Source organism: Megachile rotundata, chromosome 3 (assembly GCF_050947335.1).
Source record: "Megachile rotundata isolate GNS110a chromosome 3, iyMegRotu1, whole genome shotgun sequence".
NCBI classification, from domain to species: Eukaryota; Metazoa; Arthropoda; class Insecta; order Hymenoptera; family Megachilidae; genus Megachile; species Megachile rotundata.
Genome location: NC_134985.1, coordinates 14388030 through 14532208, shown reverse-complemented (window position 1 = coordinate 14532208; position 144179 = coordinate 14388030). Strand labels below are relative to the sequence as shown.

The 144179-nt window shown below is 37.0% G+C and overlaps 2 protein-coding genes and 1 long non-coding RNA gene across 7 annotated transcripts; 1 reads left to right on the top strand and 2 right to left on the bottom strand.

The window, feature by feature from the left end:
* Positions 1-72166: 72166 nt before the first annotated feature.
* LOC100880932 (uncharacterized) lies at positions 72167-122385 on the bottom strand. 3 transcript variants are annotated; one of them, XM_012282765.2, is made up of 11 exons: positions 122115-122385; positions 119619-119717; positions 113449-113762; positions 94577-94638; positions 83114-83319; positions 80832-81115; positions 79310-79714; positions 77819-78016; positions 76827-77029; positions 76524-76630; positions 72167-75280 (listed from the first exon to the last, which is right to left on the bottom strand). In XM_012282765.2, exons 3-11 carry the CDS (start codon positions 113536-113538, stop codon positions 74475-74477), a joined length of 2361 nt encoding a protein of 786 aa, XP_012138155.2. In that variant the 5' UTR covers positions 113539-113762; positions 119619-119717; positions 122115-122385; the 3' UTR covers positions 72167-74474. The 3 variants fall into 3 exon arrangements, with proteins under 3 accessions (XP_012138155.2, XP_003702199.2, XP_012138156.2); XM_003702151.3 differs by lacking the exon at positions 119619-119717; XM_012282766.2 differs by lacking the exon at positions 119619-119717 and having other exon boundaries at positions 76842-77029.
* LOC143264208 (uncharacterized) lies at positions 103352-119663 on the top strand. The gene is made up of 3 exons (XR_013037754.1): positions 103352-103500; positions 118753-119007; positions 119105-119663. It is a non-coding gene; the product is annotated as an uncharacterized LOC143264208 (long non-coding RNA).
* A 4995-nt stretch (positions 122386-127380) lies between the features above and the next one.
* LOC105662170 (uncharacterized) lies at positions 127381-143922 on the bottom strand. 3 transcript variants are annotated; one of them, XM_012282764.2, is made up of 6 exons: positions 143620-143922; positions 132050-132287; positions 130662-130820; positions 130406-130592; positions 128981-129476; positions 127381-128910 (listed from the first exon to the last, which is right to left on the bottom strand). In XM_012282764.2, the coding sequence occupies exons 2-6, from the start codon at positions 132247-132249 to the stop codon at positions 128690-128692; spliced, it is 1263 nt and encodes a 420-aa protein (XP_012138154.2). In that variant the 5' UTR covers positions 132250-132287; positions 143620-143922; the 3' UTR covers positions 127381-128689. The 3 variants fall into 3 exon arrangements, with proteins under 3 accessions (XP_012138154.2, XP_012138152.2, XP_012138153.2); XM_012282762.2 differs by having other exon boundaries at positions 127381-129476; XM_012282763.2 differs by having other exon boundaries at positions 127381-129476; positions 132050-132273.
* Between the last annotated feature and the right edge of the window lie 257 nt (positions 143923-144179).

Here is a 144179-nt window from a genome sequence, read left to right as displayed (position 1 = left end):
AAAATGTCTTAAACTTGTCCCTCCACAAAATGTCTTAAACTTGCCTCTAGCACAAAATGTCTCAAACTTGTCCATACACAAAATGTCTTCAACTTGTCCATCCACAAAGTGTCTTAAACTTGTCTCTACAGTAAATACTTTAAACTTGTTTCTCCACAAAGTATCTCAAACTTGCCCCTCCACTAAATGTCTTAAACTTGTCCCTACCCGAAATGCCTTAAACTTCTCCCTATGCTAAATGTGGTCCTAGTTGTTGAACTTGGCCCTGCACAAAGTATCTTAAAGTTGTCTCTCTCTCTCTCCATAAAATGTCTCAAACTTGTCCCACTACTAAATATCCCAAACTTGTGCTCCTCACAAAATGTCTCAAACTTGTTCCTGCCCGAAATGCCTTAAACTTCTCCCTGTACTAAATGTGGTCCTAGTTGTTGAACTTGGCCCTGCACAAAGTATCTTAAAGTTGTCTCTCTCTCTCTCCATAAAATGTCTCAAACTTGTCCCACTACTAAATATCCCAAACTTGTGCTCCTCACGAAATGTCTCAAACTTGTTCCTGCCCGAAATGCCTTAAACTTCTCTCTGTACTAAATGTGATCCTAGTTCTTAAACTTTGTCCTGCACAAAGTGTCCTGAAGTTGTCTCTCTCTCCCTCTCTCCACAAAATGTCTCAAACTTGTCCCACTACTAAATATCCCAAACTTGTGCTCCTCACAAAATGTCTCAAACTTGATCCTGCCCGAAATGCCTTAAACTTCTCCCAGTACTAAATGTGGTCCTAGTTGTTGAACTTGGCCCTGCACAAAACGTCTGAAACTCGTGTCATCTTAAACTTGGACCACCTTAACTCGTGCCATCTTAAACTCGCAAACCATCTCCCTCAAACTAGATCATAGCTGATGCCCTTTCATCCTCCAATCGTTACTGGTGTAGAAATATCAAGAGACTTTATCGAGCATAAAAGTTATTCGAATGATCGCAGAAACTCGGAACGCGTCGTAATCGTCGAGTTAACGTTAAACAGCCTCGACAAGAGTAGCCGATTTACGAGATCGAAAGACGAGCGGAAGATTACGATACGTTTATCAGTGGAGCAGTAATGTCGTAAATTTTTTAATGGGTCATAGAGAGCGCGGGCAAAACCGTGGGGCTCGTAAATAGGCGGGTGAACGACGGCAAGGCGGTTTGTTCTACAACGAACTACAACTTCCCGGCCCGTCGAATCTAAATCCATTTCCCGACATGGTCGACAAATTTCCAGCGATCGGTCACCATTAATTGCCGGAATATATCACCGGCGCCGGGAAAGCTTGCCACCGCACGGAGAGAGAGAGACATAATTTACGGAAATAACGCTTCTCCTCCATTGTTCTTTTGGATAATGCCGGCGGAATCTTTCAGATTTATGCTCGCTGTTTCGGGGAAATCATAAGCCTCTTTTTATGCTGAAAGATTGTGGGTAAATTGGAGGCGAGTTCATTTGTATGAGGAAGTTGTATTTCGACGTTTGTAATTTTGTGGATCGAAAACTTCGATATTACATATTTTGGTTAAACGTACCTGTGCGTTAAAATTTTCCTAAATAATTCTGTATTGTTTAGTGAGTGTAACTCTCAATAATTGTGGCATAACCTCCATCTAATCACACATCATCAAATAAAGAATGAATTTCAAAAACCACCCCCTTGACGTCACCATTGAAATCACTGTAGTATTCGTGAACCCCTTGCAGAATATCCTTACAAATAATTTCAAAATTCCTCTCAAGAATGATCACATAACCTCTACCTAATCACACATTATCAAATAAAGAATGAATTTCAAGAACCACCCCCTTGACGTCACCATTGAAATCACTGTAGTATTCGTGAAACCCCTTGCAAAGTACCCTTATAAATAATTTCAAAATTCCTCTCAAGAATGATCACATAACCTCTACCTAACCACACATCATCAAACAGTGACTGAACTTCAAAAACCACCCCCTTGACGTCACCATTGAAGTCACTGCAGTATTCGTGAAACCCCTTGCAGAATATCCTTACAAATAATTTCAAAATTCCTCTCAAGAATGATCACATAACCTCTACCTAACCACACATCATCAAACAGCGACTGAACTTCAAGAACCACCCCCTTGACATCGCCATCACTGTAGTATTTCTGAAACCCCTTGATGACCCAAAAATTCCTCTCAATAATTATCACATAACCTCTACCTAACCACACACCGTCAAACCCACCCTTGACCCACTGAATTTCACTGAATTTCACTAAACTTCAAACCCACCCCTTGATATCACCGTCAAACCGCATCATTCCTAAAACAACTCATTCCAAAAACGTCAAACAATGAAACACAAATTCGAAAAAAGAACAACCCTTTAAAATTCATGTTACATCCGTAGAAATAGCAGCGGTGAACTAATGGTGAGACTAGCACCGCGACTTTTTGCCGTTAGATTAAAATATGCAAATAAGCGTAGCCGGGGTGACCCTGGACCAGTTCCCTTTGCGTCGGTGTAGCTCTGTGCAGTCGGCAACCCCCGTGAGCCACCCCTCTTCCCTTGGGAACCGTCTCGCACCCCATCATACCACGGGACACCCTCTCCGCCCTTACTACCCCTGCACGGAGATGTACGTATTCGGAACGCTCGCGGAGATTACGAGGCCGAATTACATTTTAATTTCATCGGTCGCGAGCGTATCTTGCGGCGCCGATCTTGGTGAACCGCATTGTGGATTGTATGCTGGAATATATCCTGCTTTTCCGACCTCTCTCGCGGAAAGGCATAACTTGCGGATTTTAGGGGCGGGGCTTCTTTTTGCTGGTTAATGCGGTTTTGTCGGGGGTAATTGCCGACAATTGTTCTACGGTCATGGGGAATTCTTGTAGTGACTATTATAAAACGTTTAGTGTGGAGTTAAGTGGAAAACATTTTGTATAAACAGTAGTGTAGGACATTTTATACAAAGTTCAGTTTAATACGTTTAATATAAAGAACGGGTTAAGACATGTAGTGTACTGTCAAGATAAAATCATTTAATATACAAAGTCTGGGGTAAAACACTTAGTGTAGAGGTACAGTTCCAGACATTTAATATGAAGTCCAGTTAAAGACATTTAGTGTAGTGTCAAGTTAAAATCATTTGATACAAAGTCCACCTTAAAACACTCAGTGTAGATGTACAGTTTCAGACATTTAATATGAAGTCCAGTTAAAGACATTTAGTGTAGTGTCAAGTTAAAATCATTTGATACAAAGTCCACCTTAAAACACTCAGTGTAGATGTACAGTTTCAGACATTTAATATGAAGTCCAGTTAAAAAACATTTAGTGTAGAGTTAAGTTAAAATCATTTAATACAAAGTCTACCTTAAAACATTTAGTGTAGATGTACAGTTCCAGACATTTAATATGAAGTTCAGTTAAAGACATTTAGTGTAGTGTCAAGTTAAAATCATTTGATACAAAGTTTACCTTAAAACACTTAGTGTAGATGAACAATTCCAGACATTTAATATGAAGTCCAGTTAAAGACATTTAGTGTAGTGTCAAGTTAAAATCATTTAATGCAAAGTCCACCTTAAAACACTTAGTGTAGAAGTACAGTCCCAGACAACTAATATGAAGTCCAGTTAAAAAACATTTAGTGTACAGTTCAGTAAAAATCATAGTAATATAACAATCAGTGTAATGCATTTACTGTAACGTTAAGTTAAAATCATTTAATACAAAGTCTACTTTAAAACACTTAGTGTAGAGGTACAGTCCTAGACATCTTATATGAAGTCCAGTTAAAAACATTTAGTGTACAGTTCAGTAAAAATCATAGTAATCTAACAATTAGTATAATACATTTAGTGTAACGTTAAGTTAAAATCATTTAGTGCAAAGTTTGGTTTAAAACATTTAGTGTAGAGATATATTCCAGACATTTAATATAAAGTCTAGTTAAAAACATTTAGTGTAGAGATATATTCCAGACATTTAATATAAAGTCTAGTTAAAAACATTTAGTGTACTGCCAAGTTAAAATCATTTAATACAGACATTTAATATAAACTCTAGTAAAAGACATTTCCTAAAAAGTTAAATAGAAAATGTTTAATATAAAGTAAAAAATTTAAAAACGTATAGAAGACGTTCCGTATCTCGTTGAAACAATGGCAGCAATCCTAACCGTGGAACAGAAGTTGAGGCTTTATAGGCTGTCTCGTGCACCGCAGTCGTCGTTTCCGGTCCCCGTTTTCCGATACACCGCGAATATCCGCGACGGCGATAACACTAACAATAATCGATAATCTGTAATCGAGGACGATGTCGTAAAGGACAGAGACGTAGGAAACCTAGGAGCCGAAGGAACCGAGGAGAATCGAAACGAGTCGTTCCCGTAACACGCTGTCGTTTCGACACTGTTACATGTGTAAGCGAATTCGCGAGCTGATCCGAAGCGGATACCCTTGTGAAATTGTCGAGTTTGCACGTACGAGTTTGCGGTAACAGCGATTATTGCGATGGAATTGCCTCCAACGTTTCGGGATTCTTGCGACTTTTACGATTACGGGGTACTGAATTCGCGGGAAATTTGATTTATCGCGTCGTGTGCTGCTGTAATCTTTGCTAGTGGTATTTTACGACTTCTGGGTCGGTTATTGGAACAAATTGTTGGGAAGGTCTTTTATAAAATTTGAGATTACGTGAGTTCTTTAGATCTAAATTTCTCAGTTTTTAGATCCTGTGAATTTTGAAGTTGTTAAGGTCTTAGGTCACAGGTCCAAACTTTTTAGGTTCTATATTTCTCAAGGTTCAAAACTGTCAAGGTAAATATCTTGTAAGATCCAAATCCCTCAAGGTCTAAATCTCACAAGGTCCAACTCTCTCAAGGTCCAAATCCCTCAAGCTTCAAATCTCTCAAGGCCCAACTCTCTCAAGGGCCAACTCTCTCAAGGTCCGACTCTCTCAAGGTCCAGATCTCTCAAGGTCCAGGTCTCTCAAGGTCCAAATCTCTCAAGGTCCAACTCTCTCAAGGGCCAACTCTCTCAAGGTCCGACTCTCTCAAGGTCCAGATCTCTCAAGGTCCAGGTCTCTCAAGGTCTCAATCTCTCAAGGTCCAACTCTCTCAAGGTCCAACTCTCTCAATGTCCAAATCTCTCAAAATCCAAATCTCTCAAATTCCAAAATCTTCAATTTCTGAATTCCTCAATTCCTCAACTTGTGAACTTCTCAATCCTCCAATTTTCCAACCTAACAATCTCCCAAATTTCCTCTTTCGAATTTCCAACCACCTCCCCACACAAATTACCCAATTTCTCTCAACCAAAAACAGCAAATATTACCAACAGCGTTAAAAGAAATTTCAGCTCGAGTTCACATTGAACAAATCAGCCCGAAATAACAGCGCAAAGTAAATGAGCTCATTTAGCGACCAGTGTATTTCCATTTGAACAAAATCTCTTTAAAGTAAAAGAAATGAAAAGGATTTTGTGCCTCCGTTTCGAGATTGTATGGGAGAGGCTGTGTGCGCGCATATCGAGGAAAGGAAGAATATAAAGGGGATGGTGTGGCACGAGGTGCCGACGAACTTACACCGACACGTGTATCGCAAATGTAATTACAGCTTAAAGGGAAGCTCCATCCTAAGCGATCCTCCGCGGTCGAAGTGGGTGCTGCATTAATTAAAACCTGACTTAATTAATACGCGTTTCCACCGGTGGCCCACTCGCTATTGTTATTTCTTCAACGCTTCTTACTTTATTTCATTCCATGATTTCTCGTCTTACGCGATTATTTATTGATGAAAAGTATTGTTTTTCAAGTATTTAGATCACTTTTCGTATGTTATTTTAGCGTTTAGGTTAGGTTAGGGTAGGTTTGAGTTAGGAATTGTTCTATGGATTTGTGTTAAAGTTTCAGGTTAGAGAGATTTGGACCTTGAGAGAGTTGGACTTTGAGAGAGTTGGACCTTGAGAGAGTTGGACCTTGAGAGATTTGGACCTTGAGAGAGTTGGACCTTGAGAGATTTGGACCTTGAGAGATTTGGACCTTGAGAGAGTTGGATCTTGAGAGATCTGGAACTCGAGAGATTTGGACCTCGAGAGAGTTAGACCTTGAGAGATTTGGACCTTGAGAGATTTGGACCTTGAGAGATTTGGACCTTGAGAGATTTGGACCTTGAGAGATTTGGACCTTGAGAGAGTTGGACCTTGAGAGAGTTGAACCTTGAGAGAGTTCGCCCTTGAGAGAGTTGGACCTTGAGAGATTTGGACCTTGAGAGATTGGGACCTTGAGAGATCTGGACCTTGAGAGATTTGGACCTTGAGAGAGTTGGACCTTGAGAGAGTTAGATGTTGAGAGAGTTGGACCTTCAGAGAATTGGATCTTGAGAAATTTGTACCTTGAGAGATTTGGACCTTGAGAGATTTGGACCTTGAGAGATCTGGACCTTAAGAGATTTGGACCTTGAGAGAGTTGGACCTTGAGAGAATTGGATCTTAAGAAATTTGTATCTTGAGAGATTTGGACCTTGAGAGATCTGGGCCTTGAGAAATTCGCACCTTGAGATATTCGCATCATAATAACTACAGTAAAACAATAACTTAATTTCTTGACCACAAAAGACATTAATATTTGACTTCTCTGTGTCATCCCTTATACTTCTCTAAAACTAACAAAAGAATTTATCAGTATTCAACATTAGATTTGCTGTCTATTTACCATATGTTTGACCACGTAATTTCCTGTCAAAATTCTCTATTTGTCCGGCACGTTTGTCTTTCGAATAAAGTAACACAGGGTTGAAAGAAGACGGAGGTTTTTACTTAAGGGACAGAAGAACAAATCTCTCTCGGGCAGCATCGTGGTGAAAACTCGGAAAATATTATGCCCCGGACAGGGGCCATGAATTATTTATACGAGCTAGGAGACGGTGAATTGTAGCGAAAGCCGGGCATGGTCAGAATTTTATGGGCAAGGGTGTCTCATCGCGGCCGCAGCTGCGAGCGGGGGTGTACCGACTACTCATAAATAGGTCGTGCACGCGATTCCATTAGATTAAATTATAATATTAATCGCGCGAACGAGCGGCCCGACCGCCGCCCCTTTTCTTCCTCCCTTAACGCTTTAAATTCCATCGTCACGTCGCGTGTAATTCGAGTTGCTCGTTGAAAAAATTCACCTCTTCCAGTCTCGCCTACTTATTACGTCTCGTTGTCTGATAAAAATGTTTTCTTCTCGCTAATTTTCTTTACGTTCTTTTATTTCTTCCCTGATTTCAGCTTCTAACTTAATAATATTCACATTCGATTCCTTTCAAAATTTTAACCAATTGTTTTCAAGTTTTTTTTGTTGTACATTTGTCAAATATTTGTCACGATTTGTAGATAAAAAATTTCCTCAAGCAGGTTTTATATTGAAAAATTTTTTAGTGTATTTGTCAAATATTAATTGTACTTTGCAGATAAAAAATTTTAAGAACAAACATTTGAAAATAGGAACGAGATTAAATTTTTCTTATACCTCATCAAAAATAAACTTCCATCACAAACAAAATTTACACCCAACCAAACTATACACCTAACCAAAATTTACATCTGAACCAAAATGTACACCTAACAAAAATATACATCCAACCACACCTAATCAAACCATACACCAAACTGAAAACCCACCGACTCAAAGATAATTCACGACGTCTCAAGTTCTTTACCCTGATTCGTCCCCGGATAGAATCTTGATTCCAAACAATTATTACGTGGCGGTCTTTGAAGGGCACCAGGTTGCAGTTCGCCAAGGTTTATACAGAAACTCGTTTCCGACGAATCGTGGAAGCACGAGGGTAATAAGCGCGTCAAGATTCGTGCGCTTATTCATTTCCGCGGGCAACGCGGCCGGCGAGCTTTTCAGCCACGACCAGCTTCGAGCATTCTACGAGCCGCCTTGAAGAGGCTCGTGAAAAGGCGTTGATTAGTTTGTGGCCAGCTTTCAGCCACTTGCTGGCGTTATCTTGACAAGTGGGTCGAAGGAAAATCCTGGAATTCCGACAACATTCGTGTCAGAATGTTTCGAGAACGTTTCAACGTGATATTCTATCAGGATCTTTTGGACGGGCTTGAAATTTTATGTCAAAATTGATTTATTGCTTGTTTCTTGTTGAATAGGTGTGTTTTATGTAGCTTTAAGTTATTTTGGTAATATGTTTAGGTATGTAGATTTGTACATATATGTGTATGTATACATGAACATGTGTGGACACATATGTAATATACGCATGTACATGTTCAAATACATATGCATATGTTATATGTTTATATGGATATGTACATACATATACGTATGCATACATGTATATTTCACATATGCATATGTTATATGTTCATATGGACATGTACATACATATACGTATGCATACATGTATATTTCACATATGCATATGTTATATGTTCATATGGACATGTACATACATATACATATACATGCATGTATATTTCACATATGAATATGTTATATGTTCATATGGACATGTACATACATATACGTATACATACATGTATATCTTACATATGCATATGTTATATGTTCATATAAATATGTACATACATAAACTTATATAAACATGTATATCTCACATATTCATATATGTACATGCAGAGATAACATACGTATGTTACATATGCATGTAATATTACACAACATGCTGTATACATACATACAACATATGTGTCCAAAATATAATATATGTATGTGTATGTATGTATAACATGTGTGTACAATATACACAGTCGTATGTGATATACATATGTTACATATGACATGTACATTGCATGATATTGATAATGAAATACGTATGTATTGCATACATACATGCCATATATGCTACTTTTCACACAGATATTTTTATACATAACTATGATCCTTGATGTAACTGCTAAAACATCAATTTCAGATAACAGTATGGTCTCCATAAAAATAGAAGAAGTCAAAAGACAAAATGAGACAATAAGTCATTCATTCTCAATGGAAGATTTGGCGTAAGTGTGCCATTTTCGCATCGACTTTCCCGATAGGGCGAAAGAAGTAACCCTCTTTTGAGCGGGCGTTTTGTGCCAGTTTCAAACTGGATTTCGTGCTGTGTCTCGCACAACTGGTCTCGAGTGCTCTTCCTGTGCACCCCTTCTAGCTGCAGCCCTGTGAGAGGGTGATCTAGTTGCGCTCGCGCGAGAATTGCCACTCGTGACTTTGCATACGTTGCCGCTAACGCTGCGAAAAATCCCGAGCTGAAGACGTTGCACGCCACGTCCCGCTCGAATCAGCTCGAAAATTTTTCATCGTACCGAATATCGTGCACGAAGAAGAGAAGAGAAGGAGAGAGCGGTAACCGGCTGGTTGGGCGTTAATAAAACGGAATCGTTCGAACGGTGATCGTCTGTTTAGACGGTTCAAAGGATTTTATACGTCGACGATAAAGCTCGATTTCGAGCGTATACGATAAAACTGTTCGTGCTTGCGGCTGTGTATCGCCTCCAAGACTGTATTACGGTCTGTTGATTCAATAAGCTTGAATAGCTTTCGATTCGGCTCGATTCTTCGAGAATGCTGCTTTCGATTATGGTCTTATAGTACGTTGCTCGTTATTCGTTTATTTGAACCACTGGCGCGGAGCGTCATTACCCACCAAATGATTAATCGTACTTTATCGTTCCATTTTATATCAAAACGCTGTTATTATTATATACTAAAGATGTTATGATATACTAAAGATATCGGATGTGTTCCTTGATGAGTCGTTGGATGTCTATCTCACATCGATACATCGTTAAATGTCTTATACTCTTAGATAAGTATTACTGTAAAGAAGTATAGATGTGTCCTTAAATCAGCACATAATTGGATGTCCACATATGTCTGCATATGAGTACAACATTAGATGTCTGTATTCATACAGCAGTATACTGTTGGACATGTACATATGTCTTCAGATGAGTGCAGAATTAAATACATATATCCTCAGATCAGCATACAGTTGAATATCCACATATGTCTACATATGAGTACAACATTAGATGTCTGTATTCTTACAGCAGTATGTTGTTGGACATGTATATATGTCTCCAGATGAGTGCAGTATTAAATACATATATCCTCAGATCAGCACACGGTTGGATGTCCACATATGTCTACATATGAGTACAACATTAGATGTCTGTATTCTTACAGCAGTATGTTGTTGGACATGTATATATGTCTCCAGATGAGTGCAGTATTAAATACATATATCCTCAGATCAGCACACGGTTGGATGTCCACATATGTCTACATATGAGTACAACATTAGATGTCTGTATTCTTACAGCAGTATGTTGTTGGACATGTATATATGTCTCCAGATGAGTGCAGTATTAAATACATATATCCTCAGATCAGCACACGGTTGGATGTCCACATATGTCTACATATGAGTACAACATTAGATGTCTGTATTCTTACAGCAGTATGTTGCTGTACATATACATATGTCTCCCGATGAGTACAACATTAGATGCCTTTATCCTTACAACAGTATGATGTTGGATATCTACATATGACTCTACATGAGTACAATATTAAAAGCCTGTATTCTTAGAACAGTATGTTGCTGGACACACGCATATGTCTTCAGATGAGTACGTCAGTAGATGTCTATATCCTTAGGATAGCATGTTGTTGTATATCTACATATGACTCTACATGAGTATAACATTAGATGCCTGTATTCTTAGAGCAGTATGTTGCTGGACATATACACATGTCTCCAGATGAGTACCACATGAGATACCTACATCCTTAGATCAGTATGATGTTGAATATCTTCATATATCTCCAAATGAGTACATTAGATGACATCCTTAGATCAGTATATCATTGTACATCTATATCGCCAGATGAGTACAACATCAAACGCCTACATCCTCAAACGAACATATCATGCCTACATCCTCGCATCAACATATCCTCAGACACCTACATCCTCAAATGAATACATCCTTAGACATCTACATCCTTATCTACATCCCCTATTGTTGAACACCCATATCCCCAGATCCAGACAAGTTAAAGATCTTTTATACTTGACTTTATAGAAGAAGTTGCTATAATAAGCTACTACGTAATAGCCAGATCGATACCCAAAATCAATGATTCGAGGGACGAGAAGAGGATGGCAACGAAGGCATCCAGGCACAGGTTCGCAGGGCAACGATACCGGGTACTCGTTTCAAGGCGAGCGTAAACGCGCTCGTACGGCAAGCAAACAGCAGTCTGCACACAGAGCAATATTAATTGCTCGCGGATCGACCGCACGATTCTGATCCTGCAATTACGCGCGTTCGCCTCGTCTCCGGAACCGCAGCAGCTCGTCTCGACGGCCCTCGGGAATCGTTAACCATCTCGAAACTTTGCCCATTCGCGAAACTGCTCCGAGCCCTGCTCCTCCTACTTCCTCTTCTTCCCTCTTCCGCGATCGTTCGGCCGCCCACTCAATTTTCCTTTCGTTCTGCGAAACTGCGCTCGAACTGCCCTCGCGAAAAATCTTCCGATTACGAACCTTATATTTTCATGTTTCTTTCACTTTTTTATCACTGATGCAATCGCTGATTGCACTGAGCATTGTAGTGGGAAGTGTCCATTGTATGTAGCTGACGTTCAAATTTTTTTATGAACGTATCATGCTGTTGAGAACTTATTCTACGTAAAATAAGTTAGAATATGTGTCACATAATTATAAATTATAACTCATATAATTATAAATGTAACAAAGAGCAATTTATGGTTTACAAAGAGTAGTATATAAAGTGCCTTCTAGTTGATGAATTTTAAGAACTAAATATATGTCCCAATGTCCAAAGTAAACTTGAAGACATAACCTCAAACTGTTGCCATACTCTGACAAAATCTCTTATCATACTATAACAAGTCCAACTCGCAGCTGAAATGCAATAAATCTCCCTAGAATTTAGTACATAATATAACATTAAATTCAGTAATAATAACATACGAGTTAATAATCATAATAGCCAAGAAACGCAAAGTACAAAATGGACGCCAACAAATCTCTGTTCGTTTCAACATTGCATAATTAACGCATCCAAATAAATCTCGACAAGTTGAACGGTGAAATTTCGTCTGTAATAAACAAAGTATCCAATTTCCATTTTCAATCACTCGCTGGTTAAACAGTTTGGCCGGTTCGATATATCGCAAATAACCTTACGGAAAGGTGGTTCGTACGTGAACCGCATCAGCGTGCCACTTGAGCGGGCGATGATATTCGCGCGGGCAAACAGGATTATTGGAACGTGGAGGATCGAGTAAAATGGTTTCGCGAGCCCGCAATCCAGGTATTTGCTTTTTATTTACGCCTGCAGCCGGTAATTGGCCGGCCACGAAACGTTCTACGAAACGAAAATGATAATGGAACCGGCCATTTGATTTTTATCTAAACGACCCTTTTCTCTCCGGGGACTTCCTTCGATTTCTCTAGTTTCTTATATTTTTTTTTTTTTTTATGAAAAACGTGACGATGAAACGGTTTAGTCGAGCGGAAGTCGCGAACGTGTTCGAGTAAAATGTTATTCGACTGTGTTTTACGCGATACGGGAATCGAGTTTGCCGGCTTCGTACCAAGGGATCTTCGATAGACGGGGTTGCAAGGGGGCGGCGAAGGAGACGAGCTAGGGTGGTGATATTTCGAAAATCGAATTCTGCTGGTCGGAACCGTAACGAATGCAATTTAAGGCAGCGTCGCTCGAAAGTTACGGCATAGAGAATCCTCTGCAATCAACTCATTACGGACTTTGCTAAATCAATTCTTCCCGCTACTTCGCGAATTGAACTTACCAACCCTCCCGCTACCAAGTCGAGCAAACTCCGGCGAGAATCGCGGATTTTTCATGGGGAACTCCGATCCGATGGAAAGTGGAAACTTTCTGTTGTCGGAAGGGAAATGTTCCTTTGCCGACGATTTGCTTTTGTATACCTCGATTCCGACACGCCCTTTCGATAATTATCGAACTCTTCATTTTTAACGCCGAGTTTACCTGTTTCTTATTGGATTTCTTTGAAGACGGACTTGTTCTCAACTTTTTACTTGAGAACTGTCCTCAATTTTTTAGTTGCGACTCGTTCTCAATTCTTTAGTTGGGACTCGTTCTCAATTCTTTAGTTGGGACTTTTTCTGAATTTTTTACTTGGGACTCGTTCTCAACTTTTTAATTGGGACTCGTTCTCAATTTTTTAGTTGGGACTCGTTCTCAATTTTTTAGTTGTAACTTTTTCTCAATTTTTTAGTTGGAACTCGTTCTCAACTTTTTAATTGGGACTTGTTCTCAATTTTTTATTTGGGACTCCTTCTCAATTTTTTAATTGGGACTTGTTCTCAATTTTTTACTTGGGACTCGTTCTCAATTTTTTAATTAGGACTTGTTCTGAATTTTTTTATTGGGACTCGTTCCCAATTTTTTAGTTGGGACTCATTCTCAATTTTTTACTTGGAACTTCTTCTCAATTTTTTAATTGAGACGTCTTCGATTTTTTTAGTTGGAACTCGTTCACAAGTTTTTAAAAGTATGTAAAAGGGTGCACTGACAATAAATTATTTAGTTTTGTCATTATTTTTAATGAACTTGTAAGACATGTTTGACGACGTGTTTGACATTGTTTGTGACAAAGATTTCAAGGAAGATGTCTGCAAAATTACATATTAGACAAAGCACTGTGATAATTATAATTGCAAATGAAGTTCATTAATTTCATCCACTGCTATGTTTATTTTAAGTCACACAGAGTAAGGGTACATTAACTTGTGTCTGTAGTTTTTAGAAGACGTAATTTACTGTAAAATTTAAGAAAATGATACTTCTGCTTGCAATGTAAAAAACTGAAACAATACTTAAAAGGTATCTTTCACCTAACCTAGAAATTAAGAACGTGATACTTGTAAATAATATCTAATTTAATATTTCTAACTTTAGAAAATTAAAAGTATTCCTAACCTAGAAATTAGCTCCTGTATAAATGAAAATTAAAAGTATTCCTAACCTACAAATTAGCTCCTACATAAATTAAAATTAAAAGTATTCCTAACCTACAAATTATCTCCTGTATAAATGAAAATTAAAAGTATTCCTAATCTACAAATTAGCTCCTACATAAATGAAAGTTAAAAGTATTCCTAACCTACAAATTATCTCCTGCATAAATGAAAATTAAAAGTATTCCTAACCTAGAAATTATCTCCTGTATGAATGAAAGTTAAAAGTATTCCTAACCTAGAAATTAGCTCCTGCATAAATGAAAATTAAAAGTATTCCTAACCTACAAATTAGCTCCGGTATAAATGAAAATAGACAAAGAAAGTAGCGTGAAAATTTGGTAAGTTTTGACACCCGAGTAGAGGGAGTCGATCTAAGGAACAAAGGGCGGTGTTTATCGAGCGAAGCAGGTTGCACAAGGGCCGCGTTTCATCGAAGTTCCTTCAAAGGGCCGAAGTTCGTCGCGTAATTTCAGCCGACTAAGGCAGAGGACGCGTCTTACCCTCTGACGATCCTTCCTTGCTAATTTCGCGTGTCCTTCGGCCCCGAAATTTCGCCTCCCTTGGACCTAATGAGGACATCAACCCGACGACGATCTGAATCGTCGTGGCTGAGCTTTGAGACCTATAGAATCGACTGCTTCCGCGTTCCTAACTTCCCTTTGACCCTTTATCCTTCTTCTCCTTTATGACACATTATTCCGTAATTGGTATCATTTTAACGAAAATATACCTCCGGGGAGATTTCTCGCTCTGCATCTCTCTTATAGACATAACTTTGACTACGTGTAATTCTCTTATCGTAGGAGGCTGTTATTAGCTTTATGAAATATGTGTCGTATATGTACAATGTATATTTAGTATTAATAATAAGGCACATTTAGTATTTGTAATAATAAATATTTAACATAGCTTCTAGCATGAAATGAAGCTTCTTAATCATTCAAAATACTGATACAATTAATTCAAGTAGTATAACTTTATCTGGCTACATCATGTGTTTGAGTCTCTATTATGAGCTTCAAGAAACATGTGTCATATATTTACGATATAACAAGGTACATTTAGTATGTGTTATAATAAATATTTAACATGGCTTCCAGCTTGAAATGAAGCTTCTAAATCATTCAAAATCCTGATACAATTAATTCAAGTAGTATAACTTTATGTAGCTGCATCATGTGTTTGAGTCTCTATTATGAGCTTCAAGGAATATGTGCCATATATTTACAACATAACAAGATACATTTAGTATGTGTTGTAATAAATATTTAACATAGCTTCTAGCTTGAAATGAAGCTTCTAAATCATTCAAAATCCTGATGCAATTAATTCAAGTAGTATAACTTTATGTAGCTGTATCATGTGTTTGAGTCTCTATTATGAGCTTCAAGGAATATGTGTCATATATTTACAACATAACAAGATACATTTAGTATGTGTTGTAATAAATATTTAACATAGCTTCTAGCATGAAATAAATCTTCTTAATCATTCAAAATCCTGATACAATTAATTCAAGTAGTATAACTTTATGTAGCTGCATCATGTGTTTGAGTCTCTATTATGAGCTTCAAGAAATATGTGTCATACATTTACAATATAACAAGGTACATTTAGTATTTGTTATAACAAATATTTAACATAGCTTCCAGCTTGAAATGAAGCTTCTAATCATTCAAAATACTCATACAATTAATTCAAGTAGTATAACTTTATGTAGCTGCATCATGTGTTTGAGTCTCTATTATGAGCTTCAAGGAATATGTGTCATACATTTACAATATAACAAGGTGCATTTAGTATGTGTTATAATAAATATTTAACATAGCTTCTAGCATGAAATGAAGCTTCTAAATCATTCAAAATACTGATACAATTATTTGAAGTAGTACAACTGTAGGATTACTGAGGTCCTCATATAAGGGTTGTTTCTTCCATTTTGTAAATACAAGAAGGAAATAAATACCTATCAACAGCTGCCACAGCTAAAGTTAACATTTCAGTTATGAAATGAAAAAATTCTTGAATTTTATGAAAATTCATAAAACAGTTAAATAGTTAAACTTAATATAAATTAATTGAAATTGTCACATAGCTCATATAGCTTCAAGTAGTATAACTCAATGATTACGTCAACTGTCACAACAGTAAAAGTAGCTGATTAAATTTCTTCAGTCATCATGTTAACTAAGAAGCATGTAAAGACTGTCCCATTGATACATATCAATATCTGAATGTATCATAAATGTACAAAATTATTTAAACAATTTACAAAATCAATTCACAAAATTATTTGATCAAACTACATGACATTTTGAGTCCCGTTCACCCCAAAATTTGTCTACACGACCATCAGCAACGTAACGAAGCATTTTTAACACCACCCAACACTAACGATTCAAAAATATCGATCCTATCGCGAATTGACACATCCCGCGAGAACAAAGCCGTTGTTCGAGGGACAAGGGAACACGTCGAGGCAACAAAATAGCAGACCGATCGAAAAACGTCCTGGTTTCATTGAACCGCGCACGAAAGGGAACAGAGATGAACAAAACAAAAAAAAAAAAGCAAGAGGAGAAGGAGAGAAAGAAAAACAATAAAATGGGTGAAGCCGCTTTGAAATCGAATTCGAAAAGCGTCGAGACCACGAGAAACGAGGCGTCGAACCAGATCGTTTGCCTTTCGTCTATCTCGTTTCTCTGCCGACGAGTCGACGGCTATTACGTAACGCGAATTAAGACGCTCCGACGACCGACGAAATTACGTCTGGGAATTGTGGTCTTTGTGGAAATTTTCGTCGCGGGCCTCGATTTCCGCAAACATTCGGTAATAGTGAGACTTGTTAATTTACTATTTGATGAATTGTCGATGGATGGTTGATTGAATGCGGGGGTGTTTGGGAGTGCTGGGGATTTGTGGGGAATTGGAGATTTAAGGTTGAGCTTAAATTCTCAAATTTCCGAATTTCTAAATTCCGAATTTCCGAATATTAAATTCCCTAGTTTCCCAATTTCTCGATTTTTCAATTTTTCAATTTTTCAATTTTTCAATTTCCTAATTTCTCAAATTTTCAATTTCCAAATTTCCCCAATTTCCCAAATTCTCAATTTTTTCAATTTTCCAATTTTCCAATTTTCCAATTTCCCATTTCTCCAATTTCCCATTTCTTCAATTTCCCATTTACCTAATTTCCCATTTCCCCAATTTCCCATTTTCCCAATTTCCCATTTCCCCAATTTCCATTTCGCCAATATCCCATTTCCCCAATTTCCCATTTCCCCAATTTCCCATTTCCCCAATTTCCCATTTCCCCAATTTCCCATTTCCCCAATTTCCCATTTCCCCAATTTCCATTTTTCCAATTTCCCATTTCCCGAATTCCCAATCTCCCAATTCCTAAATTCCGAATTTCCAAATTCCTACACCCCAAATTCTCAAATCCCCGAATTCTCAAATCCCCAAATTCCTAAATCCCCAAATTCTCAAATCCCCGAATCTCCAATTCCCAAATGCAAAAATTCCAATTTCCCTAATTCCCAAATCCTCACATTCTAAATCTCCGAAATCCCCAAATCTACAATAACTAAATTCCCAAATCTACAATACCTAAATTCCCAAATCTACAATCCCCAAATCCCCAAATCCTTGAACCTACACCTCCCAAAACCCCAACTCCCCTAATTTAAACCCGCAAAAAAACTGCAATACAACAACGAAGGCCAAGACTCGCGACTAAAACCAAAGCGAAATTAAATAAATTAACAATTGAAACAATTCATAAAAGTAAAATATGTGACGTAATCCTCTTCAGCTCTAAATGTATATCTCTGCGGAAGAGGATTATTAAAATTTACGTAGAAATAATTTTGATAAAATGTAAATCGGAAAGTAAATTTATATCACAAAATAATAACTCTATGCCATCGTTGAAACTTAAACTTTAATTAACCCTGTAGATAATATTCGATACCCAGGTTGATCAACGATTAACCTGAAAAATGAACTCTTCACGATTGAAAATTTCTACGCGACACGAAAGAGGATTAGAACGGATTAGACGCTACGGAAATATTGATAACACAAGCTGTAATGTAAATTTGACGTTTTATAAGCTGAAGATTACCGTGGCATTAGAAAATTAAGACTAAATATTTGTCTCATTATTCCATAATGAAATTGCGTTTGTTATCTCAAAGTTACACCGATGCACGTCGGATTAGCATGTTGGTATTCTGATGGTCGTCACTGATTAAAGCCATGAGCTTAATTTAACCAAACATGTACATCAGCGATATATGTCAATCTCCGCCATGACTAATATTATATCTACCTAGAAACGATTCTTTTATTTCACGTTATAATTCAAAGGTAGAATTTCCATCCGATCGGAATGAGAAGGATTTTTCGGATGAAAGCATTTAAAATTTTAGAATGAAAAGAATTTGCGAAGGAGGTCAATTTTGGTGGTACAAAAGATCGGAATGAGATGTCTGTCATAACCTAGTTTGTCAAAATCAGGTAAAATGTGTTTTCACATTTTTAATACCTTAATTACGTGATCAAGAATATGCTTTATTTATTACATATTTATTTTACGTAAGGTTAGGTTGACAGAATTTTATAAATGTTTGCATTTCGACCTCAATTTAAATCAAACAGTATAACTTTACCTAACCATAACCTCAAAATTACTTTATGAAGAACGTACTTTATTTGTTACATATTTATTCTGTATATTTTATGTGAGGTTAGGTTGACAGAATTTTATAAATGTTCACCTTTCGACCTCAATCTAAATCAAACAGTATAACCTTACCTAACCGTAACCTCAAAATTAGTTTATCAAAAACATACTTTATTTATTACATATTTATTTTGTATATTGTATGTAAGGTTACGTTGACACAATTTTATAAATGTTCACCTTTCGACCTCAATCTAAATCAAACAGTATAACTTTACCTAACCATAACCTCAAAATTACTTTATCAAGAACGTACTTTATTTATTGCATATTTATTCTGTATATTTTATGTGAGGTTAGGTTGACACAATTTTATAAATGTTCACCTTTCGACCTCAATTTAAATCAAATAGTATAATCTTACCTAACCATAACCTCAAAATTACTTTATCAAAAACATACTTTATTTATTGCATATTTATTTTGGATATTTTATGTAAGGTTAGGTTGACACAATTTTATAAATGTTCACCTTTCGACCTCAACCTAAATCAAACAGTATAACTTTACCTAACCATAACCTCAAAATTAGTTTATCAAAAACATACTTTATTTATTACATATTTATTTTGTATATTGTATGTAAGGTTACGTTGACACAATTTTATAAATGTTCACCTTTCGACCTCAACCTAAATCAAACAGTATAACCTTACCTAACCGTAACCTCAAAATTAGTTTAACAGAAAGAGTTTCGTGGCCAAACATTTGAGGAAAATCCTAACCTAATTTGACCTAGTTACAACTTGATCTTGAAATAAATTTTCAGAATGCAACCATCGAAGATTTATTGTAGACGTTTCTATTAAACACTGACGCCATTTGTAATCTTATTTAATCAAACCTCACCTGAGGTAACCTGACTTGACCCAGTTATAACTTAATCTTGAAATAAGTTTTAGACATCGAGGATTTATCGTGGTTGTTTTAATCAAACATTGCCGTCATTTGTAACATAATTTAATAACACCTGTAGCCAAACCTATAAATCAATCTAACCTAATTTACTTGGGAGTTAACCTCAAAGTAAGAATTATCAGAATTAGCAGGAGAAAAATTATCAGAATAAACATTAGGAGAAAATACAGCTACAAATAAATTATCTTAGCCGTTGCAATAAATATTAGCAAAATTTCCATTAACGAAATGAAATCGAACCTAACCTGAAAATTTGCCAGAGTTCAACGACGTGAATCGATTTCTTTCACGAAAGGCTTCCGATAAGGCTCTCCCCGGATTGTTATTCAATTTTTCGAGCAATCCCGATCGACAGGTAAGCGGTTTTCCCGCAAGTTTTTCGAATCCGATATTATTCCCGATCTTTGTAACGAGGCTCGAACGCGGACCCTCTTAAATCGATTCGCGGAGAAGAGCTTTTTATAAGTCCTTTCCTCGAAGAAGGATCGAACGATAGAAAAGGTCGGCAAGTACGGAATGAAAAGTGTGTTTAAATAATATTTCCATCGGGAAGGGTCTGTTTTCATTTCTCACCCCTCCGTTCTCTTGACTTTGATAAAACGCGCAGAAGTTCGAGGAACATTTCCACCATTAACGAAAGACCCGATCGTTTTATTGTTTCTCTGAACGGCTCAAGAAAATGAAGAATCGTTTCGAATGGGAAAAGAATTGCTCCTTTTTGCGAATACCTTGACGGACAATTTGCAAGCCTTCTGATAAATGTTCTTTCCTCGTTTATCATACATCATTCCTATTAATTTTTCAATGCTTCCTGGAGTTCTTATGAATTCCATTCTGAAATTATTAACTTCGCATCGAGATTTCAAGGTGAGGACGAATTTAATAATGCATTTGTGAATGTTCAGTTTTTGGATATGTAGATTCATTGATTTTTGGGGTCGTAGTTACTTGGATCTCAGAATATTTAGATTGTTAGACATATAGTTCATAGATATCTAGATCACTAGATACCTAGACCTATACCTAGATTAGTAGATACCTACATTCCCAGATATCAAGGTCCATAGCTACCTAGATCATTAGATACCTAGACCCATAGATACTGAGATCACTAGATACCTAGACCCACAGATACTGAGATCACTAGATACCTACATTCCCAGATATCAAGGTCCATAGCTACCTTGATCATTAGATACCTAAACCCACAGATACTGAGATCACTAGATACCTACATTCCCAGACATCAAGGACCATAGCTACCTAGATCATTAGATACCTAGACCCACAGATACTGAGATCACTAGATACCTACATTCCCAGATATCAAGATCCATAGCTACCTAGATCACTAGATACCTAGACCCACAGATACTGAGATCACTAGATACCTACATTCCCAGATATCAAGGACCATAGCTACCTAGATCATTAGATACCTAGACCCATAGATACTGAGATCACTAGATACCTACATTCTCAGATATCAAGGACCATAGCTACCTAGATCATTAGATACCTAGACCCACAGATACTGAGATCACTAGATACCTACATTCCCAGATATCAAGGACCATAGCTACCTAGATCACTAGATACCTAGACCCATGATACTGAGATCACTAGATACCTACATTCCCAGATATCAAGGTTCATAGCTACCTAGATCATTAGATACCTACATCCCCAAATACCTACATATCTGGACACCTACATACCTAACTATCTAGACCCGCATTACCTACATAACTAGATACCTACATCCCCAAATACCTACATCTCTGGATCTCTACATCAACTATCCTACATGTCCAGACACCTGCATCCCCAGATGTCTAGTTCTCTTTATACCTAGATGTCCAAATACGTAATTCTGCATATATGTACCTACATAATTAGATACCTACATCCCCAAATACCTACATCTCTACATCTCTACATCCACTATCCTACATGTCCAGACACCTGCATCCCCAGATATCTAGTTCTCTTTATACCTAGATGCCCAAATACGTAATTCTGCATATACCTTAGATACCGAGATATCCAGATCCCCTAAAACTCAATTCCCAAATACCTTGATCTATTACGTAGATGTCCACGTTCCTAGATCTTTAAATAGGTGTGCAGATGTCTTCAAATACATGTATATGCAAGTTCACAGATATTTAAGACGGGTACCTCTTTACCCAGATACCCAGATGTCCAGATACCTAAATACCTAGATATACAGGTACCTAGATATCTAGTTACCCAGAAACACAGCTCCTTACGTTCCTGCATCCCCAGATCCCCATATCACCATACCCAACGTATTAAATCAACTTGATCATGAAACATACAAGTATACAACTCACCAAACTTATGAAATACCAATTAAACATGTTACAAACTATATCTAGCAACTGCAAACTTCCACGTGAAAGACGAAGTTCTATTCTGAACAACTATAATTACTCCGTAAATGTGCATCAGACATTAAGCAACTAAACTACATCCACGACAAACAGATAAACAACCGAATATTTCAACTCGTATTAACCACTTGTACAAACGTGATGTCTTCACAAGGGTAGCAATATTGGATCCCGGAAAAAGGTGAGCGAAAGAATATTTATTTCCCGTGTCCGAAACCGAGTTTGAACCCCGGTCCGTGCAGTTTTAAAGAACGTTTGATTTTCGAGCGGGAACGTCGAGAGGCGACTGTTTGAAGCGGTGCCGGCCGTAATGAAAGCAACGTTTGATCATCGACCACGAAGTAATCGACTTACCGTGTGCCGGTTCTCCGCTATACACCCCCGACGTGCACCTCTTCCGTCCACGAAGAAAACACTCGCGAACTGTCCGCACTTTACGGCGCCGACAAATCCACTGAGTCTCTGTTCTCCTTGCTCGACAACGGCTATCAAAAGAACTCCATAAAACCTGCACGATCAACTCACGATTTATTCTGTAGCGTCTCGAGACGCGTTAAAGTTCTCGCGAAATGTTCACGTACTAAGGATGAAGAGAGGATCGAACTGTCGTGTTCCGAGCACGCAAAACGATGGCGTGGCGCGGTCGCGAGCGGGCAGGAGCCACCCTCGGGCATCCGCGAGGGTCGAAGTCCCGCGTCAGACTGCAGGGTGTCACCCTCGCTGCTCGCCTCGAACCTCCGCGTACTTCGCCAGAAGCGGTCTGTGTGCTGGCGTGAGAGACGCGCATGCGCCAACAAGTCCACCCTCGACACAATTCGGGGGTGGTCGGGCGGTTACGTTAGCCTGTGTACGTTCCTCCGCTTGTATGGCCGCGCCTGCCGATGTACAGTCAACTGCAAATCTACTCTACTGAAAATGTCACCATCTACGGAAATCCTATTCATGTAAAACATCAAATTTCAGTAGTTTGGTATGAATTTGGGTACTTTGGGAGAAGTTCAAATTTTGGGGCATTTTGGTCTTCCGGTAGGTGGAGATGGAAATATATGGATTTAGTGGTATGGGGGTTTTGGGACGTAGGATTTGAGAATGTAAGAATTTGGAGGAGTAGGAATTTGGGGACGTGGGAATTTGGGGACGTGGGGACTTGGGGACGTGGGGATTTGGAGACGTGGGGATTTGGGGACGTGGAGATTTGGGGATGTAGGGATTTGGGGACGTGGGGATTTGGGGAAATAGGAATTTGGGGACGTGGGAATTTGGGGAAATAGGGATTTGGGGACGTGGAGATTTGGAGACGTGGGAATTTGGGGAAATAGGGATTTGGCGACGTGGGGATTTGGCGATGTGGGGATTTGGCGACGTGGGGATTTGGGGACGTGGGGATTTGGGGACGTGGGGATTTGGGGACGTGGGGATTTGGGGACGTGGGGATTTGGGGACGTGGGGATTTGGGGACGTGGGGATTTGGGGACGTGGAAATTTGGGGAAATAGGGATTTGGGGACGTGGGGATTTGGGGACGTGGAAATTTGGGGAAATAGGGATTTGGGGACGTGGGGATTTGGGGACGTGGGAATTTGGGGACGTGGGAATTTGGGGACGTGGGAATTTGGGGACGTGGGAATTTGGGGAAATAGGGATTTGGGGACGTGGGAATTTGGGGACGTGGGGATTTGGGGACGTGGAAATTTGGGGAAATAGGGATTTGGGGACGTGGGGATTTGGGAACGTGGGAATTTGGGGAAATAGGGATTTGGGGACGTGGGAATTTGGGGAAATAGGGATTTGGGGAGGTAGGGATTTGGAGACATGGGAATTTGGCGATGTGGGAATTTGGGGACGCGGCAATTTGGGGAAATAGGGATTTGAGGACGTGGGAATTTGGGGAAATAGGGATTTGGTGCCGCGTAATGATTAGAGAACGTAGGTATTCGATGACACAGGAACTTAGGAGTCTAGGTATTTGACGCTCCGCAGATATTAGAATTTAAAAATTTCTGAATCTCAAGATCTTTGCCACTTCACATTTTAAGATTCATACTATTATTACAGAATCTACAAATTCAAAAATCCTTCCATATAAAAATCCACAAGTTTGCAAACCCAGAACTTCATCTCAGAAAGAAATATCAAAATATTAAAACAGTCCAGTAAATGAAATATATTAGAAGTACCGAAAAGTAATCTAAAATTTCGTTTGCTTTCGAAAAACATTTATTTATTAAACAAATCTCAAATGCTAATCAACAAAATAATTTCCATTATTTTCTAACGCTTTTTGTTAGCGTAAATTGTTCGATTCCCTTTTTAAAAAAGTCCTTCAATTTTTCATTGAAAAACTTTGAAGTCATCGAAGAAATTTTGATTACTTTTCGGTACACCTAATACATCCTCAAATTTCCAAATAACAAATTTGAGAATTTCACAAATTTAAAGATTTCAAATATTAGATACTTGAGAGTTTGAGTGTGATGAAATTTATGTTATATGTGAGTGGAGGAAGGTAACATTGCACCCGAGTGTACGCACCGCAAGGAGGAGGTGGAGAGGGTGTGATCGTCCGTGTGGTTGCACCCTAACCTTCCCCTCGGCCCTATATCAGCAGAAGGGGTGTCTGTCGGTACGTCGCTGGCGCGTTCTGGGTGACGGGGTTGCATCGCGCGGATCGTGTGTGCCCGCTATGGGGATGCTTTCTCCTTTTTTACTTTTTATGCCTCGATTGTGTTTTGCGAGCTTCTTCGCTTTGCAGCGCGGGATCATTGGGATTTCAAGGTGTTACTAGAAATGTAGGTATGAAGAAACATTGGGATATCGAATTGTATCGATGGTTTCATATACTGATATTTTTGTCGGAACAGTTGCAAGTTTTTTTGTTTATAATTTTTACAAATTAGGAATTTGTGAATTGTTTTGGGGTTCTTGTGAGGAAAAAGTTGCTGGTTTTCAAAGATAGAATTTTCAAGTTTCCAAGTTTCCAAGTTTCCAAGTTTCCAAGTTTCCAATTTTCCAATTTTCCAATTTCTCAATTTCTCAATTTCTCAATTTCTCAATTTCTCAATTTCCCATTTTCCCATTTTTCCAAATTCCCAATTTCCCAATTTCCCATTTCCCCAATTTCCCATTTCCCCAATTTCCCATTTCCCCAATTTCCCATTTCCCCAATTTCCCATTTCCCCAATTTCCCATTTCCCCAATTTTCCAATTTCCCAATTTTCCAATTTCCCAGTTTCCCAGTTTCCCAATTTCTCAATTTCCCAGTTTCCCAGTTTCCCAGTTTCCCAGTTTCCCAATTTTCCATTTCCCCAATTTCTCAACTTCTCAATTTCTCAGTTTCCCATTTTTCCAAATTCCCAATTTCCCATTTCCCCAATTTCCCCTTTGCCCAGTTTCCCAGATTCTCAATTTCTCAATTTCCCAGTTTCCCAGTTTCCCAATTTCTCAATTTTCCAATTTCCCAATTTCCCAATTTCCCAATTTCCCAATTTCCCAATTTCCCAATTTCCCAATTTCTCAATTTCCTACTTCTCTAATTTCCCACTTCACAACTTACTTTCCCAATTCGTCAAATTTCTAATTTCCCCACCTTCCAACACCCTATCAACCCTCCCCACTAACGCCTATTAAAAATAACCCAAAATTATATGTAGAATGCGTGTCCCGTATCCGCAACCGGATTCATTAGGTTAGGGTGAGCCGACCCGTGGAAGGTCGTTTCTTAGGCACGATATATCGATCATCCCGCTTGTGTAAGTGTTTGAAATCGATCGATACCACACGAGAAACAATTTGGCTGACGTTGCATAACATTCGCGTGGTAATCCGTTATTGATTCGAGACAGGCCGCTAGCACGAATATTATTATCCGCGGCTAACAGCAGACTCCCGATCGCGATCGACCGACTACCTCTAACCGGAAGTAATCTTCGTTTTCACAGGCCTGTTCTCATCGTTTACGATGCGACAGACGAAATACCTTCGAATCTTATCGGTTTTTACTACAACTATTTTGTGTAGTTTCAAGCTTTAGGGTATGTTATTCTTTTTCTTGGAAAATGATTTCTTACAGTTCTCAGTTGTGGTTAGGTTAGGTTAAGTTTTTGGTACAATTTTTTTCTAGTGGAATATTTACTGTATTTTTTGTTTTAATAATTGTCATTTACTGTTATTAAGGTTATGATTATAAATTAGTATGATTATGGTTTTAAATGTAATTTTGTTTGGCTATAATTATAAATATTAATTTACTAGGTCTAAAGTCACTATAGTACTCCATGTTTGTAATAACAATTATAATAACAGTAATAATTAAAATTCTATAATAATCATAATTGCATTTAATTGTATTCATTCATTTATTATGATTATAATAATAATTATTTTGTGCCACCGAACAAAATTTTGTGTACATTCAAAAAATTAATTTTTGATAAACTCAATTATTATCGACAACTGGAGATTGATTTTAGCTGCTTTAAAATTGAGGTTGATGTTAATAAGAAAGGTTGTGTAAATTGTTTGACCAAAATGATATTCTTCCTCGCCGAAGAGGTTCTTTTTTAGGAAAAGATTTTAAGATCGAGGTTGATGGAGTAGCTTCGACTGTCGTAGAACAGGTTAAGGAGAGCGATAGCTCGCTTAAAAAGGAGAGCACGCGTCGTATGGATTTTATGTCGACTCGGTAACGTTTTGAAGGCACTTTAGGGCCACGTTACGAACGGCTATATCTTAAACCCTTGTCATTTGCACCCTATCGTACTAACACGGGCATATTTAGTGTCACGACCGGTACGGAATAAGGACCTCCAGTAGAGGGTGCTTTCCTTTTTGTAATAGAAATTTATGAAGTTGTTACACCTTTCACTATAATCGTTAATAGTGCTTCAAATCATCTTATACTTCTACTCTAAGGTCTACCGTGAAAAAACATTCTTACGAACAAATTATTTCGGCGATATTACTCTGAAATTATTCAAATATCTGTTAGTAATTTTATTTAAAAATTGTTGTATTTAATTATTTTATTAAGTGATATTTGTTATATGGACATGTGATGTTCATTACGTGAGAGACGTGTGTTTGTATTACATATGATGTTTGTTTAATATGCTACATATGCTTGATTACATATGTTACATATGGTGTACATTTATTAGATGATGCATATGCATCACAAATATCCAATATGTATTTATTATTGTATTCTAGATATACGACGTACGTGTGCAATGTTGGTAACCATATGTGTACATGTGTGCACATATGTGCATATTATATACGTGCATATTACAAGACGTACATGCATCACAAACATTCAATATGTATTTATTATTGTGTTCTAGATATACAACGTACGTGTACCATGTTGGTAATCATATGTGTACATGTGTGCACATATGTGCATATTATATACGTGCATATTACATGACGTACATGCATCACAAACATTCAATATGTATTTATTATTGAATTCTAGATATACAATGTACGTGTACCATGTTGGTAACCATATGTGTGCATGTGTGCACATATGTGTATATTATATACGTGCATATTACATGACGTACATGCATCACAAACATTCAATATGTATTTATTATTGTATTCTAGATATATGACGTGCATGTACCATGTTGGTAACCATATGTGTACATATGTGCACATATGTGTATACTATATACGTGTATATTATACGCTGCATATATGTATATCACAAACCCTCAAGATGTATTTATTATTATATTCAAGATGTACAATATACATCTGCAATGAAATCACATACGTATGTACACACATGTCTATACACACATGTATGATACACATACAATGCAACATTAATTACATTAAAAACATGCAACACATTATTCTACAACATCCATTACAATCTTACATCCATACACATTTACTAGATTATAAATAACGTCCTAAAAAACCACATTAAACCATATAAAAACATTACCAAATAATTTCAGAATAATAATATTATCATTTCAGAATAATAAAAACCCAGAAAGTACAATAACTAAAATTTGCTGCAAAAGCCCGCATCAAAAAGATATTTTTCTCTCACGGCAACAAAAATCGACCGGGAATTTTAATTCAGAGAGATGAAAATTTTATGAACAGCGAATGGCAATGTCCCATAAATTCCACGCAAGCAATCTATGGTTTATCGCGTTTGATCACGACACCATGACTTCAATCATGATTGAAAGAGGAGGTGAATGAATGCGATGAAAAGAGCGTATTTCGTCGAGCACAAAAAAAATTCACGTCGACCACGATTTTCAGCGAGGTCGAAGCTGTTTCGAGGTGAATCGCGTTCGATCGAGCCATTCTTCGACACGCTGGCAATAAATACACCCGCTCGTCATTGTCTCATTGCGTGCTAATTAAAACGCGGCTAATTGTAACGCGCCGTGCACCGGCGGACGACTACGACAATACGTAGGATCCTGCCTCGTTGTTATTTAATCTAAACACGTGGACGCAGTTTCAACGAGCTCGTCTCACGCGCTTTGCAAACGTGACCTAAAAAGGTGAAATTGAGAAAATTACTTCGTGGATGCCTCTGTATTTCGTGGTACGGGTGAAACTTTCTTTCGGTGTGGACAATCAATTTACATGGTATCGGTGTTATTGTTAGATGTTGGTAAAATAATTACTTGCCGTTTTGGGGGTTGGGGTGAAATGGGAGAATTTGAGAATTTGGGGGGTGAGAAATTGGGAACATGGGAATTTAGGGGGTGAGAACGTGAGAACTTTAGGGCATGGGAATTTGGGGGCATAAGAATTTCTACGCTTGGTAACTTAACGTAGAGAATTGGGGGCTTAGGAATTTGGGGACGTGGGAATTCGGGAACGTTGGAATTTTGGAGACGTAGAGATTTGGGGGCGCAGGAATTTGGGGGCGTAGGAATTTTGGGGACGTGGGGATTCGGGGACGCGCGGATTCGGGAACGTGGGGATTCGGGGACGTGGGAATTCGGGGACGTGGGAATTTGGAGGCGTAGAAATTTGGGGGCGTAGGAATTTTGGGGACGTGGGGATTCGGGGGCGCAGGAATTTGGGGACGTGGGGATTCGGGGACGTGGGGATTCGGGGACGTAGGGATTCGGGGGCGTAGGAATTTTGGGGACGTGGGGATTCGGGAACGTGGGGATTCGGGGACGTGGGGATTCGGGGACGTAGGGATTTGGGGGCGTAGGAATTTTGGGGACGTGGGGATTTGGAGGCGTAGAAATTTGGGGGCGTACGAATTTTGGGGACGTGGGAATTCGGGGACGTAGGGATTTGGAGGCGTAGAAATTTGAGGGCGTAGGAATTTTGGGGACGTGAGAATTCGGGGACGTAGGAATTTGGGAGCGTAGGAATTTTGAGGCCCTGAATTCGTAAACTTGAAAAATTTGTAAACTTGAATCTCAAAATTTACAAGTTTGAAAATCCAAAAATTTAAAAATATACAAATTTGGAATTTTTCAAATTTAAGACCACAAAAATGTAAAAGAATGTAAGCCTAAAGAGTACCAAAGTAAAGAAGTAAAAATGAAAAAGGAAAAAATGTAGGAAGAGGATCGGAAAGCGTACATAAAATTAAACGTAGGGTCCCAGAAGGGCGAACCGTTGCATAGGACGATTTCCTGCGCAACGAGATTCCAGGCTCGATTGAATCCAGCACAGAATAGAGGGTCGAGCGAGATGGACAAAAGGGGGTGGTGGTTCTGGGGTGAACAGATAACGGAAGCCTAAGGATACTCTGGAGGATTCGCGCAGTTACAGCACCGTCGAGGGTATCCTAGGCCACCCCGTGTCGTCGTTTTTATTCCGGAATTCTGGCACGAGACTCTTCTAATCCCCGATGGACGAAACGATCGGCAAAAAGAGAGCAGCTCTCTATTTCGATGTACTGGGTGGAGTATTCGAAACGACTCTCTTTGACAAATAATTTTGTATTTAAGATTTTTTGTGTTTGGAGATATGAAGGTCAATTTTATTAAAAAGTAGACAGATTTGTTATTTTAGTCTCTTAGGTTCGATTTGGTTTTATTATAAGTTCAATTGTACTGGAATTTTATGTGGACTTTATTGTATTGGACTATTATATATTTATGTAATAAACAGATTTATAAAAGATGTTTTTTACTGTTAATATTTTTTACTTAATGTATATTTTCAGCTTTGTTTATGTTTTTACTTGAACACATTACTTATGTATTTTTATTTAAAATATATTTCGTTACTGTTTTACAAGCGCTTAGAGTCAGCGAGACACGAAGTAATGTCTAAACAAAATGGCGGACAAGAGCAGTGTATAAAAATGGCGTACATCAACACGAAACTGTAACATTAAAAATCAAAGATTTCACTAATCTTTTGTGAAGAAGTTTTAAAGATGCTATGAAGTTTATTCAATCTACCAATGTTATAACGAACTGAATTAACATAATTGCTAATATACATGCAACTGAAATAACCGTAATTAGTACGACACGGGTTAATCAGATTTACAGGTACATTAGATTAATCAGATTTACAAGTACATCAGTTAAATTAATCAGATTGAATCTAGTGTTTCAATTATTCCCAAGATAAATTTTTCCCGTATCTTCAAAAGCTTTTCATTTCTAAATATTCTACCCTGTATACAGCAAGGTAATCGTAAAATGAAAGCACAGAAGAAACCCAAATAAAAAATTCTTTGTCTTAGATTTAGAATTCTCTGTCTTGCATCTCGATCAATTATTTTTTACTTTTTCATCCGACGGAGATCATTATCCCCTTGTAGGTGGACATTAATTTAAAATTCCACATCGTCATTTTAAGGAGGATTAAATCTTGGAACTCGCATCGTTCTCTATTTTTTTTAACGGTATGAAAAGAACGTAGGCTCGAGAGCAAGTCCTTTATGGATTGCTTGAAACGTTCACCTGCTCCGGAGTTAAATGGATGAATCTTTTAATCACTTCAAAGAGAGCTTGGCAAATATGCACATCTCATTAGCGAGATAGTCGCAGCATTCTTGTCCTTTATATTTCGTGACCATTCTCTTACTGATCGATTAACACTGTTTCATATTTTATGTCGTCCGCGTGTGGATGTACGTTTACAAAAATCTTAATGGACCACATCTCTTCTTGGTAATAAATAATAAACTCGTATGAAATATATGAAACTTGAACTGCATTCTGTTCTACATGTATTCAGTACGAATATTTATTTATTGTATAAATCAATTTTCTAAATCGGTATCAATGTCCTGCATGATTTATATTTTGCAGACTTGTATGTCATAAATACACAATTTCGATATAAAATATAGAACTTCATAAAATATAGTTGTTCATAAAATTGCAAGTACATACAAAAGATATAAACGTACAAAAGACCAGAGCAATTTATAATTTGTTAAAAATGCAATAGTAACACAAAACGATAATTTACCAGATAACCCGTGTTTGTCCCATTTGCGTAATCTGTGTCAGCTCACCAGCCGAAAGCAGGGTGTTAACGGATAAAATAGGGGTACACGGGTAATTTGCTGTCAATAACAAGGATAATCCGTTTGGTAAATGATACGAGAAGACGCGAATTGACGAAGCACGCGTGTAATGTACCAGCTCGGCGTATTTTAAGCGCGAGAGGCAGGTCTGATAACCTGCGTCCCTGCCGGACGTAATACCGAAGATTCCTGCTTGACAGACCTGACACTAATGATTCAGGACACGTACACTTCGATACAGAATGATCCAGAACCTCGGAGACAGGATTCGCGCGTGCCGAGAGTCGAATCTGAGCTCGTGGGACTCGATATGGACGATGTCCGCTGGAATCGAATGTCCACGCGATGTACACATTTTGATCGGAGATGCAATCATGTTACGAAATCGGTGCGGGTTGATACTTATATCGGTAATGTTGACAATTTTTATATTTGGGAATGGTACTGTTGGGTGATGCGGTGAATGGACATGTGGACATGTGAACATGTGGTTTGATATGCTGAAGTAATCAGATATAATGTACTAGACCTATGATCTAACATATTGAACATGATGCATGGTCACATATTGAATGTATATGTTTAGACATACTTAAGACATGTGCAGATACATTGAACTCCTATGATCAAATATATTGAAGACACATGATCATACATGCTGAAGACATGTGTGGATACATTGAACACCTATGATCAAACATATTGAAGACACATGATCATACATGCTGAAGACATGTGTGGATACATTGAACACCTATGATCAAACATATTGAAGACACATGATCATACATGCTGAAGACATGTGTGGATACATTGAATACCTATGATCAAACATATTGAAGACATATGATCACACATACTGAATACATGTATGGATATATTGAACACCTATGATCAAATATGTTGAAGACACATGATCATACATCCTGAAGACATGTGTGGATACATTGAACACCTATGATCAAACATATTGAAGACACATGATCATACATGTTGAAGACATGTGTAGATACATTGAACACATATGATCAAACATATGGAAGACATATGATCATACATGTTGAAGACATGTGTAGATACATTGAACACCTATGATCAAACATATTGAAGACACATGATCATACATGCTGAAGACATGTGCAGATACATTGAACACCTATGATCAAACATATTGAAGACACATGATCATACATATTGAAGACATGTTCAGATACATTGAACACATATGATCAAACATATTGAAGACACATGATCATACATATTGAAGACATGTGTAGATACATTGAACACATATGATCAAACATATTGAAGACATATGATCATACATCCTGAAGACATGTGTGGATACATTGAACATCTATGATCAAACATATTGAAGACACATTATCATACATACTGAATACATATAGTCAATCATGCATAAGACATGTTCAGACATATTCAGACCTATAAGACATGTTGGCCTACTATCAAATACATGGCAAACATAAACCATATTGACAACACCATACTGACGTTCCAAGAAAAACGTTTAAACGTTAATAGTGCACCAAATGATCAATTAACAAGAACTTCAACCCCCAAGATTTTCTTCCAAACCAACCCCTATAAATGAAATAAACTATAAGAGTGTTAAACAGAAAATTGGAAGTGGTTAACGCGCATGCTTGCTTTCGAATCACTTTTCTACTCCTGTTGCTCTTGGTTTCGCTATCTTGTTAATCTCTCGCGTACACATCTTGGAAATAACTCGTTAACCCTCTTGACGTTAATCTGCTGGAAGTGGAGCTCGAACTAGCATCGGCGGGAATCGATATAAGAAACTTCGTTGGTCAAGAAGCAAAGTACACAGGAGAAAATTAATATACCTTCGTTCCTCTTTTTATAGCTAATAAAATGTATATTAACAGCGTCGTCTGGGTGGAATATAATTAATAGTCTCGAGAGAAAATAGGGGATGATTCTCCAAAGGGGAAACAATTCGCGCACAATTTTAAGGCAACCTATTGTCGACATGTAGAAATTTCTGTTTCAAAGGGAACACGTCGGCATCATTTTTCGTTACATTTTCATAAATTGAACGCGTACCTGACATTTTTCATAAACTTTCGAAGGCAGTTCGCGTAACGACCGCTCGCATAATGGACGAATATCGAAATTCTGACGAGAAGTCTCGTCTGAAATATTAGCCGGGGCTCATTTTGACGTACGCCGTGTTTTACGCGTCGTAATTAACACCGGTGCATAAGGGTACGTTTACAAATAAATACTTGTACTCTTCTGTTTGACTTATTCTTACTTCGCTTTGTAATTATTCGCTCTGTACGTTTACACTAACAATTCTTACTTTAGCAATATTCAATAATGCGGTCTCTTTTATCTTTCATTTTTATGGAGATCAAAAGATTTACTCGTTTAATGTGAACGTACCTTTATGGTGTATAAAGAGATGTTAATTTTTTACCTATTTCAGTAGAATTCAATATTCTTTATGCTTGATTTTTTGACGAGATCAAAGAACGATCATTCGTTCGTTTCACGTAAACCCTTACTAGGAATTTATATCGAAGTACTCATTTTTCCCTTCTATATTCAATATTCTTCCTTTTCTTTTACACTTGTTTGTCAAGATTAAATTAAAAATAATTATTAGTTCATTTAATGCAAATGCACATTTATGGTACATTCACAATTCACTTTTCCACCCCTTCAGTAAAATTCAATATTATTTGTTTGCTTTCAGACTTGAATTTTGTCAACGTTATAATAAAAATAATTATTAGTTTGTTTAATATAAATGAAGCTTTATGCTGTCTTCACTCTGAACAAACAGCCAATCATTTTTCCATCCCTTCAATAAAATTCAATATTGTCCCTCTTCTATTAAACTTGAATTTTGTGAACGTTAAAATAAAAATAATTATTAGTTTGTTTAATATAAATGAACCTGTATGATGTCTTCACTCTGAACAAACAGCCAATCATTTTTCCACCTCTTCAGTAAAATTCAATATTGTCCCTCTTCTATTAAACTTGAACTTTGTGAACGTTAAAATAAAAATAATTATTAGTTTGTTTAATATAAATGAAGCTTTATGATGTCTTCACACTGAACAAACAGCCAATCATTTTTCTACCCCTTCAATAAAATTCAATATTGTTCCTCTTCTATTAAACTTGAATTTTATCAACGTTATAATAAAAATAATTATTAGTTTGTTTAATATAAATGAAGCTTTATGCTGTCTTCACTCTGAACAAACAGCCAATCATTTTTCCATCCCTTCAATAAAATTCAATATTGTCCCTCTTCTATTAAACTTGAATTTTGTGAACGTTAAAATAAAAATAATTATTAGTTTGTTTAATATAAATGAACCTGTATGATGTCTTCACTCTGAACAAACAGCCAATCATTTTTCCACCTCTTCAGTAAAATTCAATATTGTCCCTCTTCTATTAAACTTGAACTTTGTGAACGTTAAAATAAAAATAATTATTAGTTTGTTTAATATAAATGAAGCTTTATGATGTCTTCACTCTGAACAAACAGCCAATCATTTTTCTACCCCTTCAATAAAATTCAATATTGTTCCTCTTCTACTAAACTTGAATTTTGTGAACGTTAAAATAAAAATAATTATTAGTTTGTTTAATATAAATGAAGCTTTATGATGTCTTCACTCTGAACAAACAGCCAATCATTTTTCTACCTCTTCAATAAAATTCTATAATGTCCCTCTTTATTAAAACTTGAATTTTGTCAACGTTAAAATAAAAATAATTATTAGTTTGTTTAATATAAATGAAGCTTTATGCTGTCTTCACTCTGAACAAACAGCCAATCATTTTTCTACCCCTTCAATAAAATTCAATATTGTTCCTCTTCTATTAAACTTGAATTTTATCAACGTTATAATAAAAATAATTATTAGTTTGTTTAATATAAATGAAGCTTTATGCTGTCTTCACTCTGAACAAACAGCCAATCATTTTTCCACCCCTTCAATAAAATTCAATATTGTCCCTCTTCTTTTAAACTTGAACTTTGTGAACGTTAAAATAAAAATAATTATTAGTTTGTTTAATATAAATGAAGCTTTATGATGTCTTCACTCTGAACAAACAGCCAATCATTTTTCCACCCCTTCAATAAAATTCAATATTGTCCCTCTTCTTTTAAACTTGAACTTTGTGAACGTTAAAATAAAAATAATTATTAGTTTGTTTAATATAAATGAAGCTTTATGATGTCTTCACTCTGAACAAACAGCCAATCATTTTTCCACCCCTTCAATAAAATTCAATATTGTCCCTCTTCTATTAAACTTGAATTTTGTGAACGTTAAAATAAAAATAATTATTAGTTTGTTTAATATAAATGAAGCTTTATGATGTCTTCACTCTGAACAAACAGCCAATCATTTTTCCACCCCTTCAATAAAATTCAATAATGTCCCTCTTCTTTTAAACTTGAATAATTATTTCGATCAGAGTAAATGTTGCAACAGTTGATTCTTCGTATGATAGGAGTCTGCAGAATGTTCGAATTATCCAAAGGGACAAGTAGATTCACTTTCTCGCTGAGTAAAGGCTCGTTTCCAGCCGCTTAAAGCTGTCTACGAGCGCAGAAACGACGCGATGGTATTCGTCGTTAGGAATACGACTGGTAAACCGCTGTCTCGTAACTTCATTCGCCCTAATACCGAGAGTAGAACCCGCGCGACACCCCAGCCAAAGCCTGATAGCCACCTTAAGCAACCCTCCGTCGTGAGGGTAGCTCGAACAAGCTCGTTCGCGTATCGCTGTATGCCGATAGTTTATTGATATTACGCGATGCCAACGTAACGATCCGATGCAGTGCGAAACGACAGTCTATGGGGAATTTCGATGGGTTCACCCCGAGAGATCCTTTGCGCCAACGGAGAATCACAACGATCACGGAAATCGTGTAATAATATCGAATAACCGATCGCCAGAAAATTTTAAAGACATAACCGTCGAAGGATTCAATGATATATTTCACAAAGGTAAATGTGGAATGAAATTATGCGCATGCATGGAAGATAGGATATTAAATCTGGCAGACTGGAATCATTTGATGTATCATAAGGTTTCAAAGCTCTCGTTGGGTATCCTTTAGGTTTTTATTAAATTTAAACTTTACTTAATGTGTAATTTATTTAAACTTTACTTAATATATGAATTTCTTTAAAGTATACTTAATATATAATTTATTTAAACTTTACTTAATATATGAAGTTCTTTAAACTTTACTTAATATATGATTTATTTAAACTTTACTTAATATATGAATTTCTTTAAACTATACTTAATATATGAATTTCTTTAAACTTTACTTAATATATGAATTTCTTTAAACTATACTTAATATATGATTTATTTAAACTTTGCTTAATATATAAATTTCTTTAAACTATACTTAATATATAAATTTCTTTAAACTATACTTAATATATGAATTTCTTTAAACTTTACTTAATATATGATTTACTTAAACTTTACTTAATATATGAATTTCTTTAAACTATACTTAATATATGATTTATTTAAACTTTACTTAATATATAAATTTCTTTAAACCATACTTAATATATAATTTATTTAAACTTCACTTAATATATAAATTTCTTTAAACTATACTTAATATATAATTTATTTAAACTTTACTTAATATATAAATTTCTTTAAACCATACTTAACATATAATTTATTTAAACTTTACTTAATATATAAATTTATGACATAGGAACACGAGAGAATAAAAACCTTATAGTACACTTAAACAATTTCACAATCTAATAAATCAGAACTTGAAAATCACAAAACTTCTCCAAACAGCAAATTCATACATCAGCACAAAAATCCAAATACACAAAGTTCTACAATATTGTATCCAAAAATTAACGTTGAAACAAGGACCCTATCACACATGTGATAGAATGGAAATAAAAATGTGAGCGCATATTGGGCGACCCTATATCGCGGTCAGATATCGTTCGTGCGAATCGTGGCTGTCGGTTCGTCGGAGATGTACGTTCACGGAGAATCCTCTAGTTGGTGGTTCGTGTCGGTTCCCCGACAATTAATCACCGTCGCCCATGTGGCTCCGTGTCCGTCGCAGTTTCTCAAGCAGCTATCGGTGTCCGGTGTCCGATTTGTGTCTGACCGGTGTTTCTGCTTCCGTTGTCGGTTCGGCTGTTTACCTCGCTTCGAAATGTATCCTTCGCGTGCAGACTGCTTTTTAAGCTCCCTGTACTGGGTCACGAAAGCCCGTGTCCAAAGTCATAAAGCAAACGACCAGAGCCTCCTTTCGGAATTCACCCATCGCCATCTTTCATCGTTCGCGTATAAACTCCTGCAAATGTTCCTGCTGTCTTGTGTTAACCATATTTTGTGGTTCAGCGGTGAATTCGACGCATTATTCTTGGAAATATTCTTGGATAATTATTTCAAGGTTTTACTGTATATTATTTAGTAGTTTGGTAAATTAATATTTTCTATAATAGCAAGTTTCATTATTGAAACTCTCTTGAAGAGGTTTCGTGCTTTTTGCAATTATGAAGCCCCTTTGAAGTTGTACCTTTTCAAGATATAAATTAGCAAAATCAACAAAAATTTATCACCGAAGTTTCATACAAAATAAAATGTGAAACTTGAAATAATTTTGACTTGCAATTTTGACTTGCAATTGACAAGTTGTGTTAACGTTAAAAATTTTTATTGTTACTGTTAAATAAATTTCTTCAAAAAATATAAATTATAATATTGTTGGTTAAATGCATTCTTCGAGAGGTGCAGAATATCCGAAGATACGTATAATTATTTTCCGAGAAGCATCACCGCAAAGAAATCGATGGTATACATCTTATTCTCACCCCTCTCGAGTTCTCCCCAGAGTATCAAGCCCGGGACACACTTCTCTCGGACAACCCACTCGTATCTTCGTTTCCCCTGTCAATCTATCCGTCAGAACCCCCGGAAAAAATCCACCCTATCTCCCGGCTCGTCTCCGTCTATTTATCTTGCGGGTTTCCGGTGCGTGGCAACATTCTTCCTCGTCTTCCGATCGTGGAATTCTCGCAAAGCTAGAGGTTGGTCGGGCGGTTTCTGGGGGTGTAACGGTTATCGTTTGGCAGAGGTGCCAACCGCATCATGCACCACTTTGACGCGATGGCTACGTACAAGCCTAATGGGTCGCTGCAAACCCGTCCGTAGATAGGGTTGTTCGTTTCGTGCGAGAGAAAGGGATGCTGGATGCGGAAAGGGTGGAGGGAATCTGCATATCGCCGCTGGATGTACGGTAGCTTTTGCAGAACGCGAGAATAATCCTTGGCGTTCTTTGCATATCGCGACACCGACCACCCCGCAGGGCTTGTAAAGTAAATGCGGAAAATGCCCGACTTCCGCTTGTAAACTGTCGGTCGCGTGGACGTTAAGCAACCCTCTAATAGCGTGGAAAATTCGTGCCGTCGAGGATTTTCGGATTTTACCACTACTTGTGGACACCGATCTTAGGACGTTTTTGCACCCTCGGTCCCTGTTAAAACGATGCTGTTTTGGGGTTAGAGCTACACATTTTATTATGTGTAGATTTCATGAATACTAAATATGATTTGATTTTGATATAACTGTTGTACAATCATGTAATGATTTAAATCTTATACGGGAGTCATACTGTATGAGATTAGAATTGAGCGCACCAGAGTGGTCACGTGACGTCCAGATCTTTCATCTTAGCCACCCAGTGATGTTTAACCTTCTTCAACAAACCCGCTGATACTACTGAAGATAGAATGAATCTAACAATACGACCACTATCGTTGATGAAACTTCCAGAAACTTTCCCAGAATCCACTTACCCTAAAATCCAAAATATCACCCCCTTCCAAACTAGAATCCGCATCTCCAAGACGAGCCAAAAGCTCTAACATGCAGGCGAAGATCCAACCCTCGAATCGTTTTTCGGAATCGAGCGCTATTTCCGCCCCTGTGCATCCCTCAACACGGGTGTACACGCCAGAAAGCATTTAAAAGGGGTCGCTAATCCGCGAACTGCAATTGTAATAATCGCCGGTCGCGAAATTGCGGTGCCGTTTCGCGGAGCAGCCAGAACGAGGGGGTGAACGAGGCAAGACAAGAGGGTGTCGTATCTGCGGGAGAAGATCGGTGCCGCTCGTTTTCGCGGGCTCGTCTCGCGAGGGTGCGCAGAGCCGGTGTTACGAGGCGTCGTTCCCGAGCGGATATGTCGGCCGTAGTCGTTCCAGGATAATATTTTTGGCCCTGTTCCACCGGGACACCCTGGAACGCGTCCTACACCTCCGTGATCCTCCGACTGTACCAACCCCCGATCACCGTCCAAAACTGGCAAGGGAAACACGGAAATTTTGCACGGTGTTCCTGCTAAGTAGGCCTTACGAGGCCTATTACATCGTGAGCTACGTGTAATGGCGGGACGTTACGTTGCACCGAGGCCTCGTCTCGTTAATAAGCTTACCACAGGTCCTGGAGGAACGTCGGCAAACGACGAAGATTCGGAGACGGGATTTATCAGATACGAGTCTGATGACCATATTATCGGTTCACTCATTTTAACTCACTCGAATTTTAAAACAATTTAAACAGAACAGAATTAAGGGAGATTTTAAAAACTCAACATATTAAATTGTAAATAAATAAAACTAACTAGGTTCATTGAGTATGAGTCACATCAGTCTTTCGAGGTGGGTGAAGATATAGGAACCATGTATGAGAAGTTAGCGAGTGGTAGATCAGTTTTTGAACATAACCTCAAAGATAACCTAACCTCAAATTCACAGAACCTTGTCAACGTGAATCTCAAATTTTTTATTTGAAGTCACTGCGGTTAATATTCAAAAGGGATGAAATGATCATTGAGAGAGCCTTGAGAGCGCCACTCATATAAGGAGTGGTTAAATTAGAACGAAAAGCAATAAGAACACAAATGTAAAATTAAAAAAGTAGTTGCTCCTGAATAAATTCAAATAATTTCAAAGAGACTATACAGTAAGAGAGACTTAAAATAAACATTAAAATAATTTGAACACCCCCTCCACAATCAACCCATAAATAAGGGTAAATGTAAATTTTCTTCTAATCTGTAAAAAGTATAAAAGAATAGAATCGATAATCACGAATTGATTATGCAATTGTTCAAATTCGTCGAATGTCTCGCGACATTAGCAGCAGAACAACCCCGTCTGTCCGCGTGTTGGTCAGATATTATTTTTTTGCCGGGGGCGAGGCGAGATAATAGTGGGCAGCGAAGCAAACGAAAGCATAACTCTGGCCGATAAAAAGCTTTTATTACCGGCAATTAGGATAAGCTTGTTCTCCACCGTCCCTCGCTACCCTATGCTGCTTTTGTCCCTTCGCTTTTTACCCTTTTCCACCCGCTTCTCACCGTCTCACGTTCGACAACACACGCGACGAAACGCCTCGACGCGCTCGCTAAGCTTCGACAAACACTTCGGGAAAGCTTGTTCTTACACTTTTCCTGTTTTTTCACTGTATTTACTCTTGAAACAGCTTGTATCGAGCGCTGTTCAAGCAACTTCCGAAACAAAAATCTTGGGAAGTCACGTTTTATTGTTACTGGTATTCGAAAATGCAGTTTACTTTCGATAAGTGGAGTTATTGATGGTTATTGTTTGCAAGTTTTGGGGTGTTAATTTGCAAGGTTTTTAAGTTGTATATTTTTCAAGTTTTAGGATCTAGGTTGTAGAATTAATGATTCTCAGATTGTTAAATTCAAAGGATCCCAATTTCTCAAATCCTCAAATCCTACATTCACCGAGTCCCAAACTCCTCGAATCCCAAAATTTCCAAATTCCAAGGATTCTAACTTCTCAAATCCCCAAATCCCATATCCACCAAATTCCGGGGAACCCAACTTCTCATATCCCCAAATCCCACTTCCCCCAAATTCCAAGGATCCCAACTTGTCAAATCCCCAAATCCCACTTCCCCCAAATTCCAAGGATCCCAACTTCTCAAATCCCCAAATTCCACCTCCACCAAATTCCAAGGATCCCAACTTCTCAAATCCCCAAATTCCACCTCCACCAAATTCCAAGGATCCCAACTTCTCAAATCCCCAAATCCCACTTCCCCCAAATTCCAAGGATCCCAACTTCTCAAATCCCCAAATTCCACTTCCCCCAAATTCCGAGGATCCCAACTTCTCAAATCCCCAAGTTCCACTTCCCCCAAATTCCGAGGAACCCAACTTCTCAAATCCCCAAATTCCACCTCCACCAAATTCCAAGGATCCCAACTTCTCAAATCCCCAAATTCCACTTCCCCCAAATTCCAAGAATCCCAACTTCTCAAATCCCCAAATTCCACTTCCCTCAAATTCCAAGGATCCCAACTTCTCAAATCCCCAAATCCCACTTCCCCCAAATTCCGAGGAACCCAACTTCTCAAATCCCCAAATCCCACTTCCCCCAAATTCCAAGGATCCCAACTTCTCAAATCCCCAAATTCCACCTCCGCAATCCCAAACACCCCAAATCCCAGACTCCCCAAATTCCAAGATTCCCACCTCCCACACTCCTCCGAATTCCAAAACCTTCCCCTTCCAAACATCTCCAAAGTCCAACCCCCCCAAATTTCAAACTTCCCCAATTTCCCCACTCTCAAATCCCAAAATTCCCAAAAGTCCCAAACTCTCTCACCCAAATTAAAAAATGTCCAAGCATCGAGTTCCGATTCGAGTAGCGTCGCGAGCCAAGAAGCGTGACACGAAGCCGAACACGCGAAGCATAACTTAGCAAGCTTTAACAACAGCCGGTGACCACGCAGTCGGATCCAATAAAAGTTGGTCAGCGTGAAACCGCGGCTTTAACGAGGCCCAAGAATCCTTTTCTGGCACAGACGGCGACAGAAAGTAGCCGGTTCCAGCTTATTAAAAGTGAAACGGCCTTAATAAACAAGAGGGTGTGTTCAACCCTCTGGCTAGGATAAAACGAGCGCGAAAACCACTCGATACACGACGACGATTACGCTTCTTCATCCCCCTTTCCTGCTTTTTAGAACGTTTCTCCGATGTTTTTGGGAACACGTAACATGGTTACTGAACACTAAAGGGGTAGTATATTTTTTTTATTACTGTGATAGTTTATGGGGAGGCTGTGGGAGTTGTTGGTATTTTATTCGGTTTTTATGATGATGTTTGATTGAGTTTTTTAATAAGTGTACCTCTGGTTTTTGTTGCTGTTAGTGACTGTATGTTGCAAGTAACAGACTTTGTATTTATGTAATGGTTGTTAATATTTAAGTGGAGAAATATGTGGACAAAAATTTTCGTGTACTTGATCGGAATTTTTGTGTTAAATTTGACTATGTTTTAAAGAGGACATGGTTCTGCTATCGTTTACTGTTAATAACAAATCATGTTTGTATAACAATTTCTACTAATTAATTACAGAAATGTTGTACGTATGAAAATTCAAGCTTGAAGTCCTTAACACTAAAACTACCAAACCGGTCAAATGACCGCTTCACAATTTTCTTATTATAAAGTACACATTTTGTTAAAGTACATTCCTTGAAATCAGCATTGATTTTCATCAAGATAAAGAATAAATGTGTGCACTAATTAATGTTTCGTTGTTTGTTTATTTATTTTTTAACTTCATTTTTAATTTCAAATTAAGTATACATTATATGCCGGTAGGTTTAGTGTTAAATCAACTTCTTGTAATTATTCCAAGTAATAAACTTATGATATAACAGCTTCACTACAAAAGGAACACACAGCATCAACCCTTATGGGGGTGAATAATTTTGATACACAATTTTTGCAAAAGTCTTACAAATTTTGCAAGAGTCAGTAATACTTGAAGAACTATCAATCGAGTTATATACATAATTAAATGAACGTGGACTATCATGAAATAATGTGAGGATAGTAAAATCACCCCCAAACCAAATCACACCTCTGAGAGGTAAAATCCCAAATAACAAATAGTAAAATCAAAAACTGTGAAGTCGACAAATTTTGAGCACAAAATAGCAAAGTCAAAAAGAAATCGAACAGGTCGTTGTTGTAAAGCTGTTTCGTTTTATTCGAGGCATACCGTATCTCACACAATGCGACGAAACGAGCGAACGTTAAAGTAGAAGAGCGTTAAACGGTCGCGGTGGCGTCGTTAGATTCAAGGGGTGCGAATAACCGCGGAATCGAGGATTTTATGGACAGAAAAAGCTTCCTGGATGCGTCTGCTCATAATTCAGCAGATACACTCTCGACGGTGGACACTTAGATAAGTTAATTACCTTTAACAGCATAAATAACGACAATCGCGCACGATAACGAGAATGCACGACCCCCTTTTATACAACGTAACCCCTCGTGTTCGATGCAACACTTTTATATTTTCGAGAATTATTCCGTGCTTTACACACTGCGTTATCAGATACACGTTTTATAATGTCCCCCTAATCGTCCGTTCGCTTTTTCTGCCGCCGCTTTTAAACGGTTCGTGTTTTTCCTGCAACGTTCGATAATCACCGAATTTTCACCGGTATTTAATACGTTGTTTAATTTAATTTTGATTGAATACTTGCATCATTCGGAGGTCATTTGCGAGATGTTTCTTAACGAAATTATTTCATGGATTTATTCGAATGGAAATTTATGAAAAATATGGAGGACTTTGTAAAAATTTATTCGGGAATTTTAACGAGCTTCTCTTTCGATAATTAATTTTACAATTATTATATTATTTTTAATTCTGGTAAAATAATACAATGTTATATTGTTACGGAATATTCTCTCATTGCTGTTTTTACTAATTTTATTTTGTACCTTCAAACTGTTCTTGCATGTAATACTTTTATTGTATGTTGCAGTGTTACATGTTTTAAAGTCATTAATAATTTTTTACAAATTTTTCATAACGAGTCTACTAATAAAATTGCTTTTTAAATGTACCATTGATATACTTTTCAAAATTACATTTTCTATATTACGTACAGTCAGTGTAAAAAGTATTCGTACAGTAATTAATTTCAACAAAAATGTTGTGAAACGTCATTTATTAACAAAATTTTAACAAATAAAAAATACATACATATTCTTAGATGTCTATGTATTCTATGTAAGAATGTGTATGTATTTTTTATTTGTTCAAATTTTGTTAATAAATGACGTTTCACAACATTTTTGTTGAAATTAATTACTGTACGAATACTTTTTACACTGACTGTATATAATTAATACATTTCAAAATTGCGCCTACATTTATTGTATTTTAAAATTGAATTTAGATTTGTTACAAAAATTGTCGCATTTTAAAATAATACTCATAATTGTTGCATTTTAAGATTGCACATACAATTACCACATTAAACTTCCACATGTAATTACTACATTTTAAAACTGCTCATATGATTACCACATTTTAAAATTGCACATATAAACATTTCATTTTAAAATTGTGCATATGGTTACTACATTCTCAAATTGCTCATATTATTACCACATCTTGTAATTGCACACATAATTACTGCATTTTAAAATTATTCGTATGGTTGCCACATTTTTAAATTGTTCATACAATTACCGCATTTTAAAATTGCACATATAAACATTTCATTTTAAAATTGTGCATATGATTACTACATTTTGAAATTGCTCATATTATTACCACATCTTGTAATTGCACATATAATTACTGCATTTTAAAATTATTCGTATGGTTGCCACGTTTTTAAATTGTTCATACAAATACCGCATTTTAAAATTGCACTCATAACCACATTTTAAAATTGCATATAATAACTGTATTCTAAAACTGCACGAATAATCTCATTTAAAACTTGCAACAAACAGTCAAATAAAGAAAAAAACAGGAGTGCTCCGCACGAAAGCTTGAAAAGTACAAAAAAATTCAGCGCAGTGATGTACGCGAAGCGATCGATCAACGATCCATTGAATTGAAAGTTATCGTAATCGAGACGCGCCGATTTCGCGGAAAATTATAGCGAAAATCCAGGAAGAAAAATATCGTAGCACAGGGAGGAAGCAAACGGTGGTAGCGATCCTCTGACACCGGCTCCCTCGAAACTTCATCCCCCGCGGCTGTTGCATGATTAAAGGGCCCCACACCGAACGAGAGATATGCCCGAAAGACTTTTCAGCCGCCTACCAATATTTATGACTCACTGTTCGCACGTCCAACTCACGTAACCGCGTTATAAGTATTCCGCTCGTGTGATGCCGTGAACTGTTACCACTCTCTCGGTTCTATGGGGTCATGTACACCGGCACGATCATCCCTTCGACAACGGAAGGGTGAAGTTGACGACTGACGTGACACGATTTTTTTTCGACGGGTTCAATGATTCTCGGATTTTTTATGGAGGCGTTTATACATTTGGGGGATGTTATAGGGTATGGTTAGGCGTTTGGGATTTTGAGATCACTGAGACATGGAGACATTTGTATCATTTGGTGAAGAGACTTTTACATAAATGTATCTTTGTATAGAGACTTTGTGACAAAGGGATTTTGAGACATACAGACATTGAGACATTTGTATCTGCACTTGGTAAAATGACTTCAAGAGAATTTTAGACATTGCACCTTTGTATAGAGACATTGTGACATGGTGAATTTAAGACTCACACATTGACACATAAAAATACAACATTAGGATTTGAAAACATTGCAACATTTGTAAGTTTGATTTATAAAGGCTTTGTGACAAAGTGACTTTAAGACATACAAACATTGAGACATAATAATATAATGAGTTTAAAGCTTGAAAACAATGCAACGTTTATAACCTTCATTCATAAAGACTTTGTGACAAAGTGACTTTGAGACATACAAACATTGAGACATAATAATACAATGAGTTTAAAGCTTGTAAACAATGCAACGTTTATAACCTTCATTCATAAAGATTTTGTGACAAAGTGACTTTGAGACATACAAACATTGAGACATAATAAAGTAATGAGTTAAAAGCTTGTAAACATTGCAACATTTATAACCTTCATTCATAAAGATTTTGTAGCAAAGTGACTTTAAGACATTGAGACAAAAATACAATTTTAGAAAACATTGTAACATAGAAGCTGTGTAACTTTGATTCACCAAGACGCATAAACTTCGAGGCAGTAACTACCCCTTACATCCCCAAGGACAGAATATAAAACTGCAACTTCCCCATTCATGAATTTTCGTGTCTCCACAGAATAAAACTTAGGTGACCTAAGGTTAAAATTATGGAAAAATGTTCCATATATAATTCTAGAATCGAAGCGATGTTCGTTAACGAGTTTGCTCCTTTACGATGCGGCTTTCGTTACCTGAACAGGAAACTTTGAAAGCGAGCACGCGCACTTCACCTGGTAATTAACACGGTCAAAGCGAGCCAGCGAATTATCATAGGCGGAATGAAAGTCGGGTCTGGAATAATCGTGCCGCGGTAGCTAATTGCCGTTACACACCAATTAACTCATCGACATCCATTAGCGGCAGCTTGTTTCGTCGCGGCCGTTAAACGTTCAACGAAAACTCGTTCACGTAACTATCGACGATACGAACGCTCCTAGCTATAATGCGTTTTCGCTACTCCACGCGAAAATGTTTCCCTACGTCGGCTTCTAGTTTTGTTTTCGTTCGAAAACTTTTGCCGACAATAAGCCGAAAAGTTTCACTCGTACCTCGTACGATTTCAAATGTTTCCGACATACTTAATATATCGAGGACTTGAATTTTCGGTTGCCTTTTTATTGTTTTTGCTCTTTTATTTGATCCTTACTATCACGTGTTTAAATTTCTTGTCTGTATTCCTCAAGTTTCGTTTAATAAAAATATCATGTGTGTACATATATGTTATGTATGTATATATTATACGTACATGTATACGGTTCAACTTTATATTTCTAAGGTACAACAATTTTTTTATAACAGCAAACATGTATGTTCCTCAATTTCAGATGCCTACAATTAAGTCCAAAAATAATAAATAATAATAAATAACTATATCCAAAAATATTAGGAAATGCATCAGACTTGCATTCAAATTTTCGCGCGCGTCTATCAAAGATGGCGGCGATCACGGCTCGCGGAGCACCCTGTTCACCATAAACGTTTCATCGATGAAATATCCTCAGATCAAAACGGAAATTCGTGGATTCCATAGCAGTTTCCTGTTTCCAGCCGAGCAACACCTTCGAAAGGATTAGTGGTTGGCGCGGTTTCAAGCTGATCTCGCGAAAATTGTGTCGCGATCGGTCGTTCAGCAGCGGCAAAAGGGGAAGCTGATTACTTGCTGTTTCTCGAGTTATATCGAGAAGATCGACTAGCTGGCAGCCGGAGAGAAATGTCTCAACGGTGCGTTTCGATCTCGCAATATTTCCCGCCGACAACAGATCGACCAACGCGATCTGATATACGATCGCAGCCCACTTTTCTCGTCGCGCACGTCTGCCGGTAAAGAGTATACCCACGAGTATCGAAGAGGGTGGAAAAAGATGAAGAGGAATTCTGTCCGGAAGGACAGTCGCAGTGGAACAGGGCCGGAGGGTGGATGACCCTTTGTGGAGGCAAATCGGAAATTTTGCGGAATTGCGTGGAAAATCATTTAAGAGAATTCTTGTTAAGAGAATTTTTACTAGCAAACCTATTAAATGATTACTAGTAAAATTATTAAACTAGTTTAACTGCAGTATGAGGTAAAATGAAGGATGTGACGATGGAGAAGTTCAAGGAGTCTTGGTAACAAAAAAAAATAATGAAAAAGTATTTATTGCTGTTTACTCATTAAAACCAATTATATGACTTCATTATTCAATACTTCATTGTAACTAATTGTACTGTACGATCAATTGTATCATTTTATAATTTAGTTCATTGTTATAATCAATTCTTGTCATATAAAGTACCATAAAATAATACTAATTATACATCAACTTGAAGCTTGAAATTTAATACAAATGTACATAGTAACTTTCCACTGAAATTACACAAAATGAAATAGTTCATCAGCCATATACATTGCTTGTATTTTTAAGAGACAAACAATTGAAAATATGAGTCAATATAAGAAATAGAAAAAAGGACCCCAGTCCAGGGGATGAAATATTCTCCTCGCCCTAAAAATTGCACAAATTAATTTCACCTTAAAAATAAAAAATATCTGCTCAGTAGTATAATTCGAAAAGATAAAATATTTGAAACGAACGTCAGAATAGAGCACAAGGAAAAGAACCCCTGTCGAAGGGATGAAATATTCTCCTCGCCCTAAAAATTGCACAAATTAATTTCACCTTAAAAATACAAAATATCTGCTCAGTAGTATAATTCCAAAAGATAAAATATTTGAAACGAACGTCAGGATAGAGCACAAAGAAAAGAACCCCTGTCGAAGGGATGAAAGGTACCCGTGAAGAGGCTTCGGAATGGGCGGGTCTCCTCTTTCGTAGATAATTAAGTCAGTTAAACGTTGAAATTTATTTAGAAGTCATTTCTGGAAGGCAAACGAGCGCGGTCATTAACCGACGCAAACATTTTTCCGTCGTCTGCAGGGGTACAGATACAGTTTAAACGCAGCCAGGAGAGAGGCGTGCGGTGATCGATCGTGAAAAGAACCAATCCGGTGGAAACGAGAGAGCGAAACGGGACGAGCAAGCCGTTTCTGCTCTTCCGCTCGAACGTAATTTCGATCTATATACCGTAACAACCGTATATAATGTAATCAACGGAGAATCGAGTTCCTTTATAGCTGGCAAACCGCGATACCTTCTGTCATTGTTGCCTACTTTCCATTGGGAACCGTTCATATGTGATGACGAATTAGCGATAATTTAGAAATTTTGGGGATGGAAATTTTGAGGATCTGGGAGGTTTGAGTTGGGGAGTTGGGGAAGGGGATTTGTGGGTTTGGGAGATGGGAATTTGGGAGTTTAGGGATTTGGGGGTTTAGGGATTTGGGGAGTTAGGAATTTAGGGGCGTAGGAATTTGGGGATGTGGGAATTTGGGGATGTGAGAATTTGGGGGCGTAGGAATTTTGGGGACGTGGGGATTCGGAGACGTAGGAATTTGGGGGCGTAGGAATTTGAGAACGTACATATTTTAGGAACGTAGGGATTTGGGAGCGTAGGAATTTGGAAATTAGGGAATTTGGGAGATGGGAATTTGGGAGTTTAGGGATTTGGGGATTTAGGAATTCGGGGACGTAGCAATTTAGGGGCATAGGAATTTGGGGATGTGGGAATTTGGAGATGTGAGAATTTGGGAATGTGAGAATTTGGGGGCGTAGGAATTTTGGGGACGTGGGGATTCGGAGACGTAGGAATTTGGGGGCGTAGGAATTTGGGAACGTAGAAATTTTGGGAACGTAGAGACTTGGGGGCGTAGGAATTTGGAAGCGTAGGAATTTTGGAAACGTAGAAATTTGGGAGCGTAGGAATTTGGAAGCGTAGGAATTCGGAAATTAGGGAATTTGGGAGTGTAGGAATTTGGGGGTTACAGAATTTGGAGATGTAGAAATTTAGAATATTAATTCGGAAATTTAGAAACTTGACAAACCACAAAGAAACCCAACTCCACCCCCAAAACCTAAATGCAAATGCCAACTTCATAACGCCCCCATTCCCCATCAAACTAATAAAACTTATAACAATAAACACAGAACGTCTCGAAAAGGCAATTAAAAGATTAAAGAATTAGCAGCATAACAAAGTTTGATAGCTATGAATTCGAAATGTGTATTATCTGAGAATTCAACTTGCAGGAGGTAGATTTTCGTTGTTCTTGGATGTGGGTCGAGTAACTAGGTTTTGTTAACCAGAACCTGCATTAGTTATCCTTTCCAGGAGAGATATTATGACAATAAGCGACTGGAAGATAAATGTTGTAGCTTTACGAGGGTGTTATCTTATCGAAGTAAAGTAAACGCAACGGTGACTCATATAATTACTTGCCTAATTAAATTTTACTTTGCTGACATAATTTTAATGTATTTCAGTTACGCGTGGGAACGATGTTATCCTTCATTTGGGTCAATCGTGACCCGCATCTATAAAACGACTGCGTCTTGTATTTTATAGTCAATAACTAAAGTAATTTAATGACTGTCGTTAAAAGTATATTATACACTGAAATTAAATATGTGAATATTTATTGTTGGTTAGAAAATAAGTATAGAATTTAAATTTTACAAATTCTGCCTTTTTTAAATTAGAGAGTAAAAAAGTTATGGTGTATGAAATTAACCGCTTGATGCACTTATGCATCTGTCACAAATCACACTCGAATGAGTGAACTTCAATTAGGAGGTCCAACCATAATTTGTATAGTCAAACCATAGTAGCTCTCCATAGTCTCCATAGTCTTCATAGTCCCACCATAATTTGGCAACAAGCGAAATATGCATTCGCGTTGCATGAAAGTTATTCAAGTATCTGCAACAGTAACTAAAATCGATTTTTTTTCTGCGAAGGTCAGAATACTGGAACGTTTTTCCATTGATAATTCTCGTTTAGAACTCATATCTCGATGGAAAAGAAGCTGCAGACGAACTAAACCGAAACTGTCGAGTGCGTAGCGTTACCTCCATTCTTACCTCCATTGAGGGAACCTAAACATCTACCAACAGTTTACAAACACTTGAAACATATCGAAGAACCCTCTGAATACGTTCTGCACCATAGAAATGAAACACAGTAGAAATTAAAATTTTTTTTAGAATCGAAAGCGTTTCATTAGATTCACAAATTTGGACTTTGTACTTCTGGACATGAATTTTACTTTCACACTTTCGTTGTATAATTTGTACTTAAAAATTAATTCTATTACGTTATGACACCTCAAAAAAGATAATAATAATTATTACAAATGATATGGTAACCCTAAATATCTTTCGTACAAAGTTCAACTATGTTTTATGTAACGAAACCAAGTGTTCGGATACTTATGGACGGTAGTGTACCTTAAACATCAGAACAATCGAAAGTGCACAGAGGAACAAAGAAGCGGGTACTTTTTCGATTCATCCGTCTGGGCGGCGATATACGGAATACAGGAGCGGTTTTCGCAAAGTCAGTTGAAGCCGGGATGGTAGGAAATTATTGGCACGGTCTGGAGTTGACTGGATGTTAATTACTCTATCACTCCAGCCCGTTTCGCTGGCGGCCCACCCCTCGTCTCCCTTTCGTCGGTGCTGCTAACACTCGATCCACCCTCTCCCCTTCGCCCGGCCGTAATTATGACAGGCCTGCCTCATAATAAGGTAATTTAAACGCATGACTTAGGAGCCAGAGCACGGGGATATTGGCCTGCTCTCTTCCTACCGTTCCTAGTTTCCTCTGTTTCTGCCCAGGGCTTTACCGACACTTCGCACTCTTTACGACCTATAATCGTCGCGATACCTTATGTTCAACAATTCCCTCTTCTCTGCGGGATGCTCTTTCAAAATGTCATATTTTAGAAGGGCTTGCACCACTGCTTTACGATTTGGGGTGCTTTCTACTTTCTACTTGCACCACTATTTGGGGTGCTTTCTACTTTTTAACCTTCTTGATTTATTTGCCGGGTGCTTCGGTCGAAGTTCACTAATTAGAGATGCAATTTTAAGGGAAAAGATTTTCGAATTTAAGTACATACGAATCTATAATTTGGAAAATTTAGAGAGTTTGTAAATCTGAGAATTTAATAATTTTAAAGCAGAGTTTAATTAACCTCTTCCCGTACTTTGACTCGTGACTTACTATTCAAATGTGACAAAGTTTACTCAAATTTTGAATACTCTTTAACTTGAACTTTAGGTGCAGCTATAAGGTGCATTATCAAGGATCGCTGTATATAAAATACGCACAACATTTTAATTTTCTTTGGTTGGTTTAATGTTATAGCCCTATAGTTAGTCTTGACAGACGCATCTGATAAATAAATGGCACGGGAAGAGATTAAAAAGATGCTACTAATATAGGATATTAAGAAATTGCCCTAAAGAGCATATCTTCAAATACCACTAATATTGTTACAAACAAGGGTCACAATAACCCCCACAGAAAGTATATACATTTTATTTAAAGATTATACGAAATTGCAGAGCGGTGTATAATGAATATTTGATCAATTTTACGAAACATCCTGTGCTTCAGCTTTATAACAAGCAATTTTGATAAATTTCCTACTGTACAAGGAATTTTAATGATTTTACATAGCGTTTACTTACACGATAAAACGTAGTATCCGTCTAATATCTCGTCTGCTGCAGCTAACAAGCTTCAGAATTACGTCTCCTTTGAACAGGATACTTCTGACAGATGCCAGCATCACGGAATTCGATACCGGCGACTCAGAAGGAAGCATCCGATGATTCTCGATTCATGAGATGTTAAGCAACATCCCAGCCAAGACATCCGATATCGATCTCTTGAGGCGTAAAAATTCAACTATCTTTTACTAGCTGTGTCTTGCTTATTGTCCAGCTTCTTTGTATTTTCGTGAACTGGTTGGCATCTACAGTTGTAGGAATCGATTAGAGAGGTGATGGATCAAAGGGTGCGAGAGTTTGGCAGTTTGGGAAATTGAGATTTTTTTGGGGACTCATATTCGGAAAATTCTAAATTTACAAATTTATAGGTTGGGTTCTTAATCTTCAAGTTTTTGGATTGTTGAATTCTTAGGTTCTCAAGTTGTCATTTTGTGGAATTGTCATATTGTCAAATTGTCAAATTGTCAAATTATCAAATTGTCAAAGTGTCAAATTGTCAAATTGTCAAATTGTCAAATTATCAAAGTGTCACATTGTCACATTGTCACATTGTCACATTGTCAAATTGTCAAATTGTCACATTGTCACATTGTCACATTGTCACATTGTCACATTGTCAAATTGTCACATTGTCACATTGTCACATTGTCAAATTGCCAAATTGTCAAATTGTCAAATTGTCAAAGTGCCACATTGTCACATTGTCACATTGTCGCATTGTGATATTGTCAAAGTGTCACATTGTAACATTGTCAAACTGTCATATTGTGAAAGTGTCACATTGTGACATTGTCAAACAGTCACATTGTGAGATTGTGAACGTGTCACATTGTGGCATTGTCAAACTGTCACATTGTGAAAGTGTCACATTGTAACATTCTCAAACTGTCACATTGTGAAAGTGTCACATTGTGACATTGTCAATGTGTCACATCGTCACATTATCAAAGTGTCAAATTGTCAAATTGTCAAATTTTTTCCGAATTTCAAAAGACCAAGCCGCCTAACAGCTACACCACACATAAATTCTAAAAATCAGGTTCTCCACAAACACGCCTAGTTCACGCGATGCACAGTGCATCCCATACGTTGCACCGATAACCTCAGTCCAAGCAAGCGAAAAGAGGCAAGTTCGAAAAGGAGAATAGAAACAGACGATAGAAGGAGGTGAAAGTTAGAAGTTGGAAATTCCACGGGACTCGTCGCATACTTGCCTTTAAGTTATACCCTCATAAACTCACCGAGACATACCTAGGTGTCTAGGACGACTGGAGAGACGACCCGAGTTGTATCTGTTCCCATACTCGAAGAAGCTAACCGTACAGGTTATGGTAGCGGGTTTGCGAGGGGTTTATATCAAGTGCACCCTCCTCGCAGACAGCCGAGAAGAGAAAGCAGAAATATAGGGATTAGCAGGTGCGAGGAAACGGGGAGAAAAGTATGGCCAGACCGGTATTATGCTGCTACTGTTCGAATTAGCATACTGACGTCTCGCGAAAAGCATTCGTATCCGTTACTTCGAGCCAACCTGCCCCCGAACGTGGCCGAGTTTATGCACCGCGATGCTTTTCAAACGTGTAAATTAACTTCTAACGTCCATTCGACTCGGGCTACATTTTCCACTTTTTGAAGAGAATTTTTACGGACTTGATAGCCTTGGTTAGATTTCTGTTTCAAATTCCTATGTTCTACTTGCTGGGGTACCAAGATATTCCTGCTCAAGAAATGTTTGATGAATAAAGATGTAATAGGGTTAGGTATTATGAAAGACTCTGGGGTTTTATGAATCGTGTGTATGTATAGGGGCAAGACGTATTGCAGAGAAAATATGACCAACGTTCTGATTGCTCTTTAAGAATTCAGAATTGGGAAACTTCGAATGAAACAATTTGGAATTGCCGAATTTGGAACTGGGGAATATGGAATTACTAAATTCGGTGTCGCAAAATTTAGAATGGGAGAATATGGAATTGCCGAATTTGGAATTGCGAAATTTGGAGTTGCAAAGATTGGAATTGCAAAATATGGAATTAGGGAGCTTGGAATTGCCAAGTTCGGGATTGGGAAATTTGGGATTGCCGAATTTGAAATTGGGGTATGTGGAATTGCAAAATTTGGAATTGGAGAGCTTGGAATTGACAAGCTTGGAATTGGAAAATTCGGAATTGCCACGCTTGGGTTGCCAAGTTTGGAATTGGGCGATGTGGAGTTGCAAAATTCGGAATTGGAGAGCTTGGAATTGCCACGCTTGGAATGTCAAGTTTGGAATTGGGGGATGTGGAGTTGCAAAATTTGGAATTGGAGAGCTTGGAATTACCAAGCTTGGAATTGGAAAATTTGGAATTGCCCAATTTGGAATTGGAGAGCTTGGAATTGCCAAGCTTGGAATTGGAGGGCTTGGAATTACCACATTTGTAATTGGGGAACTTGGAATTGCCATGCTTGGAACTGTGAAATTTGGAATTGCCGAATTTAGAATTGGGGAACTTGGAATTGCCATGCTTGAAACTGGGAAATTTAGAATTGTCAAATTTGGAATTGGGAAACTTGGAATTGCTAAATTTGTAATTAGAGAATTTGGAATTGGGGAATTTGGAATTGCAAAATTGGGAATTGCAAAATCTGGAATTGGCAAATTTAAAATTTGATATTTCACAATTTAAAAATTCGGATATTCAGACACTTGTAATTCTATAATTATAAATTGGAAGTTTGGGAACTTGAGTATTTAGCAACAGTAAATTCGCGCCGAAAGCACAGATAGCCTCGATAAAGTTTGAATATTTTTCATAGGTGTTTAATACATCGCGAAAAGAGCGAGACGAAAAGGAAGCGGAGGAAGTAAAATTGGTGGTAGCAGAGGAGAACGGATGAGCTTGCAGTTATCTGGCAGAAGTGCATTAGCTTTTGTTTGTCACCGAGGGAGAAGAAGAGCCGGAACTGAATCTCGTGTGTGGTGAATGAGCTTGTTCTTATTCCCTCTCGTGTAGGCCGCCACTTTTACACCTCCCACGGCCGTCTGTTGTTTTCCGAGCCCCGAGGTGTATCTAGATAGCTCGAGAGACGGCTTTTCCCCTGCACGGCCCTCGCTATTCGTCCGCCAGTTAATTTCGCGTTGCCCAGAAAAGATTAACGAACGATGTCGGGTTATTTTAACTGTCGAGAATAAATGCTTGCATTCGTTGCGATATTGTAGATGCACTTCCTTTCAAGACATCAGGGAACTATTTATGGGGAATGTCATGTCTGGTGGGGAAATGATATGGTGGAAATTTTTGGGCTAATAAAATTTCTGAATTTCTGAACTTTATGTTATTAAATTTGTAAACTTCTATATTCCCAAATTTCCAAATTCTCAATTTTCAAATCCTCAAATCTCGAGATCCGTAAATGTAAAATTCAACTCACCTGTCAGCCATTTTGAAAAATATACCGCGAAACTGTATGGCGTCGCGACCGGAAAACCTATTTAAGCAGAACTAAGCACGAAGTCAGACACATCATACCGCTCTAAAAAGCAACGAGAAATGAACGAGTCACGAATACAATCTGCTCTATCGAGCATCACGAAAGACGGAAGGCGGGCTTGCCTATCGATTTAAATGTAAAGGCCGTTGAAGCCGAGTGGAACGCTCGTCTGTGCAAAGAGAGTGGGTTCGAATAGAAGAAGAAGTAGAAGAAGAAGAGCGAGAAGAGGATGGTTCGATGAACCGACAGAGGAGGCGTAAAATTAATCAGCTAGTAATACGTACTTACCGGCCTCACACGATCGATCGTGACGAATGAAAAGTGGGACAGGAACCCATTTCCTGTGTTTCCCGCGTAAGCCTCTGCCATTCTGCAAACAGATCGGTTTAAAGCCGCTACGTCGATTCACGCTTGCGAAACCACCTTTGCTTCTTAACCCCGCATGATTCACTTGTCAGGTAGGTCAACACCAACTTTGGAGTTTTAATTATTGTACACGAAAACTAAACTTCTGTATGATTCACTCACTATTCGTTAGCATAAATCGCGTTTATTACGCGCCGTTCAAATCTGTACACGCACTGTCGCGAATCGAAAAACGGTTAGCCCGCCGTAAATTACCGAACATTGCCGAATCGTTCCGACTCAGGACGCGGCCTATGGGAGATACGTAGATGTACTTTTGACGTTTACTTTGAACAAAAACAAATCAAGAGTGTTAGTTTATTAATAGTCGTTATTAATAAAAATTATTAATTTAAAAATTAAACTGAATCTATCGATTAGCAAAATCCGAATAAAATATGTTATACTTGGACATATTTGTGTCACAGTGGTTAAAGTATAAGGTGTTAAGTGATTGTTTGCTCTTAACTCTTTGAGGTTAGGAGTGAAAACTGTCGAATGTGTGTAGTTATAAAAGAAAGTCGTGATGTCTAATGGAGCACGGTATAAAATAATAACGATTCGTTTGACGGATACTCGTGAAATAAAGTTCAGGGTAATCGACGCTTTCATAAAACATATTTAAACGTGGTTTCGATTGCGCATCGCGCGGACAAAATAAATTTACGCTCGGCACGAATAAAAATACACGTCGTGTCGAAATTTATCGCGATATTTATCGGGCTATTTTACAGTCCCTGCAGACAACCGTGCTGAATACACAGGGTGTTTCAAAAAATTGTTTAAATTATTTTTAGCGAATATAATTTATCGAAAAACGTTCGACTTTACGGGAGATATAAACGTGATTTATTCGTGTATATTCGTGACTAGAAACGTGCAAAGATAAAAGAGACATTCGTATCAAATGTATAGGATTTTAAACAAATGCTCGATTAAAATAAATTCCACCGTATTTATGTATATAATTTATTGCGATAAAGATATCTAGAAACCTGTAACGTTCTATTAAAACGAAAATACATTCTATTAATTTTTAAATCAGCGGAATTATAAAAATCCCTCATAATTAAAATAAAACGAGCATAAACGTCAAACGCAAACGGTCGTATAAATTTTACGAAAAGGCAAACCGGGCAAGGATTTTTATTCCACGAAAAATTAACAATTCGTTAAGTTTTGAACGGACGTGTATATACGTCCAACGCAGTTATCTGGTTAAAAGGTTATTCAAACTTCCGTTCCCTTAATCAAAGACGTTGGAGTAATTAAAGATTATAATCGAGCACACCCTGTATACCAGTGCACCGATAGGGAATAAAATTAGTTATTGTCGCGGGTTGCAACGTTAGCCATTGTTGAAACATTTTGATAATAACTAAGGCCACGTTTGCCAATCGATAAAGATCGTAATTTTATAGCCAGATCGCACGAAACTCATACACGTATTTCTCGGCTGAACGTGAAAAGTTTCTCTGTACAAATGATCCATAAAACAGGAGGGAATTTTAGCTGATCTGTTTGTGGCAATGGGAACAATGATACACGACGCAGCTCGCCATAATTTGCGATTCTTGAACGATTCTTGGCCAACTATTTGTCAAATGCGCTCGTTCGTGCAATAAATTTCGACGACTGCGATGGGATATTTGCAATGCAAAAATATTAGATGCCCTGTACGTTGATGAAGGTTCATTAAAGATTCATTGACCGATTTAGTGGATTGGCGTTGCTGTTGTAAGGCGGGAAAAATTGTTCTGATTATTGCGGTGTGGTGGATATGATGTAGGGTGTAGGAGGGTGTTGAACATATGGGGAATTGAAATTTAGGGGTTGGGATTTGGGGATTTGGGGAATAGGGATTTGGGAAATTTGAAATTTAGTAAATTTGGAATTTGGGGAATTAGGAATTTGGGGAATTTGGTATTGAAGAAGTAGGGATTTGGGGACTTGAAATTTGGTGAATTTGGAATTTGGGAAATTTGGTATTGGAGAAGTAGGAATTTGGGGACTTGGAATTTGGTGAATTTGGAATTTGGTGAATTTGGAATTTGGTGAATTTGGAATTTGGTGAATTTGGAATTTGGTGAATTTGGAATTTGGTGAATTTGGAATTTGGTGAATTTGGAATTTGGTGAATTTGAAATTTGGTGAATTTGGAATTTAGTGAATTTGGAATTTGGTGAATTTGGAATTCGGTAAATTTGAAATTTGGAAAATTGAGATTTGAGAACTTGAAATTTGGGTACTTAAAAATAGTAAAAAAATAAGTACTCAAAGATCCTAAATATTAGAAAATTAGGGATTTGAAAATTTTAAACTTGACAAATGAAAAATACAGAACACAGAAATCTAAATGCTTGAAAATGTAACTGAAATGAAAACTGTGATGTAAAGAAACCTGCATTCTGCATGCTACATCAATAGCACTTCCAATGTTCGCTTTGTTGTACATTTATAGCTTATTTTCTTTCCATTTTCCTCGAAAAACTAAATATTGTTGCGACGCAGTGAAAACCTCTTTAGGATCAAAGCGTCCTGTTACACAAAACCGATCGCTCTTTGTTAACTCTTTCGCTCTGTACCGTAAATGTGATTATTCAAATTCTACATTTTTATACGTATCTCGTACGAAATTTCCACTCTTTTAAATTGCGAACTTCACATATTTAAAGTGTAATAGTAAAGAGATTCAAGGTTGGGAATTTTGGGACTCGAAAAATTTCAATTATTAAATTATCAAATTTCCTAATTGTCAAATCTCTGAATTGTCAAATTATCAAATTGTCAAGTTTCCTAATTTTTTACTGCCTTAATTTGCAAGTTTCCAAATTTTAAAATCCCTAAATTCTCAACTCCCCAAATTTTCAACCACCCAAATTTTCAATTACCCAAATTCTCAATTCCCCAAATTCTCAACCCCCCAAATTTTCAATTCCCCAAATCCTCAACTCCCCAAATTCTCAACTCCCCAAATTCTCAACCCCCTAAATTAAAAATTTGAAACCACAAAAATATAAAGTCCATCCCCCATCAAACCATAACAAATCCGTCCCAACAATCTCCTAACCAATCAAAACATTTTCCCAACCTCAGCCCTCCAGTTCACCCTCCAATATTCTTCGATCATTCTGTCACATCAAACGTCGCGATTGATGTTGCTAATTGATCCCCTGCAGCTTACTGCGCATTGAATTTAATAAGCAAAGATATTTAGTTATTTAATATTCGCAAGAGACCCAAGGAGATTTCGCAATATTGGTTTCTCGATTGCCAATTAAAGATGTCCTATTTCGTATGAATCGCGTCTGAAACTGGCTTGATGGAATATGTACCGTGAAGTCAGTGACGGTGAGCCACCATAAAAGTTTGAACGTGTTCTGTAATGCGGTATTCGCTGGGAGGAGAGAAACCCTTGGGGTTGTTGCGTTCGGGGTCGAGAAAGCGGCGAAAAAAGGAGAGAAATAGAAAAAGGATTGGCAGGAAAGAGAGAAGTCGTAACTGCTTTGGTTCGCTACAGTTCGTAGTCGACACACTTCTCTCGATGCTTCTTCCCGGTTTCTTCCAAAGCTGTTCGAGCTTTTTTAAAACGGCCTCACTCTTGGGACGCGATTTTCTTTTCCGATATTTATCGCGAATGGCACAGCGTTGTCGATAACGATCTGCTTCAACGGGTCTCCTTTTATGTCCTACGACGTGGAATGTTGCATTCGGATGACTGCGTGGAATGCATTCGAATGACGATTTTGTGGGTGGAATATTGTGTTAGTGTACTAATTTTTATAGTGTTCTTATCTTAGTTTGACCTAACCTTATATAGAAAACACAAACATGACCTAACCTAACTGCAATTTTATCTTAACTTAATCTAACCTTGTGTGCGTGGATCAAATTTAGCTTCACTCTAAGCTTAATTCAACCTAACCTTACATGGGTAGGTCCAATATGACCTAACCTAACTGCAATTATATCTTAACTTAATCTAACCTTGTATGAGTCCATCAAATTTAACTTCACTCTAACCTTAATTCAACCTAACCTTACATGGGTAGGTCCAGTATGACCTAACCTAATTGCAATTTTATCATAACTTAATCTAACCTTGTATGAGTCGATCAAATTTAACTTCACTCTAACCTTAATTCAACCTAACCTTACATGGGTAGGTCCAATATGACCTAACCTAACTGCAATTATATCTTAACTTAATCTAACCTTGTATGAGTCCATCAAATTTAACTTCACTCTAACCTTAATTCAACCTAACCTTACATGGGTAGGTCCAGTATGACCTAACCTAATTGCAATTTTATCATAACTTAATCTAACCTTGTATGAGTCGATCAAATTTAACTTCACTCTAACCTTAATTCAACCTAACCTTACATGGGTAGGTCCAATATGACCTAACCTAACTGCAATTATATCTTAACTTAATCTAACCTTATAAGAGTAGATCAAATTTAATTTCAATCTAACCTTAATTAAACCTAACCTTGCAGAGATGTATCAAATATAACCTAACCTAATTCCAATTTTATGTTAAGTTAACCTAACCTTACATCATTAGATCAAACTATCTCCAGTCTAATCCTAATTCAACCTAACATTACTTGGGTAGGTCAAATGTAACCTAACGTAACTACAATCTTATCTTAACTTAATCTAACCCTACATGGTCAAATTTAACTCAATCTAACCTTATAAGAGTAGATGAAATTTGACTTCAATCTAAGCTTAATCTAACATAATGTAATTTATACAACAATAAATAAATACAATAATAAAATAATAACATAGTAAAGTAAAACATTAACACAATATTTTGGTCGTACAATAAACACGTGTCTATTTGATTACCAATTCAAACATCAATGTACATCCATCAAATAAAATATACACATCCGGCGATGAAAAGTTATTACGCGTAATTAACAAACATCTATCGCAACCCATCCAACGATCAAACATAAACTAAATCAACCCGAAATAGTTTAATTTGCATCGCAATATTGCCAACATCAAATATCGTTCTATTAATCACTCAATTTCATTTAACACTTTGACTGCCGTGTCACCCACACATGGATGACGCTTAAATTTTCATACGAATCTATCACCTATATCGCCAACAATTTGCTTGGCAATTGGAGTATATTCGTATTAAATACTTAGAATCGTACATGATAGATATAATAAAATACTGAATATATATTTTAGAAGGTGAGAATTGGGAATTGTGGAGTTGGGGGGTTAAGGACTTGGGGAGTTTGAGAGGTGGGGGGTTAGGGATTTGAGGAATTGGGAATTGGGGAATACTAGGATTTGGGAAATGTGGAATTGGGGAAATTGGGAATTAGGAAATGTGAGAATTGGGGCATGTAGGATTTGGGAAATGTGGAATTGAGGAATATGGAATTGGGGAATGTGGAATTGGAGAATGTGGAATTGGAGAAGGTGGGAATTGGGGAATGTGGGAATTGGAGAATGTGAGAATTGGGGAATGTGAGAATTCAGGAATGTGGAAAACGGAGAATATGAGAATTGGGGAATACTGGGATTTGGGAAATGTGGAATTGGGGAAATTGGGAATTAGGAAATGTGAGAATTGGGGCATGTAGGATTTGGGAAATGTGGAATTGAGGAATATGGAATTGGGGAATGTGGAATTGGAGAAAGTGGGAATTGGGGAATGTGGAATTGGGGAATGTGGGAATTGGGGAATGTGGAATTGGGGAATGTGGGAATTGGGGAATGTGGGAATTGGGGAACGTGGAATTGAGGAACGTGGAATTGGAGAATGTGGGAATTGGGGAATGTGGGAATTGGGGAATGTGGAAATTGGGGAATGTGGGAATTGGGGAATATGGAATTGGGCAATGTGGGAATTAAGGAATGTGGGAATTAGGGAATGTGGAATTGGAGAATTATAAATTTAGAAATTTGAAAATTTGGTAAATTTGGAATTTGGAGTCTCCCCTTTCCAACTGCACCCCCTATTAAACAATTAATTAACCTGCATCAAAACCAACTACCCTCATAATCGCAGCCATAATCGACCAACCCGCTCCGTCGAAAACTTTCGACTCCATTCGCCGAAATAGGTTCCTTTATCATCGAAAAAGGAACATAAAATTAAGGGTGGCCGATTCCACGAAGTACGTGACACGTAGAGCCGTGTTCGCCATAGAAATATGTGGATGTAAAGTCACCCATCACCTGTTCCGCCGCCCCCGTCCTCTTATCCCGCCATTGTAGTAAAGTCGTGTCAGCGTTTAACCAGGGTGGCTTATCCCGCCGCCACCCTCGAGGAGGGGTGGCAGTTTCTTGGCCCGGCCGAATTTCGTGAGCGGCGATAAAATAAATCCACGATGGGTTTCCTTGAATCGAGGACCGGAAACGGAGTCGCGCCTACCCGTTTAAATATCGGCCTGATCTCGGCATCGTCTTAATTCCGACCGCGTAAACTTCCGCCGTCTCTGCTGACAAATCGCCCGGCACGGATTATCCGTCGACGAAAAACTAATTAAGTCCGGAATACCGGGGGTGAAACGAAACGGCTGGTGGATGTGCAAGGAACTTGCAACCGAGGAGCGGGGTGCAACCCTCGCGACGCCAACAGCCCGAACAAAAAGCGAAGTCGCGCCGCTTTCTATCCGCCTATCTAAATAGTTCGCCGACTCTATAAATTTCGACGGATTAAGACTCGCGAGTACACTCGGGCTGGTCTCCATCGGGACGCAGATGGTATGCTGAAATTCAAGCTCAAAGGGTTTCTTTTTATTGTGCTCGAGTTCACTTTCGAATTTTTCAATTTTGGTAAATTTATAAATAATTATTATTACATTTGGGTGGTTGCAGATTTTCAGAGTTTCAAGTTTTCATCTTTAGATTTGCACTTCCCCAATTTTCACTTCCCCAAACTCTCACATCCCCAGATCCCTAAATTCCACAAATCCCAATATCCCTAAATTCCCACTTCCCTAAACCCCCACACCTCCAGATTCGAAATTTCCCAAATTCCAAGGTCCCTAAATTTCCACCCTCTCAAACTCTCACCCCCCCCAAATCCCCAAATTTCCCGAATTCTAGTGTCCCAAATTTCCACCTGCCCAGACTCTCACTCCCCCAAATTCCCAAATTTCCCCAATTCCAATACCTCAAATTTCCACTTGCCCAAACTCTCACACCCCCAAATCCCCAAATTTCCCGAATTCCAATATCCCTAAATTTCCACCTGTCCAAACTCTCACACCCCCAAATTCCCAAATTTCCCGAATTCCAATATCCCTAAATTTCCACCTATCCAAACTCTCACACCCCAAATCCCGAAATTCCTCAAATCCTAACATCCCCAAATTTCCACTCCTCCAACACTCCCATATCCCTAATTCCCCAAACTCTCACACCCCAAATCCCTAAATTCCTCAAACTCCAATATCCCCAAATTTCCTCCTCTCCAACCTCCCACATCCCCAGATCCCCATATCAAACCCCAATCTCCCAAAAATCCCTAAACCCACCCCCAACATCCTAACCTTGAAAACTCCCAAAATTCGCCCCCAGAAAATCTCCTCCCACATACGAACACCTCTGTCCATATTTTTCCCACGAAAATCAGATTTGCCATTGACTGTACTCTAACAGCAGAAACGAGGCTCAGTTTCCGGAGATTCCGAGTATCGGAAGATTCAGGTAGCGAAACGCGGAGCAGAATGAAATGCAAAAGACAAGCAACGGTTGAAGAAGCTTCCCCGAAACCGACGATTTCTACCCCGCTGGCTTAACCGACTTAATCCCGGGTTTATTGTTACACCTTAGCACACCTTCTTCGGGGGATGATTGTAATCGAAATTGCTGTGGCGTCCACTCGCGTCGTTAAGTGCAGGAATTTCGAGATCGCCTTTTTTTTCTTTTTCAATAGGTACTTGCTCGAGATATATCGCGTTTACTTACGAGTGCAAAGTACGGGATTACGGGGGTGATTTAGGATGGACTTTGATACGGTTATTTCTTCTACAGTTGTTTTTCGCTTGGGGACTTGCTCTTTTTACTGTGTGTAATTTATTTAGATTTTTAACCTAATTTAGTTGTTGGGAATTATTTTAGTTTTTTATTCATTTCAGATCTGGGTTTTTATAGTTAGTTTTTTGGGAGTCTAATTTTCTGGCGATCTAGTTTTCTGTGAATTTAATTTTCGTAGATCTAGTTTTCTGTGAATCTAATTTTCTGTGGATGTAGGTTTCTGTAGATTCTCTATGGGACTAGTTTTTTGGGGATCTAATTTTCTGTGGATCTAGTTTGCTGTGGATGTAGATTTCTATGGATTTAGTTTTTAATCTAAGCTTACTTATAATTACAATTCTAGAGTATTTCCTAGGACCAATTTTCTTAGATACAATATTTCTTGTCTTCACTATTCTGCTCTCTAAAATATAGATCGACTTTATTTATTTCTAACTGCAGCCTCTTTATTGCAACCGAAGTTATAAAATCAACCTACTAATACACAAATAATGCTTATAATAATATAATTATAACTAAATGATTGTAATTCATAATGCATCTTACTACTTCATGTCCAGAATCATTTTATAATTGCAAGCAAAATTTTCTACCTTATGATTATCATTCATAATGCATCTTTCTACTTCATGTCCAGAATCATTTTATAATTGCAAATAAAATCTTCTACCTCATGATTGTAATTCATAATGCATCTTACTACTTCATGTCCTGAATCATTTCATAATTGAAAATAAAATTTTCTACCTCATGATTGTAATTCATAATGTATCTTTCTACTTCATGTCCTGAATCATTTCATAATTGCAAACAAAATTTTGTACCTCATGATTATCATTCATAATGCATCTTTCTACTTCATGTCCTGAATCATTTCATAATTGCAAACAAAATTTTGTACCTCATGATTGTAATTCATAATGCATCTTTCTACTTCATGTCCTGAATCATTTCATAATTGCAAATAAAATTTTCTACCTCATGATTATAATTCATAATGCATTTTTCTACTTCATGTTCAGAATCATTTTATAATTGCAAATAAAATTTTCTACCTCATGATTATAATTCATAATGCATTTTTCTACTTCTTGTTCAGAATCATTTTATAATTGCAAACAAAATTTTGTACCTCATGATTATCATTCATAATGCATCTTTCTACTTCATGTCCTGAATCATTTTATAATTGCAACTAAAATTTTCTACCTCATGATTGTAATTCATAATGTATCTTTCTACTTCATGTCCACAATCATTTCCATAATTACAAATAAAATTTTCTACCCCAATAGTTTTCTACCTCTCAACGTAATTGCAGCAATGTAGTGTCATGTAAGTGTCCAGCAATTTAGAGTGTATCTACCCAGCCCATTATCATCGTAACTGTATAAAAAGCTTCGAAAGCAACAATAAAGTAGTCGAAAGCTACACGGCTCATTTCGTCCACTCGTTCGCAGTCCTTCAGCGTCGCTTGAGAGGCTGTCGAGGCGGTGATAATAAGATTTAGCGAAGCTGGAGAGAGTTCGACCACACGTCCAGCATCGACTTTCTTTCCCCCGAAACCGGGGGATGAGGACGTAGAAGAAGAAGAAAGGTCCTGCGATTTTCCCTCGGTTCCCTCTTTCCACGATACTAATAGGAGTGTCACGAACAGACCGAACCTATAATCCGTTCGCGCTAATTTCACAGAATACCGAGAACGTCGGATTTTACAAGTTTATCGGTTCCTACGAACGGTCGCCACTTTTTCCCTCGAAACTGTTCTCGTTAAACGATTTCGCGGAAATCCACGGAAATTCCACGAATAGCCGACGAATAATTTCACCGACCAGAACATTATTTTACTCTCTTTCCACGGCTCTTTGTTTAAATTTCGAGGCTTTTGTTCGAAAGTTCTGGGGTGGAAGTTTCGTTTAAAAATTCGGACTTCGTAGATTTCAAAGACTAGATTAATTTTAATTTAAGGGGAGCTTGGATTCGGATGTTTAAGTGCTAAAGTTTACTACTGAAGTTTTAGGTACTTCTATTTGAAAATTTATGCTCGAAGATTTAAGGTTAGAATTGGGACTTGATTGGAAGGGTTAGTTTCCAACATTTAAATCTAAAAGTTAAATTTTGGGACTTTTATCTTTATATTTAAACTTGACATCTTTAATTCAAAAGCATAGATTCAAATATTTAAACCTAAAATTTTTATTTGAAAACTTTTATCAGTATGATTAAATTTGATATCTTCAATTCAAAAGCATAGATTCAAACATTTAAACCTAAAATTTTTATTTGAAAACTTCTATCAGTATGATTAAATTTGATATCTTCAATTCAAAAGCATAGATTCAAACATTTAAACCTAAAATTTATATTTGGTGACTTCTATCAGTATGTTTAAATTTGACATCTTTAATTTAAAATCATAGATTCGAACATTCAAATAAAAAATTCATATTCTAAAACTTGTGTCTGAATATTTCAGTTCAGAAGATTAGATTTGAAAGCACACATTCGAACATTTAACTTTGAAAATCTAACATTTTAAATATTTGATAGACATTTTGAATACTTAAACCAGACTCCACGAATCAAAGAGAATTCATAAAAATTTGAAAAGCGAGCGATTCAAAAGCTGAAATTATTGTCTATGACAAATATCAAAAGTTTCATCGAATGAATGTTTCGATGTAATTGCATTTGCTTTGTGTCGAGTTTGTTCATCTAATTCTATAAATATCGGTTTTATCAAAAATTGTCACACGTGTAACGAACTCTCGGGGACGTTTACCTTTCGATTCAGAGGCTCGAAAAATCACCGGAATATTTTCTACGCGAAAAGAGTCCACTTGATATTTCTAACGTAAACGCCGGACGAATTGGAGCGTGTATCAAACTGAGCTATAATGGAATTTCGATAATTCGACTCCGTGATTCGCAGCAGACGAACGAAGACGAATTAATTCTATTCCATCATTCTATCGCTCGATTATTCGTCAAATCCATTCATCGACCGCATGGTCCACGTTCGGAATGGGCGTTTAACCGACATAACCTCAAAAAGATAACCTAAAAAGGTAATCTTGAGATCAACTTTTAAAAATGTATCTTGAGATCAAATTTTTAAAAATGAATCTTGAGATCAACTTTTAAAAATGAATCTTGAGATCAAATTTTTAAAAATGAATCTTGAGATCAACTTTTAAAAACGAATCTTGAGATCAACTTTTAAAAATGAATCTTGAGATCAAATTTTTAAAAATGAATCTTGAGATCAACTTTTAAAAATGAATCTTGAGATCAAATTTTTAAAAATGAATCTTGAGATCAACTTTTAAAAATGAATCTTGAGATCAACTTTTTAAAAATGAATCTTGAGATCAACTTTTAAAAATGAATCTTGAGATCAACTTCTTAAAGATGAATCTTGAAATCAAGCTTTTAAAAATGAATCATAAGATCAACTTTTTAAAGATAAATCTTGAAATCAAATTTTTAAAACTGAATCTTGAGATCAATTTTTTTAAAAATGAATCTTGAAATCAAATTTTTAAAAATGAATTTTGAGATCAACTTTTTAAAGATGAATCTTAAGATCAACTTTTTAAAGATTAATTTTGAGATCAACTTTTTAAAGATGAATCTTGAGATCAACCTTTTAAAAATTAATCTTGAGATCAACCTTTTAAAAATGATTCTTGAGATCAACTTTTTAAAGATGAATCTTGAGATCAATCTTTCTAAAAATTAATCTTGAGATCAACCTTTTAAAAATGATTCCTGAGATCAACTTCTTACAGATGAATCTTGAGATCAACTTTTTAAAAATGAATCTTGAGATCAATCTTTTAAAAATGATTCCTGAGATCAACTTCTTACAGATGAATCTTGAGATCAACTTTTTAAAAATGTATCTTGAGATCAATCTTTTAAAAATGATTCCTGAGATCAACTTCTCACAGATGAATCTTGAGATCAACTTTTTAAAAATGATTCCTGAGATCAACTTCTTAAAGATGAATCTTGAGATCAACTTTTTAAAAATGAATCCTGAGATCAACTTTTTAGAAATTAATCTTGATATCAACCTATTAAAAATGAATCTTAATATCAACCTTTAACACCTTCCTTAAGAAAGTTAATCGAAAATATAATCCAGAATTTACTTTCCTAGAAAAGTTGCAAAGTTTCGTAAATATGTTTGTAAAAGGAATTTGTTCCTCCGCAAACTTTCTTATAGAACTGAATTTTACTAACGAAATAAATTTGTTAATTTCAACTTTGTTAATGTAAGCTTGGTTTTAAGTTTCTCCATCAAAGGTACAAAGTTACAAGGATGTAGAGTACTAAATGAAATCTGATACTATTAATTGTTCTGTTAAATTAAAAACGTTGAATCTTCTGTTCATTTGTCGAATGTCATTTTAAATAAAAACGTCGACAATGTCAGTAACAGAATTTCCTACAGAATATTTACTAATACTTTTATCGGACAATATTTTACTAATGCTTGAATCCTGTTGCAAGATTCCGATACAATTACTGAAACCAGTAATTAAGTAAATTGATCCAGGACAAAATACCGATTGCAAACGATAAAATGGAAGGTTGATTTAGAATCGATTACGACGTTTATTTCCGTGGATTGCTAACAAGTTTACCAATTTATTTAACCATCTTTTCGTCGATGTTAATCGTTGGAAAGACGCAAGGAAGATTGAACGGCTGGGTCTAATTATTTCGTGTTTCATTAACCAGACTTCTCGATCCTGGCTGATCGAACAGGGGAAATTTTCGAGATTACAGAGAGTTGCCACCCTTCGGATGACTTGCACAACTCCCGCGACTTCGACACCCCGTGTCCCACTTTCGAACTTGCCGTGGAAATTTCGGGATAGATTGACGCGAAGCGAATCGCGTTTCATCATTTATCCGCAGGAATCTCTACGCGTATAAATCTCTGATTTAACGCGGAAGTCGGGAACGTATAATGCAACCGTACAATGCAAAACGCAGAATCCTAAATATATAAATTTATGTTAAATATTTCAGTTATGCGGGACTTCGAGGTTGCCGCGATATACCGTAGAATGTAGAACGTGAAAACGTTGTTTAAACGTATTATTCTACGCATAAATCGTTGTGGGTACCGTAGAATACTACGTGGAATGTAAAAAAGAATTGTATAGTAATAATTTACGTGGAACATGCAGCGGAAGTATTTATGTGTAGAAAATATTTTGTACGTACGAATTTATGTAGATTAAGTTTTGTGCAACTTAAAAATTCATGTAATAAGATTTTTATGTAGAACGTAGTAATTTGTGAGGAATTTTTACATGACATGAATTATTATTATTCTTATAATAATTTTGTTATTATATGACTGTTATGGTACGTGCTAAAGCGAAGAATTTTATAAACAAGATGGCACTTACCATACGTCGGCTTCAGTAGAAACATGGCTGAGGTTACCTCTGAGTTAAGAAAATATAAACATTAATATAATAATAATAACAGTAATCCCAATAAAAAATATTTAAATATAAAAATAATCAAAGCTCGAACCACATTTTATCAAGCTTGAAATTTTATCGCTTGATATTTTATTGCGAAGAGATTTACAAATAAGAAAAACACAAGTCTCATAATATCAGCACGAAATAAAATTGATAGAAGTATGAACGTTTAATTTAATGCACTAGTTTTGATACGTAAATGGTTTTATTATTTACGAGGAATACTTACTGCGCCATCTTGGTACCACCGACGCTCCAGGATCAACACAAGAAACCATAACAACTCAGAACGTAACCGTGTTTATTTGCCTCGCCTTAACGCGTCGAATGTTCGCATGAAACTGACGATGAGCTCGAATAATGCAGCAGGATACAAAATTACATATCGAGGACGTTTTACGGACGAATTTTGAATATTTTGCCTGAGGCTCTCAAACCAAAACAAACGCCACAAAAAAAATTATTTGAATACGTACAATGTTTGCTGTTATAGTTTGCTTCTTTTTCATTATTTAGTTAAATTAATTCTTTGGTTAAATTTATTTTTGTTACTTGGTTCCATTAATTTTTATTAAGCTAGTTAGGTAAATTAATAATTTTCTTAAACTCTTTGAAAAATTGATGTAGAAATTAGATAGTAATTGTGTGTACAAGCGTGGAAGCTTCGAAATGATATTCCTTAATAATTATAATAATATTTCTTCACAATTTTATTCGTCTTGTGTTTCTGAATTTCTTTGTGGTTAAAAAAATTGTACGAATTTGCACTATTTTCGATTGACAATTTATTAAATTCATTATTCCATATTTGTCAATAAATTCTTGTTACTCTCTTACATTTTATAAAATCATTTTATTTTATAAAACAAAGGGAACAAGTATTATAAACATATTAATGTTTAAAAAAAATATAACTTTTCTACCAAATTCGTAACAAGCTTCAATTTAAAATAGTCACCATATTTTTTCAATAATAATTCGTCTAAAAAATGTCCAACTTCTACAACACGAATAATAGTATTAAAATAATTTAGCCAACAATTTTATATTTGAACGGAATTATTTTCGCAATTCCGACAGTATGGCGAGAAACTTCATCTTTCGGAGGCATCCAATCACGTTCCAGTTTTTCTTCGGAACAAGCTGCTCGCTGAATTCCAAACACTGACCCCGAAGAACCGACGTCGGCTCGTCGTGCGACGCTCGTATATATTCGCGACGAGTATCTGATCGCGATAACGCCGCGTTTCCATCGCTAGCCGCCACCGTGAAAACTTCTTCCCGGGGACGAAATTATTTTCAGGGGCTCTTTCGAGACGGCATTAAATCAAACTCCGTGCGATCGAAACGCTTTGCTGATCGACTTTCTGAAAAGTCTTTTTACTTTCGATATATGCTTTGATCTTCGTTATTGGAAATCCACATTGTATTCCTAATTCAGTTTTTTATTTACGTGATGGAGAAATGTACAAATTTGTTCAATTTATGTTTTGGTGAATTTAGGGGATGTTCTCTGTATTGTGATTTTTTGAGAAAAATTAATTGACGACTTTATGTAACAAATTAATTGATGATATTTTATGGCAAATTAAATAGTAAATTTATACAGAGAAACTGTATACATTATATTTTGAAACATGTTTTTAATTAAGTTTGTAGTGAAAAGCACAAACGTGTCCAATATTTAATTATGAGCTAAGAGATGCTTTATAAATAGAAATCTTACATTACAGAATTAATTGGTGAATTTATATTATGATACTATATAAATTATCGTATAATGAATCGCATTTTTAATTAAGGTAATAAAGAAAAGTACAAACATATTGAATTTCTGATCATTTATTATCTGACAATTTGAACGAAATTTCCAAACAGTTTCGTAACAACAATTTCCTCTTATTGTCAATTAATGTTACAACATCTTAAGAATGAATACATTACATGGAGGAACGTCCAATCATCGATACCATTTTGATGCGAATTATATTGGTGGCAGTTTGAATGAACAGGTTTCATTACGGGTTTCACCTCGAGTAGCTGGTCGTAAATGGAACGCCAGACATTCGACTAACGAAGTCGCCGGATATCGATAGCTCGTACACATGAAGTGCAATCGAACGGTCCAACTTGCAAATCGTTCGAACAAGTACTCGTCCTAATAGTTTCGATTAATCATTCGATCATTGAAAATTTCTCTTACCCCAGTACAAACTTTCGACGTTTAATCAGTCGAGAAACTGAATACGATTCCTTCTTTTGGGGGGAGAACTTTGGAAAATTTGGGATATCTGGGATTTTTTTGGGAATTTAGAAATTTAGAAGTGGGGGTTTAAGAATTGGCGAATTGGGAATCTGGAAATTGGGGAATTAGAAAATTGGGAGTTGGGGAGTTTGAGATTTGGGGAAATTGGGAATTGGGGAATGTGGGAATTGGGGAATGTGAGAATTGGGGAGTTTGGAATTGGGGAATGTGAGAATTGGGAAGTGTGGAATTGGGGAATGTGAGAATTGGGGAATGTGGAATTGGGGAATGTGAGAATTGGAGAGTGTGGAATTGGGGAATGTGAGAATTGGAAGATGTGGGAATTGGGGGATGTGAGAATTGGGGGATGTGAGAATTGGAGAATGTGAAATTGGAGAATGTGGAATTGGGGAATATGAGAATTGGAGAATGTGGAATTGGAGAGTGTGGAATGGGGGAATGTGGGAATTGGGGGATGTGAAAATTGGGGGATGTGAAAATTGGGGAATGTGGGAATTGGGGAATGTGGGAATTGGGAATGTGGGAATTGGGGAGTGTGGAATTGGGGAATGTGAGAATTGGGGAGTGTGAGAATTGGAGAGTGTGGAATTGGAGAATGTGGAATTGGGGAATGTGAGAATTGAAGAATATGGAATTAGGGAGTGTTGAATGGGGGAATGTGGGAATTGGGGAATGTGAGAATTGGAGAATGTGGAATTGGGGAATGTGAGAATTGGGGAATAGGAAATTGGGGAATATGGAATTGAGGAATTAATAAACCAATTACTCCAAATTCCATAATCATTAAATCAAAAATCCAAACAATTAAAAATCTAATAAATAAATTTTCGCAAATCACCCTATTCACTTTCCTCCGAACATTCCCTCAAGAACGCAACAAACAATGAGAAAACGTCAACAACATTTAAAGGCTAACAAACACGAAACAAATAAATATACAGAAGAAATCCCGACGAAACATCGTTAAGTTATTCTCTCTTTTTAACCATAATTCGAGGTAAAGGTCTGAACAATCTGACGCGTTTTCGAACGAGGATAAGTAGTCAACTCGCGATCCTCATTGTTCGGGGAGTTGGCGAACAAAGTTTCGTGATTTTCGGGAGACACGATGCACCCGTCGTTTCTTCGAAAGAAGCAAGTTCGTTAGAAAGTTCCGTCTCTTTCTTTCATCGAAAGAAAGCCTCAACCGAGCTGGAAAAATTCTTCTGACCACTCTGCTACACTTTCCAGCTACCTCAAACGAATTTATCGTTCGAATAAAGTGGAATCGTAACAACATTGCTCGTAACACGTCATTGTCGATCATATTAGTGTCGCTAACGTCCAATATCTCTGCTCCTTGTCTCATCACAGCTGAACTTTCGTGGCTTATTGCTACAAACGTCGACTAATCCAGTGTTCCATCTTCTGGTGACAATCATTACTTCGTTAATTTAACGACACACAGAATTAATCCTTGTGTTGATGTTCAAACTGTTTGCGGACACATAATTGTGGATAATTGTGGAACTGTCTGTTCACATACATAGATTTTTACATATGTAATAATATCTATAGGTAAGACAATACCTATAATGTCACATGCACTAGGTAACAATACCTAGACACCTATTTAAATCCTCAGTCAATGATCATCAACACAAGAATTAATTTTAGCTAAGATATTCAAACATGAAGCTAGGTACACAAGTAGCTACAATACTTTCAAGCCTAGCAGAAGATAATCACTCGAGATCCAACTTTCAATCCAGACTGTCCAAACTATCGATCTGAACAGTAATTTAACTTTCCACTGAACAGTCATTCACCTTACGCTGCCAGAGTTCACCCAGAGTCTCGATCAAAGTTCAAGCCCCATTCACAACGCGTCAGATGAGCCTGTCGTTCGAACAGCCATTTTGTTCTAAGCAATCCTTCTTCGCCATGATGCTCCTGTGCTTCCTCCTAGGAGGCGTAGGTATCTCGCTGTCTTCGAGACTCCTGTTCAACCTGCTAGGTTTTTCTGGAGGAAGATCCATGGGGTCTCCCGGATGAGAAACGGTCCCGTTATCTAAATCGACCTGACGCTCGGTGAATTCGCGATCGTTCCTGATCGCGGACTGCGCTACGGCCTCCTCCCAGGAACAGAACGAGACTTTTCTTACTGTTGTCGGTTTTTTGAGGATCTGACCTAGAGACACGGGACCCTCCTGATCGGATTTTATATTCTTTTCGTCCTTTTCGTGTCTCGAATCCTGGGTGTCCTCTTTTTCCAACATGTCCGACAGAGCTGCCTCCAACTCGGTTAAACTGGGTGTCATGGAGCTCAGGTTGCTCTCCTCAGCCTCCTCTTTCAGGACCTTCAGCAACGTCGAATGATCGACATCCACCTCGGGTTTCTTGGGTTCGGGGCTAGGAGGCGGTGTCCTCGTCTTCCAGTCGTCCAGATTCTTCTTCAAATTGTTGTGCACGTCCTTCGCGAGCTTCTCGTCGAACATCTGATCCAGCTCCTGTTCCTCGAGCATCTCTTTCGGTAACGATTCTTCGGAGATGCTCCTGATCAGATCTGTCTGGAGATCCTTCGTCTCGCACGGGTCGTTCGGCTCGCTCTCGTTCGACAGGCTCCTAGTGAACATTGTCCGTGATTGACTTGATTGATCATGCCCCTCGCTCCTGCAGGATCCTCCGATCGCATCTGGTAAATGGAAGTACATGATTTTCAGTAGTGGTACACTGATGAGCTAGATTTCCCTAGGGAACCTTCCTCTAGAGATAAATACGACCACTAGGGCGAAGGCTAATTGCGAATCAAAGAGTGGTTAATAGCGAGAGACTGATTTATGAGGTTAATTGTAAATCAGAGGTACGATTGTAAGGTTGACTGATAGTGAACCAAACACTGAATTGTATCAAATTTTGATTCACATCAAGACTGACTAAATAGCAAATCAAGAATTGTTTTACATCTAAGGTTAACAAATTGTGTATCAAAGATTGCGGTGCATCAAATGTAGATGTATATCAAGACTAGCTAAATAGCAAATCAAGAATTGATTTACATCTAAGGTTGACAAATTGTGCATCAAAAATTGGAGTACATTAAATGTTGATTCATAACAAGGCTGACTAAACAGCAAATCAAGAATTGATTTACATCTAAGGTTATCGAATTGTGCCTCAAAGATTGGAGTACATTAAATGTTGATTCATATCAAGGCTAACTAAACAGCAAATCAAGAATTGATTTACATCTAAGGTTGACAAATTGTGCATCAAAAATTGAGGTACATTAAATGTTGATTCATAACAAGGCTGACTAAACAGCAAATCAAGAATTGATTTACATCTAAGGTTGACAAATTGTGCATCAAAGATTGAGGTACATTAAATGTTGATTCGTAACAAGGCTGACTAAACAGCAAATCAAGAATTTATTTACATCTAAGGTTATCGAATTGTGCATCAAAAATTGAGGTACATTAAATGTTGATTCATAACAAGGCTGACTAAACAGCAAATCAAGAATTGATTTACATCTAAGGTTGACAAATTGTGCATCAAAGATTGAGATACATTAAATGTTGATTCACATCAAGGCTGACTAAATAATAAATCAAGAATTGGTCTACATCTAAGGTTAACAAATTGTGCCTCAAAGATTGAGGTACATTAAATGTTGATTCACATCAAGACTGACTAAATAGCAAATCAAGAATTGGTCTACATCTAAGGTTGAAAAATTGTGCATCAAATGTTAATTCACCTCAAGGTTCCTTAAAAGTAGATCAAAAATAGGTTGACCACTTGAAAACCAAAAGTTGATTTACATCCAAGGTTACATACTACTGCATCAAAGATTAATTTACCTCGAAGATTGTTTGAAAGACTGCCTCAAAGACAGCTACTTCAGAAAGAAGAAACACACTTAACAAACATACCTGAAGCTAAAGCTGAACGATGTTTGTCCTCGTCAAGGTAAAAGGGTTCTTTGGATGCAGTTAAAACTCCGCAACTGTCCGTTGGATTAGAATGCCTCGTCCGAGTTCTACGAAAGCAGTAAAGTAACAGTGATAGAAATTGGAAGTTAATAGAATAATCGAAGAATCATTGGAGCGTATTAGCGGTGGATGCTGCGAGAGAAAATTATACAGAACGCTAAAACCAGCGGAATATGGATTTACACCGCTTGGCATCTGGACTCTCCTATTAAACCCGCTTAATCCCTTGAACACCGACCATACCTAATCTCTACCGACCTATTTGGATCCACTTCTGAATATTCCAGTTCGCCAAGTGCCGGCGACGATGCTTTCCCAAAAGCTTCGGGCTTCTGTAAGTAAATCGAGGATGTGGAAACGTTTGAATCGATTGGAGATCTTCTTTCATTGTCTTTGGAGAAGTCGACGACGTCCTCGTCGTGTTTATCGTTCATCCCTGCGATCTCCTGTAAAATTATGTTACTGCGTTTAGAGGTACACAGATTCCCGTATTACTACATGTTTATTATAGCTACCCACATTCCTATATTCCGATCCCAATTCCCACATTCCCCAATTCCCACATTCCCTAATTCCCAATTTCTCCAATTTCACATTCTTCAATTCCCACACTCCTCAACTCCCAATTTTTCCAACTCCACATTCCCCAATTCCCACACTCTCCAATTTTCACATTCCCCAATTCCCACATTCCCCAATTCCCACATTCCCCAATTCCACATTCTCCAATTCCCACATTCCCCAACTACCAATTTTCCCAATTCCACATTCCCCAATTCCCACATTCCCCAATTTCCACATTCCCCAATTCCCACATTCCCCAATTTCCACATTCCCCAATTCCCACATTCCCCAATTTCCACATTCCCCAATTCTAACATTCCCCAATTCCCACATCCCCCTATTCCCACATCCCCCAATTCTCACATCCTCCAATTCCCACATTTCCCAATTCCTCACTTCCCCAATTCCACACTTCCCCAATTCCACATTCCCCAATTCCCACATCCCCCAATTCCCACATTCCCCAATTTCCATATCCCCCAATTCCCACACTCCCCAATTTCAAACTCCCCATATTTCATCTCTAAATCCCTCTACCCCTAGAGCTCTAAATTCCCAGATAAGTATCAGCAATTAGAAACATTTGAATCTATGTACCTAAATCTGACAGACTCCAGTATATTTCAATATCCGTAATGCAAACATACTAGTATCGATTGGCGGGACAATACCTCGAAGGATCCTCGTTGCCGGTGATTCAATTCGCAATTACCGATGTCACCGAGATCCCAATCCTGCGATTTACTCGCAGCCTCGTACTTCACGAAACCGGCCTGCCCGCAATCCAGCTTCTCCAAGAGCTGATACGCCGATAGGTTATCGGGGCCTCCTTGGCCGGGAATGTAGTCCTCTAGTCGCACGCTCGTTTTCTGTGGGATTAGAATAAATTTGCGATTTATCCGCGTGATCGCGTTTCTTCGGCTCGAACCCCTTCACCAAGAAACTTCGGGTACCGAGCATTATCCCGCGCGTTTACGGCTAATTTGTCGCGATAGAAGACTTCCCGTTAAATTGAACATAATTCAGGAACTTCCATCGTACTTGACAAAATATGCGCCATCAAAGTTTATCTTCCTCTGCGAAAGCTACGATGAATACTAATTTATGTTGGGCGTTATGTGTTACATAATTGGTCTTTTTGTTTGAAGTCTGTGGAGAGATGACTGATGTGGATGATGAAGTTGAACTACATGGGTCAGGTACATTTTATGTATTCTTCCGATGTTTGAGGTAATTGAGGTTCCTCGTTAGAATTTATTATTTGAGACTTTTCAAAGAGCAAACATAGAGTGTCTACATTTGTACAGGTACATGAATTACTCAAAATAATTCAAACAAAGGACTCGTATAATTAAGCTGACTAAAAGATACATAAGGCAGCTGAAGTAGTCAAAGGTAGTCAAAGTACTCCAAACACTAGGAGCACCCATGATGTCTTAACTGTTTGAAGTACCTGAGAAGTCTGCTTCTATGCAGATAGCTAAACTACCTATCCAATGTTATTTCAAGTAAATTTACGTTTTATGTCCTGAAAACATGCTATAGTAAAAACTATCTACTGTTCGAAGTGATTGAGAATACTCTCCCCTTAAGTACCTAATTGACATATTCAAAAACCCACACAAACTTAATTCGAAGTTCATCTGTATACCAATGAGTTCTCCACATTTAAACATTGAGTAATAGTGAATCCTCCACATTTAAACATTGAGTAATAATGAGTCCTCCATATTTAAACATTGAGTAGTAGTGAGTCCTCCACATTTAAACATTGAGTAATAATGAGTCCTCCGCATTTAAACATTGAATAATAATGAGTCCTCCACATTTAAACATTGAGTAATAATGAGTCCACCACATTTAAACATTGAGTAATAATGAGTCCTCCACATTTAAACATTGAGTAATAATGAGTCCTCCACATTTAAACATTGAATATTAATGAGTCCTCCACATTTAAACATTGAGTAATAATGAGTCCTCCTCATTTAAACATTGATTAATAATGAGTCCTCCACATTTGAACATTGAGTAATAATGAGACCTCCACATTTGCATCTCGAGTAATATCTAAACTGCAGGTCCAAAATTAAAACAGCAAACGAATACCCTTATCTCCCCTAAACAAGCTCGTAACAGGCTAAAGAATACGAAGAAAATACCTCGGAAAATGGTGAGAGGAAGGATTCAGCCGGAAGCGAGCCAGTGCTGCTCCTGACGGGTCTCCTGGACTTCGTTTTGTCTTCTTCGCCCTCCTCGATTTCCATCGTCCGATGTCTGGCCACGTCCAACTCGTCGTAATTTGGCAGACTGACAGTGCTATAGTTTTTAGTCCTTACATTAAGCGACGAATCTTTGATTTCCTTCTCCGTCTTCGACTTCCTTTTATCCTCGCGATTGGGAGTCGACGAGTCCTTGCTCCTGCTGTTCGCGAATCTTTGGTACTCGTCATTTTCGTGGACTTTTCGATGATGGTTGCTCTCGAACGTCCTTTTCTTGTCCTCCATGCGAGATGTCCTTTTGCCGGAGACCACGTCGCTCGATATTATCCTTCCGGTCCCGTTAACCTGTTCCAGGAAACGGTTCGTTACTATTGGGAGGAAGGAAATAATGTTGCTGAGAGTTGAGGGTCTGTTGCGATTAATTTCAACTCTCGTTATATTGTTATGGGTGCAGCATTCAGAGTTAGAGTACGCTAATGGAATATATTGTGCAGGACATTTGATATTTGAGAATTTGAACGGTTAGTTTGACAAGTTGGAACGCTACAAGGTTCCCGCCATTTGCAGTCTTGTGTAAGGTAATGGCGCTTGACTGCCACAGCGCGCCAAAAAATAAATATTTGAATTCGGAAGCTTTGAGGTTCCTTTTGTACACATTACTGACACTCATCCAGCGTAGAGTGTGTTTTGAAAATTTTAATTTGGAAACTTCAAACTACTTCACGTATTCTAATGGCGATCCTCCGTCACCGTAGCGCGCGAAAATTTGAAAATTTGAATTCGACATCATTGTATCTATCTTCGCACAAATTTTCGAGCAAGCTATCACTATCCTACCACTATAACATCGCCTAAATATATAAATTTAAAGTCATCTAACGTCATACAAATTTGAAAGCATTCCCCCACCCACAGCGCGCGAAAATTTGAAAATTTGAATTCGACATCATTGTATCTATCTTCGCACAAATTTTCGAGTAAGCTATCACTATCCTACCACTATAACATCGCCTAAATATACAAATTTAAAGTCTAACATCGCAGAAATTTGAAAGCATCCCCCACCCAGAGCGCGCGAAAATTTGAAAATATATAAACCTTACATTTCAATCCCATTTAGTTCTACAATCCCATCGCTTTATATCTACCAACCGAACAAAAGAAGAATGAAACTCAAACGCGTTGTAATGCAAATATAAACAATGTAAAGATATTTCTCCACGATCTGGCTGATCCTCCGTGCGTAACCATGCAGAATAACGAACGCCAAGTCTGATTCGTGAATCCGATTCGTAAATATTTTTTAATGTCGTGGATATTTGTTTCACAGATTCGAGCTATCCCCCCGAGAGCGTTCGGCGGCGTTGTTTGCCCAATCGCGGCCCGTTTTGCACCGCGGTAAATACACCGTTGAATATCGAGCCGAAATTTACAATGGAAATTTCTTCGACGTTCTACTCGCCTTGTGTTCGTAAATCTCCTTCGTTCTTCTTCCGTCGCGAGCCGCGTTCTCGTGCGAGCATCGTTGCTTCTCCGACTTGCCGATCTCCTCGGTGTCTTGCTCGTCCCCGCTGCTCTTCGGCGACTTCACCGACGAATATAACGGTTCCTCGCTTGTTTCGTTACGTTTCGAGTTGCTCGAACAGTTTTCGGACACCTCGTCCGGTTTCGGAGGCAGCGGTCGACCCTTGTTCTTCTTTCTTCGTCTTGGTGGCGGGATCGGGGTGCTGCTCTTTGGATTCGAGTCTGAAGATGAAAGTTTAGGAATTAAAACATTGTGAGTAAAATTGCATTTGAAATGAGTAACAATGTAAGTGAAATTTAGAAAAATATGAAGCTCAAATTCAATTCGTGTTGCAACTTAAATTAACTAATCAAAAAGCAGTTCAAATTAAATTAACTTATCAAAAAGAAACTATACCTCTGAAAGATTAAACGACAATTGAAAGATTAAAGTACCTGAGCGTCGCATAAAATGAAAAGAGCAACATCAACATCCAAATGCAACAACACTCGTGCATAAACAAGGACAGGGTTTGTACAGACAAGGTAGGAAATTAACTAATCAAAAAGAAACTATACCTCTGAAAGATTAAACCACAATTGAAAGATTAAAGTACCTGAGCGTCACATAAAATGAAAAGAGTAATATCAACATCTAAATACAACAACACTCGTGCATAAACAAGGACAGGGTTTGTACAGACAAGGTAGGAAATTAACTAATCAAAAAGAAACTATACCTCTGAAAGATTAAACCACAATTGAAAGATTAAAGTACCTGAGCGTCACATAAAATGAAAAGAGTAATATCAACATCTAAATGCAACAACACTCGTGCATAAACAAGGACAGGGTTTGTACAGACAAGGTAGAAAATTAACTAATCAACAAGAAACTATACCTCTGAAAGATTAAACCACAATTGAAAGATTAAAGTACCTGAGCGTCACATAAAATGAAAAGAGTAATATCAACATCTAAATGCAACAACACTCGTGCATAAACAAGGACAGGGTTTGTACAGACAAGGTAGGAAATTAACTAATCAAAAAGAAACTATACCTCTGAAAGATTAAACCACAATTGAAAGATTAAAGTACCTGAGCGTCACATAAAATGAAAAGAGCAACATCAACATCCAAATGCAACAACACTCGTGCATAAACAAGGACAGGGTTTGTACAGACAAGGTAGAAAATTAACTAATCAAAAAGAAACTATACCTCTGAAAGATTAAACGACAATTGAAAGATTAAAGTACCTGAGCGTCGCATAAAATGAAAAGAGCAACATCAACATCCAAATGCAACAACACTCGTGCATAAACAAGGACAGGGTTTGTACAGACAAGGTAGGAAATTAACTAATCAAAAAGAAACTATACCTCTGAAAGATTAAACCACAATTGAAAGATTAAAGTACCTGAGCGTCACATAAAATGAAAAGAGTAATATCAACATCTAAATGCAACAACACTCGTGCATAAACAAGGACAGGGTTTGTACAGACAAGGTAGAAAATTAACTAATCAACAAGAAACTATACCTCTGAAAGATTAAACCACAATTGAAAGATTAAAGTACCTGAGCGTCACATAAAATGAAAAGAGTAATATCAACATCTAAATGCAACAACACTCGTGCATAAACAAGGACAGGGTTTGTACAGACAAGGTAGGAAATTAACTAATCAAAAAGAAACTATACCTCTGAAAGATTAAACCACAATTGAAAGATTAAAGTACCTGAACGTCACATAAAATGAAAAGAATAATATCAACATCTAAATGCAACAACACTCGTGCATAAACAAGGACAGGGTTTGTACAGACAAGGTAGAAAATTAACTAATCAAAAAGAAACTATACCTCTGAAAGATTAAACCACAATTGAAAGATTAAAGTACCTGAGTGTCACATAAAATGAAAAGAGTAATATCAACATCCAAATGCAACAACACTCGTGCACAAACAAGAGCAGGGTTTGTACAAACAAGGCAGGAAAGTATCCCGTGTCGAAACCAGTAGGGTAGCTTTGGACCAATTCGAAAACAGGACTGCCGGTCGTTATTTACAAAATGGGAAGCAGCGTAGTGTCTATGTTAAACGATACAAGCGACCGAGTCCTTATCGGTGAACGCGTCGGCGTCGGGATGCGTCGGCGTCGGGACGCGTCGGTGCTAACCGTGCTCTCGTTAAGGATACAGCTGGCAATACGAGCTAACGATCAATTTCGAGCTTACCGTTGGACGAGGGCTGGTTGTTGGCCGGATAGAGGCTCGTGTCGACGGTTAAATTCGTGAGCACAGGGCTTGGCCTCGGTGTACTTGGTACTTCAAGGTTCACATCGACCCAGTCGCTCGGATGAAAAGGCCTGTCCACGGAGTCTATGCTTCTGCCTCTTGTGAGCACCTCTCGCGGTGGCGAACCGGCGTATCCGATCTCTGAACTGTTTTATTGAAAAATTCCGAAATTGTTCATTAGTAAGTTTCTTACTAGATTTCCTAACTAGGTTTCTGGGTTTATTCGGTTAACATCAATATCTTATGTTTGTATTGGATTTATTTAGTTTATGGACATTTTACTGTTGGTTCAATTTCATAGTCAACCTATTAACTGTCAATTTTTTTTTCAATTTTACCACAAGGCTGTAGACTTATATGTCTAATAATTTTGTAAGTTAGATAACATTGAAAGACAAAATAATTTTTGCAACTAACATGTGAATGTTTATATACATTTTATTTAATATAATCCTATGGTAATATGTCTAATAATTTTATAAGTTAGATAACATTGAAAAACAAAATAATTTTTGCAACTAACATGTGAATGTTTATATACATTTTATTTAATATAGTCCTATGGTAATATGTCTAATAATTTTATAAGTTAGATAACATTGAAAGACAAAATAATTTTTGCAACTAACATGTGAATGTTTATATACATTTCATTTAATGTAATCCTATTAAAAGTGACAAAAGAAAAATATATATTCAAATCTTTATTTAGAAATCATAGTAACAAGATCATGATGGACTATTTAAATAATAATGAAGCTAATAGTCAGAGTTTGTAAACAATAAGAACAGAGTTTGTTTGCAATGAATGAATTTTGTACTTCGTTACAAACATGTACATAATGGCAATTATTGTTTTCTTTTTCTCTTGCTCCTACAGTACCTTGATATGAACAATATGTTACATATAAACACACATGGTATAATGTTTGATTTCCTCATTTTGCTAACCATATTTGCACATCAACAATATGTTACGGACAAATATTGTTTTCGTACTTCAATTTCAGAAAAATATTCAATCTTTCGAAAGCATTCTTGATTTTTTCTGAATGTCTCGTTTCGATTATCTTGTACGCGTGATATCGTTCGTTGTAGCCGTAGGTATCACGCGTTTGCATATATTTTGCATATTTCGATATGCCATAGGGCATAAACGTCCGTACTAGTGCGAATTCAGTAGTAAAAATTAGAAATAAAGGATAAAGAGTGTAACACTGATGAGTAAGGAATATGAATAATGCAATAGACCGGAGATGCGTATCGAATATTTCCTCGTTGAAATCAGCAATGCTAAAGGCAATTCGATATTTTCAATTTTTACATATACATATATTACAATTAAAATAACAAATTTTTTCGTGTAACTTATATTTTATTGATCTGGATCGGCAAATTAAAATCAGCCGAACGCTCTCTGGTGTTTGTGTTCCGGATATATTCTTCGGGATCCCTGTTCCGTGAGAACGATCGGTATGCAAAACTTTTCAGTATTATAATATCTCGTTTAAGCCGGGAGTTCTCTTAAAAGTTTTCGTTCGACGACGATTCAGGGCGCAATCTCTGTATTTCGAAAATTTCTGACCCATCGAAATTATTTGGCATCGCTACAATGCAGCTCTATTATACGGTCACTCGCAAATGCATGCCGTGTTTCTTCGTGTCCCCCGAGCCATAACTCTTCGTGGATGCGAAACGTTGCTGGAATTTCTCCCTGTACGGGTCTCCTCTTCCTTTTATACGAAAGTTCCTTTTAACTTCTTGCTGAAAGTGCTGTGACGCACGCGAACGATTCGGGAATATCGACGAAAATCGTGGAATTCCATCGATTAACGTTTTTGCCTTTCGAACCCCTGTCTTCTTCGCGAAATTCTTTCCGTTCGAACGACTGGATAATACGACTATACGAATGGCTCAAAATAAAAACATAGTACTTCCATCCTCCTTGGATCTTTCATCTTTAAACACTCTTTTGATTTCTTTAAACTTCTTTTTCTTTTCTCTCGTTCGTATTTTCGCTGGATACCATTATTGGGATCATATTTTAATTATTGTGCTTTTGTTATTATACTATTATTTACTAGAGCCATTGGTACTACTAGTACTCATTGCTGTAATTATATATCTTGCTAGTACTCTTTAGTATCGGTTACTCACTATTACATTACTCGCATATCGGATTACTATCTCATACTATAACGATTACTAGTGTTATTGTTACTATTAATGCTAGTTACTATTAATTCACTACTACTACATATCACTATATATCAACTATTATTAATACTATTTAACGCCATTTTGGTTCTAGAGCATTCCTCTGCCACTCCCATTATACTATTACCATTACTATACTATTTCAATTGTTACTATTAATTAGTACCTATTTACGATATCATTACTAGTAATTTTCTTACTATTTTATTACTATTAGTACCACAATTATCATATACTACTTCCAACTATTACTATACTACCATATAAAATTGTGAAAAAAACGCTGACCCCCTGGGGATTCGAACGCGGGCCCTCAGATTGACAGTCCGCTACTCTAACCACAACACCACCACATCTATCTAATACTCATCTTCTCACTATCATTTTATAGTCTCAACTTCAATATCATACAAGTCCTGTTTGAATAATTGTATAATAAAATGTTCATTATTATTTCTGAAAATTGTAAAATGTTATTTTATAAAATTAAAAAAGCTGTATAAAATATTAATTCATGTTGTGAACATATATCTATATATCCTCACATATTCCTATATCTCCAGTGTCGATAATTCAGTAATTTTTCCATATTTCACAAGTGACATAATCCCAGCATCTCTTTCAGGTCCATATTTCAGCGTTTCCTTTCGAAATTTATTCGATTTTCGATACAGTACACCCAATAATAGCTTCAGGTTTACTTATTTACCGTGAACAGGGCCGAGGTACACAGGAAACCGACAGAATCGCAACTCGCATCGGTACACATCATATTGTAGCCCGGTTACGTTGAAACGCATTATTTCGCTAGCTGCACACCATCAATATCGAATCTCTCATTGGCTAGTCGTTCGCAGCCATTATTAATGCATTTTGCGAGAGAATCGTAAAACCATCGGCGACGAAACGTTATCGAAGTTACGTTTACCTCCGTCGAGTTACGGTAACGACGATATTCTGGAAATGCCGTTGACTTTCCGCGGAAATAAAAAAACAAGGAAAGAGCGATCGTAGTTACGTGGAACGATATTCGACGCAAAGGTCGACGAAAACGAGGAAAGTGGAAAGTTCGCCGAAAATAGCCGGACGATCGTAAAGTCCGCTGTATAAACACGTTACTGTACATACACCTGGGCTTACACGAGATGAGATTCGCGTTCGGAATGCGAAACAACCGGATCGTGAATGTGCACACACGAGGCGACCCGTTGTATCGCCAAGCAATCGGTGCAGAATTCGAAAGTGAATCATCTATAATCCAGGGATTTCGAAATCGAATCGAAAGAGAATCTGGAGAGATCGCACTTCGCATTCGAATGTTTTTATGGAAATTATACGAATAATTATACGTTCGCTTCGTTCACGTTGCGTTTCACGTGCGCTCAATTCGCCGCGTGTGGTATTTAGCGCGCCGGATTTTTTAGGAGGTGAATTTTCTATACGTGTAACTTGCTATAAGAGGAAACCTCTCGATGAATTTTTTGCGTGTCGAATTATTGACGAATGAAAATTTCTGAGCGATGAATTTTCTGTGCGACAAGTTTTCCACGAGTCGAATTTTCCATATGTTGAAAGACGTTGAATTTATCACGCGCTGGATGTGTCACGCTTCGAATTTATCTCGAGGTGAATGTACTATGTATTGAATCTTCTACGAGTCGAATTTGGCACGTGTAGGATTACCCACGCGGCTAACTTCCTACACGTTGAATTTACCACGCGTAGAATTTTCCACGCATCAAATTTCTCATGTGTAGTATTTCCCACGCATAGAATTTCCGACGCGTCAAATTTCTCACACGTAGAATTTTCCACGCGTAGAATTTTCCACATGCCGAATATTCCACGCGTGGAATTTCTCACACGTACAATTTCCCACGCGCCGAATTTCCCACGCGTGGAATTTCTCAAGCGTCAAATTTCTCACGCGTGGAATTTCTAACGCATGGAATTTCTCACGCGTAGAATTTACCAAGCGTCGAATATTTCACGCGTAGAATTTCTCACGCGTCAAATTTCTCACGCGTTAAATTTCTCACGCGTGGAATTTCTCACGCGTAGAATTTCCCAAGCGCCGAATATTTCACGCGTAGAATTTCTCACGCGTCAAATTTCTCACGCGTTAAATTTCTCACGCGTGGAATTTCTCACGCGTAGAATTTCCCAAGCGCCGAATATTTCACGCGTAGAATTTCTCACGCGTCAAATTTCTCACGCGTTAAATTTCTCACGCGTGGAATTTCTCACGCGTAGAATTTCTCAAGCACCGAATACTCCACGCGTAGAATTTCTCACGCGCCGAATTTTCCACGGGTGGAATCTGTCACGCGTGGAATTTCTCACGCGTAGAGTTTCTCATGCGTGGAATTCCTCACACGTAGAATTTCCCAAGCGCCGAATATTCCATGCGTGGAATTTCTCGCCTATAGAATTTCCAATATTGTTGAATGGAGTGCGAAGAAAGAAGGACGGTAAATTTTGCGCAACAGCAACGCTCCATTTTCTTTCTTGATTTCAAATTAAAGAAGAGTAATGTACAAGTCTGTTTCGCTACGTTAAGGTCACTGTGAAATATCGTATTTGACGCGGATCGTGAGATACGATGTTCCCACTCGGAAAAATTGAAAAAAGGAAGAAAAAATGTTCAAGGTTTCTCTGTGACAACCACGAAGCACTAAAAAACAACCGCGTACTTTATTCGGTTGTAAAAAGAATGGAGATTTTCCTTGCAGCGTCGAGAAAATAAAAGTTTCATTTTCTTGAATGCGTCTTTTGTTTTGAAATACGCAACGGAGGTTTATTTCAAAAATTGTTCAGTATAACATTCGGTAATAAAGCGTGATATGACATTTATGGGAAGCATAACATTTATTCTGAAGAATGTTCCTATAGTTAAATGTCGAGGTTATAAAATAAAAACAAATAAAAAACGGGTTATCAAATTCCTTTCTTCAACAGATTTTTGTAGTTTCCAATCGTTGTACTTAAAAATTGTATGATTTCTTTTTCTTATCGTCTGCTATCTTTTATAAGTAACAGTTTCTTGTAAAATTTTTAAGAAAACTTTATTGAGATATAAATGGTTATGATACGAGTTGACCAATGTAGCTAAACAATGAAATAAGATAGTCTAAATAGCACGAAAGACAGATCAAGAAAGGGTTATCGTGAATTAAGATCTCCATCGCGTGACAGCTCCGTTTTCCATATAGAGTCAGCGTTTAGGTGTACGCTGGCCAAATCCGCACAACGAAATAGCGTGAGTCGCGTTTAGGTTAGGTTTTCCACCCACGCCACGTTTCGCCGCGATTCCTTTTTAAGGTCAGTGGAACAAGTCCGATCGGGTGACCAGAAATAAAGGAGATCGTTTAAGCAACGAAATAAGTTTCGACTCGATTCTAAATCGTCACCAAATCAAAACTTGAAGACCTTCCTCTCGAAATCTCCATTTTGTCGAACGTGCAAACGGTGTCAACGTCCATTTTATTTCTGTTTAAAAGGTCCTTTCTCCCCGAGTATCGAAGTAGTTTTTAAAGCGAGACGGTCTGATTACACGCGCGGAAATATTCGCGGAAATGATGATGCCGGTAAAGGGTCTGGCCTGTTAAACGCCATTGAAAACCGATTTCCGACGAGAAACGAATGCCTCCGTCGAACACGCGGTTCGATTAATCCCTTCTGATTCTCTTTCCGCGGCAAACTGGCCGACATTCCCCTCGAAAATGTAATTTCGACCAAGGAGAGGTCCCGTTTCACCGGGTAATTGCGTTTTCATATTTACGTTGCTCGGTTAATCAACCGGGGAAAAAGAAAAGGACAATGTACACCCGACAGACCTTTCACCGAGATTTTTCGCCGGAAGACAGCGTAAAGATACGGCGATAAACGGATATTAATGTTACTAGGGGTTGTTTAAAATATTCACTTCATTCAGCAATTTTTGAAATTATTACAATTTTTTATATTTTTATTATTAACTGAGGACTTGGATTTTTAATACTTCATTGCAAGATTTTAATTTTTATTATTTGACTGCAAGGTTTTGATTTTTATTATTTGACTGCAAGGTTTTGATTTTTATTATTTGACTGCAAGGTTTGGATTTTTATTATTTGACTGCAAGGTTTTGATTTTTATTATTTGACTGCAAGGTTTTGATTTTTATTATTTGACTGCAAGGTTTTGATTTTTATTATTTGACTGCAAGGTTTTCATTTTTATTATTTGTTTGCAAGAGTTTGATTTTTATTTCTTGACTGCAAGATTTGGATTTTTATTTTTTGACTGCAAGGTTTTGATTTTTATTATTTGACTGCAAGATATTGATTTTTATTATTTGACTGCAAGGTTTTAATTTTTATTATTTGACTGCAAGATATTGATTTTTATTATTTGACTGCAAGGTTTTAATTTTTATTATTTGACTGCAAGGTTTTGATTTTTATTATTTGACTGCAAGGTTTTGATTTTTATTATTTGACTGCAAGGTTTTGATTTTTATTATTTGACTGTAAGATTTTAATTTTTATTATTTGACTGCAAGATTTTGATTTTTATTATTTGACTGTAAGATTTTAATTTTTATTATTTGACTGCAAGATTTTGATTTTTATTATTTGACTGCAAGATTTTAATTTTTATTATTTGACTGCAAGGTTTTGATTTTTATTATTTGACTGTAAGATTTTAATTTTTATTATTTGACTGCAAGATATTGATTTATAAGATCCACAGTGAAAAGTGGCTATATAGGGAGAGGTAATATAAGGGTGGATATTTGTGAACAGTATATTGGTACTTTTTGTAGTATCACATATTATAGTATCATAATATATGTTTTACTATTATCATACATTATACCATGTTTTATACTATCATTGTACTATTACCTCCTCCATCACCACGTGTTATAACAGCACATATAATACTCCCATCATACGTTGCATTATCATAAACAAATATTATAACACCATATTATAAGCATTATTATAACACCATAACTTTACATATGTTGTTACACATAAAAACTATAAATACATAAACACTATCATTACATGTCATATCCACGTGTTGCATCTCCCTTAAAAACTTCATTTTTAATACAACTAATTATCAGAAGATGAAATATTGACGCGGTTTAACCTCGTCACACATCGTACACAGCGTCGAAATATTTTCATCGGAACCAGATACCTTTTTTTCTCTAAAGCTCTCGCGTGTAAGCTCGAAAGCTCAAGCCCGTGCTTATTAGCCTCATTTGCGATTTACTCGAGACGTTAACGATCTGCGCATCGAGTTCTTTTCAGGAACGCGCGAGAGGACACTTCAGCTAACGAAGCAACCTTCCGCTGCTTTTCTTCGAGCCCACGAATTGCGGATGAAATTACGATTTTCCTGCTCAAAGACATTTCCGTGATTGGAGCTTTCGATAAACAGGAGTAAGCGTCTATTTATTATCCATGCGTGAAATGTTTTTAGAGCCATGTTTCTTTCAATCTACCCTTTATTTCGTGATCTTTTCTGTTCTTTGGAAAATGATTTATAAACGCGTCAGCTTTAATGTGTGTTTGTTAGAAACAACCCCTTAATACACGACCTTTTTAAATTTTTGTATAAAATGATTTATAAATATGCATTTAATGGAATCAACCCCTTGTTTCATGATCTTTAAAATTCTTTTTATAAAACTATTTCCAAACTTGCGTTTAATGGAATCAACCCCTTGTTTCGTGATCCTTAAAATTCTTTTTATAAAACGATTTCCAAACTTGCAATTAATAGAATCAACCCCTTGTTACATGAATTTTTAAATGTTTGTGTAAAATGATTTGTAAACATGCATTTAATGGAATCAACCCTTTGTTTCATGATTCTTAAAATTCTTTTTATAAAACGATTTCCAAACTTGCAATTAATAGAATCAACCCCTTGTTACATGAATTTTTAAATGTTTGTATAAAATGATTTGTAAACATGCATTTAATGGAATCAACCCTTTGTTTCATGATTCTTAAAATTCTTTTTATAAAACGATTTACAAACTTGCAATTAATAGAATCAACCCCTTGTTACATGAATTTTTAAATGTTTGTGTAAAATGATTTGTAAACATGCATTTAATGGAATCAACCCTTTGTTTCATGATTCTTAAAATTCTTTTTATAAAACGATTTACAAACTTGCAATTAATAGAATCAACCCCTTGTTACATGAATTTTTAAATGTTTATACAAAATGATTTGTAAACATGCATTTAATGGAATCAACCCTTTGTTTCATGATTCTTAAAATTCTTTTTATAAAACGATTTCCAAACTTGCAGTTAATAGAATCAACCCCTTGTTACATGAATTTTTAAATGTTTGTATAAAATGATTTGTAAACATGCATTTAATGGAATCAACCCTTTGTTTCATGATTCTTAAAATTCTTTTTATAAAACTATTTCAAAACTTGCATTTAATAAACTCAACCCCTTGTTACATGACTTCTTTTATTTTTCAAAAAATGATTCATAATCATGTTTGCTGTGATACTGTACTATATGACTATTTTTTAAAAAGCAATTTATAAACATGCATTTAATGGAATCAACCCCTTGTTTCATGATTCTTAAAATTCTTTTTATAAAACGATTTACAAACATGCATTTAATAAACTCAACCCCTTGTTACATGACTTCTTTTATTTTTTTAAAAATGATACATACTCATGTTTGCTGTGATACTGTACTGCATGACTATTTTTTAAAAAGCAATTTATAAACATGCATTTAATGGAATTAACCCCTTGTTTCATTATTTTTTATTTTTTTTTATAAAATGGTTTACAAACATGCATTTAAAGAACTCAATTTCTTGTTACACGACTTCTTTAATTTTTTAAAAAATGATTCATAATCATGTTTGCTGTGATACTGTACTGCATGACTATTTTTTAAAAAGCAATTTATAAAAATGTATTTAATGGAATCAACCCCTTGTTTCGTGATTCTTAAAACTTTTTTTTTTAAATGATTTACAAACATGCATTTAAAGAACTCAATTTCTTGTTACACGACTTCTTCAATTTTTTTTAGAAAATGGTGCATAATCATGTTTACTGTGATACTGTATAGTATGACTATTTTTTAAAAAGCAGTTTATAAACATGCACCTATCAACATCAGCCCTTTGATGCATTTGTTTCTGAAGTTTTAGTATAGTACTATAACGAGATAAAAAAAAGGAACTGCAGTAAAAATAGTAATGGTCAAAGATTGCGATAGAAATTAGAAATTGCAAGAGTGGATGGCGATAGCCTTAAGCGACCAAAACTCATTACTTGTGCTATAGTTACCCGCGAATTATCCGGACCGGTCGATAAGACCGTCACCGTTGCTAATTGCTAGAATCGCACGTTTCTGCAGGTTACACCGCAAGTGCGAGGTAATTTAAGATGTAACGGGGAACACGACTAATTGGTCAATATTTGATGTTTCCCCAGGAAACTGGAATAACACCGGCTAATTCAAAGGCACTGTTAAGGGGACGAGCATAAGCGTAGCTATATCTCGCGTTTCTAAATAATTAGAAATATTTCATCCGAATCTTCTCCTTCGGAAATGGTCTCGAGATCTTATTGAATCATCGTTATAGAACAGCGTTATCTGAACTCGAACAATTTATCCTTTCGCAATTATTCCTATTTATGGACGCTCATCTGTGCGGTACTTGGACTTTTCGATCGATACTATCAATTTTATCCATAAAACGTTCGTTATCCGGACAGATCGTTTGTACAAAACGATTTTAATAACTCTCTTCCGAATGCAAATAATAAAAATGGCCGAGGGATGTTTTATCTGATTTAATGTGCTCCGTATTTCTGCTAACTTTCCATATCCATAGATGCGGAGATACACTGTTCTAAACAGAGCAACGTCCTCTCTCTTTTCGAGTGCTCTTTTATCAAACATTTACACCTCACGTATTTTTACATTTACAGGTATTTTAAATCATGTATTTTAACATTTAAAATATTCGTACCTTTACAGAGCTACTCGTTCAAAGTCAGCTTATAATTTTTAATCAAACTAACCTCATACTTTTCACATGCGATGTTGACATTACATGAACATCGTTTCATTTGACATTACATGTATTTATTACATTTAATAATTTTTATTTGACATAAAAGTACATTATATCCAACATCAGTATCACTTGTAAAAATTTAGTCGTGTAACAAAAAGTCCACATTAAAAATTGACCTAACCCAACAAAATTAAAATACAATTCCATGAAACGTGCCTTCAGTCTCCATTTCCATTTTCATCCAATCAACATCAACATAAAGATACATTATCTCCAACATCAGTATCACTTGTAAAAATTTAGTCGCGTATCAAAAAGTCCACATTAAAAATTGACCTAACCCAACAAAATTAAAATACAATTCCATGAAACGTGCCTTCAGTTTCCATTTCCATTTTCATCCAATCAACATCAACGTAAAGATACATAATCTCCAACATCAGTATCACTTGTAAAAATTTAGTCGCGTAACAAAAAGTCCACATTAAAAATTTACCTAACCCAACAAAATTAAAATACAATTCCATGAAACGTGCCTTCAGTTTCCATTTCCATTTTCATGCAATCAACATCAACATAAAGATACATAATCTCCAACATCAGTATCACTTGTAAAAATTTAGTCGTGTAACAAAAAGTCCACATTAAAAATTGACCTAACCCAACAAAATTAAAATACAATTCCATGAAACGTGCCTTCAGTCTCCATTTCCATTTTCATCCAATCAAACGTCACTTTCTGGACAGGTGAAACGTACGAACGGATTGAAGATCGCTCGTATAACAAAAAATGGAGGACAGTTGACCACGCGAGGGGTCGAATCTTCGGCCGTAAAACGCGAACCGAAACGAGAATAAAAGCGAGCAATTAATGGAGAACGGGTCGAGCTGTTCGAGATTCTTATTATCTCGGCTCGTACGTCGTGGCCGACTGTTATTAACAGCGCTGCAATTCCGGCTCGTAGCGCGGGCAACTTTCCAGGCGGGCGAGGCCTCTTAAAAACGACACTTAAATCCTGTTACCCGCCACCGATAAAGCTCTCGAACAAGCCACCGGTCCGCTTAATTGCGGACGCATACACTTTACTTGCTTTTTTAAATGGACACCTACCTCGTCACCCTTTGCGTGGCGCCACCCAGGACAGAACCCTCTTCTTTCAATCCGGGGTAGATCTGAAAAAGAAATCGCATCTTAGCATTTCTTAAATTGATTTTATAAGAAATCGATTTCTTATAAAATTTTCATTTCTTGATTTTATAAGAAAAGTGTTTTCGATGATTGCCTAAAATGGTGTAGTCTTTACGAGCTTTCTTAACCTCCTAACCTATAATTTCCTGTAGTTGCGCCACACACAGCTAGTTTAATTATTGCTACAATGTAAGGCGACTGAAGAAAAATTCTGCCTTCAGCAATACTTGATTGTGCAGACTATAATTAGAACTGAACTTAAAGTTCAACTGCAGTGAACATACGAGTATGGTTTGCTACATTCACGAGAGTGACGCCATATTGTAACAAGGGTCTAAATTACTAATACTGAAACTGTCAGTTTGTAGTGCATTAATTTATTTCAGTTTGTAGTGGATTAATTCATAGATTAATACAGAAAGTACTAATATTGAAAGTAGTAGTTTAGTATTGAAAGTTATTGACTTAATATTGAAGATTACTGTTGAAAATATTTAACCTAAAGTATCAACTGAACGAAAGAACCTCCGCGTCCGCCATTTTGTTTGCTCCCAGCGCCACCACTTATGCGCCTTCGTAAGTGAAATCAAGTCAACACCCAATGCATTTATACATTAAAATTAAAAACGAAGATAATGTAAAGTATTCTTATCATCGAATTAAGTTTCTCCGAAGAAATTCGGGGGACGTAGGAATGTAGGGACGTGGGAATTTGGGGACGTAAGAAGTTGGGGACCTGGGAATTTGGGGACCTGGGAATTTCGGGACGCAAGAAGTTGGGGATCTGGGAATTTCGGGACGTAGGAATTTCGGGACGTAAGAAGTTGGGGACCTGGGAATTTGGGGACGTAGGAATTTCGGGACGTAGGAATTTGGGGACGTGGGAATTTCAAGTCGTAGAAAATTGGGAACGTAGGAATTTGGGGACGTGGGAATTTGGGGACGTGAGAATTTGGGGACGTAGGAATTTCGGGACGTAAGAAGTTGGGGACCTGGGAATTTGGGGAACGTAGGAATTTCGGGACGTGAGAATTTGGGGATGTAGGAATTTCGGGACGTAAGAAGTTGGGGACCTGGGAATTTGGGGAACGTAGGAATTTCGGGACGTAGGAATTTGGGGACGTGGGAATTTCAAGTCGTAGAAAATTGGGAACGTAGGAATTTGGGGACGTGGGAATTTGGGGACGTGAGAATTTGGGGACGTAGGAATTTCGGGACGTAAGAAGTTGGGGACCTGGGAATTTGGGGAACGTAGGAATTTCGGGACGTGAGAATTTGGGGATGTAGGAATTTCGGGACGTAAGAAGTTGGGGACCTGGGAATTTGGGGAACGTAGGAATTTCGGGACGTAGGAATTTGGGGACGTGGGAATTTCGGGTCGTAGAAAATTGGGGACGTGGGAATTTCAAGTCGTAGAAAATTGGGGACGTAGGAATTTGGGGACGTGGAAATTTGGGGACGTAGGAATTTCAGGACGTAAGAAGTTGGGGACCTGGGAATTTCGGGACGTAGGAATTTGGGGCCGTGGAAATGTTAGGATGTAGAAATTCGGGGGGCGCAGGAATTTCGGCTCGTAGGAATTTGGAGACATAGAACCTAACCTAACCTAACCACTTACGCGCCTTCGTACCAAAAGTGAAATCAAGTCAACACCCAATGCATTTATACATTAAAATTAAAAACGAAGATAAAGTATCATCGAATCAAGTTTCTTCGAAGTTGAACGAACTCAGTAATCTCTCCAATTCGGTATCTGTTTGATCGCGAAGGATGTTCACGGTCTTCCGATGGATATTGCAAAATAATCAGCATCCACGAAAGCAGAACGCAAGCGTGCTTTTCCAGCGCGGTAGAGAAGGTGAAAATTCTGTAAAGGTCGAACGACGTTTACGCTAGCTCGCGTGTTTTCGTGCTCGGATACAAAAGAGAATTATGCAACTCGAGGATCGGTGCTGTTGCGCAATCCTCCGTCGGGTATCGAATGCAACTGCATCCTGTCTCTTCCTGTGCACGTGGTTGCGACCCACGAACCTTGTAAGACAACGTACTTCGATTTCGCATCGGAGACACGCTCGATGGGTTGTGAATATTCCAAAACGCGTTAGGTATTACTGTAACTTATTGGATATTTAAAAATAATTTTTAAAAATAATATGTTGCTTGTATAATATGGACACTGCTTTTTGATAACTTTGGAAGAGGTTTATATTTAAAAGGAAAAGGTGAAGTTAATTTTGAAATAAATCTTCTACGTCATAAATAAATAAATATACATTAATCTTCTATGTCACCGACGTATGTATGAGAACTTTTAGACATCAAAAATTTGTGACATACTTTGAAACTGTTCAGAGTAGAATTTAAAAAATTAGGGACGTCAAAACTATAAAAGCTTGAAGTATCAAAAATTCCAAGACTCCAAATTTTACAACAAAAATAAAAAAGAAATTAAAACTTGAAATCTTACAATGTCTAAAAGAGTCTTTGAACAAAAACATTCGTCAAATACAAGAATCAATAAACCTAAAAAGCTATGAAATAAAAAATGCTTGAAATAAACAGTGAAATAAAAAATGGTTAAACTGTTAGAATAAAAATGATGAAAAGAAAGGGTACTTCGCACAGTAAAGTTATTGCAGGTTCGTTGAAGTTTGAGATATTCAGGAGAGGGTCGAGCACGGGTTGGTGCCTATGAATATAATTTCAAGTATTGTCCCGGAAAAATTGATTCCTTCACGCGTGCCGGCGTCCCTCTAATAAATATGAAAAATTAAATCCGCCAGCGAGCCGTCGTGCGCCGACACCGGTGAAATTAAATTGGACTTACAGGTGGCATTGACGGACACGAGCCGCGGGATCATTTAAATTTTAAAGCAGTCCCACGTGGCTGTCACGAACTTTGAATCCGAACAGTGGTTCCCATGTACGTCAAATGGTTCTTCAAATTTCATTCTCGTTTCGGTTGCATGGTTATAAATTAACTTATGACTCTTCGTTTTAATATCTTCTGACTTTTCATATTTTCTCGTGACGTTGATTTCTGTTTTATTTGGTTCTTTTTTTGAGTTGGGGATTGTTCTATTTTGGTGGTGGTGATTTGGGAAGTTTTGAATGTGCAAATTTTGGGATCTGATAGGAAATTATGTGGATTAGAGTGGTGTTCACGGATATAGCTAGGGGTACATCTAGGTTGTAGAGAAGTTTGAAGGAGATAGGTAAATATTACAAGAAATTCAAGGGTGTAGATGGGACTCCAAATCCCTACGACCCGAAATTCCCACGTCCCCAAATTCCTACGACCCAAAATTCCTACGTCCCCCAAATTTCTACGTCCCCAAATTCCCACGTCCCCAAATTCCCACGTCCCCAAATTCCCACGTCCCCAAATTCCTACAACCCAAAATTCCTACGTCTCCCAAATTTCTACGTCCCCAAATTCCCACGCCCCCAAATCCCCACGTCCCCAAATTCCCACATCCCCAAATCCCCATGTCCCCAAATTCCTACGACCCGAAATTCCCACGTCCCCAAATTCCTACGTCCCCAAATTTCAACGTCCCTAAATTCCCACGTCCCCAAATTCCCACGTCCCCAAATTCCCACGTCCCCAAATTCCCACGTCCCCAAATTCCCACGTCCCCAAATTCCCACGTCCCCAAATTCCTACAACCCAAATCCCACGTCCTCAAATCCCACGTCCCCAAATCCCCACGTCCCCAAATTCCCACGTCCCCAAATTCCCACGTCCCCAATTTTCTACGACCCGAAATTCCCACGTCCCCAAATTCCTACGTCCCCAAATTTCAACGTCCCTAAATTCCCACGTCCCCAAATTCCCACGTCCCGAAATTCCCACGTCCCCAAATTCCTACGTCCCGAAATTCCTACGTCCCCCGAATTTTTACGCGCCGAAATTCCTACGCACCCAAACTCCTATTATCCCAAATCTCTACTTCCCCAAATCTTTGCTCCCCCAAGTCTCTCTTTCCCCAAATTCCTACATCTCCCAAATTTTTACGTCCCCAAATTCCCACCTCCACCAAATTTCTATTCCTAAACCATCAAGAATGTATAACTAACCTAAGAAAACCTTGAACATACAGTAATTTTTTCAACGCCCCAGAAACCTTGAATCTAAATATAAATTTATGAACATAATATGTTCACTACGTAATCAGTCAGTAATGATTATTAATTAATAAAATGTAATATCTTTTCCTTGTCACTTTCAGGATAGAATGTTGCAAAAGAACTTTGTACTAGACATTCATATTCATAAACTTTTTCAACCTAGTATTTTTAACAATTTGTTAACGCTCGCTACGATCATTCTGAATCGTTGAACGTTTCCGCCGTGTCCTCGTCACATCGTTACACGCGAAGAACGTATCCGATCGACGTAGCTGGCAGGTTAAAAAGCAATTTTATTGTTAAGCCAGCTCGAGTTACCTTGCTTTACGTAATCGTGTCTCGACCGTTCCTTTCTTCAAGCACTCAGCATCGTTCTTGTGTTAATTAGAAAATTGCCGATCAAAAAATCTTTTCGTTTAAGCGTTTTCATTCATACTCGTCAATTTTGTTTGCCTTCCAAACTGATTTTGGTTGATATTCTATGACTGTGAGGAAGATTTGGGAGATTTTAACTTGGGGATATGGAGGCAAGGGAATATTGGAGTTTAGAGATTTTGGGGGATGGGAATTTTGGAAGCGTAGAAATTTCGGGACGTAGGAATTCGGGGACGTGAGAATTCGGGGAACGTAGGAATTCGGGGGACGTAGGAATTTAGGGACGTGGGAATTTCGGGACGTGGGAATTTGGGGGAGGTTGGAATTTCGGGACGTGGTAATTTGGGGACGTGAGAATTTCGGGACGTGGGAATTTGGGGGAGGTTGGAATTTCGGGACGTGGTAATTTGGGGACGTGAGAATTTCGGGACGTGGGAATTTGGGGGAGGTTGGAATTTCGGGACGTGGTAATTTGGGGACGTGAGAATTTCGGGACGTGGGAATTTGGGGGAGGTTGGAATTTCGGGACGTGGTAATTTGGGGACGTGAGAATTTCGGGACGTGGGAATTTGGGGGAGGTTGGAATTTCGGGACGTGGTAATTTGGGGACGTGAGAATTTCGGGACGTGGGAATTTGGGGGAGGTTGGAATTTCGGGACGTGAGAATTTCGGGACGTAGGAATTTCGGGACGTGGGAATTTGGGGGAGGTTGGAATTTCGGGACGTGAGAATTTCGGGACGTAGGAATTTCGGGACGTGGGAATTTGGGGGAGGTTGGAATTTCGGGACGTGGTAATTTGGGGACGTGAGAATTTCGGGACGTAGGAATTTCGGGACGTGGGAATTTGGGGGAGGTTGAAATTTCGGGACGTGGGAATTTGGGGACGTGGGGATTTGGGGATGTGGGAATTTGGGAACGTGGGAATTTGGAGACGTAGAAATTTGGGGGACGTAGGAATTTAGGGACGTGGGAATTTGGGGACCTGGGAATTTGGGGACGTAGGAATTTCGGGACGTATAGGAATTTTGGGACGTAGGAATTTAGGGATGTAGAAATTCGGGAGTCGTAGGAATTTCGACTCGTAGGAATTTGGGAACGTGGGAATTTGGGGACGTAAAAATTCGGGGGGCATAGAAATTTCAAGATATGGCCACATGAATATCACATACGAAGTAATGACTTCGACATACTATAAAAATTTTGTCACATACGAACTTCAGCATATAAAGATTTCAGAATGTGTACATTATGAAATACTCAAATTATCACGCACAGAATATTCGACATACAAGTATCTCAAAATGGAATCTAAAAAAGAATTGAAAAATGTAGAAACTTGAGAATAAACGTGTGTGAATATAACCGAAACACGTGTCCAGTTTTTATACTGCATATGTAATACATTAAGCACCGGTCTCAGCGTTAAATGCGTGTTTTCCAGATTTCGATCCAAGGTCATAAAACAATCTGGTTTCCTCGTTCGCAGCATCCTTGAGTAACGAACAAACTGTACAGTTGTAAATTTGTGAACTCGTGTGTTCGCCAACGTGATCGTGATTCACTATCATCTCCTTGGGATTTAATATTTGCATAGATATAGATACACAACCTGGTTCGAACAATTAGCGGAGCGTCGTTAACTCGCTACTGTACGAACATAACCTAGTACATTTACTAAATTACTAAGAATATTCAAAACTAATTTTCTAATTAAATGTCACAAGTAGATAAAAATAATTTTACTACACAAAATTAGTGGATATTTTTTCGAATGTTTTGTAGAATGTTCTTTTTTTATATTCTTTCTATTGTTAATTAAAATTAGATAACTAGGTTCTCCATTGTCCTCGATAGTCAAAGTGTTAATTAAACTAAACTTGTTAGCAAATATTGCTTCTTAACATCCAACACCTGAGTAACTTGATTACCAGTGGAATTATACAACTTGTATTTCGAAAATATAATACTCGTTTGATAGTTTGACCTTCTACTTCTATGTGTTACAAATAAATTACCTACATAAATTTATTTACTATTAAATTCTTATATTTCATCAAATATAAATGAAAATATAATACTCGTTTGATAGTTTGACCTTCTACTTCTATGTGTTACAAATAAATTACCTACATAAATTTATTTACTATTAAATTCTTATATTTCATCAAATATAAATGAATTACTGATTACTTGTAATAATTATTCAACCCCTCAAAATTATTTTTTGTTGCTATTACATTTTTTTGTTTTACAACAAACATTTAATATCAACTAATTAATAAGATTGTTAGATTCATGTATCTGTCAGTTGTTTTAATTACATTTTTTTTGTAGAAAAAGTTAATTTACCGAGACAGAAAAATGTTAATCTACAGACGCAAAAAAGGTAATTCACAGACATAAATGCATGCCTGACATCTCATAATAATTAACAAAATCAAAAATACTTTTTTGTTATTACAACTTGTACCACAAACAGATAATTGATCAGATTTATCCGTCAGTTTTAGTTAAACATTACACAGCAAACTTAATTTAAAGAATAATACATAAATGAATTCCTACAAACGATTTTATTAATTGTTCATAAATCATCAAACATAAATAAATTCTTAAAAACGATTTTATTAATTGTTTGTACTCATTCATTTATGTTTTATAATTTATGAGTACTCTTAATAAAATCTTAACGAAATATTTTTCTTATTCTTCATTGCCCCGCAATTAATATTAATAAGTTAATTAAAAAGTTCGATTTATATAGCCATTAATTAAATTTCATGAACACCAAGCAGTTCATTTGAAGAACAATACGGTGATTAAGTTCCTTTGAAATACACATGAGCCGATCGTTTCGGGCTACGCCCGTTTCCGGTGTTCGTCTTATCGTTTCATAGATTCACACCTTAAGTGCATACAGGTGTGCGAGTGTTTAACAAAACTCGCACGCTTTGCACAACGCTGATTCACGCTCCTATCTCGCTCGAAACAGGCACATCTTTCAAAACTTATTGCGTTACCGATTACGGAAAACTTTCGATCGCGCATTTCTTCTGATGATTTTCGAACTTCTGAGAACTTTCTAACAAATTAAAAGTTCTATATTTAATTTTACTTTCCGGGAAATTTATCTTGAAGATTGGTACTTTGAGATGTTTTTTAAAGTGGGAGAGTTTTTTAGGTTAGGACAGTCAGGCAGAAAGAGGTTAGGTTAGAGAGCCAGCCAGAAAGAGGTTAGGTTAGGAAAGTCAGAAAGAGGTTAGGTTAGGAAGACAATTTTTTGTAAAATTATTAATTGCAACTGAAACTGTATATTTAAAAATAAGTTCTCAAGACTTTCAGAATAGAACTTGATTTTTAAGCTAAAAAATTAAAAATTGTATTCAAAATAAAATTGTTGTCTTATGAACATTTAATTTATATTAATCACAAAATCTGTCAATTTTTCTTAACCTTAAATTCTTCAAACATTCAATGAATTTTTAAACTCAACCTAATTTGACATTAAAGCCCAATCAATTTAATTTTTTTAAGTTATAAAATCAATCTCCCTGATGATCTATCAAAAATCCAAATAATCCCCAAACAATTTCCGTCAAAACAAAAAATCAAACGCACCCTAATTAAAGAAATTAAATAACGACAAATAAAAAATTTAACAGTAAAACTACCAAACCGGTCCATAAGTTTCTTATTACAAGATATATATTTTATTAAAGTACATTCCTTGAAATTAGCACTGATATTAATCAAGGTAAAGAATAAATGTGTGTACTAATTTATGTTTCGTCGTTTGTTTATTTATGTTTTAACATCATTTTTAATTTCAAATTGAGTACACATTATATGTCGGTAGATTTAGTGTTAAACTTGAAGACTTTGAATTTAGACTCTGATCATTTTAACTCTATGAAGTTGTACAAAAAGCTTGAACAAACAAACGAAGGAATCCTTGTTTAATCGAAGCAGCCCGATCCGATTAAAGAACCAAAGGAAAACATTAACGTTTCGCAGGGATGTGTCCCGCAATTAACCTTTAAAGCGGGCAGCACTTTTTCTCAGGGCAACATCTGCGAGCAACGTTAAGTGAGAATTATATAAGAATGACTAATGGCTGGCGCAAGCTGCAACGCTTTGCAGAGACACACCGACAGACACTAAAAATACACTCGTTTACAGAATCGATTTGTTGTTGAAACAACCATCGTGAGCTACCTCGCTTCATTCTATGCAAATGTATTCTTGTTCGAGAAAATCTTGAACGTTACACAGTTTGCGCGAAGGACGTTCTTAAGATTTTTACCACTCGCATATTTTGTATGATCGCGTCATTTTTGTGGTAAGCTTTTTATGTCACTTTTATTAACGTTGAAAATGCGATACGGGGATACGGAAGATCAGAAAGGGGGCAAGGTTGGGAGGCGGCGACGCGTGGAGGTTAGAACGGAGTTTGCCTCTTTGGGACTTTGGGACTTTGGAATTAAACGAGTGGAGATTTGGAGAGTGCTGTGGTGTTTGGGACTTTGGAAAATTGGGAGTTTTGGAATTTGGAAATTTGGGAATTTGGACGCGTGGGAATTCGGAAATTTGGAAATTCGGACGTGTGGGAATTCGGAAATTTGGAAATTTGGACGCGTGGGAATTCGGAAATTTGGAAATTTGGACGCGTGGGAATTTCGAAATTTGGAAATTTGGACGCGTGGGAATTCGGAAATTTGGAAATTTTGACACGTGGAAATTTGCACGCGTGGGAATTTAGAAATTTAGAAATGTGGACGCGTGGGAATTTGGAAATTTGGAAATGTGGACGCGTGGACATTTGGAAATCTGGAAATTTGAACGCGTTGGAATTTGGAAATTTGGGAATTTGGACGCGTTGGAATTCGGAAATTTGGAAATTCGGACGTATGGGAATTCGGAAATTTGGGAATTTGGACGCGTGGGAATTCGGAAATTTGGAAATTTGGACGCGTGGGAATTCGGAAATTTGGAAATTTGGAAATTTGCACGCGTGGGAATTTAGAAATGTAGAAATGTGGACGCGTGGGAATTTGGAAATTTGGAAATTTGGACGCGTGGGAATTTGGAAATTTGGAAATTTGGACGCGTGGGATTTCGGAAATTTGGAAATTTGCACGCGTGGGAATTTAGAAATGTAGAAATGTGGACGCGTGGGAATTTGGAAATTTGGAAATTTGGACGCGTGGGAATTCGGAAATTTGGAAATTTGGACGCGTGGGAATTCGGAAATCTGGAAATTTGAACGCGTTGGAATTTGGAAATTTGGAAATTTGGACGCGTGGGAATTCGGAAATTTGGAAATTTGGACGCGTGGGAATTTGGAAATTTGGGAATTCGGAAATTTGAAAATTTAAACAATTGAGAATTTGGGGAAATAACAGAAATAACTTTCTGTGACAAGCCTAACCTAACAAGCTTCTCCATGTAAAAAATATTTGCGTTAAACGAGGACAAAAGTGGAAAGAAGACAATGGTTATAGCAATGGGAACTTGTTTTCCAAGGGGGAAAATAATTACTAGATATCACGAGCAAGTAACTCTTACTGTACATTACGAGGACTTTAAACGATGAGATAACCTGCCTTTCGTGATTACAAGGTTCATTGTGTTCTCTGTTGTGTTTTATCGCAGCACCTTATTTGTTTGAACATTTTCATTTCAACGCTTCCTACCTTCGCTGAATAATCATTCCCACAAAATGTAGAACACTTTGAGCATCATTTAATAACGGTAGAACGATCAAAACCATCGAAATGACGGTTCTCAAATCTGTTATTTTAAATTACAAATGTTATTACGTTGCCTTTGTCGCGGTAAAGAAAGTAAATTATTGTGTACGTTTATTTCAGTCTTTTATTTCAATCTTTTTTAATCCACTTTCCAATCAACCGCTGAAGTATTGCGAGCTTTAAAATCAGTTTCAATTTAACGAAATATTTTACAAGTTTTTTCGATGCACAAATTTTCTCCGGGTTATTTTAGAATATTTATAATACGTGATCGTTTTCGATATTTATAAGCTGACGTTTTTAACGAATTAGTCAAAATAATTAATTTCGGGCTTTACGGTTTAAATTCGCTGATATATTGTTTTATTAAAATGAACAGTCGACTTTCGCCATTTTAATAAAACTGTGCGTTTATGTATTTTAATTAGTTACGTGGTCATGAAATTTTTATGGCAATTTTTATTGATATACTTATTCTATGATTATCACATATCATGTCACGTATGATAGCAGTAACATACATGGTCACATATGATTACAATAATGTAGATCATCACATGTGACTATCATAACATATAACATATGATATGACCACATGATTATCAATAAAAATTGATAGAATTATATATTATAAGAAATGCACATACGATAGCATCATATGTGACTATTATAACACATGCTGTCACTACATGATTATCAATAAAAATTGATATTCTTATATATTATAAGAAATGCACATATGATAGCATCATATGTGACTATCATAACACATGCTGTCACCACATGATTATCAATAAAAATTGATATTATTATATATTATATGAAATGCACATACGATAGCATCATATGTGACTATTATAACACATGCTGTCACTACATGATTATCAATAAAAATTGATATTATTATATATTATAAGAAATGCACATATGATAGCATCATATGTGACTATCATAACACATGCTGTCACCACATGATTACCAATAAAAATTGATATTATTATAAATTATAAGAAATGCACATACGATAGGATCATATGTGACCATCATAATATATGTGTCATCACGTAATGATCAATAAAATTGACAGAATTATATATTATAAGAAATGCACATACGATAGCATCATATGTGACTATCCTAACACATGCTGTCACCACATGATTATCAATAAAAATTGATATTATTATAAATTATAAGAAATGCACATATGATAGCATCATATGTGACTATCATAACACATGCTGTCACCACATGATTATCAATAAAAATTTATATTATTATATATTATAAGAAATGCACATACGATAGCATCATATGTGACTATCCTAACATATGCTGTCATCGCGTGATGATCAATAAAAATTGATAGAATTATATATTATAAGAAATCCACATACGATAGCATCATATGTGATTATCCTAACATATGCTGTCACCACATGATTATCACTAAAATTAACATCATTACATGTTGTAAGAAATGTACATACTAATTTACGTCTCATCCTCGATATACTTAACTTTCTACTTCCATTATCCACATATAATTGTCATCACGCATCATGTCAATTGATGAACATATGGCTGCCATAACAGCACCACACTCTCCAGCATCATATGTGACTCTCCCAACACACGATACCATCACATACAATTCCCAACAGATTTACTATAATTACATTGCAAACCAATTGATCTCTCATTCCCAATCTAATTTCCTAATTGATAATCAATACAAAACTAACAACCTAGTACTATTACCAGAGCTAACCAGAGTAAAATCCGTAGCAGTACGGAATAAAAACGCGGAGGAGCTGGTAAATCTAACGAGGTGACAGAGAACAGGTGGCGATCCATAGATCACGGATCGTTTTTAGAGGTGCGCAGGATTAATTAGACGCGGCGCGAACTTACGGCGACGCTAAATGAGAAAACGCGGCCCCGTCAAGGATTTACGATTGTGCAACAGCTCGACGACGAACGAGGAAAAATCGAGGCCGGTACATGTTTATTAGCCGTTTCGTTCTCTTTTCCCTGTGTGTCCGCCGCTACTCGAGGATAATTTTTCTTCTTTTCCTACGGTCTCGCACAAAAACCGACTTCTTTTCATCTTCCTAAAAGGTCAGGCTGCAATAACACCTGATTTAACAGCCAACTTACGATACAACCTCGTCAGCTACCTTCGAACCGAAGAAGTCTACTTCATTTATCTTTTATCTGGCAACCATTCATTTTCATGAAAGTAAAATCTGACGTGCAACTTTTATCTGGGGATGTCGGGGTTTTCAAGCTTAGAGATGCAGGAATATGGTGATACTGTGATATAGGGACATAGGGATTTAGGGAATTTTGGGATCTAGGGATTTAGGGGATATAAGGATTTTAGGGATGTAGGGATTCTTGGGATACAGGAATTTGGCGATTTAGGGATTTGGGGATTTGGGGATTTAGGAATTTGGAGATTTGGGGATTTGGGGATTTGGGGATTTGGGGATTTGGGGATTTGAGGATTTGGGAATTATGGGATTTGGAGATTTGGGAATTTGGGGATTTGGGGATTTTGGGGTTTGGGGATTTTGGGATTTTGGGATCTAGGGATTTGGGAATTTGGGAATTTGGGGATTTGGGGATTTGGGGATTTGAGGATTTGGAGATTTGGGGATTTGGGGATTTGGGGATTTGGGGATTTGGGGATTTGGGGATTTGGGGATTTGGGGATTTGGGGATTTGGGGATTTGGGGATTTGGGGATTTGGGGATTTGGGGATTTGGGGATTTGGGGATTTGGGGATTTGGGGATTTGGGGATTTGGGGATTTGGGGATTTGGGGATTTGGGGATTTGGGGATTTGGGGATTTGGGGATTTGGGAATTTGGGGATTTGGGGATTTGGGGATTTGGGGATTTGGGGATTGTGGGACTTGGGAATTTTGGGATTTAGGGATTCTTGGGATCTAGAAATTCTTGGGACCTAGGGATTCTTGGGATCTAGGGGTCTTGAGATCTAGGGATTTTTTGAATCTAGGGATTCTTGGGATCTAGGAATTCTTGAGATCTTGGGATTCTTGGGATCTAGGGATACTTGGGATCTAGGGATTCTTGGGATTTAGGAATTCTTGAGATCTAGGAATTTTTTGAATCTAGGGATTCTTGGGATCTAGGAATTCTTGAGATCTAGGGAGTCTTGAGATCTAGGGATTCTTGGGATTTAGGAATTCTTGGGATCTAGGGAGTCTTGAGATCTAGGGGTTCTTGGGATCTAGGAATTCTAGGGATCTATGGATTCGTTCGATCTAGGGATTCTTGATATCTAGAGAATATACAGTGTCACCTAGTATAAAAATTTAAGAACAGTGTCTACTGATATAACTCCCTATACAAGCTCCAAATAATTTCTAAATGCAGTAATTATTCGATACAAGCATATTTGTCCTCCACGATATAAGTAAAAGTCGACACCTGGATCGCATATATCGAATAATTACCATGTACTTGAAAATGGAAGTAGAAGAACAGTCTAGGGATTCGCAGAGAGTAAGTAATACTCGCACAGTTGGTAAAGGGTAAATCAATTGTTGCGGAGGAATGTAAACAACTAGTTGGGAGAGTAGTTATGTACGCATAGGTCGCGTGAAGTTATCGTCATGCATCAGCCACGAGTGCCACGCTAATTTGGAATCCGAGACACGCAGATACGCGTGTAATTGCTAATTAACCGAGTGACAGTCCCTCGTTGCACGATATACGCGAACACGTGACGAGACTGTTCGCGAAAACTAACTTCCGAGAACGAGCTTACCTCCGCGAAAATTCACTTTTACTTCGATAAGCAATTCTACTTCGCATAAACTTCGATTCGAGACCAACTTTCTACCCGTAATTGCTTCTTCGAGGTTTCTTTTTTCAATGCAACATCTAGATAATTACTTCTGTCACGATAATTGAACTCCCGTTGAAAAATATCGCGCTGAAATATTTTCTCTCTCGCGAAATATTTACGGATGTAAATATTCTCGCGAATATACGGAAATCTTTTGTCGCGAATATAAACGAATTTCTTTCCACGCAGCTATGAATATAGATATTCCGTGTGTTTATAAAACCGACGTTCTTGCTGGAAATTTTTGTTACCGAATCGAAGCGGTTGATTTTACCGAGTGTTGATAACGCACCGGTCGATATTTTTCATAACGAGAAATTTTCCGTGACAGTTAAATCGTCGGGTCGAAAAAAGGCTGGCCGCTGTAATTGGATCTCTTTTATTTTCTTTCGAACGGGACTTCTTCTCCTATTTTATTCTACCTCGATAAATGGATCTTCGATAACTTTGATAAACAGATCCTTTGAAGAGGCGCCGACATTTATGTTTTCTTTAAAAGGAAAATCCTACTTTGATAATTAAATTCTTAATCAGATGAAATTCTGCTTTGGAAATTGAACCTTTGATGTTTTTACTCTATTAGCTAATTAATTTTACTTCCATAACTCGTGCATCAATAATAACTGAATCCTTCGAGATTCTTTTGATTCATTAATTCGGTGTGTGGATTAAATCGGAAGAATTTTTGCGGAATGTTGAACGTATTCTTGGCGAATTTGGGTGAGTTGAGAGGGTCGAGGATTGGGGGGAGTTAAGGATTTGGGGAGTAGGGAATTTTGGGGTTGTGAAGATTTGGGGACGTGAGAATTAAGGGAGGAGAGAATTTGAGGAGATGAAAATTGGGGGAGGAGAGAATTGGAGAGAATTAGAGATTTGGGGAGTTGGGAATTTGGGTTGATGGAAATTTGGGAGAGTTGGGAATAGGGAGTGTAGAGAATTTGGGGAGGTGGAAATTTGGGAGAGTTGGGAATTTGGGGAGTTGGGATTTGAGAGAGTTGGGATTTGGGGAGTTAGAAATTTGGGAGAGTTGGGAATTTGAGGTGTTGGAATTTGGAAGAGTTGGGAATTTGGGAAGTTGGAAATTTGGGAGAGTTGGGAATTTGGGGAGGTGAAAATTTGGGAGAGTGGGAAATTTGGGGAGTTGGGATTTGGGAGAGTGGGAAATTTGGGGAGTTGGAAATTTGGGAGAGTTGGGAATTTGAGAAGTTGGAAATTTGGGAGAGTTCGGAATTTGAGGAGTTGGGATTTGGGAGAGTTGGGAATTTGGGAAGTTGGAAATTTGGGAGAGTTGGGAATTTGGGAAATTGGAAATTTGGGAGAGTTGGGAATTTGGGGAGTTGGGATTTGGGAGAGTTGGGAATTTGGGGAGTTGGAAATTTGGGAGAGTTTGGCATTTGGAAGAGTTGGGAATTTGGGGAGTTGGAAATTTGGGAGAATTGGGAATTTGAGGTGTTGGGATTTGGGAAGTTGGAATTTGGGAGAAGAGTTGGGAATTTGGGAAAATTAGGAATTCGAGAGAGTTGAGAATTTGGATACCTCAGTACTTCAGAATTCCAAAATGTCGAATTTACCTTAGAAATTCAAGCATCCCAAAATTAGAAGATTAATTCTAATAAATAAATATTAAAATAAATATTTTCTTAATTTAGAACTTCACTAACTACAACTTAAGTGAGTTACAAATGTCTGTCCCTGTATAAAGTCCGACTTCCCACCCATTGAACGTAACCTAACCTAACCTAACATTCTCCTAACCTAACATTCATCCTACAAGATTCTCCACGTGGAAACTAGGTATATTCTACCTAATTGTAAGACACAAAGTATATAGTTTCTAAGATGGTCGAGGTTTATCAAAAGCATTTAGTCGTTCCATGCGGTGATTTAATAACGATTAAATCTCTAATGCACGAGTAACGAGCACGTTAATGAACCGGTGCGTGCGACGATTCATCCTATTACATAAACGATCGCGATACAACGGGATAATGGCTCGCCTGCGAACGAAAAGTAATTAATTATCACGTGTGTCGCTTTGATTAGCGGCTTTGAGGGGGTTAGCCTCGATTTTATCCGAATGATGATACACTGTCAACGGTGCACGGATTGCTAACCTAATTACCTTCTTCTTATGCTGTCTCGTTAATTACTTGCGTGCTATATTTTCTCGTGCTAACATTATTTTTTGTATTCCTCATTTTTAGTCTTCTTCAATTTTATTGGGTAACAAAAATTATTTAGTGTATTCAGGAATTGTATTATTAAAATTATGCATTGTTTGAAAGCAATGTTTAAATGTTACATTGTACAAGTTATAATATCAAAGGCTACAATGGACAAATTGTAGTGCAAAAATAATATAGTATATTTTAAAAATGATGATAATAATTCAATTCAATAATTAAATTCGATAATTATATTTAATAATTCAATTCAATAATTCAATTTAATAATTCACTTCAATAGTTCAATTTAATAATTCAGCTTGATAACTCAATTCAATAATTAAATTCGATAATTCAATAGAATTATTCAATTTAATAATTCAATTTAATAATTCACTTCAATAGTTCAATTTAATAATTCAGCTTGATAATTCGATTCAATAATTAAATTCGATAATTCAATTTGACGATTCAATTTAATAATTCACTTCAATAGTTCAATTCAATAATTCAGCTTGATAATTCAATTCAATAATTAAATTCGGTAATTCAATTTGATAATTCAATACAATAATTCAATTTAATAATTCACTTCAATAGTTCAATTTAATAATTCAGCTTGATAATTCAATTCAATAATTAAATTCGGTAATTCAATTTGATAATTCAATACAATAATTCAATTTAATAATTCACTTTAGTAGTTCAATTTAATAATTCAGCTTGATAATTCAATTCAATAATTCAATTTAATAATTCAATTTAATAATTCACTTGAATAGTTCAATTTAATAATTCAGCTTGATTATTCAATTCAATAATCCAATTTGATAATCCAATTTAATAATTCAATTCAATAATTCAACTTAATAATTCAATTTAATAATTCACTTGAATAGTTCAATTTAATAACTCAGCTTAATAATTCAATTCAATTAATAATTCAATTCAATAATTCAATTTGATAATTCAATTTAATAATTCAATTCAATAATTCAACTTAATAATTCAATTTAATAATTCACTTGAATAGTTCAATTTAATAACTCAGCTTAATAATTCAATTCAATAATTCAATTTGATAACTCAATTCAATAATTCAATTCAATAGTTCAACTTAATAATTCAATTTAATAATTCACTTGAATAGTTCAATTTAATAACTCAGCTTACTAATTCAATTCGATAATTCAATTTGATAATTCAATTTAATAATTCAATTCCATAATTCAACTTAATAATTCAATTTAATAACTCAGCTTAATAATTCGATTCAATAATTCAATTTGATAATTCAACTTAATAATTCAATTCAATAATTTAACTTAATAATTCAATTCAGTGTCACAAAATACTGTAACAATTAAACCTAATATTGTCAGTTTAACCTAACACGCCAAAACAAATAAAAACCGATCGTAAAATTTTCATAGTCAAGCGTTGTTGATACAGCTACTTTCATTAGCGAAAATTCAATTATTCCGTGCTTCGATAGCGGCTATCAAAGAACATCGGAGTATATTTTTATGGGTGCTTCGATTCGATTAAATATTCACTTGCTGCCTCTTTAATGCTCCTCGAGTTCTGGTATATTTGGCAGGTAACCGAAACAAGGTTTGCTCGAAATGATTTAGTAAATACAGCTGATAGCTCCAGACTATTTTTAACATTATCGATGTAACATTCTTCGAGGTTTAAAGATTGCCAATGACGTCAGGAATGATTTTTATCTTTCGTTTGATTACTTGCCTCGTGAAGTACTTATAAAACGAATGATTTTTGTGGAGAAGTGATTAAATATTTGCTGACGAACAGTAGGTATAAATTGCATAGATTGTTCTGACAAATCAACCATTTTGTGTTAACATACTTTTGTAAGATACTTAACACACTTTCATATGTCTACACATGTTTCTACGTAGTCATTTTCTGCAAACTTGAAACTGTACATTGACGTACCACAAGCACCATCTTGTAATTCTCTTCTGGAATTTTTCCAGAATTTTGTCTGACTTTTAATGTTTTAAATTCGGTCAGTACTTAATATAATTGAGAGTCAGCCATTTTGTATTAAGGACACCAGTAAAGCACCTACATAGCAATTTTTATTACACTACAAGCTTTAAATTGGTACATTACATGCGCCATTTTGTGATACTTTTCTGTCATCAAATTCTGTCCAACCTCCAACCCTTCAACACCAATAATTATTTACTATAAACCATCGTAAATCATTTTATATCAAAAATATGACCAAAACGCGTACACAGTAATTTTCTTCAAGCTTTAACCTACAAACTGATGTACCATAAGTGATATTTCCATATACTTCTCTGTCATGAAATCCTCTTAAAAATTTCCTATTAACAATATGTCTCCATGCGCTCCACAATCTTCATACACAACAAATTTAATAAAACATATATAATTAAAATATTCAACCGCCAACAAAATAAAGAACGAAACCAAATATGATGCATCATATTAAACATACCCGATGAGCACATCGTACAAAGACCCGGTCCAAAGGGGACTTGGAGTCCTGAGCCTTCGAGGTTCTTTCCTTGCACCAAGCTTGTCCCATTTTTCTTCCTGTCCGGCTATTATCTCGACCGTTTCACCAGCCACGTGGTTTGTCCACCTCTCTGATTCGTCTTCTCTCGGCGACCACCGCTTCTCTCACCGATAACACCGGTTAATGTAGGCCATCTTAAGACTCGTTCCTCGTGACCTGCCACAACCGACGGCCGCGCCTCTCCTCGATCTTTGTGTCTCCTTTCTCGACGCTGATGCTTTTTTCACGGTCGCCTGCAAAAAGGAAATCATTAAATTCTTGCTTTCTATGTGGACTTTTTTGGGACGGTGTTGGGGACTTTGGAAGGCATTTTTGTGTTTGGGGAATTGGGAGTGGGGGAGGTGGAAATTTGAGGAGGTGGAAATGTGGGAAGATGGAAATGTGGGGAGTTGAGAATTTGGGGAAATAGGTATTTGAGGGGTTGGAGATTTGGGGAGTTGGGGATTTGGGAGAGTTGGGAATTTGGGGAATAGAGAATTTGGGCAGGTGGAAATTTTGGAGAATTAGTAATTCGGGGAAATAGGAATTTGGGGGGTTGGGAATTTGGGAAGTAGAGAGTTTGGGGAGTTGAGAATTTGGAAGCGTTGGGAATTAGGGAGAGTTGGGAATTTGGAAGCGTTGGGAATTAGGGAGAGTTGGGAATTTGGAAGCGTTGGGAATTAGGGAGAGTTGGGAATTTGGAAGCGTTGGGAATTAGGGAGAGTTGGGAATTTGGAAGCGTTGGGAATTCGGGGGGTTGAGAATTTGGAAGCGTTGGGAATTAGGGAGAGTTGGGAATTTGGAAGCGTTGGGAATTAGGGATAGTTGGGAATTTGGAAGAGTTGGGAATTCGGGGGGTTGAGAATTTGGAAGCGTTGGGAATTAGGGAGAGTTGGGAATTTGGAAGCGTTGGGAATTCGGGGGGTTGAGAATTTGGAAGCGTTGGGAATTTGGAAACGTTGGGAATTGGGGGGGTTGAGAATTTGGAAGCGTTGGGAATTAGGGAAATTGGGAATTTGGAAGAATTGAAAATTCGGGGGGTTGAGAATTTAGAAGCGTTGGGAATTCGGGGGGTTGAGAATTTGGAAGCGTTGGGAATTTGGAAACGTTGGGAATTGAGGAGGTTGAGAATTTGGAAGCGTTGGGAATTAGGGAAATTAGGAATTTGGAAGAATTGAGAATTCGGGGGGTTGAGAATTTGGAAGCGTTGGAATTCAGGGGGTAGAGAATTTGGAAGATTTGGTAATTAGGACGCGTTGGAAATTCGGAGAGTTGGAAATTTGGGGAATTGAAAATTTGGAAGAATTGGAAATTGGGGAAATTGAGAATTTAGAAGAGTTAGGAATTCGCTAGAGTTGGAAATTAGGAATTCGGTACTCTATCAATATCTAACATAATAATATCCGTTCCACATACTCATACTACCACTCCATTCCCCACCTCCTTACGCAACAGCTCCCAAAGCCATAATCACACAACCATATCATTACCTCACATTTATTATTAAAATATTTCAGTCAGCTACCCAAAATGTTAAAGTTCGTTAACGCATAAAATTTCATACAAATAATTCTGTTACAACTATGTACAATCAGTGTCGTATACAGCCAAGGTATTCTAGCAAGACGTTCATTAAATCTCTCCTGAACAGATGACCTTCTATCCAATAATCATCCAAAGAATGTTGGAACACACCCTTTAACGGTGCATTACGAAGTGCGTCGTCACCGATGCCTCGTATTATACATCGATCTTGTCTCAGGAATTAAAACCACTCAAATGGAACTAGACGTTATCGTAACTTGACATAATGAAATGTATACCATGCAGAACAGTATTCTACACTGATCAAAATTCCTTTCATATCGCCGCGGAGTTTTTATTTCACCTGATTAATGCTCCTTTCGGTTTTTCTACGTTATTTTGCGCTTCATGAATGCTAATTTCATTTACTGAATGTGTGGAAGTGATGAGAGTATTACTAATTGAAGGATGAAAATTATTTGGAGGATAAAAGAAATGAAGGATGGAACTTGTTGTTTTGTGAAGTATAAGTATGATGATTAATAGTATGATTTTTCTATTTTTGTAGGTTATGTAACAATTTAAAAATATCAATGTGGTTATTTGACGAAATTATTATGAATTGAAGGATGAAAATTGTTTAGAAAATAATAGAAATGACAGATGGAACTTGTTGTTGTGTATAGTATAAGTATAATGATCAACTGTATTGTCTTCCTATTTTTGTAGGTTATGTAACAATTTAAAAACATCAATGTAGTTACTTGACGAAATTATTATGAATTGGAAGATGAAAATTGTTTAGAGAATACTAGAAATGAATGATGGAACTTGTTGCTTTGTATAGTATAAGTATAATGATCAACTGTATGGTCTTCCTATTTTTGTAGGTTATGTAACAATTTAAAAACATCAATGTAGTTACTTGACGAAATTATTATGAATTGAAGGATGAAAATTATTTAGAGAATAACAGAAATGAAAGATGGAACTTGTTGTTGTGTATAGTATAAGTATAATGATCAACTGTATGGTCTTCCTATTTTTGTAGGTTATGCAACAATTTAAAAACATCAATGTAGTTACTTGACGAAATTATTACTAATTGAAGGATGAAAATTATTTAAACAATAATGCAAATGAAAAATTAATTTGTTGTTTTGTAAATAGCAGAAATTTCATGATTGTAATAAGTAGTAGTAAACGATAGTAAATTTATAGCGAAGATAATGTTGAAATAGCAAAATTGAATAATGAAGTCTATCATTTTTTATTAGTAATTTAAATAGTACAAATAGCACTAAAAAAATAATAAATTTATACTAGTAATACAAGTCATCTCACAGAATAACATCTAACCTTACCTAGTGCCTAACCTAACCTGTAGCATATTAAAAAAAAAATTGAGGTGAATTATAGAGATGGTATCAATGCCATTTTTCGACCGGAATAAAAAGCAGCAGGTAGAGATTCAAGTTGCCTTTGATTCCGTGCCACAACGTCCTCACCATGAATGGACAGGCAAGTGGGTCCGTGGTGTATTCGTAATGGGAACACACACGTGCGTGTAACAGCACCTACGACACCGTGTGCTCACGTCACCGCGTGTGTCGTGGCAATTGGCGAACACACGCGATCATGTGCGCATAATCATACTCTTCCCTCACTGTTCTTCTTTTTTTCCATCTGTTGCTTATCACATTTTCAGTTAACACGACTGATTTTGTTATTACTCTTTCAGCATAGTATTTGACAATTATCACTTGTTTTATTATGTTTGTTTTATGACTTTTTAATTTGCGACTTTTTAGTTTATGACTTTTTAGTTTAATCATATCGAGGTTTGTTATTCTTGTTTTATGAGACAATTTTGGAATTTTTAAATGGAATTTTTGTATTATTACTATTGCGGGGCACAATTTTATAATTGTCAAGTTAAACTTTGTTATTTCATGACAATTTTGCAATTGGTACATGAGATTTTTTTATTTCTTTTTCATGACTCAATTTTTCAATTGCTGCACAAGATTTTTTTATTCCTCTTTCATGACACAATTTTTCAATTGCTGCACAAGATTTTTTTATTCCTCTTTCATGACACAATTTTTCACTTGCTACACGAGATTTTTTATTTCTATTTCGTGTCACAATTTTTCAATTGCAGCATGAGATTTTTTTATTCCTCTTTTATGACACAATTTTTCAATTGATACATGAGATTTATTTATTCTTCCTTCATAATGTACATGTGGACGAAACAACACTGAACTGTAAACCATATAATAGGACCACTTAAAAAAGGGTGACCCACAAGAAAACAGTACAGTTGCTATTATAATTTATGAAACAGTTTTTGAATCTCTATATCCTCATTCATAATATGTATATGTATTAAGTGATGCTCATTAATGTCTACATTAATAAAATAATACAAGCTGATATTATTATTTGTGGTACAAGAATTAAAGTACCATTTGAGGTTTTGTTATTAGTATTTCATAATTTACGTGCAGATTAAGTGATACTCAAATATGATCCACATAATAGGACCACTTTAAAAAGATGCAACACAAGAGAACAATATAATTGTTATTATATGTGGTGCAATTTTTGAAACACCACTTAAGATTTTACTATTAGCATTTCATAATTTACATGTAGATTAAGTGATACTCAAATATGATCCACATAATAGGACCACTTCAAAAAGATGCAACACAAGAGAACAATATAATTGTTATTATGTGTGGTGCAATTTTTGAAACACCACTTAAGATTTCACTATTAGCATTTCATAATTTATATGTAGATTAAGTGATACTCAAATATGATCCACATAATAGAACCACTTCAAAAAGAAGCAATACAAGAAAACAGTATAATTATTACCATAAATAAATGCAATTTTTGAATCTTATTAAGTGAAACCACTTAAGATTTCACTATTAGAATTTGTTCAAGTTGTACTCCAAGTGATACTCAACCACAACTACAATTTACTTAGTTATTACAATATGTAACATAAGTGATAGGTCAAAAAGATGCAACACAAAAGAACAGTATAATTGTTACCATAAATGAATGCAATTTTTGAATCTTATTAAGTGAAACCACTTAAGATTTCACTATTAGAATTTGTCCAAGTTGTACTCCAAGTGATACTCAACCACAACTACAATTTAATTAGTTATCATAATATGTAACATAAGTGATAGGTCAAAAATATGCATCACAAAAGAACAGTATAATTGTTACCATAAATGAATGCAATTTTTGAATCTTATTAAGTAAAACCACTTAAGATTTTCCTATTAGAATTTGTCCAAGTTGTACTCCAAGTGATACTCAACCACAACTACAATTTAATTAGTTATTATAACATGTAACATAAGTGATAGGTCAAAAAGATGCAACACAAGGAACAGTATAATTGTTACCATAAATGAATGCAATTTTTGAATCTTATTAAGTGAAGCCACTTAAGATTTTCCTATTAGAATTTGTCCAAGTTGTACTCCAAGTGATACTCAACCACAACTACAATTTAATTAGTTATTACAATATGTAACACAAGTGCTAGGTCGCGACAGATGAACGTCTACCTATGACGAATCTAAGAGTACTACACAGCCCAACTGAATCATTCGTTTCTATCAAACGATGACAGCACGAACTCGTTTTGCCCAGTGTTTACGTATTGCGTAACTTTCCTTGTTCCAGTTTTTCCAAGTCTGGTTGATTGTCGGACCACGTGAAGCAACGTTCTAGACAGCGAGCAGAGAGCCCGCGGTTGCGCAACCACACTGTTGGTTTTAGCGAAGCTTACGAAAAGCGATGCAAATCGTTCGGAACTATCTTATCTGCATCTGTTCCCTGTCGTTTTCCTGTCATCCTCTTTAAACTACGGAATTTTAACACCTTGCTACGCTGCTACTTTCGCGGAAACCACTCCAACTGCTGGAAGCTGCTTGAAAGGTTTGAAAGTTTCGAAAACTGTGTTCTGAAACTGAACGACACTGTTCTAGCAAATATTTTCAAACTATCGTTCAAAATATTATATTCTCGTTTATAGTGTAGCTTGAAGAAATTACTAATTGCGTTACTGTGTACTGTTTGTTGGGATTTTGAATTTTTTGAAGATGGAGGTTTCAGTTTCGTGTGATTTGAAAATTTGGAGATTTGAAATGTTATTTAGGGAATCAAGGAATTTAGAAATGACGGTATGGAACTTTTAAGACAGAGAAATTATAGACATTTGGGAAGAGATTTAAGGAATATATGTAGAAACTTAGGATACGGAAATTTGAGGATGTAGAATATGAGGCATATGTGGATTTAGGAATACAAGAATTACAAGCTATAAAAACTTGAAAATAATTTTGGATAATTTACAAGTAACAAGCACAGAATTTTGAAGGCACAGATATTTTAAAATATGGATACCTTGAATATACAAATTAAAAAATATAGAAATCTGCACCCACAGCCATTGAAAGACACTGAAGTTGCAAAAATCCACAAACACTCTACATACACAAAATCTAAAACTAACCATCTAAGTATAAAATATCTACAAATGATCATACTTTCCAACGAACTCCTTCTTGCGTGAAATATATCCAAAGCCGTGTACATCCGATTCGAAGAAGTCGAAGATTGCAAGGAATAATTCCGCAATTTAGAACCTAGTAGAAAGGAATGCGTCGTTATCCGCCTGCGATCTTAAAATATCTGGCACTTTTCGATCGCTATCAATTTTTCCCGGAAACGAGGAGACACGAAAGGAACGCGAATTAGTAACACGCGAGATTTCAGTGTTTCTCCACGCGTGGGCGAGCACAGAATCGCACGCGAATAATAGAAAGGGAGAAAGAAACCGTCGCACTTTCTAACTCTTCTAAATCGTGCAACGAAAGTTGCACCTGCGAAAACTATAGATTTTTGACAATCGAAGTTACGTAACGCGATGAGCCGTGATCTCATCGGCTGAGAGGACGTTTCACAATGGCGGCTCGAAATTCGATGGTCAAGAGAAGTTCGAATATAAACGTCATCGATTTTATGCTTCGGAGACTGTGAGTTCATGGAAAAATTTATTGCTTGAAGTCCGAGATCTGAGGTGAGTTGGTGTAACTTTTTTAGATGTTTAGGGTGGGAAACTGACTCTGCTGGCTCTAATACGATTTGTAGCAACTGAAAATTCTGATGTTAGATGTTGTTCACGAACTTCTTCAAACTTCTGTCTTGACATAATTTAACTTCTGATGGATGTAATGTCAATCATTATGTCTTAATGTTTTTTGAGAGCTTTTCAATAAATTGGTTTTTTTAATATGAAAAGGAGTATAAAACATTTTAGAACAAATTAAGTAGGTTGAAGTTATGTTTTATATTGAGTCAAACGATGTCAAACCACTTCAAACCTGTTCTGACAGTCATTGTATTTGGAAATTGTCTAAAATCTCCCAATATATTAAATCTATACAAATCAGATGTTTGAAATAATATTTCCTATTGCAAACAATGTTAAACTTCTTCAAACTTGATGCTCTGACAGTCATTGTATCTCAAAATTGACTAAAACCCTTCATCATATTAAATCTATATAAATCAGACATTTAAAATAATATTTCCTATTGCAAACAATGTTAAACTTCTTCAAACTTGATGCTCTGACAGTCATTGTATCTCAAAATTGACTAACACCCTTCATCATATTAAATCTATACAAATCAGACATTTAAAATAATATTTCCTATTGCAAACAATGTTAAACTTCTTCAAACTTGATGCTCTGACAGTCATTGTATCTCAAAATTGACTAACACCCTTCATCATATTAAATCTATACAAATCTGATGTTTGAAATAATATTTCCTGTTGCAAACAATGTCAAACCACTTCAAACTTGATGCTCTGACAGTCATCATATTTGTAAATTATCTAAAACTTCCAACATTAAATTTATACAAATCTGATGTTTGAAATAATATTTCCTGTTGCAAACAACGTCAAACCACTTCAAACTTGATGCTCTGACAGTCATCATATTTGTAAATTATCTAAAACTTCCAACATATTAAATTTATACAAATCTGATGTTTGAAATAATATTTCCTGTTGCAAACAACGTCAAACCACTTCAAACTTGATGCTCTGACAATCATCATATTTGAAAATCATCTAAAACTTCCAACATATTAAATTTATACAAATCAGAAGTTTGAAGTGACTTGTTGCAATGTCAAACTAACTCAAACTTGTTATCAGATTGTTAGGTGAACTTGCTAGGTGATTCATTCTACCTCAGAATTGTCTAAAATTCTTCTAATCAATTACTTTCAAAATGCAGAAAGAACATTACTGAAATGACAGTCTCCATATAAGAGAAACACTCAACAAGTTCAGTCTCATCAAGTCTAAATAAACTGCATGTTTGAAATAATATTTCCTATTACAATCACACATCAAACTATTATAAGTCAAACATATAGCATCATTCGTTGTATCCTTGTCTAATACTCCTTCAACACTGCTTCCTTAAAGAAGCTTCCAAAATATAAGAAAGAATGCAAAATTCTAGAGTTAGTTCTACAAAACACACGAATCTATTTATCTACCATTAATTCAATATCACTCGAACATCCACAGTACCCTAACTCCACTCCCTCTAATAAACTCCTACCAAGTAAAAAAAGAAACCCACACTGACCCCACAAAACACATGAATCTATTTATCTACCATTAATTCAATATCACTCGGACATCCACAGTACCCTAACTCCACTCCCTCTAATAAAATCCTCCCAAGTAAAAAAAGAAACCCACACTGACCCCACAAAACACGTAACCCTCTGGTTTGAAAGCTTCTTGTTGAGGTACAGACCTCAGAATACCCAAGGTATATATAGGATCCTCCTATATGATCCTCAACCAATAGTCGTCAACTAATAGACCTAATGGTCCCAACTAATGGTCCCAAAAATCACCCAAACTGTACCTGACACTCCCTATTCCCACCATCCACCCAAACTCATCTCTCCAAGAAAATCTCATCCATGTGCCAGAGGTGCAAAACGTACCTCCTGAAAGGTGAGATCCTTCCCGTGCCTGTTGTTCGAGGGAACCATTTACCAATGCCATAAAACGAGCGTGGAACGACACGGACGCGATTCGTGGAACACTCGCGACTCGTGCAGCTGGCAGGCTGCAGGGCAACTGGTACCGTACTGGTACCAGTCGGTCAAGCGTACGGCACTGTGTGTACGCGGCGACCATGCATGCTGGACAGGTTGTGTGTACGATGGTCAGGTGGTATGTGGCCACCACGAGCACCGCGGGTACACTGTGGACCCGGCTTAAGGCTTTCTAACCGCAGCCTCCGCTCGCCGGGGCCTCCGCGGCGCCCCTCCAGCTCCGCGGCCTTCTAGACCCCCTCTCTTTTTCGCCGAGTCTCTTGTTATGCTGGTCCAAGCCTCTTCCATGGACCGGGTTAATGCCTAGCAGGAATCCGGCTCAGGTGTGCCCGAGTTCCCCCTCGGACTACCTTTTCTTCTTTTTCGGTCAGATTTTGGGGATATGGAGAGGGTCAGAGGAAATTTAAATGGATCCTCAGGTGGGGTAGGTGGAATTTTTGGTGCTGTACTGAACTACGAGGCGGAGGATCAGTTAGGTCATCTTGCGGTGAATTAGTACACGTTGGATTATCTACGCGCTCAATTATCTGCGCGATTATGTGTCTGCACTATCTACGATTACGTCTACGCATTATCTATGTGCGAGTTAGATTGCTATGTGATCACCTGTGTAGGTTACAGATTTTTGAGCGGTCATGCGTAGAATTATACACGCATTGGATACTACGCGTTAAATCTCCACGCGATGGGTTAAGTCGGAGTTAAATCTCCACGTGATGGATCACCTACATTATACGAGGATCGTTATATCACCTACGCATTAAGATTTGTGGGCGTTAAATCTCTACGCGTTAGATCGCGTGGAGGATCACCTATGCGTCATACTACGCGTTGGGTCACCTACGCATTATATTAATACGCGTTGAATCTCTACGCATTATATTTATACGCGTTGAATGTCCAAGTGTTAGATCTCCCCATGTAGAATCACTTATCACATCACCATGCGTTAAATAACAATTATAGAATTCACAAATTAAGTTATTAAAAAGTAACAAAGTTGAGGTATGTTACACAAGAGTGTATGTGCCCCTGAATGTATGCAACGTTTAGACACGGAGCTTACAAAGTTGCGTGCTTTCAGGCACTTTAAAGCGGTATATTGCTAAATAGTTGTAATTTGAATTGTCTTCCATATCTTAATTACAAAAATTCTTCCAATTAATCAGAGTACTTGCATGTTACGCTGATATTAACTTCAACAGTATCTGAATATTCGAACGAGCTTGAGAAGTAAAGTATGAAAATGCAACGATAATCATTTTTGATTAAAGATTTGTTGAATTAATTCGCTGCATAATTTATACGCTTTGTAACTATCATCTAGGTGTTATGAATAACAATAACAGCTTTTAATTAGAGATAATGAGATCTTGATGAAGTATAATGCAAGTCATTAAGTACATTACTGTATTGTTTTATTCATAAGGTATTTTAAGTGCCTTATTACTACATAGTATTTTAGGATTCATAAAATCGGTCGGTAAGAGTTAAATTTTGAGCAACGCCATCTAGCGGATTTTTCCTAAAGCTTGCTCCTGGTAGCAGGATCGCAGGAAAGCGAGGAGGTATCCGGAGTATCAGGAGGTTTCCCGCGCAACCCGTGCGCATGCGCGGTGGACGCCGTCTTGCGCCACCTCTCCAATATGGCGTCGCACGTAATACATCGAAACAGTGATATTCAATAATTAATTACTTGCTTTCTAAGAACAATTTGCGCACTTTTATCATCAAAGAATGAGTTATAGTTCATAATTCATTTTCGTATTCAACATTCGTTCAGACTTTTATTGAATATAATTAGCTATTAATTATTATTAACAAGTGTTAGTTAATATAATTACGATGAACTTTTTATTAACGAATTTTATATGTGAATGATTGGACTGAATTTCTGTACTAATTCCGATTGTAAAAGTGTATAAATTGTATTGAAAAGATGAGTAATTAATTAATAGAATTCATCGTAGTTTCGATGTATTGAGACGCCATGTTGGAGAGGTGGCGCGAGGCCGGCTCCACTGCGCATGCGCACGGATTGCGCGGGAGACCTCCTGATACTCCGGATACCTCCTCGCTTTCCTGCGATCCTGCTACCAGGAGCAAGCTTTGGGAAAAATCCGCTAGATGGCGCTGATCAAAATTTAACTTTTACCGACAAAATTTTCTACATTAAAAATTAATCGAACTACTATTACCTTTAGAGGCAATTATTAATGATGAATCGCTTTCATAGAAAATCTTATTATATAATCGATGAAGAAGTAGATAATGAATCACACATCATTCTTCAATCATGAAAGAGTATACATTATGCACAGAAAATTAATAATTAATGTAATTATTATAATTAATATAATTAATATAATTAATATAATTAATGTAATTAATGTAATTAATGTAATAATATAAATATATATAATATGGTAAATATTTTCTGCATTAAAACTAACTAATAACTTCTAACAAAAATCCTAACAAATGTTACATAAGATTTCTCCCAAAAAATCTTCAACAAAATCTCCGAAAGCCAAACATCTCACATGAATCTCTCCACCAAAATCATAGAACCTTCACAAATAACCCGAAACGTTCGATTACATGAAAAACCCCTAAAAGAATCAATCGTAAAATAGATAATAGTTAATAGCATCCAAAAATGCACTCTCGGCTATCTAGTATTCCGCAATTAAGCTCGTGGATCCTCGAAGGCAATTAACTCGACATTAGTGGGTCTCGGTGAGTGCATCAAAATCGGTTTTACCTCGTCGTCCCTTCTAATCGTCCGAACAATCGTCAACGGGTCCCTGACTAAAGGTCTTCCGGTTGTTGGTCGAGAAAATGGAGCCCTCCAGACGGGACCACACACATTTTCATTTCCACTCGTGACAGTGGTGGTAATTTTCCAGCTATAAATGTCCTGGACCCATTCGAAAACGCTTTAGTTCTACGTCGACCTTCTCGAGGATAGTTGCATTCGAAATCTGTGAAACGGGTCATTTCTAACCGTCTCTTCAACGACTTCCAACATGAATCTCTTCAGGGGAATCGTTCTTCTGACCATAGTCGTCGGTTCGTTCGCGCTGGACTTCAGTCGATTCTTGTGGATCGGCAAGCCTACGAAAACAACGGAAGAGGCTCAGTTGATCGAAATGGTGAGGTGGCGTCAACCAGTCTGCCTGATGCCCGCCGAAGGAGTGTTCCCCTGCTCGCACGAGATCAAAAAGTACCAGAAACAGTACGAGCAGTTCAGCGGCAAAATTGTGGACCTGGAAGCTGAGTCTACCAAGTCGAAGTCAAGTTTCGAGGACAAATTGGAAACAATCGTGGCAACTCCTCCGATCTCCGAGGAGAAATCATCAGAACGAGGAACGAAGACCATAGAATTAACAGAAGAAGAGGTCAGAGGACAGAGACTCTTGTCCTCTCACACGGAGAAGAAGAAACTGCAACAAATTTATGTGACCAAGGTGCTGAATTCGCCTATGACCGCCACTCTGGTAGCTTACGGCTGTCTCCCAGACATTGGTCTCCCCTTGTGCCAGAATTATCAACCCGCCGCACAAACCACGAAGCCGGTCTTCGAGTTTAAACCCTCGTTGACGGTCTCCGTAGCGGAGAAGCCCGTGATCGATCATGAAAAACCTGTGAACACCCCTTCAGGGTCGTTCAGTGTCAACGTGCATCACGCTGTCAACGATGGAACAAGTAGACCCCAGAAAACGAAGCCTCAGAATATTATCAAAGACCCGAGTAACGAAGAATCTTCTGGGTCGTTCAGTGTCAATGTGCATCACACTGTCAATGATGGAACGAGTAGACCTACGAAGCCTCAGATCGTCGCTAAAGATCCGACCAACGAAGAATCTTCAGGGTCTTTCAGTGTCAACGACGTAAATAGTAAACCCCCGAAGCCTCAGATCATCGTCAAAGACCCGACCAACGAAGAATCCTCCACAAAGTTCGTCCTCGAAGAAACCAGCACGAGACCCACGCAGGTGCATCAAAATACCGAAGCTAAACCCTCAGTTGTAAATTTCACACCGTCGATAGTGAGCTTCTACGGACAAACATCCGTAGACGACCATTCCGTAGAAACAGGAGTGTCCATAGAGTTGTCGAAGGACGCCGAAGACTCGACTCCAGAATCTAAAGAGGGACCCAGGAAGAACGGACAAAAAATTTTGCAGACGATCCGCGATATCGTGAACAAAACGGAACATTCGAAAATCGTGCAGAGTATTCAGAATATTTTCCGAAGGAAAACGGAGCCGACATCTTCCGAACAAAGGGAGTCTTCTTCAACGGTGGATGCAGGTTCGGGTAAATCGAGCAACCCTGTCGAGATTGATGATAACGTTCAATATAAGGATAATGGCAACGTAACGAAGACAGAGACGGCGAGCGACAATGGTTGCACTTCGGATAAAATGGCGGCGGATCAGAAGCCGATTGTTGTTGAGGATTTGCGTAAACCTTTGATGGATGGATTTGGGGATCCTGCAGCGGAATCGACGGGGAAGCATGGCTCATTTGGTGATATTTCAAAAAATACGAAGTTAGGTGAAGTCGAAGAGTGATGGGTTTTAGAATCATGGTCACAATTGATAGTGTTTATTATTCTGTATGATCTTGTTCATGTTTTTAACTGTATCATGGTATAATTTATATTTTTAACTGACAGGTATAATCGGTTAAGTTTTTAATTGTGATCATAGTTGTCAAATTTTTTACTTGTCTAATTATACTGAAACCTCATTTCAATAATTTTAGAATAAGTTCAATTTAATGACTTTAAATATTTCATCTCACTGTACCAATCTGAGATTAGACGATTGTAGATGTAAGAAGTAATTGTAGTTTAATAAAGATTGCTCCATTTATGCACGACAACAGATACCCTTATTTTATCCCTGTCATTATTACTCAATTGTAATTTACGTTGGTGGCCATCAGTGATCTAACAAATTTAATTATATTAAATTGAATATTCAAAGAAAATAAAGAAATGCACCCTCTACTTCAATACTGAACATTAAGTAATAAACGAAAAAATTGAATAATTGCATTGTTAATAACTTGTATTATTATATCTGAATACATAATCAAATTCTAGCGTATTATATTTAGGAAGAAATGTATTTAACAAGAGTTTCCTTCGTAACACACTTTATTTATACCTTACGTTCCTTGCGTACATCAGTAAACAAAAATTATATAAAGTATAACTATTCCGAGGTTAACTTAAAAACTACTGTAGCTAGTTAATTATGTATGTCTTAACACCTTAACTTATGTATCACATATGTAATTGGCGTTCTCTAATTCCATGATAAATCATGCTTCCTTTGAGATCATGCGACGAAGATACCGGTATCAATTTATCCTCGGTTCTTCATACAATTACTATTTTCTCGTGTCATTCTATTTTCTCGCTTATCACTAATCTTAACTTTAACGTTAATCAAAACCTTTCGACACCGTGCAAAAGGTGCAACTACAAAAGAAATGAAATCGAAACAATTTTTACATATCAGTGGTTTTCTATTATTTTTTTTACTGTGCAATGGTTTAAGGAATAATGAAATGTATGCACACGGTGCAGACACATTGTACAAACGATGATAGAAATGATCGTGTAGCATGAAATACGCTTGCTCTTTTAGCAGATGGTCGGCCATTTTTCGAACGCCTGTGTGTACAAACTTTGCAGCGACAGGATTAAATACACACACACATGCACACGTTTACATGCATACGTATACACACACGACACACGCGGAGTACATCGTTATTCGCGAGCTTTTATCTGTGAAATTTTACCAACGTAATCGCGTTGACGTTTCGTTCGAGCAACTAATTTAAAAGTTATATTACATTCGCCGCCAGAGTTCCTCGATGGAATCGCGGAATTTTGCGAATTTGTTAATCGTTCGCGTTTCGGTGGTTTTCCCTCCCGGAATTCTTGTCTTGTCGGGAAACAATGTGTCAGAATTCTATTGGATGCTAAATCTTTTGCGGTTTATTGTTAAACAAGTTTATCTAATTTAAAGTCATAAAAATCTAACGAGACAGAGGCAACCCTAAAGCAATCTCCGCCTCTCACAAAATCTCACATAACCCTACATCAAAATGCCTTAAAAACAAGAATTTCTACTAAAAAAGAATATCCTAAATTTCGTTCTACATCCAACAGTACAACGTTCTCTGTAGATTATCGCAATGTTCCGCAATTCCGTAATTAGTCGAAGCTAAAAAAATAAATCATCGCACATCCGTTTACTTGGAATTGCCATGGTCCTCTATCTTAATAATTCTCCGTTTAATATTCTAAAATATGTCTGAACCATTTTATTGTCCGTTGCAAGGCATTTCCATGTAGTTTCGATGTTTCTTTCCCAAGGCAGCTTCCTTCAACAGGGCCCTTCTCCACGACGCTTTTCTGCTCGCTAAAAATGCCTTCAAACGCGAGTTGTCAGGTTTCGGTGCTCTTTCGGGAATCGCTGAAACTTCCTTAAAAATTTCTTGCTCCGAATCTTGGTGTTTCTGTTCGTTGACGGTTGGCTTCGCTCCGCCATCTTGAAACCGCTGCGAGCTCGATTTACCGGCAATTCCCTGTGTCTTAGGCTCGTCGACAATTTCCTGCACCAAACCGTTCGACAATCTCGCTTCCCGTCTCCTCCTAAAAATTTTCTCCTCGATCAAATTTAAATCACCCGAATCGTTCTCGATCGCGTTGTACTCATCCTCACCGTTTTGGAAGTAGAGGAAACTCCTGGAATTGCCGGTACGTCCAAGGTGATTTGAGGGGTCATTCAAAGAGATGTGCTTGTAGAAGCCTCTATCTGTCGACATAAAACTGTTCGATTGCTCTACAGAGGAAACCATCGGAATCGATGGAATTGCGAGCTGATTTTCGCTACGGTTCCAGACATCTCCATTATTCATCGCTTCTCCGTGTTTCTCTATTTTTTGGCTTTTTATGTTAGAACCTTCTTCGGAGTTAGCCGACGATAATTCCGCGTCACTCGATGCCTCGGACAGTTTTGAATTATTGTTTTCGATGCTGGATGAAGTGGACTCTCGTGACTCGTTCTCTTCCAGTGTTTTAGTGTTTCCAGATTGCTCCGCACTGCTCATTACGTTTGACATTGTCTGAATTGTCGTTGCTACGTTCGGCAGCTTGTCTTTACGATCCTGAGAGACTTTGACGTGTATTTCCTTGGGGAAATTCTCGTTCTGTTGTTCCTGAAATGATATATTGCATGAATATGTATACATATTTTTATATATTTTCATCGATTTTTGTTTATATATTCTGCTTATATGTTTTGCTTATATATTTTGCTTATATATTTTGATTATATATTTTGATTATATATTTTGATTATATATTTTGATTATATATTTTGCTTGTATATTTTGATTGCATATTTTGATTATATATTTTGCTTGTATATTTTGCTAATATATTTTGCTTATATATTTTGTTTATAAATTTTGCTTATATATTTTGCTTATATATTTTGCTTATATATTTTGATTATATATTTTGATTAAATATTTTGATTATATATTTTGCTTGTATATTTTGCTTGTATATTTTGCTTGTATATTTTGCTTATATATTATGATTATATATTTTGCTTGTATATTTTGCTTATATATTTTGCTTGTACATTTTGCTTATATATTTTGCTAATATATTTTGCTTATATATTTTGCTTATAAATTTTGCTTATATATTTTGCTTATATATTTTGCTTGTATATTTTGCTAATATATTTTGCTTATATATTTTGCTTATAAATTTTGCTTATATATTTTACTAATATATTTTGCTAATATATTTTGCTTATATATTTTGCTAATATATTTTGCTAATATATTTTGTTTATATATTTCGTTCATATATTTCGTTCATATATTTTATTTAAATATTTGCATCAACTTTCTAGGTTTCATTCAAACAAGCAAAGAAGTGACGTATTTAAATTACTTTTTGAAATGTCAGCAAGTTAAAAAAACAATTATGAAATTGAATAAACTAACGCACAGGTTTCAAGGTTTTTAAGATTAGTAAAAAATAAATCAGTTCAGACAATGTTGAAGTTTAAAGAACGATATTCCATATAGTTCATAAAAATAAACGACACACAAAGCAGAAAATGCCTTACGTCCTGTTTGTTCGACGAAATGTGATTTTGCAATCGAGTCATCATCCGCAACCATCTGCGGTAATTGAATTCTGGAAACACTAACGACGGCTGCTTCACACCCTTCACAGCGAACGGACGAATTCTTTGCACATCCACGATTTTATCCAAGGAGATTCCGTCGCAGGAAGGTAACGAGATGGGTATGCTGAAACGATACGGTGAAAATTTCGTGTTCCTACAAGATTATATTAAACTGTAACTGTAAATGTTTTACCTGGATGGTATACAGCCTTCTATGGCGTAAACTACGACGCGTTCTGCAGCGGAAGCGTCGGCGTTTCTCCTCGAGCGTCTCACAAGGTGTTTGTCAAAATCTATACCACTGGGTGATTCGTATGATGGTTCTGTTATCTCGTCGTTCGATGTTAACATCCTGGAAAGCGGTACACTTTATGTAAATCTTGTAACTTGTTAATTGTACAAGGTTGAAAAAATATGTTGAATGTCAGTTTTATATTTGAGGTTCTAAGAAGTAGCTTCAAGACCATATTCAATATTGTACAGGTCGTTTCAAGCTTGAAGTTCAGTGTCAGATGCTTCAGACATACTTTGAGGCTACACAAGTATATTCAAGATTAAATTCAATATTGTACAGATGTTATGAAGCTTAAAGTTCAGTATCAGATTCAAGGTTGAAGAAGTATATTCATTATCAGTTTTATATTTGAGGTTGTAAGAAGTAGCTTCAAGATCATGTTCAATATTGTACAGGTCGTTTCAAGCTTGAAGTTCAACATCAGATACAAGGTTGAAGAAGTATATTCATTATCAGTTTCATATTTGAGGTTGTAAGAAGTAGCTTTAAGATCATGTTCAATATTGTACAGGTCGTTTCAAGCTTGAAGTTCAGTGTCAGATGCTTCAGACATACTTTGAGGCTACACAAGTATATTCAAGATTAAATTCAATATTGTACAGATGTTATGAAGCTTGAAGTTCAACATCAGACACAAGACTGAAGAAGTATATTCATTATCAGTTTTATATTTGAGGTTATAACAAGTAGCTTCAAGATCATATTCAATATTGTACAGGTCGTTTCAAGCTTGAAGTTCAGTATCAGATGCTTCAGACATACTTTGAGGCTACACAAGTATATTCAAGATTAAATTCAATATTGTACAGATGTTATGAAGCTTAAAGTTCAGTATCAGATTCAAGGTTGAAGAAGTATATTCATTATCAGTTTTATATTTGAGGTTATAACAAGTAGCTTCAAGATCATATTCAATATTGTACAGGTTGTATCAAGCTTGAAGTTCAGTATCAAATAGTTAGTCTACCTCTTGACTGAATTTTACACTAATTGAACTATCAGAAACTCTGAAACACTTGAACTTGTAAAAAATGAATTTGAATTTGTAAAAAATGAAATTTTGTATACTTGTTACAAATGAAAATTTCTGTACTTGTAAAAAAACAAATTCTCTGTATATAGACCACTAAATGTACCAAGTACTAAATATCAAGCACTTAAGTACCTAATACCAAGTACCTAAGCACCCAAGTACCTAAGTACCTAACACCAAGTATCAAAATATCAACTACCAACTATCAAATTAAACCATGAAAGTAACTCAAGTACCAAAAGAAAGTACTCACCGTTCGACATCGCAGATCGGTAGATTCCGATCAATGAACAAGCAATTGTAGATCGAATTCGACCTCGCATCACGAGCCAAGGCTTCCAAACTGTTTCTGTTGGGTGAATTTTTGTAGCCGTGAGGAAGAGATTGACTCGTTGAGAGCATCAGGACGAGAAGCACAAAGACCGTCGCGAAATTGTTCCTCATTGTTCCCATTGTCCGTGAAAAGTTCCCTCGCGTCTGCGGAAAAAGTTCTGCAACGTCGATGATCACTCTTAATAACGTTACGATATTGCGGCCGCAGAATTTCGTTCCTGCGGTTCTTGTTAACTCTATTTGTTCGTGGTTGATTAGAAGAAAGAGCTTTTTTAGATTCCTTTCATTTCGGATGATCGTTAACGAGATCATGCGAAATGAAAATAACGTTGTGTCACCGGGGTTAAATTTGAGATTCTGCGTGAAATGAGGGTAATTGTAGGAATTTGTGAATGAAGCACGAAATTTGGATGTGATCGGGGGATAGGAATGAAATAATGATGGGATTTTCAAAATAAATGTCATGGGAGATGGGAAGAATCGACGTTGATAGGTTATAAAGAGTGATGGGTTTAAGTGAAGTTAATTTATAGAGATGCCACACCGTGGTACAAGTAAATTGGGATCTTGGGAAATTGGGACTTTGGGAAATTGGGAGTTTTGGGAAATTGGGATATTGGGAGATTGGGAGATTGGGATCTTGGGAAATTGGGATCTTGGGAAATTGGGATCTTGGGAGATTGGGATCTTGGGAGATTGGGATCTTGGGAGATTGGGATCTTGGGAAATTGGGATCTTGGGAGATTGGGATCTTGGGAAATTGGAACTTTGGGAAATTGGGACTTTGGGAAATTGGAACTTTGGGAAATTGGGACTTTGGGAAATTGGGACTTTGGGAAATTGGGACTTTGGGAAATTGGGACTTTGGGAAATTGGGACTTTGGGAAATTGGAACTTTGGGAAATTGGGACTTTGGGAAATTGGGATCTTGGAAAATTGGGATCTTGGGAAATTGGGACCTTGGGAAATTGGGACTTTAGGAAATTGGGATCTTGGGAAATTGGGACTTTGGGAAATTGGGATCTTGGAAAATTGGGACTTTGGGAAATTGGGATCTTGGGAAACTGGGACTTTGGGAAATTGAGACTTTGAGAAACTGGAACTTTGGGAAATTGGGATCTTTGAAAATTGGAACTTTGGGAAATTGAAATCTGGGACAATTGCACCCCAAAATCCAAAATAGCAATGTCCTCCAAAATAAGGACTAATTAGATTAAAAATGAATATTAAAAAAAGCTAGTAAAGTAAATAATAAAAGTTCTTTTGAATGAAATAGCGATTTGGGATTGAGACCGATTTAACGATCGAAGGGGGTCAACGGTGCTTGTCGACGAAACGACTCGTTTACCCACCCCATTTTCCTACGATCTATCTATGTTGTACCACATTGGCTGCGATAACCAGCGAATTATCATTGTTAACCAGCTATTAGCGGCTCGGTGTCGTTGCATTAGCGTATCGTCTAGCCTGCATTTATTTGAACGCCGTGTCGGCTCGCAGTTTAATTGCCGGAATTAATAAAGCATCGCGACGCAACGATCGTCCACGGTCTACGCAATAATTAAATGATGCTTGAACAAGGATCTCGTCCCGTTTGATTTTAATTTTCGTTTAACGATATTAATCCCGTTTTCAATTTTCTGTCTTCTGTACAAAAATTATGGAGTCCAGGCAAATTTATACAAAAATTTTATCCCAATTTCCCAAAATCCCAATTGTCCAAGATCCCAACTTCTCAAAATACCAAATTGTCCAAGATCCCAGTTTTTCAAAATCCCAAATTGTCCAAGATCCCAGTTTTTCAAAATCCCAAATTGTCCAAGATCCCAGTTTCTCAAAATCACAAAAACTTCAAAGCCCCAAAATTCTACCATCACAAACCTTAAAATTCCCCAAGTCTTCAAATCCCAACCCTTCAAAGTCCTCAACTCTCTAAAGCCAAAAATTCCATACTCCACAACCTTATTTTCCAAATACCTCCCTAATCTCCCCAACCTCCCTAACCTCCTTAGTCTCCCTAATTTCCCCAACCTCCCTAACCTCCTTAGTCTCCCTAATTTCCCCAACCTCCCTAACCTCCCTAACCTCCTTAGTCTCCCTAATTTCCCCAACCTCCCTAACCTCCTTAGTCTCCCTAATTTCCCCAACCTCCCTAACCTCCTTAGTCTCCCTAATTTCCCCAACCTCCCTAACCTCCTTAGTCTCCCTAATCTCCCCAACCTCCCCAACCTCCCTAACCTCCTTAGTCTCCCTAATCTCCCCAACCACCCTAACCTTCCTAACCTCCCTAACCTCCTTAGTCTCCCTAATCTCCCCAACCTCCCTATCCTCCCAAACCTTAGTCTCCCTAATCTCCCCAACCTCCCAAACCTTAGTCTCCCTAACCTCCCTAACCTCCCAAACCTTCCAAAATTCCCTTCATCCCAAACTCCCAAACTCCCCAAACCACACTAAACCTCAAAAGTCCAAAATCTCCACAAGTTCCAAAGTATCCAAAGTCAGAAACCCAAACAGTCAAACACCAAATTTATCGTATGACGAAATCTGTTGATCATGAATCCGAACTAGGCAACCGTAGAAACGAAAATAATTTACGCACGAGGGGAGAAAGGTCAACACGTGAGCGACCAACAGAGGACTGGGTAACAGTGTCGTCGTTATCGTGTCGGTCAGTTGTAGATGACATAATGATTCTGTTTACCAGTCAACCGAGTGGAACGGTCCTCGTTTCCCGTTGCTACAACCGATTTGCCGATGATAGATCAACTTCTCTACTCGACGTATCACTCAAACGATTATATCGGTTTTCCAATCGTTTCCCACTGCTCTGTTTATCTACACTGAACTGTGTAGAACCTACAAACTTATCTGAAAACTGTATCACCCGAGAGGCAACACTCGTGAGATAGAGGTTAGTCAAAGATCAGAGTTAGGCATTTTTTAGTTTGGAGCTGGAGAATTGACAGTTGGACGAGGGAAATATATTGGTGAGGTGGTCATTTTTTAGTTGGGATTTAGTTATAGTTTAGGGCTGGGAAATGGACAGTTGGAGGAGAGAAATAAATTGGTGAGGTAGACACTTTTTACTTGTAATTTACTTATAGTTTGGAGCTGAGAAATTGACAAGGACGAGAAAAATATATTGATGACGTATGTTTAGAGTGATACTCTCTCTTTAGGTTGATACTCTCTCTGTCCACCATTTATATCAATCCCAGATATCAAAGTGTAAACTTCAGAATGTCTCCAAGGCTCTGGACAAATTAAGAAAATATGTATCTGTCTGTTAAAGAAGTTCAACTGTTACACTACACAGTTAAAGAGTTCCAGTTGCCATCTACTCAGCTCCCAATAAAGCAATACGTCAGCTCCCAATAAAGCAATACCTCAGCTCCCAGTAACTGCAAGATCACTAATTACTTTGAACTAAATTTAAAAAATTTAGTTGCAATTTTGAATGACCACCTCCCGAGCGTGTGAGTAAGGATGAGTTTGTAGGTGCAAGGATCAACGACATCTTGGCAAAGAGAAACCTGTTGTTCTATCTGACGGGGATATTCCTCGAATAACAAGCTCGTGTTTACGCGAGCAAAGAGCTTGAGGAGGAAGCGTCACGTCGACGATAAAAAGGAGACTCGTATTAATAGGTCTGCACGAGTTTAGATATCGAATCGTCGAGTTCTGGATCGACATTTTGTGTTGGCCACCATTTTGAGTCGTGACAGAGAGATTAGATCGAAATGCTAAGGAAATGGTGCTGTTGAAGTTAATAGGCTGTGGCAAGGTATATGTTTGTTAGTTCAGAAAGTTAATTTGGCAAGATTACATTTGGCAAGGTTCGGTTTGACGATTGGGGAAAATTTAATTTGACGCGATGTGGTTTGATGGAATTTAATTCGGCGCGGTTTGGTTTGACGTGATTTAACTCGACGTGATAGAATTTGCTGAAATTCAAGTCGACGTGATGTTATTTGGCGCGATTTAATTTGACGCGATGCAGCTTGGGACGATTTAACTTGGTACGATTTCATTCGATGCGATGCAATCCGGGACAATTCAAGTTGGCGCGATTCAATTCTATGCGATTCAATTCTACGCGATTCAATTCGACGCGATCCAATTCCGCGCGATCCAATTCGACGCGATCTAATTCTACGCGATTCAATTCCACGCGATTCAACTCGACGCGATTAAATTCGACGCGATCCAATTCTACGCGATTCAATTCCACGCGATTCAATTCCACGCGATCTAACTCGACGCGTTCCATTTCGACGCGATCCAATTCGACGCGATCCAATTCGACGCGATTCAATTCCACGCGATCTAACTCGACGCGTTCCATTTCGACGCGATCCAATTCGACGCGATCCAATTCGACGCGATTCAATTCCACGCGACCCAACTCGACGCGTTCCATTTCGACGCGATCCATTTCGACGCGATTCAATTCGACGCGATTCAATTCCACGCGATCCAACTCGACGCGGTCCATTTCGACGCGATCCAATTCGACGCGATTCAATTCGACGCGATCCAACTCGACGCGATCTAATTCTACGCGATTCAATTCCACGCAATTCAACTCGACGCGATCCAATTCGATGCGATCCAATTCGACGCGATTAAATTCAACGCGATCCAATTCCACGCGATCCAACTCGACGCGATCCAATTCCACGCGATCCAACTCGACGCGATCCAATTCCACGCGATCCAACTCGACGTGATCCAATTCCACGCGATTCAATTCTACGCGATCTAACTCGTCGCGATCCAATTCTACACGATTCAATTCCACGCGACCCAATTCGACGCGATCCAATTCGATACGATTCAATTCAACGCGATCCAATTCTACACGATTCAATTCCACGCGACCCAATTCGACGCGCTCCAATTCACAGCACGGCTCAATTCGACATATTTCGATTCAACGTGATCCAATTCGGTACAATTCAACAATTTCCAACCCAAATGAAAATACTGTAAAATATCTCTGAGCATTTGTAAGTGTGCTATAAGTATTTTCTATATATTTTACAAGGTTTTATAAATGTTTTACGCTCCGTCATACTTAGCGCCATAGTGGCGCCATGTCGCGCATGCGCAGTCCGATCCAACGTTCCTCCACCTATCATACATACATTCATCCACCTTGCATCGTATAATAAATAAATAGTCAAATAAATTAGTTAATGTAGATAAATAAATAAATAGACAACTAAATAAGCTAATGTAGATAAATAAATAGACAACTAAATAAGCTAATGTAGATAAATAAATAAATAGACAACTAAATAAGCTAATGTAGATAAATAAATAAATAAATAGACAAATAAATATGCTAACAGAGAAATGAATAAACCAAATTAACACTAAACCTACCGGCGTATAATGTACACTTATTTTGAAATTAAAAATGAAGTTAAAAATTAATAAACAAACGACGAAATATAAATTACTACACACACTTATTCTTTATCTTGATGAAAATCAATTCTGATTTCAAGAAATGTATTTTAACAAAATGTGTTCCTTATAATAAGAAACTTGTGGAGCGGTCATTTGACCGGTTTGGTAGTTTTAGTGTTAATCAAATATCTTCCCATTCCTTCTTTAAACACGAAACCTGACGAAATTCCTCAGCGAACGGTGACCAAATAATCGACGCAATTAGAATAATCGATCGTCAAACGTTCTAAACTAGTGCTCACGGTGCCATTATTACGGAAACACGATGGCAATGATGTAAGGTGACGTACAGCAATCTGTCGGGGTAGAAACTGCACGCTTCTCAGCGTGAAATCAGTTCGCGTGCAAACCAGCTCGTCTCCTTGGGTTCCAGATGTATATACATATATATATATATGTATATATATGTACAGAAAGCTTGACATACCGACGACACAGAGGCTGCGACGATTAAATAATGACGATTCCCTAGCAAACAGCAACGGTCCTCTGGCACGCTAAACACCCGGCGAAACTCGACGCTTCCGATTTCAACAGCGAAATTCAGACCCACTGTAATATTGCCTGCGTTCTTCATTCAACCAGATACAATTGATAACTGGTTAACATTAGTTCGTCATTCCGATGGTTTCAATTTGTGCGAGGATTGTACTTTTCGGGGGGTAGATGCTACAGATATTCTTGGGGGTTGGTTAGTAATTTAGGGAGTTTCGGGTTCTGGAATTTTGTGAGCTTTGAAATTGGAGATTGTTGGCTTTGGGGATTATTAAGTTTGTAGGGTAATTTAGAGACTTTCAAAGTTGGAAGGAGGAAGTTTGGAGATCTTCAAGTTCGAAAGAAGAGAAATTACAATTTATGAGTGAAGCAATTTAGAGATTTTCGAATTTGGTAGGAGGAAGTTTGGAGATCTTTAAGTATGAAAGAAGAGAAATTAAAATTTGTGAGTAAAGTAATTTAGAGATTTTCAAATTTGAAAGTAAAGAAGTTTGGCCATCTTCAAGTTCGAAAGAGAAATTAAAACATAACATAGTAATATATTATAAAATACAATATACTAATAATGTATAATACCACATAATAATTGTAACATACACTAACACATTTTAATATATAATAAATCATATTAAAATACAATTACACTTCATCATAAATGACAAAACATTTTAACCAAAAAACCTGTTAAAACATGCTATACCAAAGAGCATAATATAATACAATTAATATAATAAAACTTAATATACATAAATTTATGTATAAAGTAACAAAGAAAAAATATAAAGTAAGAAAATGAATCGATGTCCTGAATACATACGTAGTACGCGATACCGCGGTGCTAACAGAAGCACGATCGGTTTGTTGATCGTAAAAATAGTAAAAATAACGACGAGAGTAGTACTAGGGTCAGCAGAGTGCGATCAGAACGCGGACAAGACGGTCGATCATCGAAGAAAGAATGAGAGGGAGAGAAAGAGAAAGAGATGACGGGTTATCGGCACGACATACTATTTATACACTCGCCCACGAATAAAATACGTCGCGACGCGATGCAATTATATCGGACTACCGTTCGGGTATAAACAATTAGCGAGACATATATCCGCGATATTGAGACGCTAACCGATACACTGTGAGATCGAGATTCTTTTGGATGATTTGTACTTTTTTGTGTGGGTTTTCTTATTTTGGGGAGGGTGATTATTGAGGGGGGATTTGTTTATTTTAGGTTGGGTGGCCATTTTGAATGAGGGTGGAAAGTGAGATGAAAGTGGAGGACTTGGAGTTTCAAGGTTCTAAGTCCTCAAATTCTCACATTCCCAAATTTTCACGTTCCCAAATTCTCACGTCTCCGAATTCTCACATCCCTAAATTCCCAACGCTTCCAAATTCTCAACCCCCCGAATTCCCAACTCTTCCAAATTCTCAACTCTCCAAATTCTCTACTTCCCAAATTCCCAACCCCCCAAAATTCCTATTTCCCCGAATTCTCTACTCCCCCAAATTCTCACATCCCCAATTCCCACATTCCCCAATTCCCACATTCTCCAATTCCCATATTCCCCAATTCCACATTCCCCAATTCCCACATTCCCCAATTCCCACATCCCCCAATTCCCACATTCCCCAATTCCACATTCCCCAATTTCACATTCCCCAATTCCACATTCCCCAAATTCTCACATCCCCCAATTCCCACATTCCCCAATTCCCACATCCCCCAATTCCCACATTCCCCAATTTCACATTCCCCAATTCCACATTCCCCACTTCCTACATTCCCCAAATTCTCACATCCCTCAATTCCCACATCCCCTAATTCCCACATCCCCAAATTCCCAAACCCCCAAATTCCCAAATCCCCAAATCCCTACGTCCCTAATTTCCCAAATCCCCAAATTCCCAAACTCCACTTCCCAAAAAACCCAAAACACCCCAATTCCCAAATTTCAAAAATCTTCAACTCCCAAAACCCCAAAACCCTCCCATAAAAAGTACCTATAACGCTACCTCACAAACATCCCAACAAAGATATCCACATACATCAAAATCCTGTAAGTACACTCATCCATAAAAGTTCTTAATTCGACCCAGCATCGATCGAAAGGGTAAACATGTATTTTTAAAAGCATCCAGAAAATTGCGAGCCATATTCCATGCACGGCATTGTAGAACTCGGTGAGCGGAGTTTGCGCGAAGATATAAAGCGCCTATAAATTCTTAAATAAGAGCCTAATTAATAAATCCGGTACCTCAACTAATAACACTAGATCCCAATTTTCCCCGCAGTATCTACCAATTAAAAAGGAAGCTCCTCTCTCGTGAACCCTCATCTTCCTTGAACGTCTACAAATCCTCGCTAAATTTATGTTCATCATAACGCGATATATCCTTTCGTTTCCCCTTTCCGCTATCGTTTCTTTTTTACAGAGGGAAATTCTTGTAATAAATAATAATCGATGGCATAATTGAGGAGGGTAATTGGGAAGGTTTGTGGGGGTTGAACGCGGAAATTGTAGACGTTTAACCCTTTGAGAGGTGAACGGTTACTGTTTTATTTAAGACAATATTTTGAGATGAGCATTTTTTAATTAGTTCTTTGATATCACACGTGGATGCATCAGCATAGTAAAAGAAACAATAGTTATTAGTAAATAAATATTAATTTCAAAAGAATTCATTTAACGTTTTAACTAGTAAGTTTTAAAGTTGCTAGGTTAACCCTTTGCACTCCTTAAGTTCTGTTATCCAGAGACTCCTTAATTTACAAAATGGCGGTCGCAAGGGACTGGCACTGAAATGAGTTGCAACAGGGTGGAGTATGGGACAAATTCTTTTGCAAAGACATCTTAAATTTGATACAGAAATTAAGAACATTTAGAGAACACAACAATTCTATATTAGTTGTCAATGCAGACTGAGGTATTCTTTGACTTTAAACAAAATTTTAATCGTTCAAGTACATCATAGTTTTCAACCCTTGCTTGCAAATGTTTCTAGTACCTTTACACAGGCCTTCAAACACAGATCTTCAAACGACTTACACTTTTACAAGTAGTAAATAATATATTCAATATAATATATACAATGACATATTCAATATTATATATACAATAATACATTCAATATAATATGTCAATAATATATTCAATATTATATATACAATAATACATTCAATATAATATGTCAATAATATATTCAATATAATATATACAATGATATATTCAATATTATATATACAATAATACATTCAATGTAATATGTACAATAATATATTCAATATAATAAACACAATAATATATTCAACTAATTTGACCAAATTATAAGATTCAAAAGAAACATCAAGTCACTCGAGACACAGGAGTGCAAGGGGTTAAATTCCGAAATTGTTTTTGATCGGTCGTTGAATGAAAAGTAAATTGAATGAACGTTCTGGACCGAAACCGAAGTGCTTCATAGAAATGCAACAAGGAGGTTAAGGAACACGAACTTTTCCACGAGTCTTATCGAGCACACTTTTTAATCGGGCCTCGTGTACGGCATTCCGTGCGCGGCTTGTCGATTTGGGGTCAGAAAAATGACCCGTCGTCCACGGGAAGGTTAACGATAGTTCCATCGTCCAGGATTTTCCTGGTACGATATTTTTATTATTTACGTTTATATTCATTTTATTTTTCCTTGTTTCGGTGTATTATAGGTTTAATTAGAGGATGAATTATTTGGGGTTTATTTATAAGGATGTTCAATATTCTTTTTTTTTAACTGATTTTGGTGAATTGTAGATTTAATTTTATTGGGTCATGTGGGGTTTATTTATAAGGACGTCCAATATTCTTTTTTTTAAACTGATTTTGGTGAATTGTAGATTTAATTTTATTGGGTTATGTGGGGTTTATTTATAAGGACGTTCAATATTCTTTTTACTGATTTTGGTAAGTTTTAAATTTAATTATAATGGGGTTAATACTGTGGTGTTTATTTACAGGGACATTCAGTATTCTTCTTTTACTGATTTTGTAAATTTTTAATTTAATTAGATAAGGGTTAATACTGTGGGGTTTATTTACAGGGACATTCAATATTCTTTTTACTGATTTTGTAAATTTTAAATTTGATTATAATGGAGTTATTACTGTAGAGTTTATTTACAGGGACATTCAATATTCGTTTTACTGATTTTGCTAAGTTTTAAATTTAATTATAATGGGGTTAATACTGTGGGGTTTATTTACAGGGACATTCAGTATTCTTCTTTTACTGATTTTGTAAATTTTTAATTTAATTAGATAAGGATTAATACTGTGGGGTTTATTTACAGGGATATTCAATATTCTTTTTACTGATTTTGTAAATTTTAAATTTGATTATAATGGAGTTATTACTGTAGGGTTTATTTGCAGGGATATTCAATATTCTTTTTACTGATTTTGTTAAATTGCAGATTTAATTATGTGAGATTAATACTATGGGGTATATTTACATGTACGTCCATTTTCTTTTTTTCTGGTTTTCATAAATTATAAATTTAACGTATGAGGTTAATTACGTGGGATTTATTTACACGTACGTCCATCTTCCTTTTACCGATCTCAGCAAACAAGTTTAATTACATGTGGTTAGGTTAGGTTAATTATACGAGGTTCATTTGCACATACATTTATTTTCTTTCAATTATTAACTACTCACAATTGTTTACAAAAAAAGAAACAAGTTTGTCCTCATATTTCATGAAATTTAAAAAACTTTAATATCTCAATTTTCATATACACGATGCTTTAATAATTCACCAAATTTGTAATTCACATAATTAATTATCGTTTTTATGTAACGCCTCCATAATTAATTCTATCTGTTATTTATATAATTAGTCACTTTGACACAACATTTTAATAATTCATCGAACCTGTAATTTCTCGATTATCACTGTGTGTGATGTTTTAATAATTCACGTTGTTAATTATTATCGCCGTTATATAATGTTTTAGTAATTCAATAATCAGCGTGTAATTTACAAAACATTTTAATAATTAATTCACTCTGTGATTCGTGTAATTAGTTATCATTTTTATTTGGAAGTTTAATGTGAGGTTAAATATGATTTCTGTAAAATGTTGAATTATCAACCCCTTATGTGATCCATGTGATTTTTATGGGATATTTCAGCAATTATTTAATCTATTATTCTTATATTTAAGTTTCGTGATTTGCAGGGTGTTTCAGTAATGTGAGTCTGTGTCCATACTTTGTTAATACAAATTTAATTATTTATCAAACATCAACATAGTCTCCATAATAAAACATACTGAAACCTTCTCTGTAAAACATTCTAATTTATTATCCTAAATATACTAATTATTAAAAAATTAATATTGCTAACTCAACCTAATTACTTCTCCTAGTTACAAAAACGTCCCACACGCGATCAAATCTCTGGAATGTCCCAATACTAAATCCCGAATCCTCAAATACTAATCAACACACAATATTCCTCAAAATCATCAAAACTAAAAAACATCTTACCTCGAGAAACGCAGTGTCCAGAAGATTTCCAAAGCTAATTCACCGATCACAGATATTCTTCTCCGGAAACTCGCAAATCACCAGAAAGAATAATTTCCTCGATTTGAGACAGGATTTCGGTAACGACACCTTCGATCGCGAAACGAATCGTGTTACTGATGGTTTCGAGGGAAAGGACAACGATGACCCGGAGGAAGAAGACTGACTCGAGAGGAAACGTCGAACGTCCACGCTGACGTCGAGCGTACTACTACCGAGGTTTAACTCACGATATGTCCAGTCGACAGAGATTAGAACAGCTGGTTCCAGGTCCCTACCACGAGGGTCCCTACCTCTACCACCACCATACCGACTTATCGAAAACTATGATTCAGAATTTGCTATCGACCCCCTCCAAACGATCGCACCAATTAGTGGCTAATTTTGGCGTAGTGGGATATATTGTCTTTGTACTTATTTATAGCTTTCATGTACTTAATTATGGGATGTGTTCTATTAATGTAGAGAGAATGTATGATATGTAAAATAATTGGGTGTTATATGGAGAATGTGTGGCATGT

What these genes read in the sequence shown, in the direction of transcription:
- LOC100880932 (XM_012282765.2), bottom strand. Translation starts at nt 113,538, where the DNA reads ATGGGACAAGCTTGGTGCAAGGAAAGAACCTCGAAGGCTCAGGACTCC. An exon ending in CAACCAGCCCTCGTCCAACG is followed by an intron (nt 81,116 to 83,113) that starts GTAAGCTCGAAA and finishes TTTCATCTTCAG; the next exon opens with ACTCGAATCCAAAGAGCAGC. An exon ending in GGCAACGAGGATCCTTCGAG is followed by an intron (nt 77,030 to 77,818) that starts GTATTGTCCCGC and finishes ATAATTTTACAG; the next exon opens with GAGATCGCAGGGATGAACGA.
- LOC105662170 (XM_012282762.2), bottom strand. Translation starts at nt 132,249, where the DNA reads ATGGGAACAATGAGGAACAATTTCGCGACGGTCTTTGTGCTTCTCGTC. An exon ending in CCGATCTGCGATGTCGAACG is followed by an intron (nt 130,821 to 132,049) that starts GTGAGTACTTTC and finishes ACCGCTTTCCAG; the next exon opens with GATGTTAACATCGAACGACG. An exon ending in GAAGGCTGTATACCATCCAG is followed by an intron (nt 130,593 to 130,661) that starts GTAAAACATTTA and finishes GTATCGTTTCAG; the next exon opens with CATACCCATCTCGTTACCTT.